General features: G+C 45.1%; 2 protein-coding genes across 3 annotated transcripts; both read right to left on the bottom strand.

The window, feature by feature from the left end:
- Window positions 1–7,617: 7,617 nt before the first annotated feature.
- On the bottom strand, window positions 7,618–18,493 carry LOC122932377 (heat shock 70 kDa protein 13-like). Its single transcript, XM_044286747.1, has 5 exons — window positions 18,369–18,493; window positions 14,070–14,410; window positions 11,176–11,389; window positions 10,322–10,489; window positions 7,618–9,155 (listed from the first exon to the last, which is right to left on the bottom strand). The coding sequence occupies exons 1-5, from the start codon at window positions 18,391–18,393 to the stop codon at window positions 8,536–8,538; spliced, it is 1,368 nt and encodes a 455-aa protein (XP_044142682.1). The 5' UTR covers window positions 18,394–18,493; the 3' UTR covers window positions 7,618–8,535.
- A 42,467-nt stretch (window positions 18,494–60,960) lies between these two features.
- On the bottom strand, window positions 60,961–115,950 carry LOC122932367 (SAM domain-containing protein SAMSN-1-like). 2 transcript variants are annotated; one of them, XM_044286736.1, is made up of 8 exons: window positions 115,816–115,950; window positions 96,128–96,199; window positions 92,020–92,178; window positions 88,713–88,851; window positions 79,314–79,465; window positions 78,527–78,727; window positions 69,284–69,434; window positions 60,961–66,221 (listed from the first exon to the last, which is right to left on the bottom strand). In XM_044286736.1, the coding sequence occupies exons 1-8, from the start codon at window positions 115,870–115,872 to the stop codon at window positions 66,022–66,024; spliced, it is 1,131 nt and encodes a 376-aa protein (XP_044142671.1). In that variant the 5' UTR covers window positions 115,873–115,950; the 3' UTR covers window positions 60,961–66,021. The 2 variants fall into 2 exon arrangements, with proteins under 2 accessions (XP_044142671.1, XP_044142672.1); XM_044286737.1 differs by lacking the exon at window positions 96,128–96,199 and having other exon boundaries at window positions 115,816–115,945.
- Window positions 115,951–144,179: the final 28,229 nt, after the last annotated feature.

Raw genomic sequence — 144,179 nt, 5'->3', positions numbered from 1 at the left:
ACCTGATGGGCGGAGGTCCAACTATTAGGAGTCAGGACCCCTCACACTATCCTTAGAATGAAGGGGCTACAGAGCTAGTGAAAGGGGTTCTGTAGCTTTTTCCATAGATCATCAGTAAGAAAAAGCTATAGAACCGCTTTCATAGCTCTGTAGCCCCTTGATAGGTCATCAGCATCCAATCGGCAAGGGTCCTGGGTGTCGCGTCCAGGCCAGTGATACTAGTAATGATGTCACTGGGCTTGCGGGAAACAGCGACAAGGCCTCGGCGCTACTGCCAGCGCTGCTGCTTTCTCAAACAGCTGATCGGTGGGCGTCGGACTCCGCCAATCAGAGGATAGATCATCAGTAAGAAAAAGCTACAGAACCCCTTTAAGTGAATTCTTTCTTTTATGAGGTGATTAGAAACCTGGACAGATGAGCGTCTGTGGATATAGTATTTTTGGACTTTGCAAAGGCATTTGATACTGTCCCTCACAGGTGTTTCATAGATGATTTAAAGGGGTTGTCCTGCTGTTTATATTGATGACTTATCGTCAGGATAGCTCATCAATATCTGATCAGCTGTTTGAAGAGGCGGCGGCAGTTCATGCGAGCACTGCGTCCTGTTCCTTACACTGTACTTCATCTCAGAAGTGCAGTGCAATACAAGTACCCGCTCCATTCCAGTGAATGGAGCGATGGCTAGAGATGGCCTTACTGTTCCCCCGGCGGTCGTTTCACGGCGAACTTTGCTCGTTCGCGATTCGCTGAACGTGCGAACATATGGCGATATTCACACGCGCCATATTTTTTTGCATAGCGCCGAACTTCGAACTTTCACCCATGACACATCCATCAGGTGGGCCAATTGAGAGGATTCAGCACATGGACATACCCCCTACCCTATAAATAAACCTGATCTGGCCGCTATTTTATTTTCAGTCTTTTGCCAGTGTAAGGAGAGGTTGCTGTGTGGAGCAGGGACAGACTGTTAGGGACACAAATCGCTATCAAATAGGGCCCCAAAAGTCCTTTTAAGGACTGGTATAGGTGTGCTATCGATAGGTGTGACATACTGAGGGGTGTGATATACTTTTTAACATAGAAAGTATATTATAGTGCATTTGTATAGTGCAGCAGTTGTGTGCGGTTCTGCTGAGATACCGCAGCTATACAGAGGGACAAACTCTATTGGAACAACTAATTATAACTGGTGTGATATACCTGTTGCCCCCCAAAAAACTGATTAAGGGGTTTGATATACCTGCTTCCAGAAAATAATCATTAAGAGGTTCTATATACCTGCTTCCACAAATACTGCTCTTCTATAGGGACTTTGTCACAGGGTAATTTTGAAAATGACAGGCAGAGAAAGAGGCAGGCCATTCCGCAGGGGTCGGGCAGGTGCACCAGGCCGGAGACTAAGGCCCCTTTCACACGGGCGAGTTTTCCGCGCGGGTGCAATGCGTGACGTGAACGCATAGCACCCTCACTGAATCCTGACCCATTCATTTCAATAGGTCTGTGTACATGAGCGTTGTAAATCGCACCATGTTCTATATTCTGCGTTTTTCACGCAGCCCATAGCCCAATAGAAGTGAATGGGGCTGCGTGAAAAATGCATTGCATCCGCAAGCAAGTGCGGGTGGGATGCGTTTTTCACTGATGGTTGCTAAGAGATGTTGTCTGTAAACCTTCAGTTTTTTATCACGCGCGTGAAAAACGCATCAAAACGCATTGCAGCCGCGCGGAAAAAACCTGAACAACTAAACGCAATCACAGACAAAACTGACTGAACTTGCTTGCAAAATAGTGCGAGTTTCACTGAACGCATCCGGACCTAATCCGTCACGCTCGTGTGAAAGGGGCCTAAGTGGGAAGTTGGAGAAGGCGCATGCGATTATGTCAAAGGATGCACCAGAGTTGGTTGAGTGACTCACTCAGCCTTCCGCACCCTCCTCATCCTCTGTATCAGCACCCTCCTCACTCTCTGCTGTGTGCACCCCAAAGACACCTCCACCATAGCCCCTCCACATGAGTCAGTGGAATTATTTTCCCATCCATTCCCAGACCTTACCGATGCGCAGCCATTCTTGGCATCGGATCAGGAAGAGGAGGTACAACGGTCGCCACCCTGCAGTCTGACAACAGTACCCAGATCAGACCAAGGAGGGTGGTCCCTGCTGTTGCTGCCTACTCAGGGATCTCTAATGTCAGTGGTGGTGAAGTTTACGATGATGACGTGTCGATGGACGTCACGTCGGTGCCCACAAGAGAGGAAGAGGAGGGGAGTTCAGAGGGAGAGACGGAGCAGCAGATAGGGAGGAGAAGCAGGCAGAACTCGCAGTGCACAGAAGGCAAAAAGCAGACTACTAATGTATCTGAAGCGAGCCATCTACCATGCACGGTCACATCTTGCGCTCCCAGGACGCCGGCACACTGCTGTGCAGTGTGGGCTTTTTTAACGTGTCAGCTGCTGATAATAGTGTTGTCATCTGCAGCCTGTGCTTTCAACGCACTTTCAAGTCGCGGTAAGCCCAACACTCACCTAGGGACAACCACCTTAAGTTACCTGGCCTCCCATCACTGAGCCCGGTGGGAGCAACACCGTCAGCACCCACAAAGCCACACTCCCAGCGCTCCACGTCCTGCCTCTTCACCTCTCTCTGTTCCCATTTGTCCTCCACTCCACCTTCCACCGTTGCATTCATCTGACAGAAGGCAGGCTTCCGTGGCCCAAATGTTCAAATGTAAAAAGTTGATGACGCCGGATAACCCTCTTGCCCAACGGCTGACCGCCAGCTTGTCTTAACTGCTAGCCCGCCAACTACTGCCATATAAACTGGTGGACTCGGAGGCTTTTAGAAAATTTGTGGCCATTGGCACACTGCAATGGAAGGTCCCCGGAAGTAAATATTTCTCCCAGAAGGGCTTCCCAGAACTATATGGCCATGTTCAGCGGCAAGTGAATGTATCTCTGGCACACATTGTCAGTGCCAAGATACATCTGACCACAGACACGTGGTCTAGCAAACACTGGCAGGTAAGGTACATAACTTTCCTCAGTCTTCTCCTCGGCTGACTCCTCCTTTTCCACTGCTATCGTCTCTTCCGCTGCACCCCCCAAGCTCCCCAGAACCTATTCGACATGCCAGGTGAGACGTTGCCATGCTGTGCTGCGGCTGTTGTGCCTTGTGTTCTCTTTTCCGTCAGTTGGGGAGCTGACGGGCTCCCTATCTCTGCTCTCTGACCTTATAAACACTCATTATAGGTCAGTTCTTATCTTACTGATAAGAATGTGGCTTAAATAAGTGTTTATGACTTCTTAGTAATTTAGAGATAAGGATTATTAGATGATTGGCACAAAGTGAAAGTACCAGTCACACAGTTAGAAAAACAGTTAACCCTTTGTGACAAAACTGTTCAATATTGTTAATAAAGGCCAATTGATGATTTTTAGCCAAAAATGAGTAAAATGCAATCATAAACAAAAATTGCCTCCAGAGGTGAAAATTGCCTTTAAGGTACCCTCGTACAAGTGGGCGCCCTGTTTCATTCCCTGGTCCTACTCTTGTTGGCACAGAGAATGAGTATGGGGGCAAGGATATTATGGACATGAAGAAAGTTAGAGGTAAAACCTTCTTCCTGGTGGACTGGAAAGGCTTTAGCCCAGAATAGAGATCATCGGAGCCTCCTGAAGACATTGATGGCTCAGTCTTCTAAAAAAAAAAGAAAGAAGAGTAGGTGTAAGGAGGGGTATTGTTATGACCATTCCATTCCTTCTGGTGGAAAGAGCCGCTGCCTTGCTTGCCTGCTCCATGGTTCTAGAAGTTCAGCATTCTGCCCCTGCTGGTGTCCTGGTCTCCCTGTTCTTCTGAGACCTGCTTTCTGAAAGCAATGCCTCTCACTGACCATAGGAGGTACACGTGATTTTTTCGGGGCTTAAAGGGCCAGCGTGCACACCTTTGTGGGAAGGTGCCTGAGCAATAAATGCTAGTTTCCTGCAAAGGTGTGTAGTTAGCTTGTTTTGTCTGCTCTGTGTACCAACTTCTGGATTGGACTGTTCGCTGCCTGACCTGACCTCTGCCTGATCTCCGTATCGACCCATAGTTGCCCGACCTTACCACAGACTGTTTATCGGATAGTATGAACACTGCCTGCCCTTGACCTGTCCCTGACTTTGTGTTTCTTGACTCCCACGGATCAGTAGTCACTTGAACAGAGACTACTCCAGGAGGTAGCGGCATCAAATTTCCCCTACTACTTTAACACCCTTAGGAGTAGCCCCAAGACAAATCTGTTCAAGTGACACAACAGATCCTTATCCACTTCGTTTTATCTTGTTGGAAAACCACATCTCCTAAGAAAGGCATTAGGACTTCTCCCACAATGTCCTGGACATACCGAAGGCTTGTCAATGTTACCTCCACGAATGTCAGATGGGAATGGCTATGGTTGCTAATGACACCCCAGACCATGACACCTGGTGTTGGTCTTGTGTGTCTCCGCACTATGCATTGATAGCATTAGGTGCTCTCCAGGCCTCCTGTAAACTCTTGACCATAATTACTACCTAGGCAGAACCTGCTTTCATTGCTGCATCAGAGTTTGCTGGAGCGCACCTGCAGACATAATCTAGAGGGCCGAGACACACAAGAGCAAAACCTGGTGTTATGTGTGGGAAGCCAATACAGGGCTGGATTAGGACTTAAAAGCAGCCCTGGCACACAAAACCCACCAGCCCATATACAAAGTTAGCCATTTTTAACATTAGTATATATCAGTCGCTTCATGCCGCCTCTTACGGCTCCATTACATTTAACTGTTCCACAACAGCCAGATGGATTTCAAATATTAAACCAAAATTCGGTTGGTCAATGATTCTCATATTTTACCATGGAGAAACCTAAAAATCCTATCGAACTCAGGAACTGTGTTTGTTTAGAACACAAGAATGATAGAAAATATATCCAAGTGAGAAAATTATACTTATTAAAATGTTTTAACTTAAGTGTCCCAAGGTACGGAAACAGCGTCGCCCGCTGAGCTACGCTGCTTGCATATCTCTCATTCACTGCTATGGGAGTTAGAAAAACAGCGGAGCACCAGATACTTGGCCAATTCTGTAACTCAGCCACCCCCAGGCTGGCGCTTACTGTAAATTATACCCAGCTTGGCTATGAAAGGCCGAGATGGGACAACTCCTTTAATTTATTAATTAAAACCTATGAAGAGTCAAAACATTCCACAGTATGTCTTCCAGCAAAGAACGACAATTAACTATAATTACTAAAATAGCCATTATATAGGGATGGCCTGATCAATATGATTCACATTGGGAAAAGATAATGGGCTGATGATCTGAGCAATTATCTGGAGGGAACATTAGTAGGAACATGCTTTCCCTATAACTTCCCTGTGTAAAGAACTGTCAATCACCAGTTCCTTAAGGTGAAAGCATCACTGATGTGGTCACCTAAATCACTGTTTCTGGCTCAAATAAATGGTGAGTAAGCAGTTATAATGATTTTCTGTGGAAAGGAGCAACGGTGGTACTGATCGCTTGTCCCCATACAGAGGAGAAAATTGCTGCATGTAAATGCAGCTATCACCTCCACTGAAGGCCATGCATGGTCACTTATCTCAGCAGCCCCCTCATCTAGTGCTATTCTTCATGATTATCAGCCCATAAGTCACCCGCCTATATCAGAGGGTCAGACATGGACACTTATTCCAGAAGCTCCCCCATAATTATTGATTTTCAGTGGGTCACACTTTTGAAGGATGGGGAGGGGGAGGAACTGAATGGCTTCCTGGAATCAGTGGAACCAAGAGTCAAATGTGACCACTGCCCATCAGTACTTGTGAAGGGCTGCTAGAATGAAAGTATGACCACCAGAAGCTCTGCACTGCCACCGCCCCTCCAAGTACTGATGGTCACATTTGACACTGCCACAGTCCTAGAACTACTCAGAGGCTGCCAGTCTGCCCCCCAGCCCTCCTAAAGCTGCAGCTAGTCTTGATTCCCGTTGCAGTCCAGCCGTGGTCAGAGCCTGGAGGTCCACCACAAAATGATGTTTGGGGACTAAACAGGAGGGGAAGCATTGTCACTATTATATGGTCTAATGGAGTGACATTATGTGTGGCCTGGGTGGTGCAGGTAATAGTAAATGATGCAGATGGCAGAGCGGTAGGGCCAACAAGGCAGATTGCAGAGGCCGCAGGGGGAGCAAGTTGGTTCCCACGATGGCCTGAGCAAATGTAGGAGCGTACAGAGTGAGCAAACATAAATTAACAGGGCCCACTTAAGGTGCAGTGATTTTCCCCTCTTGCATTTTTTTTTTTTTTTGCTCACTGCCTTCCCGGGGCCATAACTTTTCTATTTTTCAGTTCACATAGCCGTATAATGGCTTGTTTTTTTGCAACAAGTTGTACTTTCTATGCCACATTTAATATGGCATACAATGTAAAAGGAAGCTGGAAAAAAAAAATTCAAATGGGTTGGAATTCGAAAAAAATAAAACACAATTCTGCCATAGTTTTATTGGTTTTGTTCTTACGGTGTTCACCATGTGGTAAAACTGACTTGTGCTCTTCATTTTCCAGATCAGTACAATTATAGCAATACCACACTTAGTTTTTCTTGCGTTTTAATACTGAAAAAAAGGTTAAATTATTTTGTCATCTGCCTATTCTGACCCCAGAACTTTTTTTTATAGTTATATCTACAGAGATGAGTGAGGGCTCTTTTTTGCCAGACGATCTGTAGTTTTCGCTAATATCAAATCTTTTTGAGCACTTTTTATTACACTTTTTTGCAAAGTGAAGTGGCGAATCAGCCATTTGTTTTTCCGTTATGCCAATATTTTTTATATTTTAATAGTATGGGCATTTTCACACGCAGAGATGCCTGTGATATTATATATTTCTTAATTTTTGATTTTGGGGAAAGGAGGGTGATTTGATTTTTTTTTTGTATTTTTCTAAATTTTTCTTTTAGTTTCCCAACTTGCACTCATTAGATTGCAATTTGTATAGAAAAATGGAATTTGCTCTATTATTCTATACAGAAATTGCTATATTATTCAGTACTGCCATCTGCTGCCCTGAATAGTAATAGACAAGTAATGACCTGGAAGCCTAGTACAGGCGAGGACTCATTACATCAGGGGGAGGCGTTTCTGACCCAGAAGCGCGCTTCCAGGCGTTAGCCCTCTTGGTCTCCGTGGCCACATTTGACCAGGGCATCTAAGGGCTTAGACTACTTTTACACTAGTGGCAGGACGGATCCGACAGGCTGTTCACCCTGTTAGATCCGTCCTGCCGCTATTTTGCCGTGCCGCCGGACCGCCTCTCCGTCCGCATTGACTATAATGGGGACTGGAGATCCAGCGCAGCACGGTGAGAGGCCGCCGGACTAAAAGTACTGCATGTCTGACTTTTTAGTCCGCCGGCCTCTCACCGCCGTGCTGCGCCGGAGCTCTGCCCCACCCCCCAAAAAAAAAAAAATCAGTGGCCTCAGCGGTCTTCCGTACACTGGGTAAATGGGCACATGATGCTGCAGCACCGTAAACAAGCAGGGACCACGGTGCTGACATTCCCCCTGCCCCAGGGTACTCATGGGTAAAATTGGGATTACTTAGTATGCAGCGCTATTCTTGCTGTCAAAATTAGGAAAACTTCAATAGAACCCCAATGGACATCATAATAAATCTCAATGGTATCCGATCTGTCTTACTAACGATACGCCACATCATCCAGTGTGAACTGAGTCATAATGTTTATAATTTTCAATGACAGGAGAACAAATCAAATACAGAAAACGGAGAAAAGGTTTAATTCCCTTAGATTCATGTCAGACCGCGTACGTTCCCGGATCAACATACACGTAATGTTACTGCATATACTTATATACATGAAAAGTAACAAAACCTAACATAAATTTTTTTTTTTTTAAGTCTCCGGTGTATATAAGGGCCTGCTCATATCACTTTTTCCATTGGAATGAGCACCAGGAAGGCTCCTAAACAGGCCCATAGGGCTCCATAAGTGGCCTTCTGACCTGTATATGTCTGTATACTGCAAAAAAGAGGATATGGAATAGCAAATACAGATTACACTTTGAGTCCAGTAAAAAGTTACATTAAACTTTTTTTTTTTTTTTTACAACGGAACCCTATGAGTGACACATGAAAAGCTTGTAACATATTATTGGAACGGATTATGGTCTATTGGTGACAGATGCCGCAGTTCGGCACCGCAGCCTCCGTATAGGTCGAGAGCTTTTCCCAGCATATACATTAGGCACAGGGCCCAACATGCAGGTATTACTGCTACAGTACATTCAAGTAAGGCTCAATGGACAGTGGGTACGAACTGTACCAGATACCCAAGTGGAATAAATATATAGAGCAAGGTTCTCTACCCTGCACGCATCCTCTGTATATGTCTCTCAAGCATCTTTTTAAAAAAATAAATAATTTTTGAGGGCAGGACTTAAAAATGAGATAAAGTGCCAACTTTGTAGTCACCTTCAAATACATACTGAAATCAGTTTCAGTTAAAGTTTTTTTTCCTTAAATGTCTGTTGGGGATTTCTATTGCACTGACTTGAAGTGGCCAAGATCCCCCCACAATCCCCGCTTGGATGGCCACTCCTGTGACTACAGCCAAATCTGGGTCTACGGATGTATTCGGTTCTTTGTCAAAGTAGTCCCTGATGACTTGGCGTATGCGTGGTATTCGGGTGGAGCCACCGACGAGGACAATTTCGTCCACTTCACCCTTCTGAAGGTGTCCTTCCTTTAGCACCCGTTCAATAGGCACCAAGATCTTCTGGAACAGGTCCTCGTTGAGATGCTCAAAGAGCTTCCGTGAAATTTCGGCTTCGAAATGGACCTGTTTCATACTGCTGTGGTCGTCTTGTTGGTCCTCCGTTCGTACAGCTCCCTCTTTGGGGTCCCCTTCTGCTGGTTTTCGTGTGGGCAAGGTCAATGGCATTCGGACCCAGGAGGAAGGGTACAAGGTGAGGTTCAACTTGACTGCTTCCACGGCCTGCCGGAGCCTGTGGATCTCTTCTTTCAGGGGAGGCAGGGACCCGTATGTAGTATAAATACTGTCATATAAGTACTGTAAGAGTCTTTGATTGAAGTCCTGCCCGCCGAGTTTATTGTTACCTGAAAAGACAGATTATGAGTAAAATCTGTGAGCAACGGACATTATAGGGGTTTCATACAAAGACGCTCCATACCGAATGTCCAGAAAGTAATATGTTACTTTCATTTGATCTGCAGTGTCTCTACCATAAAAAAATCATTTTTTTTTAATTTATTTTTTTATGCTGCTTCTAATCTATGGCGACAGGGGTGAGCTCTGGATAGAATCAGTCTCCTTCCCCCTCTGGCAGCTGACAATATAGTCTCTTCTTACTTTCCCTACAGCAGAAGCCTTCTCACTAAACTGCCATGCTACTGCATTCCTAATGGCTGCCCTGCAGTGAACAGAGGGTCTCTGTGCAGAGACCTGGCTGGGGAGAGTGACTGAACATAGCTAGTTAAATACATAGGCAATGGACTATACATTTTGAACTCCAGGTGGCGCCATACTATGTAAGTATCTTCACTAGATGCCCCACCTAGCACCCACTGAACTGCATTTGGGCGCCATTCAAAGAGGTGTACTGGATCAGCCTGTCCCTGACTGATGATTGGCTGAGAGGGATCATCATTTATATATGAAGAACACTGGCGTGCCAAACATGTGATCCCTATAAACCAATCAGTCTGTAGGAATGTGTGGATCACACCCTGTGAATGGGAGTCTGGGGAGCCTTGTAAGTGGGTGTGGTAGTGTCATAACTCCAAAAGGCACCATATAAAGTGAATCAGTCACATAAACTGGCACCATTAGGCTAGGGCAGTGATGGCTAACCTTCGGCACTCCAGCTGTGGCGAGACTACCACTCCCAGCATGCTGCATTCATTTCTATGGAGTTCTGAGCCAAGCAAGTGTACATCTTGGGAGTCGTAGTTTTACCACAGGTGGAGTGCCGGAGGTTAGCCATTAGTGTTGAGTGAAGCAAGCTTCGGATGCTTCATCCAAAGTCGCTTCGTTCAAAACTTCGGAATAATACGTCTCCGTACAGTATTAGAATGTATGGGCTCCGATGAGCCGAAGTAAGTAATTTGTGAAGTCTTCAGACTTCATTGAATAACTTCAGTAGTTGACTTTTAAAGTTAAAAACGAACTTTGCTTCGGTTCCGAGGTACTAGTGTCTCTCTAATCGGGGACAATACCCGTTCGGGCTCTATATATCACACACAGCACCAGCCCCTGTTATTACCTGCCATGGCTCTTGTTAGGAACATCCCTCCTTGTTTATTCAGAAGGGAGACGTCCAGCGTTCCTCCTCCTAAATCCACCACCAGGACATTGAACACGTCAGCTTTGTGTAATCCGTAGGCCATCGCTGCTGCCGTGGGCTCATTGATGACCCTGAGGATATCTAGACCTGCATTATGAAGACAAAAAAACATTTAAAATAGGCTGTGGGGAAAGTCTTTGTGATTTATCCATGATGGTCATGACCACCTCTCCCAGTGGCTGACAGTGACCCTCTAAATAAGGCCTCATGCACAAGGCGGGGCTCGTATTGTGGCCTGCGAACAGTGGGTCCGCAATTTACATGCACCGGCTATGTGTGCACCATATCACGGATGCAGAGCCATTCACTTGACTGGGTCTGCAAACCGGAAGATATGGAGCGGAAGGGCTCAGAAGCATTACAAAGCTTTTCCGTGGCATTTCAGTCTGTGCCTCCACACAAAGAAATAGAACATGTTCTATTTTTTTTGTGGTGCGGACGAATCGTGGACCCATTCAAGTTGAATGGGTCTGCATCAGTCAGCGCCGGCTACACAGACGGTGCCCATGCATTGCAACGGCATGGGCAGCACACATTTGTGTGCATGAGCCCCAGGTCAGAGTACTCCAGGCTACATAGACAGGCACAGCCCCTGTGGCTTCTCCTGGTAAGTATCTTTGACAGCTTAAACTGGTTCTCCAGGACTTAAACTTTGATGGCCTATGCTTAGAAAATGCCATCGATGTGTAATCAACAAGGGTCCGAACTCCAGGACCCCCACAATCAGCATGGCTAATAGGCCGTAAATGTCTCTGGAACCTCAGGTCACATACCTGCAAGATTAGCCGCCTTAACAGTGTAATTGCGTTGCCTTTCATCAAACTCTGCAGGCACTGAAATAACGGCCTTAGAGACAGGAAGACCAAGATATTCCTCCGCCATCTTCTTTAGTTTGAGAAGGAGCTGAGAGCCGATGTACTCAGGGGTCACTGTGAACGACTCATTGGTTTTGATATAATACATAGCTTCAGCCTCCTTGTAGAGAACCTGAAACAGACAATACCGCAGACAATCAGATTACCTTACATATGAATAGAATCACAGAAAAAAAATTATAATGCACAAACACAATAGATGCAAGCATTATATATAGACTAAGCCCTCATTCTGATATAATAAAATCTGAGACTCTTAGCCAATATATTTTGATCAAAACACATCTGTGCCTACCTACCAGCGCCAAGGTGGTCTCAGTCAAGCAGGTCCTACTCTAACCCTGCTTTCACACCTGAGCGTTTCTCAAACGCGCGTTTTTATGCGCGTTTTTTGTAATAGTTGACGCGCGTTTGTGTGATTGACTGCAGTGTCCTGCGCGTCAAAACGCCCCAAAGAAGCTCAAGTACTTGATTATGCGTCGGGCGTTTTACAGCGCGATCGTACGCGCTGTAAAACACCCAGGTGAGAACCATTCCCATAGGGAAGCATTGGTTTTCATGTGTTGAGCGTTTTACAGCGCGTTTGAACGCGCTGTAAAACGCTCAGGTGTGAACTTAGGGTAAACCTACCTATGCTGTTGGGCATCTATGTGCAGGAGAGCAGACACTGCACATATAGTGTACTGCTCCTAGACACCTCTATGTGCATCCAGCAACCGATGAGAGGAGGAGCAAGCACAGCTATATGTACCACCTAATCAAGGTCGTCTGTGGGATAGGCGGGGCAAAAGTGCACAGGAATGCTACTCCCAGGATAAATTAGGAGCGCATTCACACTTAAAAGGTCCCACCTCCTCAAGCATATACTACAAACCAAACAAAAATCACATAAAAAAAAAAAAAAAAAAAAAAAAAAGATAAAAAAACAAAGATAAAAATATCCTGCACGATATGATAAATAAATATGCGGATGTCCATGGCTATAATTTAAAAAAATATAAATTATAATGCACTAACACAATAGATGCAAGCATTATATATGGACTAAGCCCTCATTCTGATATAATAAAAAAACAGCCCCTAGCCATGCAGTCTGCATTTACAAACATTTGTAAAATAAGGGTTTGCTCTCAATAGGTCACTTAAAGGGGTTTTCCGAGATGTATATACTGATGACCGATCCTCAGGATACGGAAAGAAAAAATAAACGAAACCAGCACCTCCATAATGTATAAATCCGAGAATGCAGGTGCACGCTACCTTGGCTGAAACACAATAAAAAAAAAAATGATTGTAGGTTGTTAGCCCAGGAGAGCCATGTGTTAGAGTAGGACCTTGTCGGTGGTAGATGGGCCCGACATATTTTTGATCAAAATTATTTGATATTCATCGTTTGCTTATATCTTTGTACAATTGATAAGCAGTGTGCTGTTACTTATAGTTCTATGTATTATATTATCCTAAGGACAGGTTATCCGTATCTGATCGGTTGGGGTCTGACACCCAGGACCCCCACCAGTTAGCTGTTTGAGAATAAACCAGAACACCTAGTAGCGGCCTTCTCTCAATTTTCCCTAGGCCAAGTAATATCACGTTCATCAATCACACGGCCTAGATGCAGCTCAGCCTAATTGAAGTAAATGCTTTTCTGGATGAAACATTCCCACAGACACTTCAAAATCTGGCAGGAAACCTTCCAAAAAGAGTGGAGGTTGTTTTAGATGCAAAACGGGGATTTGGAATGGAATGTCATTAATGTATTCCCATCAAAGACAATGGGGGTATATTGCTAGGATATGCCCCCATTGCCTATTAGGTGCGGATCCTAGCTCTGGGACCCACACCTACACAGAGAACAAAGCGGGGAAGGAAGAGGCCAGAGGACGCCAGGTTTTCCTGGGTCCGGCCACCACCAAGCACTCTCCCCATAGTAGTGAATGGGAGCGCACAGCACTTACGCGGCCACCGCTCCCATTCATTTCTATGAGGACGACGGAATTATCTGAGCCAGCTGGCTCGGCTATTTTTGGCCGGCCCCATAGAAATGAATAGAGGGCGGCTGCGCAGTGCGCCCTCCACAACAATCACTGATGGAAATCACTGATGTGTGAATGAAGCTTTAGGCTGAGTTCACACGGGCGAGATTTCCGTGCGGGTGCAATGCAAAAGGTGAACGCATTGCACCTGCACTGAATCCTGACCCATTCATTTCAATGGGTCTGTGTACATGAGCGTTTTTTTCATGCATCACTTCTGCAATGCTTTAAAATCGCAGCATGTTCTATATTCTGCGTTTTTCACGCAGCCCTGGCTCCATAGAAGTGAATGGGGCTGCGTTAATAACGCATTGCATCTGCAAGCAAGTGCGGATGCAATGCGTTTTTCACTGATGGTTGCTAGGAGATGTTGTTTGTAAACCTTCAGTTTTTTATCACGCGCGTGAAAAACGCATCAAAACGCATTGCACCCGCGCGGAAAAAACTGAACAACTAAATGCAATTGCAGCCAAAACTGACTGAACTTGCTTGCAAAATGGTGCGAGTTTAACTGAACGCATCCGGACCAAATCTGTCACGCTCGTGTGAACTCAGCCTTAGGTCATCCGATGCCCAATATTCAGATGTGACAGGACGACGCCTAAAAATGCAGTACAGCTTCCTGCCACATCATAAATGCCCAATCTGATTGAGGCCTCAAGCTCCATAACCGAAATCTCAAGACACACTTATGTGGAACCCCCCTTTAATTATTCCCTTGTGGTTGGTCGATGATCTCTGGAGCAGGCCTCTCACCTTAAACGGATACCTGTCACTTTCTCTCTCCAACTCCTCAGGGGTAAAGGTCTTCCCTATAAACCTTTTGGCGTCATACACCGTGTTCTGTGGATTGGCGTCGGCGAGCTCCAGGCCTTCGTACCCAGCATACACGTCGTTTTCAGTGAAGGAGACGATGCTCGGTATACTCTGATGGCCGCTCTGATCTGCAATGACTGTCACTTCTCCTGTGCCAGGCTGAAATACGCCAACTGAGCAATATGTCGTCCCGAGATCTATGCCAATCACCTTTGGGGTAGGCATAGGTAAATACTGCTGTGCCAGGTAACCCGCCAGGAGGAGAGTCAAGATAGCTGAACCTGGTTTGAAAGAAAAAGGAAGAAACGTTAACGTTTGTGTATCTGATAAGAGTTGTGTCTACGATAAAGTATGGAGGGGTACACAGTGATGAAGCACACGGCCAGGACTCTCAGAAGTCCACATGCCACCCATTCGGCTGGCATTGCTACTGCTACACCATCCAGCTTTCCTATAATCCTGCACAGTATTATTATTCATCGGCTCTCCTATACACAGCAGGGCAAATCTGACATTAACGCGCCGCAAACCCTCCGGGTGGTCCGCATCTGTCTGCAAGGCTGTATAGCGTGCGGCTCCTGATAACAGCTGTGCGCTAAATGTGCAGGTGCGGGGACCCCATTAGGAAGGCTGAGAAGTCAATCACTGGATACGCTATACTCAATGCCGCCCCTGTCCTTGCGACCGTGTCCCTGGGTAACTGCACGAGCTGCTGGGTCTTAGCAGTGAGGCTCCAGGAGGACAATATGTCCGCCCCAGTGACAAGAGAAACCAGCAATAAAAGTGTTATGTTAAAATGCGCCCCAAAGATCTTGTTTGAGTTTTGGGGGGGCACAAAGTGTAAAGTTATGCATCTTGGTAGTAATCTCTGTGCTTCATATGTCCTGGGGCAGGGATACTCAACCTATGGCCCTCCAGCTTTTGAGAAACTACAACTCCCAGCATGCCCTAATAGCTGTTGGCTGTCCAGGTATGCTGGAAGCAGTAGTTTTGCAACATCTGGAGGGCCGCAGGTTGGGCATCCCTGTCCTAGGTGATGTAGCACTGAGAGAGACCCTTATAGAGAAAGATTTGGGTGTCCTTGTAGATGGTAGATAAAATTACAGCATACTATGTCAACCAGCTGCTTCTAAGGCCACCAGGATATTGCCATGCATTAAACGAGGCATGGTGGACTCACCGGGCAGGGATATAATATTACCACTTTACAAAGCGTTGGTGCCGCCTCATCTGGAATATACAGTTCAGTTCTGGGCACCAGTCCATAGAAAGGAAGCTCTGCAGCTGGAAAAAGTACAGAGGAGAGCGACCAAACTGATAAGGGGCATGGAGGGTCTTAGTTATGAAGAGAAAGTAAAGCGGTTGTCCCAATTCAGAGCTGAATCCAGACAACCGCTTTAAAAAAATTAAATGTATTTATTCTTGAGAAGAAACGTCTAAGGCTCCATTCGGACTTCCGTAGAATGGGTCCGCATCCGTTCGGCAATTATCTGGAAAGGGTGCGGACCCATTCATTCTCTACGGGGCTGGAAGAGATGCGGAGAGCACACTATGTGCTCTCCACATCCGCATTTCCGGATCGCGGCCCAGATCTTCTGGTCCACAGCTCCACAAGAAAATAGAGCATGTCCTATTCTTGTCCGCAATTGCGGACAAGAATAGGTATTTCTATGGGGTGGCGGCCGGGTGTAGTGCGGATCTGCAATGCACTACGGACGTCTGAATGGAGCCTTAGGGGGGACATGATTAACCTATACAAATATATAAATGGGCCATACAAAAAATACGGTGAAAAACTGTTCCATGTAAAATCCGCTCAAAAGACAAGGGGGCACTGCCTCCGACTGGAGAGGAAAAAGTTCTCCGGAAGAGTCAAAGCTTCTTTACTGTAAGAACGGTGAATCTGTGGAATAGACGTCCTCAGGACGCGGTCACAGCAGGAACAGGGGACAGTTTCAGGGTTTAGATGAATTCTTAAGTAAAATACATTTTTCCTTTTTAACATTTCCCTGGGTAAAAAAAAAAAAAAAAAAAAAAAAAAAAAAAGACCCCCAAAAATGCTATAATAAAAATAGCATAATAATAATGCCCTATGCATCACAAGAAAAAAAAAAAAGACCATGCGTCATGATCGGCGGCCGTCATTACGATGCAACCTCACAGCCGTCATAAAGGAGGCTCCTCCACCTACAGCAATAATCACATTCACTTTACAAAGGTCCAGTTTAGAGCCCACCTTAAAGGGGGTCTCTCACCAACAGACAACCTCATTGGGAATGTGGCCCCCCGGACAATCACCTGTCCGGCCCCTAGACGTATTCTCTGCGACGCAGTGTTACATGAGGAACGGGCATCCTTGAAATACAAGAATGGTTTGACCCAGAACAGGAGCGGCTTGTCCTGACCAAGGCTCGTCAAGGGGGTCAAGAGCGGGGGGCCCCTGTATGATGTATAGATGCACTAATAGCCCCTCTTCACATGGTTTATCTTCAACCCCTTTAAAGAGGACCTGTCACCCCTCCTGACATGTCTGCCTTAAAATACTTGCATTCTCCATGTAATTAGCATTCTGGAGCATCTATTCGTATTAGTCCATCTAGTGCTATTCCTTCATTATTCCTACTAGAAGTTTATGAATGAATGGTTAGCAGTTTGGAATAAAGGTCCAGCTGGGTGTAACTAGTTGGGTGAGTGTCCTTGCACAATGTTACAATACCCAATCAGTACTGTGCAGACACATCCCACCCGGACCTACTCTGCAAACTCATATCAATGCATTCACAACTTCTAGTAGGAATAATAGAGGAATGGCACAACATACAGACTTAAGAATAGATGATGCTCCAGAGTTGTTATCAATTATTGGGAATGCAAGTAGCTTCTAAATCAGACCTGTCAGGGGAGGAGACCCGCAATCATAGGAGGACCCACTATGGAAATCTCCCCGGTTTCCAGTAGGTACCGGCCGCTCTCAGCTCCGCACCGTCAGCTCTGCTGTGTACTCCGCCAGCTGCAGCCCTTTTCTGTAAAGCCAGTTAGACGCATTATCTAGTTAGCCTAGCTGTCACACCTGAGAATCTGGTGCCTGCTGTCCCCCATGCTTTACATGGCAGCTCTGCTTGTTCAGATTGGCATTACAAATGGAAGCAGCCCATCCACATTCTGTTATCTGAATGCTCGGCTCCTCTTATATTTTACATGCAGATATTTTATGATGATGGCGGATCTCCGGACCCCCCCCAATACTGGGGCTCATTCGGTGCGGCGCCCACAGGAGTCACCACGTAACCTTTGATTGGCGTTATTTTTATTGGCAGTATTTCGTCCTGCACTGTGGTATTAGATTCTGTGCTGCTCTAAGATATTGCCGGCCATGTCTACTTCTGCTGGCCCCCCCTACTTATATTGCCCCATCTTCTATCAGTTTAGTCCCGCCTACAACATGGGGCCACTTTTGGGTTTTTTCCAGGGCCACTTTTAGTTCCCAATCCGCCCGTTTGTACTTCATAATTATCCTTTCAGTTCCGTAACGGGAATTCGGTATCCGCGCACTGATCTTCTGCAGATACACAGCAATCAATCTGAACAAGCAGAGATGCAGTGTAGAGCATGGGGCACCAGTGAGACTAGAGGTGGATGATTCGGACTCCCATTAGACAGTACAGCCGGGGGTTTAATGACATACTGGAGCTGGTTCAGGAGGTCAGGGAAGTTTCCATTACTGTCCGTCCGGTGACCATATGGTGGAGCGCGCTTGTCCGTCCTAACCCGAGAAATCTATTAGCTCCTAGCGCTGAACCCTGGGATTATGGAGACACTTATTATTACAATAGGCAAGGCATGTTGGGAGTTGTAGTTTTACAACATATGGGAAGTCCCAGACTTCAGATCACTGCACCCAGACAAGGATACAATAAAGTCTGGTGGGTTTCCATACTACTACCACTATCATCTACTCCCTACATTATAATCATGTGACTAAAATCCAACAAGTCAGGTACAAGACGACAGTGTTCCCAGCAGCCAATCAGATTCCAGCTCTCTTCTGTCAACGACTCTCAGGAAAATGAAACCAGCTACCTGATTGGTCACTATGGACAACAGCTCTATGTATCCCCCTTATACTCTACCAGCTGGCCCCGCCAGTGGTACCTTCCTTCTTCCTGTGTCACCGGGTACTGCTGGGACTTGTAGTTCTATTACTGCCGGCCCGCACTCTCATCATCCACGGTCACTCACCCAGTATGGTCATCTCCCCGGCCATTGTCCCGGTGTACGCAGGTAAGGGCTCTCACTTCCTACCAGACAAGCCGCTTCCTGCGCTACGGCTCAGTGATGACTGTACCTTATTACACAGCCGCCGGCAGAAGTGCATGCCGGGACCTCGTCAGGACTGTACATTATCACATCGATGACCGCATGCGCAGTTATTTAGCATTCAAGCAAACCATAGCGTAAAAGGGGCGGGGCGCCCGAAGGGGGCAGGGTTAAGAGAACAAAACCCCGCCTCACTAGGTCATAAGCGGCTGCTCGGGACTGCTGGCTCTCTCAGACGCTGGCGTCCTGTCGCCGTGGAAACGTACGTCCAATTTTCCCTTAGGAATACAAACTGAGGCACTGCTAGGGGGAAACTGAAAAGCAAACACCAAGGCCCATGGTGTTTACATCAACTGGATTCGGTAGCCATTTTGTTGTAGTCCACAACAAACAGTTTTGTCTGCTTTATTCAGTGTTTGTGACTTTATTAGTAAACAACATGGAAATATATGATTCCTGAAAATAAGATGAAGGTCACCTCCTTTATTTTCATGTTTGTGACTATATTTTGGTTTTCAAAAAAAGAGGACACTCGGGGTAGAAAAGTTGCCAGGGATGCACTTAGGGTGGCCAATGGCATCACCCAAGAAAGCCGGTGTTCCGTTAGATTTTCCTACCCTCGTCACTTCCTGCGGACGCACCGGACATAACGTGAAAGAGGTGTGCCGCGCCGCGCAGGCGCCCAACGACGGGGTAGGGAAATTTCACAGCAGAGTTGTTCAGAAGCTCAGCTAGACACCGTGACACTGCGCATGTGCCAGGAGCCTCACCAGCGGTTAGGGTAGGGAAAAATTATGGGCCAGTGCGCATACACCGAGGGTTTGGAAAAATAACGGGCGCGTTCACAGCAACTCTAAGTGTCAAATTTGCCTACCCCATCGGTTAGTCATGCTTGCGCAGTGGCCCATAATTTTTCCCTAATCTTGGCGCATGCGCAGTGGCCCGTAATTTATTGCTACCCTTGGCGGTCCTAAACTGAAAAATTGGGTTGCCAAATTTAAAATACATATAATAAAAAAGACATGGAGGAAAATACAGCACCACATACCTCTTACATACAGGAACATCTCCTGTCATGTAGACCTTCTCTTTCCTCTTCTCCTCCATTTGACCCAGACCACCATGGCAAATTCTTTCAGCCGCATCTCGTCTCTACAGAGTTTGTAACTCAGACACATTAGATTTCTCAATTTTTCCATCAACCCCCCCATCCTGGTGTCCCCACAGTGTCATCCTGCTGCCACCCCCAATACTGTACCCGTTGTGCTCCCCAATGCCCCAGGTACTATACTGCTGAAAAAATAGTTACCCCAGTAGACATAATTGGGGTCATTTATCAAAATGGTGTAAAGTAGAACTGGATTTCCAAAATAGCTGTCAAATAGGAAAGGTGGAATCTGATTGGCTGCTATGGGCAACTAAGCCAGTTCTACTTTACACCAGTTTGATAAATTACCCCAAATGTCCCTATAGTGTCCACAGCAGCTATAATGTCCCCTAGAGTGCCCCCAGTAATAATACCACCCTCTATTGTGCTTCAGGCAATAATCCCTGTATAGTGTCCCCAAAAATAAAAGAATTGCCCCTACAGTGCCTCCCCAATAGCAACACCCCCATATAGTAATTTCCACCACACTGCCTCATATAGTAATCCCCCATAGTAATTTTCCCCCACACAGTAATTTCCCCTACATAGTAATTTCCACCACACTGTCCCCACACAATAGTTTCTCCCACATAGTAATTTGTCCCCAAATAGCAATTTCCCCACACTGTCCGCACATAGAAATTACCCCACACTGTCCCCACATAGCAATTACCCCACTGCCCCCACATAGCAATTTGCCCCCACACTGCCCCCACATAGTAATTTGCCCCCACACTGCCCCCACATAGTAATTTGCCCCCACATGGTAGTCCCTCCCATAAAATTTGTCCCCACACAGTAATTTACCCCCACATAGTAGTCCCTCCCATAATAATTTGGCCCCACAGCGCCCACATTCTCCCCCCCCCCCATGTACTTCGATGTCTCTTAACCCTTTAGGGACCCATGGTGTACCGGTACGGCATGGTTCTCGAGTCCTTAAGGACCCATGGCGTACCGGTACATCATGTATAGTTCCGATCACCGGTGATCGGAACCCGGTGCCTACTCAAATCATCGAGCAGGCACCTTGGCTAAATGGGCGGGGGGGGGGGGCGATCGCCGCAAACCGCAGGTCAATTCAGACCTGCGGTTTGCGGCTTTTACCTAGTGCGGGAGGTGCAGTAGGGGGGGACCCGATGGCATGGAAGGCAGCGCTGCCTTCCTGTGAAGAGCCTGTGAGATCCAGCCCCCTGGATCTCACAGGCTGGAAGCTGTATGAGTAATACAGTCGTGGCCAAAAGATTTGAGAATTACATAAATATTGGAAATTGGAAAAGTTGCTGCTTAAGTTTTTATAATAGCAATTTGCATATACTCCAGAATGTTATGAAGAGTGATCAGATGAATTGCATAGTCCTTCTTTGCCATGAAAATTAACTTAATCCCCAAAAAAACTTTCCACTGCATTTCATTGCTGTCATTAAAGGACCTGCTGAGATCATTTCAGTAATAGTCTTGTTAACTCAGGTGAGAATGTTGACGAGCACAAGGCTGGAGATCATTATGTCAGGCTGATTGGGTTAAAATGGCAGACTTGACCTGTTAAAAGGAGGGTGATGCTTGAAATCATTGTTCTTCCATTGTTAACCATGGTGACCTGCAAAGAAACGCGTGGCTTCACAGGCAAGGATATTGTGGCTACTAAGATTGCACCTCAATCAACAATTTATAGGATCATCAAGAACTTCAAGGAAAGAGGTTCAATTCTTGTTAAGAAGGCTTCAGGGCGTTCAAGAAAGTCCAGCAAGCGCCAGGATCGTCTCCTAAAGAGGATTCAGCTGTGGGATCGGAGTGCCACCAGTGCAGAGCTTGCTCAGGAATGGGCATCTGCACGCACAGTGAGGCGAAGACTTTTGGAAGATGGCCTGGTGTCAAGAAGGGCAGCAAAGAAGCCACTTCTCTCCAAAAAAACATTCATCTGACAGGTTAGATCATGTGGAAATTGAAACTTGGAAATTTGCAATTTTTTAAAAAAAATTGGTAAATTTGGTATTTTTTTAAAAATAAAAATGATTTTTTTACTTCATTTTACCAGTGTCATGAAGTACAATATGTGACGAATAAACAATCTCAGAATGGCCTGTATAAGTCAAAGCGTTTTAAAGTTATCCGCACTTAAAGTGACACTGGTCAGATTTGCAAAAAGTCCTTAAGGGGTTAATATGTCCTACTGTTTGTCCCCCACCCCCCACATGTCCCCCAAAGTAGGCACATGAAATAAAAAATGAAAAAAAAATGTAAAGCTAAATACTCACCTATGTCCAGGGCCAGGTGCTTGCTTGCAGAGGAAGGCGGGATGAGGCAGTGCTGCGTCCCGGCACAGGCGCGCGATGACGTCATCACGCACGCCTGCGTCGGGATTTTACTACCGTATAGGCCTACTAGGCCTGAAGCCTATGGCCGTGATCGGCGACGGGATAGGGAGCTATGCGCTCCCTTGCCCCTCCTCAGTATGTGGGCGTCCCTATTGTAATCCACCACTGCCCACAATTATCAATACCTTCCCTTTTAGGCAACCTCTCCTAGGAGCCTGGACGGGGGCACAGGCTGCTACACAAAGAGAAGGGGAATGGGGCTGCTGTGGAGGAGACACACTGCGTAGTGTCAGGGAGGTTCCCCACCTCCAGCAGCCGCTTCTCTCTCCCTCATTTTAATTTTCCTGCTAGATACCGATGGGGAAGGCAAATTTCAAACTTAGAGTTGCTGTGAACGTTCCCGTAATTTTTCCATACCCTTGGCGCATGCGCACTGGCCCGTAATTTTTCCCTACCCTAACCGCTGGTGAGGCTCCCGGCGCATGCGCAGTGTCCCGGTGTCCAGCTGAGCTTCTGAACAACTCTGCTGTGTAATTTTCCTACCCCGTCATTGTGCGCCTGTGCGGCGCGGCACACCTCCTTCACGTCATGTCCGATGCGGCCATGTCACAGCAGGAAGTGACGAGAGTAGGGAAATCTAACGGAACTCCGGACCTCACTGACCACGCACACCTCCACTAAGCCACGCCCGATCGCCACCGATGGGAGGGGACCCTTCACAGTATTTATGAATCCTTTCAGCAGTCCCCCTTCAGTGATGGGGGGCTGCTGAGGGGTTAAAAACTACTGTGAAAGGACTGCAGGTGCAGACATGTCCTCTTACTCCTCTACACGACTGGGGATAATCTGCAGGTGATCCATTTAGATAATAATGCTGGTCCGCCTCTGTGCCAGGATATCCTACATACAAATAACTGCCATACACCTGTGCCCGTAAACTAAATACAATGTATGGAAAAAACAAAAAAATAGATATATAGTAGGATATAAAAAAGGACTCAACATATATCTCCATATTGAATTAATCATCCGTGTCACACACGTGCAGTGGACGATGCTATTCACAGCTTGATGAGTAATTTCATATTGTGCCAACACCTATCTAGAATAGCATCGTCCACTGCACGTGTGTGACACGGATGATTAATTCAATATAGAAATATATATGTTGAGTCCTTTTTTATATCCTACTATATATCTATTTTTATTTTATTTTTTTCCATACATTGTATTTAGTTTTTGTAGGCATGGATTGATTTATATACTATATATTCAGCTGGGTGACTCTTACTGCCAAATCCAAGATGGGGCCCGGAGAGTGCGCGTCTCTCTGCGCAGCCGCGGACATGCTGACGTGGTCAGGGCTCTGGCGTGATGCGCTCCGTGCTCAAGCGAGGGCGGCCGCCTCCCGTCGTTGCTGTGACCGCGCATGCACGTACCGTGCGGCAAGTCGCGTGACATGTACACAGCGGAGCACAATATTCGCTTTAACTCAGGTAAGAATGATAATGTCACTCAGCTCAAATCTGACTCCATCCGGCTCTATTGGTTGAATGTATGAGATCCCGCCTACTCTTATGACTATATACACCCGGCTATCTAAGTAGATTATAATCCCTTGAAAAAGCTGACAGCAAAACACGCATCGGGGGTACGGTCTGGCGGTGGTGTGCTGTATAACCTGGGTCAGTATGTACTGCATTATGGTAACCATATATTGTATCTTGGTATAGCTTAGTATAATGTTCTGATCTTGCAGTATTACCTGTTGCATAATACTAGTATTGGGCATCAATGGTACACATGTTCTTGTGATGCCCTTTAAACAACTTTATTGAAGCAGCTTATAGAGTATTTGAAAGCCTAGTAGAAGCAACATTGATATCTGTTGATATTTATATACTGTGGTCAGAAATAATACTATATGTATGCATTGTCCATACTACCTTATGGATATGTTTTGCACTTGCACTTTACATTGGTGAACTAATATCACCATATACCTCCAACCTATGAGATTTTAAATGTTCTTAATCATGTGAAGCCAGATTTTAGTATTTATGAAATGTTTAATAAAAATTGTGATTATTTGAATATATACTGAGTGGTGGAATTGTTGTTTGTTTACATTTTGATCCATATATTTTCTACTATTGGTTCGAATTATTCTGTTATTGGGTCGCATATACAGTACAGACCAAAAGTTTGGACACACCTTCTCATTCAAAGAGTTTTCTTTATTTTCATGACTATGAAAATTGTAGATTCACACTGAAGGCATCAAAACTATGAATTAACACATGTGGAATTATATCCAAACAAAAAAGTGTGAAACAACTGAAATATGTCATATTCTAGGTTCTTCAAAGTAGCCACCTTTTGCTTTGATTACTGCTTTGCACACTCTTGGCATTCTCTTGATGAGCTTCAAGAGGTAGTCTCCTGAAATGGTTCTCACTTCACAGGTGTGCCCTGTCAGGTTTAATAAGTGGGATTTCTTGCCTTATAAATGCTGTTGGGACCATCAGTTGCGTTGTGGAGAAGTCAGGTGCATACACAGCTGATAGTCCTACTGAATAGACTGTTAGAATTTGTATTATGACAAGAAAAAAGCAGCTAAGTAAAGAAAAACGAGTGGCCATCATTACTTTAAGAAATGAAGGTCAGTCAGTCCGAAAAATTGGGAAAACTTTGAAAGTGTCCCCAAGTGCAGTCACAAAAACCATCAAGCGCTACAAAGAAACTGCCTCACATGCAGACCACCCCAGGAAAGGAAGACCAAGAGTCACCTCTGCTGCGGAGGATAAGTTCATCCGAGTCACCAGCCTCAGAAATCGCAGGTTAACAGCAGCTCAGATTAGAGACCAGGTCAATGCCACACAGAGTTCTAGCAGCAGACACATCTCTAGAACAACTGTTAGGAGGAGACTGTGTGAATCAGGCCTTCATGGTAGAATATCTGCTAGGAAACCACTGCTAAGGACAGGCAACAAGCAGAAGAGACTTGTTTGGGCTAAAGAACACAAGGAATGGACATTAGACCAGTGGAAATCTGTGCTTTGGTCTGATGAGTCCAAATTTGAGATCTTTGGTTCCAACCACCGTGTCTTTGTGCGACGCAGAAAAGGTGAACGGATGGACTCTACATGCCTGGCTCCCACCGTGAAGCATGGAGGAGGAGTTGTGATGGTGTGGGGGTGCTTTGCTGGTGACACTGTTGGGGATTTATTCAAAATTGAAGGCATACTGAACCAGCATGGCTACCACAGCATCTTGCAGCGGCATGCTATTCCATCCGGTTTGCGTTTAGTTGGACCATTTATTTTTCAACAGGACAATGACCCCAAACACACCTCCAGGCTGTGTAAGGGCTATTTGACCATGAAGGAGAGTGATGGGGTGCTGCGCCAGATGACCTGGCCTCCACAGTCACCGGACCTGAACCCAATCGAGATGGTTTGGGGTGAGCTGGACCGCAAAGTGAAGGCAAAAGGGCCAACAAGTGCTAAGCATCTCTGGGAACTCCTTCAAGACTGTTGGAAGACCATTTCAGGTGACTACCTCTTGAAGCTCATCAAGAGAATGCCAAGAGTGTGCAAAGCAGTAATCAAAGCAAAAGGTGGCTACTTTGAAGAACCTAGAATATGACATATTTTCAGTTGTTTCACACCTTTTTGTTATGTATATAATTCCACATGTGTTAATTCATAGTTTTGATGCCTTCAGTGTGAATCTACAATTTTCATAGTCATGAAAATAAAGAAAACTCTTTGAATGAGAAGGTGTGTCCAAACTTTTGGTCTGTACTGTACATAGATAGGATGGTTGTCTTAACACAATGATAGCTCTCCGGTTACAGATAAGGCTACTTTCACACTAGCGTTTTTACTGGATCCGGCAGGGTTCAGCAAAAACGATTCCGTTACTGATAATACAACCATTTGCGTCCATTATGAATGGATCTGGTTGTATTATCTTCAACATAGCCAAGACGGATCCATCATGAACTCCATTGAAAGTCAATGGGGGACGGATCCGTTTTCTATTGTATCAGAGAAAACAGATCCGTCCCCATTGACTTGCATTGGGGGTCATCCTGGATCAGTCTTGCTCCGCATCCCAGGACGGAAAGCAAACTACAACATGCCGCGGTTTGCTCTCCGGTATGAGAACTTAACTAAATGGAACAGAATGCATTCTAGTGCACTCCATTCCGTTCTGTTCAGTTTTGTCCCCATTGACAATGAATGGGGACAAAACTGAAGCATTTTTATTTCCTGATATTGAGCCCCTATGACTGATCTCAATACCGGAAAACTAAAACGCTAGTGTGAAAGTAGCCTTATGTAGTACATGTCCTCTGCAGTCCTATGTAATAGCAAAGATAACAGTGTTAACTCTCTGAGTGCAGATAATGTGCACTAGGAAATAGCATCTACCCTGCAGTGCAGATAGAGAAAATTGTGTGCATTGTTGGGGTAAGCTGCCCTACAATTCAGAACAGGCATTCTGTTGAAGTCCGGGTTGCAGGCTGTGGCAGTGAGCGGGCCTACAGAGGCCCTGAGGAACAGAGGCCTTAAAGGGAACACTACCCCCACTAGTCAGCTATTAGAAGCTAGATCACATGACATCACTGTGCATCGGTCACATGGCCTGGTCGCAGCTTAGCCCTATTCAAGTCAATGGGGAGGAGTTGCAATACCAAGCACTGCCACTATACAATGTACAGCGCTGAGCCCGAAGCACTTCACAGCTTAGGGGTGCTGGGACTCAGACTCCTGCCAATGTAAGAATGATGTGAAAGTGTGGTGTGCATTTGTGTTTAGCCCCCCTGAGTCTATACTTTGTAGGACCACCTTTTACTGCAATTACAGCTGCAAGTCTTTTGGGATGTCTCTATCAGCTTTGCACATCTAGAGGCTAAAATTTTTGGCCCTGCATGTGGGAGACGCAGCACTATGAAGTGCCTTTTGCGCTGTGGCATTAGAAGAATTCAGAAATCTCTGACTTTTAGTCTAACCAGACTGTCTGTTACTCTGTAATTCCTCTAGCGCCGTTCTATGCAAACAGGAGGTTTAAAGAGCACACCAAATGCTTGATATAACTTCTTTATTAACTTCAACTTTTCTTCATATATAACACTGCCGCCTCCGCAGCAGATAGTCCATGTACATAACGTGTTGCATAAAGATTCCTAAAGTGGCGGTATGCATAAGATGGTGGTTCAACTGTTCAATCTTGTCATTCAACATAAAATGGTGGACATATTTCTCTCTTGAGTATCTGTACTCTCACTTTAAGTTATTTAAACACTTTATGATCTCTCTGAGGGGTATATCTGAGGTCTAACTAATAGTTCACTGAATTTGGTCGCAATTTGCAGTATGCAGTTTGCAGTAACTATTTGCAGATTGGTTGATTATGATGTGGTATGGTTGTATGCAATTTGGATTGCAATATGGAATTTGAATGGTTGCAAATGTTTGTATGGTATTTGTAGTTTGCAATTGGTGGAACTGGAAGTAAACACACATATAACTGGTTCAGTATACCGTTCTAATCACTATATTAACAGTAGGAACATTATATAACTGTTTTAAATACCTATTTTGGCATCTCTGCTTCCATAAAACACAGCTCTTAGTGGAGTGAATGTCTGTTCAGCAATTGTCAAGTTTAGCCACAGATTCTCAATGGGATTTAGGTCTGGACTTTGACTGGGCAATTATAACACATGAATATGCTTTGATCTAAACCATCCAATGGTAGCACTGACTGGATGTTTAACCACTTCAGCCCCGCTAGGTGAAACCCCCTTCATGACCAGGCCACTTTTTACACTTCGGCACTACACTACTTTCACCGTTTATCGCTCGGTCATGCAACTTACCACCCAAATGAATTTTACCTCCTTTTCTTCTCACTAATGGAGCTTTCATTTGGTGGTATTTTATTGCTGCTGACATTTTTACTTTTTTTGTTATTAATCAAAATGTAACGATTTTTTTTGCAAAAAAATGACATTTTTCACTTTCAGCTGTGAAATTTTGCAAAAAAAACGACATCCATATATAAATTTTTCGCTAAATTTATAGTTCTACATGTCTTTGATAAAAAAAAAATGTTTGGGCAAAAAAAAAATGGTTTGGGTAAAAGTTATAGCATTTACAAACTATGGTACAAAAATGTGAATTTCCGCTTTTTGAAACGGCTCTGATTTTCTGAGCACCTGTCATGTTTCCTGAGGTTCTACAATGCCCAAACAGTAGAAAAACCCCACAAATGACCCCATTTCGGAAAGTAGACACCCTAAGGTATTCGCTGATGGGCATAGTGAGTTCATAGAACTTTTTATTTTTTGTCACAAGTTAGCGGAAAATGATGATGATTTTTTATTTTTTTTTTTCTTACAAAGTCTCATATTCCCCTAACTTGCGACAAAAAATAAAAAATTCTAGGAACTCACTATGCCCATCACGAAATACCTTGGGGTGTCTTCTTTCCAAAATGGGGTCACTTGTGGGGTAGTTATACTGCCCTGGCAATTTAGGGGCCCAAATGTGTGAGAAGAACTTTGCAATCAAAATGTGTAAGAAATGACCGGTGAAATCCGAAAGGTGCACTTTGGAATATGCGCCCCTTTGCCCACCTTGGCAGCAAAAAAGTGTCACACATGTGGTATCGCCGTACTCAGGAGAAGTTGGGGAATGTGTTTTGGGGTGTCATTTTACATATACCCATGCTGGGTGAGAGAAATATCTTGGCAAAAGACAACTTTTCCCATTTTTTTATACAAAGTTGGCATTTGACCAAGATATTTTTCTCACCCAGCATGGGTATATGTAAAATGACACCCCAAAACACATTGCCCAACTTCTCCTGAGTACGGCGATACCAGATGTGTCACACTTTTTTGCTGCCAAGGTGGGCAAAGGGGCACATATTCCAAAGTGCACCTTTCGGATTTTGCAGGGCATTTTTTACACATTTTGATTGCAAAGTTCTTCTCACACATTTGGGCCCCTAAATTGCCAGGGCAGTATAACTACGCCACAAGTGACCCCATTTTGGAAAGAAGACACCCTAAGGTATTCCGTGAGGGGCATGGCGAGTTCCTAGAATTTTTTATTTTTTGTCACAAGTTAGCGGAAAATGATGATTTTTTTTTTTTTCTCTTTTTTCCTTACAAAGTCTCATATTCCACTAACTTGCGACAAAAAATAAAAAATTCTAGGAACTCGCCGTGCCCCTCACGGAATACCATGGGGTGTCTTCTTTCCAAAATGGGGTCACTTGTGGCGTAGTTATACTGCCCTGGCAATTTAGGGGCCCAAATGTGTGAGAAGTACTTTGCAATCAAAATCTGTAAAAAATGACCGGTGAAATCCGAAAGGTGCACTTTGGAATATGTGCCCCTTTGCCCACCTTGGCATCAAAAAAGTGTCACACATCTGGTATCGCCGTACTCAGGAGAAGTTGGGGAATGTGTTTTGGGCTGTCATTTTACATATACCCATGCTGGGTGAGAGAAATATCTTGGCAAAAGACAACTTTTCCAATTTTTTTATACAAAGTTGGCATTTGACCAAGATATTTTTCTCACCCAGCATGGGTATATGTAAAATGACACCCCAAAACACATTGCCCAACTTCTCCTGAGTACGGCGATACCAGATGTGTCACACTTTTTTGCTGCCAAGGTGGGCAAAGGGGCACATATTCCAAAGTGCACCTTTCGGATTTTGCAGGGCATTTTTTACACATTTTGATTGCAAAGTTCTTCTCACACATTTGGGCCCCTAAATTGCCAGGGCAGTATAACTACGCCACAAGTGACCCCATTTTGGAAAGAAGACACCCCAAGGTATTCCGTGAGGGGCACGGCGAGTTCCTAGAATTTTTTATTTTTTGTCGCAAGTTAGTGGAATATGAGACTTTGTAAGGAAAAAAGAAAAAAAAAAGAAAAATCATCATTTTCCGCTAAATTGTGACAAAAAATAAAAAATTCTAGGAACTCGCCGTGCCCCCCACGGAATACCTTGGGGTGTCTTCTTTCCAAAATGGGGTCACTTGTGGCGTAGTTATACTGCCCTGGCAATTTAGGGGCCCAAATGTGTAAGAAGTACCTTGAAATCAAAATGTGTAAAAAATGGCCTGCGAAATCTGAAAGGTGCCCCTTTGCCCACCTTGGCTGCAAAAAAGTGTCACACATCTGGTATCGCCGTACTCAGGAGAAGTTGGGGAATGTGTTTTGGGGTGTCATTTTACATATACCCATGCTGGGTGAGAGAAATATCTTGGCAAAAGACAACTTTTCCCATTTTTTTTATACAAAGTTGGCATTTGACCAAGATATTTCTCTCACCCAGCATGGGTATATGTAAAATGACACCCCAAAACACATTGCCCAACTTCTCCTGAGTACGGCGATACCAGATGTGTCACACTTTTTTGCAGCCTAGATGCGCAAAGGGGCCCAAATTCCTTTTAGGAGGGCATTTTTAGACATTTGGATCCCAGACTTCTTCTCACACTTTCGGGCCCCTAAAAAGCCAGGGCAGTATAAATACCCCACATGTGACCCCACTTTGGAAAGAAGACACCCCAAGGTATCCAATGAGGGGCCTGGCGAGTTCCTAGAATTTTTTTTTTTTTGCATAAGTTAGCGGATATTGATTTTTTTTTGTTTTTTTTCTCACAAAGTCTCACTTTCCGCTAACTTAGGACAAAAATTTCAATCTTTCATGGACTCAATATGCCCCTCACGGAATACCTTGGGGTGTCTTCTTTCCGAAATGGGGTCACATGTGGGGTATTTATACTGCCCTGGCTTTTTAGGGGCCCTAAAGCGTGAGAAGTCTGGAATATAAATGTCTAAAAATGTTTACGCATTTGGATTCCGTGAGGGGTATGGTGAGTTCATGTGAGATTTTATTTTTTGACACAAGTTAGTGGAATATGAGACTTGGTAAGAAAAAACAAAAACAAAAACAAACAAAAAATTTCCGCTAACTTGTGCCAAAAAAAATGGCTGAATGGAGCCTTACCAGGGGGGGAGTGATCAATGACAGGGGGGTGATCACCCATATAGACTCCCTGATCACCCCCCTGTCATTGATCACCCCCCCTGTAAGGCTCCATTCAGACATCCGCATGATTTTTTACGGATCCATGGATACATGGATCGGATCCACAGAACGCATGCGGACGTCTGAATGGAGCCTTACAGGGGGGTTATCAATGACAGGGGGTGATCAGGGTAATCAGGGTGATCACCCCCCTGTCACTGATCACCCCCCCTGTAAGGCTCCATTCAGACATCCGCATGATTTTTTACGGATCCATGGATACATGGATCGGATCCACAAAACGCATGCGGACGTCTGAATGGAGCCTTACAGGGGGGTAATCAATGACAGGGGGTGATCAGGGTAATCACCCCCTGTCACTGATCACCCCCCCTGTAAGGCTCCATTCAGACGTCCGCATGATTTTTACGGATCCATGGATACATGGATCGGATCCACAGAACGCATGCGGACGTCTGAATGGAGCCTTACAGGGGGGTTATCAATGACAGGGGGTGATCAGGGTAATCAGGGTGATCACCCCCCTGTCACTGATCACCCCCCCTGTAAGGCTCCATTCAGACGTCCGCATGATTTTTTACGGATCCATGGATACATGGATCGGATCCACAGAACGCATGCGGACGTCTGAATGGAGCCTTACAGGGGGGTTATCAATGACAGGGGGTGATCAGGGTAATCAGGGTGATCACCCCCCTGTCACTGATCACCCCCCCTGTAAGGCTCCATTCAGACGTCCGCGTGATTTTTACGGATCCATGGATACATGGATCGGATCCACAGAACGCATGCGGACGTCTGAATGGAGCCTTACAGGGGGGTTATCAATGACAGGGGGTGATCGGGGTGATCAGGGTAATCAGGGTGATCACCCCCCTGTCACTGATCACCCCCCCTGTAAGGCTCCATTCAGACGTCCGCATGATTTTTACGGATCCATGGATACATGGATCGGATCCACAGAACGCATGCGGACGTCTGAATGGAGCCTTACAGGGGGGTTATCAATGACAGGGGGTGATCAGGGTAATCAGGGTGATCACCCCCCTGTCACTGATCACCCCCCCTGTAAGGCTCCATTCAGACGTCCGCATGATTTTTACGGATACATGGATCGGATCCGTAAAAATCATGCGGACGTCTGAATGGAGCCTGACAGGGGGGTGATCAATGACAGGGGGTGATCAGGGAGTGTATATGGGTGATCACCCCCCTGTAAGGCTCCATTCAGACGTCCGCATGATTTTTACGGATCCATGGATACATGGATCGGATCCGTAAAAATCATGCGGACGTCTGAATGGAGCCTGACAGGGCGGTGATCAATGACAGGGGGTGATCAGGGAGTGTATATGGGTGATCACCCGCCTGTCATTGATCACCCCCCTGTAAGGCTCCATTCAGACGTCCGCATGATTTTTACGGATCCATGGATACATGGATCGGATCCGTAAAAATCATGCGGACGTCTGAACGGAGCCTGACAGGGGGGTGATCAATGACAGGGCGGTGATCAATGACAGGGGGGTGATCAGGGAGTTTATATGGGGTGATCAGGGGTTTATAAGGGGTTAATAAGTGACCGGGGGGGGGGGGGTGTAGTGTAGTGTAGTGTGGTGTGGTGTTTGGTGGGACTGTACTGACCTACCTGAGTCCTCTGGTGGTCGATCCTAACAAAAGGGACCACCAGAGGACCAGGTAGGAGGTATATTAGACGCTGTTATGAAAACAGCGTCTAATATACCTGTTAGGGGTTAAAAAATTCGGATCTCCAGCCTGCCAGCGAGCGATCGCCGCTGGCAGGCTGGAGATCCACTCGCTTACCTTCCGTTCCTGTGAGCGCGCGCGCCTGTGTGCGCGCGTTCACAGGAAATCTCGCGTCTCGCGAGATGACGCGCCGATGCGTCCAGGAGGAGAAAAGCAACCACCTTCCGGACGCATCGGCGCGTTAGGCGGTCCGGAGGTGGTTAAAGCCATTGTCCTGCTGGAAGGTGAACCTCCACCCCAGTCTCAAGTCTTTTGCATTCTCTACCAGGTTTTCCTCCAGGATTGTCTTGTATTTAGCTCCATCCATCTTCCCATCAACTCAACCAGCTGCCCTGTCCATGCTGAAGAAAAGCCTCCACACAGCGTTTTGCATTTAGGCCAAAAAATTTAACTTTGGTCTCATACCAGAGCACCTTCTTCCATATGTTTGTTGTGTCCACTACGCGGCTTGTGGGAAACTGCAAATGGAATTTCTTATGGATTGCTTTCAAAAATGTCTTTCTTCTAGACACTCTTCCATAAAGGCCAGATTTGTGGAGTACACGACTAATAGTTGTCCTGTGGACAGATTCTCCTGCCTGAACTCTGGATCCCTGCAGCTCCTCCAGAGTGACCATGGGTCTGGGCTGTCAGTTTAGGTGGACGGCCATGTCTTGGTAGGTTTGCAGTTGTGCCATACTCCTTCCATTTTCAGATGATGGATTGAACAATGCTCCGTGAGATGTTCAAAGCTTGGGATATATTTTTTATACCCTAAACCTGCCTTACACTTTTCCACAACTTTATTCCTGACCTGTCTGGTGTGTTCGTTGATTTTCTTGATGCTGTTTAATCACTAATGCTCTCTAACAAACCTCTGAGGCTTTCACAGAACATCTGTAGTTATACTGAGATTACATTGCACACAGGTGGACTCTATTTCCTAATAAGGTGACTTCTGAAGGCAATTGGTCACAATTTAGGGGTATCATAGTACAGGGGGCTGAATACAAAGCACGCCCCACTTTCACACTTTCCATATTTTTATTTATAAAAAATGTTCAAAACATGTATCATTTTCTTTTCACTTCACACATACTTGCTACTTTGTGTGGGTCTATCACATAAAATCACAATAAGGCCTCATGCACACGACCGTATGTATTTTGCACTCCGCAAAAAATACGCATGACGTCCGAGTGCATTCCGTATTTTGCGGAACAGAACAGCTGGCCCCTAATAGAACAGTCCTATCCTTGTCCGTAATGCAGATAATAGGCATGTTCTTTTTTTAGCTGAACGGAAATACGGAAACGGAATGCACAGTACCTTCCGTTTTTTTTGCAGACTCTTTGAAATGAATGGTTCCGTATACGGTCCGCAAAAAAAAAATGAACGGACACGGAAAGAAAATACGTTCGTGTGCATGAGCCCTAATATACGTTTAAGTTTGTGGGTGTAATGTGAAAAAATGTGGAAAAGTTTAAGGGGTATGAATAATTTTTCAAGGCACTATATATATACATATATATATATATATATATATATATATATATACATACACACACATAGTGTAAGTTATACATCTTCGTGTATATAGTAATATGGACCATGCTGATATATTTTGGGATATATTATAATAATGTATGTTTCCATAGTGTACAGTTACTCTGAGGAACTTTATTTCTAGATATTAAAGCAAATTTAGAAATTAGCAGCAATAGGATTTAGGAATTCTTGCATTACCGCTATCGGCCACTAGGAGGTGATATCTACCACCATTGCTGATCTCCATAACCAAGCTGTACATAAATCAGTCGTATTCATTGTTGGTCACCTGGGAAAAAAATTGCATTTTGCTGATGGGTTTCTGTAAAATTTGGTCCACTCCTTGTTTTCAGGTAAGTTTTGGCTGGCTGGCAGTTTTTTAAATCTAAAATGTACTATGTGATTTGGTAGTACGGTGCCTACTTCTGCCAAATTAACCCACAGCCTCTAATATGACGCTATTAAATTGCAAAATTAAAATATAACAGCTGTTGGCACAGTTTTATATGATTTAATAGAAAAAAAGAACTCTCAACAGTGGGGGAAAAAGCGGTACTGCAAGTAAGAAAATTATTCTCTTATCCGTTTTCAGGTCATGTCCCAGTAAGTGACAGCAAGCGTCTTATAAGTCAGCAAACAAAAGACACTAACTCTTATGAAAAGTAGTTCTTGCAAAGCCGTGTTTCAGTGCCATCTCGCCTAGCTGTGGAATATGATGATTATTCCCATTGGGTTTCTACGTGAAAAAGAAATCCTGCATAGTCATTAGGCCCCTGTCGCACGAGCGAGTATTCCGCGCGGGTGCAATGCGCCCACGCGGAATCCGGACCCATTCATTTCAATAGGTCTGTGTACATGTGCGTTGGTTTTCACGCATCACTTGTGTGTTGCGTGAAAATCGCAGCATGCTCTATATTCTGCGATTTTCAAGCAACGCTGGCCCCATAGAAGTGAATAGAGCTGCGTGAAAATCGCGGATGCGATGCGTTTTTCACGGATGGTTGCTAAGAGATGTTGTTTGTATACCTTCAGTTTTTTTTATCACACACGCATTAAATCGCATTGCACCCGCGTGATAAAAACGGAATAACTAAACGCAATTGCAAAACTGAATGACTTTGTTTGTGAAATCACGCATTTTTCACTGAACGCATTCGCAATGCATCTGGACCTAATCCGGACACGCTCGTGTGAAAGAGGCCTTATCGTTCTGTTTTATTGCATAAAACCTGTCATAAAATATATACCTTCTGTGTGGTAAGTACCTGTCATCTCCTAGGTCATAATGGGACTACGCTATATACAGTTACTTCAAGCCTTCTGGATGCTACAGTATATATTTATCCCTCCATATACATCTATCTACAGTACATAAGTTGAACGACCATTTCCCATACAGTGGAGGAAATAATAATTTGACCCCTCACTGATTTTGTAAGTTTGTCCAATGACAAAGAAATGAAAAGTCTCAGAACAGTATCATTTCAATGGTAGGTTTATTGTAACAGTGGCAGATAGCACATCAAAAGGAAAATCGAAAAAATAACTTTAAATAAAAGATAGCAACTGATTTGCATTTCATTGAGTGAAATAAGTATTTGAACCCCTACCAACCATTAAGAGTTCTGGCTCCCACAGAGTGGTTAGACACTTCTACTCAATTAGTCACCCTCATTAAGGACACCTGTCTTAACTAGTCACCTGTATAAAAGACACCTGTCCACAGAATCAATCAATCAAGCAGACTCCAAACTCTCCAACATGGGAAAGACCAAAGAGCTGTCCAAGGATGTCAGAGACAAAATTGTAGACCTGCACAAGGCTGGAATGGGCTACAAAACCATTAGCAAGAAGCTGGGAGAGAAGGTGACAACTGTTGGTGCGATTGTTCGAAAATGGAAGGAGCACAAAATGACCATCAATCGACCTCGCTCTGGGGCTCCACGCAAGATCTCACCTCGTGGGGTGTCAATGGTTCTGAGAAAGGTGAAAAATCATCCTAGAACTACACGGGAGGAGTTAGTTAATGACCTCAAATTAGCAGGGACCACAGTCACCAAGAAAACCATTGGAAACACATTACACCGCAATGGATTAAAATCCTGCAGGGCTCGCAAGGTCCCCCTGCTCAGGAAGGCACATGTGCAGGCCCGTCTGAAGTTTGCCAATGAACACCTGAATGATTCAGAGAGTGACTGGGAGAAGGTGCTGTGGTCTGATGAGACCAAAATAGAGCTCTTTGGCATTAACTCAACTCGCTGTGTTTGGAGGAAGAAAAATGCTGCCTATGACCCCCAAAACACCGTCCCCACCGTCAAGCATGGGGGTGGAAACATTTTGCTTTGGGGGTGTTTTTCTGCTAAGGGCACAGGACAACTTATTCGCATAAACGGGAAAATGGACGGAGCCATGTATCGTGAAATCCTGAGCGACAACCTCCTTCCCTCTGCCAGGAAACTGAAAATGGGTCGTGGATGGGTGTTCCAGCACGACAATGACCCAAAACATACAGCAAAGGCAACAAAGGAGTGGCTCAAGAAGAAGCACATTAAGGTCATGGAGTGGCCTAGTCAGTCTCCGGACCTTAATCCAATCGAAAACCTATGGAGGGAGCTCAAGCTCAGAGTTGCACAGAGACAGCCTCGAAACCTTAGGGATTTAGAGATGATCTGCAAAGAGGAGTGGACCAACATTCCTCCTAAAATGTGCGCAAACTTGGTCATCAATTACAAGAAACGTTTGACCTCTGTGCTTGCAAACAAGGGTTTTTCCACCAAGTATTAAGTCTTTTTTTGTTAGAGGGTTCAAATACTTATTTCACTCAATGAAATGCAAATCAGTTGCTATCTTTTATTTAAAGTTATTTTTTCGATTTTCCTTTTGATGTGCTATCTGCCACTGTTACAATAAACCTACCATTGAAATGATACTGTTCTGAGACTTTTCATTTCTTTGTCATTGGACAAACTTACAAAATCAGTGAGGGGTCAAATAATTATTTCCTCCACTGTATGCAACAATGGATCGAACCTAAAGGTTTATCCCTGTGTCCATCTGAGGCTGTATAAATGATGTAATGGATCTATAGTCAGTCCCTGGGATAATAGTCACACTGGCCACAGTCCTTCTGTGGTCTTGTAGCCACTGTAGCACACTGGCCTGCAGGGGGAAGTGTCGAGGTCGGTAGAGAGAGGAGATGATGGGAGTGGTGGCGTTGGCGAAGACGGTAGTCGTAGTAGTCACAGTGCCTAATCCGGCTCCAGTGCCCTCACAGGCCAGGTGTGGAGTGGTTGGAGGGGTGCAACGCATCTTCCACTTGGTGCACACAGTGGACTTTGGAGTCTCCTGCCTGGTGGTGGCTGGGGAACCCTTGACGTTAGCTGAATGGGTAGCGGGATGCAAGGCAGGAGAACAGGGACCTGGATCAGATGTAACAGCCAATGACCAGGCCGGCTTGCTAGCAGATAAGTCTCCTTACTGGAGAAGATGGGAGTCACACTGCAAATACAAGCAGTAGGCACAGTGCTCAACCATCTCACAATGTAGGCTTTCCCCAAAGGCTGTGTACAAGGATGGCCATGGTGATCGTGTCTAGATACCTGCAATCTTCTCAAATGACCAAAGATATGAAATCACTTTCAATATTTCTCTGCAGTGCCCAACTGTGGGGTGCAGTCCTAGATTGGAAGGCCAGTCCGTCTCAGTAGAGTGACGGGTGCCAGAAGCAATATGAGTAGTATAATGCTGCTGTTCTCGTCAAACTCAAAGTGACAGGTGACCACGCCCCTTTTCAGTAATAACCCCACCCACAATCCCGCCCAAACCACGCCTAAAATCCCCCCCCCATTCAAATCCCCTTTTTATTATTTTAGATCCGGTAAAGCGTCAGTAATTCAATTAAGTTTAATATGTTTAAAAATAAAATGATATTAAGCTTGTATTAAACTCTTTTTAAGCTATTATAAATATTGTATATATAGTGTTTGTCGGGCACTCGCAACAATGGTTCACAAAGAGCAGGAGATTTAAATAATTAAAATCCTATTTCATTGTTCTATAAACATATATGTTAAAGGGAACCTGTCACCCAAAAATCGCTTATTAAGCTGTTTACAGTACCTTATAGTGCTGTATAGTCGTTTCCTGATGCACTTTTTGTTAGTTTTGCAGCATGTATGCTCAGTCAGAAATCGATGTTATATTCAGCTGCTGCCCCGTGCTTCAAGTCAGGCTTGAAGTCACGGGGGCAGCGGCCTCGGCGTCTTACATGGCCCTCTCCCCGCCCCCTGCCTCTGTGACTGACAGCCGAAATCCGATTCCGGGACCGCGCTCAACGGCCGCATGCGCAGTAAAGGGCGGCAGGAGCGCGGTCCCGGCTGCCGCGCGTACTACGCGCCGTCTTACTTTCGCCGCACTGCGCATGCGCCCGACATCCTGTATCAAACGCGCCCGCGCCCGGCATCTAGTAGGATCTGTATACAGTTTAACGATTGCAAAAAGTATACATGAAATATGTTGTAAACATTCAATAAAAAATAAATAATATAAAACTTTAAAACTTCTATGACACACTATTAATAAAGCTCCTATGGCACACTGTTAGTGAGAGTTGTTGGTGTATTTCTCCTATGACCGACTATTAGTAAAAGTTGCTAGTGTATTTTGGTTTTTGGACACTAGATGGCGCTTGTATTCAACTTCCAGTTTTAGCTGCAATGTATTTATCGGCTGCAATGTATTTCTTATCAGCCAGATGGCGCTAGTCCTTGCATAATGGGTGATTGCTTTCGAAGTTCAGCTGTATACAGATCCTACTAGTGGATGATTACTTGCAGAAATTAGCTGGAAATTTTGTATGCATATCAAGTATTATTCAAAATCAGAATGTGGATTTGTCCTCTATGGAGAGGTGCACATGTAAGATTTATATGGATCTGTCCGTGGAGGTAAGTAATTTAAGTGCACAGTCTTAGTATGTTATATAGCTTTTTAACGGTCGTGGTGTCCCGCGTGTTGATATAATATTAAATACCTCTTGTTGCCCTTGATGGCTTTGTCTTGACACCAGGTTTATTACTTCTTATTCCCAGTAGGTCGGCTCGGCTTCAGGTCTCTATTGTTCAAGACCTTCCTGCATATAGGATTTCCTTATGCCTCCATGTGGGTTTAATATTAAGTAAACCCTAGGGATTCCTGGATATCCTGACTTCACGCCAATGTTTGGTACGGGCCAATATAGAGGTAGGTGAGCAGGTCGTCGTCAGACGCGTTTCGAAGTAGCTTACTTCTTCATATACAAACTAAAAAGACAGGGTGGCATTAGCAGGAGGTGCTCAAACCCACATGCAGTCGTGCATATATACAGGGGAGCAAATCCTGCACTTGTGGCCCGTTGCTAATGGCGATCCCCAGCAAAATGCATACGGTGGAGGATGCCCGCGGCGAACCACAAGTACCACAATAGACATCTCACACAAGGTAACAAGTGCGTATGTCATAATCAATATAACAAAGCAATAACAAATACAGGTGCACTCTGCAGTCTGTCAAACTGATTTTAAAATTGAGAGATTAGTCAACATGTCCTACGGTGTAGAACATGTCTAAGCCCGAGCACCGCGCCAAGGTTTCTCAAGTAGCCCGAGACCTAACACTCTCCTACCTGAGCTGTATGGGCGATACCAGGAGCCAGTGGGCAAATTACAGGAGCATGAGGCCGACTCACAAACAACTCACCAGTTACCTCCAGGGTTTAGTGAGACTGCAGAGTGCACCTGTATTTGTTATTGCTTAGCTTACTTCTTCCTCAGTGGTTCAAGAGGTATTTAACATTATATCAACACGTGGGACGCCACGACAGCTATATAACATACTAAGACTGTGCACTTAAATTACTTACCTCCATGGACAGATCCATATAAATCTCACATGTGCACCTCTCCATAGAGGACAAATCCACATTCTGATTTTGAATAATCTTGAATAATACTTGATATGCATACAACATCTCCAGCTAAGCTCTGCAAGTAATCATCCACTAGCAGGATCTAGGGCTGCAGCGATTCATCAAAGTTAAAGATAATATTCCATAACGGGATTCGTTGTCGACGAATCCCGTAATCGGATAATAGTCCGATTTGTTGCTATGCCTGCGGGTCCTTGAAATTTAAATCTCGGTGTAATGTCACTCACTCACGTGACGCGCCTGCTCTGCCTGCTTCATTCATAAAGTGGGCGGAGCAGACGCGTCACGTGAGTGACTGACATTACACCGCCGCCCGCTCTGCCTGTTACCGGAGCTTCATTGTAAGGTAATAAAGATGCGCTGATTTAAAGTTCAAGTAAAAGTTACTGCCAGAATAGTCTACTGCTGTGAGCGGTGGGGCCGGGGCTGTTATGGGGAGGGGGATCTGTGCACTGTTATGGGGAGGGGGATCTGTGCACTGCTATGTGGAGGGGGATCTGTGCACTGCTATGTGGAGGGGGATCTGTGCACTGTTATGGGGAGGGGGATCTGTGCACTGCCATGTGGAGGGGGGTCTGTGCACTGTTATGGGGAGGGGGATCTGTGCACTGTTATGTGGAGGGGGATCTGTGCACTGATATGTGGAGGGGGATCTGTGCACTGCTATGTGGAGGGGGATCTGTGCACTGTTATGGGGAGGGGGATCTGTGCACTGTTATGTGGAGGGGGATCTGTGCACTGCTATGTGGAGGGGGATCTGTGCACTGCTATGTGGAGGGGGATCTGTGCACTGCTATGTGGAGGGGGATCTGTGCACTGCTATGTGGAGGGGGATCTGTGCACTGCTATGTGGAGGGGGATCTGTGCACTGTTATGTGGAGGGGGATCTGTGCACTGCTATGTGGAGGGGGATCTGTGCACTGCTATGTGGAGGGGGATCTGTGCACTGTTATGTGGAGGGGGATCTGTGCACTGTTATGTGGAGGGGATCTGTGCACTGCTATGTGGAGGGGGATCTGTGCACTGTTATGGGGAGGGGGATCTGTGCACTGCTATGTGGAGGGGGATCTGTGCACTGTTATGGGGAGGGGGATCTGTGCACTGCTATGTGGAGGGGGGTCTGTGCACTGTTATGGGGAGGGGGATCTGTGCACTGTTATGTGGAGGGGGATCTGTGCACTGTTATGGGGAGGGGATCTGTGCACTGCCATGTGGAGGGGGGTCTGTGCACTGTTATGGGGAGGGGGATCTGTGCACTGTTATGTGGAGGGGGATCTGCTCACTGCTATGTGGAGGGGGATCTGTGCACTGTTATGTGGAGGGGGATCTGTGCACTGCTATGTGGAGGGGATCTGTGCACTGCTATGTGGAGGGGGATCTGTGCACTGCTATGTGGAGGGGGATCTGTGCACTGTTATGTGGAGGGGGGTCTGTGCACTGTTATGTGGAGTGGGATCTGTGCACTGCTATGTGGAGGGGGATCTGTGCACTGCTATGTGGAGGGGGGTCTGTGCACTGCTATGTGGAGGGGGATCTGTGCACTGCTATGTGGAGGGGGATCTGTGCACTGCTATGTGGAGGGGGATCTGTGCACTGCTATGTGGAGGGGGATCTGTGCACTGTTATGTGGAGGGGGATCTGTGCACTGCTATGTGGAGGGGGATCTGTGCACTGTTATGTGGAGGGGGATCTGTGCACTGTTATGTGGAGGGGGATCTGTGCACTGTTATGTGGAGGGGGATCTGTGCACTGTTATGTGGAGAGGGATCTGTGCACTGTTATGTGGAGGGGGGTCTGTGCACTGTTATGTGGAGGGGGGTCTGTGCACTGTTATGTGGAGGGGGATCTGTGCACTGCTATGTGGAGGGGGATCTGTGCACTGTTATGTGGAGGGGGGTCTGTGCACTGTTATGTGGAGGGGGGTCTGTGCACTGTTATGTGGAGGGGATCTGTGCACTGTTATGTGGAGAGGGATCTGTGCACTGCTATGTGGAGGGGGATCTGTGCACTGTTATGGGGAGGGGGATCTGTGCACTGCCATGTGGAGGGGGGTCTGTGCACTGTTATGGGGAGTGGGATCTGTGCACTGTTATGTGGAGGGGGATCTGTGCACTGCCATGTGGAGGGGGGTCTGTGCACTGTTATGGGGAGGGGGATCTGTGCACTGTTATGTGGAGGGGATCTGTGCACTGCTATGTGGAGGGGGATCTGTGCACTGCTATGTGGAGGGGGATCTGTGCACTGCTATGTGGAGGGGGATCTGTGCACTGTTATGTGGAGGGGGGTCTGTGCACTGCTATGTGGAGGGGGATCTGTGCACTGTTATGTGGAGGGGGATCTGTTCACTGCTATGTGGAGGGGGATCTGTGCACTGCTATGTGGAGGGGGATCTGTGCACTGCTATGTGGAGGGGGATCTGTGCACTGCTATGTGGAGGGAGATCTGTGCACTGCTATGTGGAGGGGGATCTGTGCACTGTTATGGGGAGGGGGATCTGTGCACTGCCATGCAGGGCCGTTTGAAGGAATTTGGGGGCCCCAAGCAAAATAGACATGGAGTGCCATCCACAGATCCCCCTACAGTGCCATCCACAGATCCCCCTCCCCTAAACAGTGCCATCCACACAGATCTCCCCCCTAAACAGTGCCATCCACAGATCCCCCTACAGTGCCATCCACAGATCCCCCTCCCCTAAACAGCAGTGCCATCCACAGATCTCCCCCCTAAACAGTGCCATGATCATCCAGTGGATGGCACTGTTTAGGGGGGATCTGTGGATGGCACTGTTTAGGGGGGAGTTCTGTGGATGGCACTGTTTAGGGGGGATCTGTGGATGGCACTGTTTAGGGGGGAGTTCTGTGGATGGCACTGTTTAGGGGAGGGGGGATCTGTGGGTGGCACTGTTTAGGGGGGAGATCTGTGGATGGCACTGTTTAGGGGAGGGGGGATCTGTGGATGGCACTGTTTAGGGGGGATCTGTGGATGGCACTGTTTAGGGGGGAGATCTGTGGATGGCACTGCTGTTTAGGGGAGGGGGGATCTGTGGATGGCACTGTAGGGGGATCTGTGGATGGCACTGTTTAGGGGGGAGATCTGTGTGGATGGCACTGTTTAGGGGAGGGGGATCTGTGGATGGCACTGTAGGGGGATCTGTGGATGGCACTGCCATCCACAGATCCCCCTACAGTGACATCCACAGATCCCCCTCCCCGACGCTCACAGGCAGTATTCCAGTATATAATATTTATAAACTAATCAGTAACTACTTAAACTTTAATCAAGGCTCATTGCTGAGCTCTTTACTTGGATTATTTGAATATCCGACTCTGACTAGTCTCTGACTCTTCTTACTGTGTCTTAGCTCCGGTAACACTAACAACAGCAGGCAGTGAGTGCAGGCGGCGCTCACTCACTGACGTCACGCGCCTGCGCCGCCTAGTGGGAGGAGCAGGCGCGTGACGTCAGTGACAGTGAGTGAGCGCCGCCCCCCGCAATGCATGCTGTTGTTACAGGAGTCCGGAGCTAAGAGCCTAAGACAAAGTAAGAGAGAGAGATAGCCAAATCAAAGTAAAGAGCTCAGTCAGCAATGAGCAATGATTATAAAGACAAGTTAAAGTAGTTACTGATTAGTTTAAAAATATGCTGTGTGAGCGGCGTGGGCGGCCCTGTATATTCTAACCCCCAGGCAAGCGTCCCTGTCACCATGGGAACACCTGGGGGTTATAATATACCATCGGATTTGAGGTTTTACGATCTCACTGAGCTCGTAAAACTCAGATCCGATGGTATATTCTAACCCCCAGGAACGCCTGGGGGTTAGAATGGATCTTCTGAGTTACTCTGCTTGGCTCCGGGCGGGCCAGCTCGGGGCCCCAATCAGCTCGGGGCCCCAAGCAAATGCTTGTTTTGCCTGTCTGTTAGCGACGGGCCTGCTGCCATGTGGAGGGGGGTCTGTGCACTGTTATGGGGAGGGGGATCTGTGCACTGTTATGTGGAGGGGGATCTGTGCACTGTTATGGGGAGGGGGATCTGTGCACTGCCATGTGGAGGGGGTCTGTGCACTGTTATGGGGAGGGGGATCTGTGCACTGTTATGTGGAGGGGGATCTGTTCACTGCTATGTGGAGGGGGATCTGTGCACTGTTATGGGGAGGGGGATCTGTGCACTGCCATGTGGAGGGGGGTCTGTGCACTGTTATGGGGAGGGGGGTCTGTGCACTGTTATGTGGAGGAGGATCTGTGCACTGTTATGGGGAGGGGGATCTGTGCACTGCCATGTGGAGGGGGGTCTGTGCACTGTTATGGGGAGGGGGATCTGTGCACTGCTATGTGGAGGGGGGTCTGTGCACTGTTATGTGGAGGGGGATCTGTGCACTGTTATGTGGAGGGGGATCTGTTCACTGCTATGTGGAGGGGGATCTGTGCACTGTTATGTGGAGGGGGATCTGTGCACTGCTATGTGGAGGGGGGTCTGTGCACTGTTATGTGGAGTGGGATCTGTGCACTGCTATGTGGAGGGGGATCTGTGCACTGTTATGTGGAGGGGGATCTGTGCACTGCTATGTGGAGGGGGATCTGTGCACTGTTATGTGGAGGGGGATCTGTGCACTGTTATGTGGAGGGGGATCTGTGCACTGCTATGTGGAGGGGGATCTGTGCACTGTTATGTGGAGGGGGATCTGTGCACTGTTATGGGGAGGGGGATCTGTGCACTGCCATGTGGAGGGGGGTCTGTGCACTGTTATGGGGAGGGGGATCTGTGCACTGTTATGTGGAGGGGGATCTGTGCACTGTTATGGGGAGGGGGATCTGTGCACTGCCATGTGGAGGGGGGTCTGCGCACTGTTATGTGGAGGGGGATCTGTGCACTGCTATGTGGAGGGGGATCTGTGCACTGTTATGGGGAGGGGGATCTGTGCACTGCCATGTGGAGGGGGATCTGTGCACTGCCATGTGGAGGGGGATCTGTGCACTGCTATGTGGAGGGGGATCTGTGCACTGTTATGGGGAGGGGGATCTGTGCACTGCCATGTGGAGGGGGGTCTGTGCACTGTTATGGGGAGGGGGATCTGTGCACTGTTATGTGGAGGGGGATCTGTGCACTGTTATGGGGAGGGGGATCTGTGCACTGTTATGTGGAGGGGGATCTGTGCACTGTTATGTGGAGGGGGATCTGTGCACTGTTATGTGGAGGGGGATCTGTGCACTGCCATGTGGAGGGGGATCTGTGCACTGCCATGTGGAGGGGGATCTGTGCACTGTTATGAGGAGGGGGATCTGTGCACTGTTATGTGGAGGAGGATCTGTGCACTGTTATGTGGAGGGGGATCTGTTCACTGCTATGGGGAGGGGGATCTGTGCACTGTTATGTGGAGGGGGATCTGTGCACTGCCATGTGGAGGGGGATCTGTGCACTGTTATGAGGAGGGGGATCTGTGCACTGTTATGTGGAGGAGGATCTGTGCACTGTTATGTGGAGGGGGATCTGTTCCCTGCTATGTGGAGGGGGATCTGTGCACTGCTATGTGGAGGGGATTTTTGGATGGCGCAGTTATGGAGGGGGATCTGTGGATGCACTGTTATGGAGGATCTGTGGATGGCACTGTTATGGAGGGGATCTGTGCACTATTATGTGGAGGGGGATCTGTGCACTATTATGTGGAGGGGGGTCTGTGCACTGTTATGAGGAGGGGGATCTGTGCACTGTTATGAGGAGGGGGATCTGTGCACTGTTATGTGGAGGGGGATCTGTGCACTGCTATGTGGAGGGGGTCTGTGCACTGTTATAGGGAGGAGGATCTGTGGATGACACTGTTATGGGGTGGATCTGTGGATGACACATATAGCATAAGATGCTATATAGTGTCATCCATAGATCCCCCATAGCAGTGTCATCCACAGATCCCCCTCCACATAACAGTGCACAGATCCCCCTCCCCATAACAGTGCACAGACCCACCTCCACATAGCAGTGCACAGATCCCCCTCCCCATAACACTACCACCCACAGATCCCCCTCCCCATAACAGTGCACAGATCCCCCTCCCCATAGCAGTGCACAGATCCCCCTCCACATAATAGTGCCATCCACAGACCCCCCTCCATAACAGTGCCATCCACAGATCCTCCATAACAGTGCATCCACAGATCCCCCCCATAACTGCGCCATCCACAGATCCCCCCCATAACTGCGCCATCCACAGATCCCCCATAACAGTGCCATCCACAGATCCCCCCCATAACAGCGCCATCCACAGATCCCCCATAATAGTGTCATCCACAGATCCCCCATAACAGTGCCATCCACAATTTGTTTTAATATGGCTTTTTAACATAATTTTTCAAGTAAAATCATATAAACCCCTTTTGTCATGTTGGTGTTTTTTCCCGATTAATCGATGAAATTATCGACAACTAATCGATTATTCAAATAATTGTTAGCTGCAGCCCTAGCAGGATCTGTATACAGCTGAACTTCGCAAGCAATTACCCATTACTGCAAGGACTAGCGCCATCTGGCGGATAAGAAATACATTGCAGCCGATAAATACATTGCAGCTCAAACTGGAAGTTGAATACAAGCGCCATCTAGTGTCCAAAAACCAAAATACACTAGCAACTTTTACTAGTAGTCGGTCATAGGAGAAATACACCAACAACTCTCACTAACAGTGGGCCATAGGAGCTTTATTAATAGTGTGTCATAGGAATTATATCAACAGTGTGTCATAGAAGTTTTAAAGTTTTATATTATTTATTTTTTATTGAATGTTTACAACATATTTCATGTATACTTTTTGCAATCGTTCAACTTAACATATATGTTTATAGAACAATAAAATAGGATTTTAATTATTTAAATCTCCTGCTTTCTGAGTGAACCATTGTTGCGAGTGCCCAACAAACACTATATATACAATTTATTCCTTTTTTCTTCTGGCAGGGTCAGAGTCAGTCTTGTCAAACGCACCCACGCTACTCTCACTAGCGGGTGAGCCTCTTAAACAAATATTTAAATTGCTATTATAAATATTGGCAATAGTTATTTGATCCGTCTATCTAACTATCTATAGACCTTCGATGATGTCACCGAAGGTCCTGCAAGGTATACGATGCAGTCCAACACGTCAGTAATTAAATTAAGTTTAATATGTTAAAAATACAATGCTATTAAGCTTGTATTAACCTCTTACTAAGCTATTATAAATATTGGCAGTGGCTAATTGATCTTCCTAAAAGCTAAAAGACCTTTGATGATGCACCGAAACGCCCCATTTTCCGCCCATAACCCCAGCCCACTCTGCCCACAACCAGGGCAGCAGTCCCTTTGTTAGTGGGCCTGCGATCTTTGAAATTTGCTTTTAATTATATACGGTTGTGTTTAATAAATCGAAGGCTGTCGTGATTCACGCAAAATATTTGATCAACGCATCTAGCATCAGATATGCATCATTTATACATATTAACAATAGCTAGTTGCGACACCCAACTTTCCCGGGGCCGATTCTGTCTACTCATTTGCCCTATTTCATAGCCTATGAACAGAGGTTCGCAGACATGTCAGGGCATGTTCTAATATATTTATATAACTATCTGTTATCTATCTATCTATCTTTCAATCCTCTATCTATCTACAAAGATAAATGGAGCAGCAGCACAGTTAGACGGACATAGATAGGGTGCAATTCCTCAGGGAAGATAGGCGAATCTTCCACTCCTCAATAGTTTCAAAAAACGAGGCAACACACCGACATCAAGTGACCCAATTTATTCCCAGGCAACGTTTCATCCCACTCAATGAGACCTTTGTCTCATTCAAATCTATCTATACAATTTATCTATTTATCTATCTATTTATCTTTCTATAGACATCTAAATGTCTATCTTTCCACTATCTTTCTATATATATGTCTATCTTTCCACTATCTTTCTATATATCTAACAATTTATATCTATCTATCTTTCTATATATCTACCTATCTATATGTTTCTATCTAATTGTCTATCTGTCTATCTATCTAAGGCCTCTTTCACATGGGCGTCATATTTTGGGCCCGGATAAGAGGCGTGTGCGTTGCGGGAAAATGCGCGATTTTTCTGTGCGAGTGCAAAACATTGTCATGCGTTTTGCACTCGCATGAGAAAAATCGCGCATGTTTGGTACCCAAACCCGAACTTCTTCACAGAAGTTCGGGCTTGGGATTGATGTTCTGAAGATTGTATTATTTTCCCTTATAACATGGTTATAAGGGAAAATAATAGCATTCTGAATACAGAATGCATAGTATAATAGTGCTGGAAGGGTTAAAAAAAATAAAAAAGTTAACTCACCTTCTCCTCTTGATCGCGTAGTTCCCGGTCTCTTCACTTCTTGAATGATGAGCTGTGGGCTGAATGACCTGTGGTGATGTCAGATCACATGCTCCAATCACATGGTCCATCATCGTGGTGATGGAGCATGTGATCTGACATCACCACAGGTCCTTTAGCCCTCAGCTAAAGAAGAGACCGACCGGGAACTACGCGATCAAGAGGAGAAGGTGAGTTAACTTTTTTATTTTTTTAACCCTTCCAGCACTATTATACTAAGCATTCTGTATTCAGAATGCTATTATTTTCCCTTATAACCATGTTATAAGGGAAAATAATACAGTGAATAGACGGTCACCTAGAACCCATGCGTGAAAATCGCACCGCATCCGCACTTGCTTGCGGATGCTTGCGATTTTCACGCAACCCCTTTCATTTCTATGGGGCCTGCGTTACGTGAAAAACGCAGAATATAGAACATGCTGCGATTTTCACGCAACGCATAAGTGATGTGTGAAAATCACCGCTCATGTGAACAGCCCCATAGAAATGAATGGGTCAACTCACGCATCGCACCCGTGCGGAATACTCGCCCGTGTGAAAGGGGCCTAACAATTTATCTATCTATTATCTATCTATGAAGCTATCTATTTATCTATTATCTAGCAGATTTCTTTGAAGTACCCAGCTTTCCCAAAGCTATTAAATATCATCAAGCTAATAAAAGCCTAGGAAGCTATTATTAAAAGCGTATGAATCACATGAACCTCTTAGAATCTTTAAAAGATCTATCTATCTGTCAATCTATCTTCTAGTAAGCCAGCTGGCGACCATTTTGTACAAACACCTGTTTAAATTTAGACGTCCACAATGTATAGTCAGCCTAATGCACGAGCAGCACCAATTTTTACAGCATCTTTTCTTATTCCAATTTTCCGTACTTCTCTGAATAAGGTTCAACGCCTCCATAAGAACCGATAGCTTCTGTCGTGTAGTACTGTTTTACTCAATATTTCGGATATGTAAAACAATAAAAACATTATCAGGCACTACATACAATGACATTTTTACATACATTCAAAGTAAAAGTTACAACGTTAACCAAGACGTCTGTAACAAAGTTATGTAAAACATTATCAGACATTACACACAAATACATTTTTATATACAGGCAAATTAAAATTTACAACGTTAACCAAACTTTCTGTAACAAAGGAGTAAATAAGAAGATTGAGCAGCTCTCACCTGTGGTGAGCGCGGTACCAGCCTGGGCACGGCCGTAACAGCAAATCAACAAAAGGAGAAAATCCGGCTCTTGAACAACAGGAGACACCTTATTTAGCGGTAAAACTTCCAATCCTCATAAGCAAGGGTATAGTCAGCGCGTTTCGGACCTTCGTGTATCAGTCCGTAATCATGACATGATCAAGGACTGATACACAAAGGTCCGAAATGCGCTGACTATACCTTTGCCTATGAGGATTGGAAGTTTTACCGCTAAATAAAGTGTCTCCTGTTGTTCAAGAGCCGGATTTTCTCCTTTTGTTGATTTGCTGTAACAAAGATATGTAAAACGAATAAAAATATAGGCCGTTTTTTCTTTTGACAATGAATACACTATCTTGGTTACCTTAAATTGCATAAACCGCTAGGACATACCGGTTGCTAAAATGACTGAAAACACTAAGTTGTGTTAAAGAGGTATCGTTATCTCTCATGAAGGGCCTTTTTTGATGAATACTTGTATTCCTCATGAAATAACAAGGCTGTTTCCTTATTTTCTTAGAACTCTATATTGTTTCTCTGTTATTTCTTCCTAGAAATTAAGATAGAAATGAATAACTGACACATGGATATTTATGTCAGCTGTCTGTCCCTACAATTACATATTTATAAATAACTAGACATTATGCCCGTTACAATAACTGGCGCTAGAATTGGCCGGTGTGCAGAGCAATCATCACACCGCGTTCCATGGACGCCGCTGGCGGCGTGTGGGGGGCGGCATTAAGCGGACGGTGGTCGGTGCGGACGGTGTGTGGGGCTGCGTTGATCGCCCAAAGCACAGTGTGATGATTGCTCTGCGCACCGGCCAATTCTAGCGCCAGGTATTGTAACGGGCATAATGTCTAGTTATTTATAAATATGTAATTGTAGGGACAAACAGCTGACATAAATGTTATAGATAAATAACTAGATATAAAGATAGGTTGTTAGAAAGATATTAGAAGCTTGATAAATAGATAGATGGTTAGATAAATAGATATGTGATGGATAGATACATAGATAGATAAATTGATAGATACATGGATAAATTGTATAGATAGATAAATAGATAAATTGTTATATAGATAGATAGATAGATAGATAAATAGATAGATGGTTAGATAAATAGATAGATAGATAAATTGTTATATAGATAGATAGATAGATAGATAGATGGTTAGATAAATAGATGGTTAGATAAATAGATGGTTAGATAAATAGATGGTTAGATAAATAGATGGTTAGATAAATAGATATGTCATAGATAGATAGATTAATAGCTGTTAGAAGGTAGATAGATAAATAGATAAATTGATACATTGTTAGATAGATGGATAGATAAAAAAATAGTGGAAAGATAGACAGTTAGATAGAAATGTACAGTATATAGATAGGTCACTATATAGATAGATTGATAGAAAGGTAGAAAGATAGATGTGTGATAGATTGATTGATATATAATAGATAAAATATTTATCTATTGAACATTAGATTCGGCCTAGATAGATAATTAATTAGAACAGGACCTTTGGTGAGATCCGCTCTGACATCAGTTTTGGGAGCGGGGGCTGGGAGGGTTTGTTGGAGGTGTGGACGGGGTTATGGGCGGTGATAGTGGCTCATCAAAGGTCCTAGATAAAATAGATAGATAGATAACAGATAGTTATATAAATATATTAGAACATGCCCTGACATGTCTGTGAACCTCTGTTCATAGGCTATGAAATAGGGCAAATTAGTAGACAGAATCGGCCCCGGGAAAGTTGGGTGTCGCAATTAGCTATTGTTAATATGTATAAATGATGCATATCTGATGCTAGATGCGTTGATCAAATATTTTGCTTGAATCACGACAGCCTTCGATTTATTAAACACAACCGTATATAATTAAAAGCAAATTTCAAAGATCGCAGGCCCACTAACAAAGGGACTGCTGCCCTGGTTGTGGGCAGAGTGGGCTGGGGTTATGGGCGGAAAATGGGGCGTTTCGGTGACATCATCAAAGGTCTTTTAGCTTTTAGGAAGATAGAAGGATCAATTAGCCACTGCCAATATTTATAATAGCTTAATAAAAGTTTAATACAAGCTTAATAGCATTTTATTTTTACACATATTAAACTTAATTGAATTACTGACGCTTTACCAGATCTAAAAGAATAAAAAGGGGATTTGAATGGGCGGTATTTTAGGCGTGGCTTGGGCGTGATTGTGGGCGGGGTTATTGGCGGAGTGGGTGGGGTTATGGGTGGAACAGGGGCATGGCCAACTGTCACTTTGAGTTTGATGAGAACAGCAGCGTTATACTACTAATATGACCTAAACTACATGCAGTCTACAGGCGGGTGTGTTCGTTACCGTTACGGTTTCTGTCTAAGCACTGTCCCTTTATGATCCTCTACCTTCTGCACTGAACGTTTCTTTCCCTCAGAGGTTGGTTCTTAGTAAAGTTGCTTTTTTCGCAGCTTTTCACTTACAGGGATGGCGTGTCCCTGGGGAAGTATACTTTCGTCCAGCTTTAGCTTATCTGGCTTTCACATCAACAGCAGCGTGCACGTCTTTACTCTAGGCTGACTTGCCAGAAACTTCTCTCCAGCCAGGGGAAAGTGGGGCCAGCCCACCGCCCGGAAACTATTACTAAGGTCGGTTAACTATTTTCTACTCATACATTGCCTTTTGGAATACAGAGTGGACAGATCATAGTTAGCTTAGTTTAACAGCTTTAGTAATGAGCCATAATGCTGTAATGACCCTTTAGCAGTGAACCATAGCATTAACCCTTTAGCAGTGAACCAACGAGTCACTGCATGACTAAGCAGCTGAATACTATACTACCATGATAAGGCTCTGTCTTCAAATTTGATTGTTAATGGTGGCACAATCTGTAAATCTGGGGTTGCAGTGTGTAGTCCCACTGTCTTGTATATTGGTGCATTACTTTCCTATATCACTGCATTCTTAATGGGTTATCTTAGGCTAGGGCTGGACGGTGACTTGTGGTTATCTGACATACAGTAAGAGCTAAAATTGCACCGGATAAAATGTGATTGCACTGAAATCCTGCAGGTTTTCTGTGTTACAATAACCTGTGGATTGCAACACGACCACCTTCAGTATGATTAGTTGCAATGTAGTAGCATAAGGGCTCATTCACACGACCGTATCAATGGGTCTGCATCTGTTATGCAATTTTGTGGAACGGGTGAGGACTGATTTATTTCAATGGGGCTGCAAAAGATGCGTCCGCATCCGTTGCTCTGTTCCGTGGCCCTGCAAAAAGGATAGAACATGTCCTATTCTTGTCCATTTTTCAGATAAGAATAGGCATTTCTATAATGGGCCACCCATTCCGTTCCAAATTGCGGAACGCACATGGGCGGTTTAGTGTGAATGACCCCTAATACTACATTTCTCTTGGAGCCACAGCCTCTATAGGAGCTGCATTTTTATTGACATTTTTGGAAAGCAATGACCAGAAAGACCTACGAAATTGTGAAACAGAATATGATAAAACCAGTGGCGTAACTAGAACTGTCTGGGCTCCACAGCAATTTCTTCGGAACTCTCTCCTCCCATGCAACCCCCACTCCTGTGACTAGTCAAGATCACTCTCTCGGACCAGGCCCGGCAGCCGCTCCGTCTGTTTCCTACACATATATACTGTGTGTCTTGTCTCTGTATATAATGTCATTGTATGATACTGTTGCGAGGGCCCTGACGATAAAATCTTTCACTCCTCTTTCTGGATGCGCCCCTTCTGAGTTCGGACCCCATAATAGCTGCTTCCCCTGCTTCAATCATAGCTACAACCCTGGTAAAAAACGGTGTTGAAGAGATGCACACACCAGTATAGAACAGTTAAGCCAGTTCTCTCTGCTCTGCACTGATGAGGGGCAATCACCCGCTAATGGGGTGCTGGTGTATTTATTATCCAATTCATGCCTCAAGGCCTGTTTAAAAGGTCGAGCATTGACTTTTAGGGTACCTTACATCTGGTGGCATCTTAGAGGCTCAGCTTTCAATTTTTTTTTAATTTTTTTTATCAAATCTCTTTTTATTAAGAATTTCTGTCTTGACAAGCGAGCAAAGTGTTACAAAGATGCAATGATTACAGCATGTCAAACAATAAAATACCATGTATCTGTGGAAAGAGTCGAGACATATTATTGGGAGGGGAGGCAGGGGGGGGGGGATTAAACACACTCAATGAAACAAGAAAAAAAAGAGGGGGGGGGGGGGGGAGAAACAGGGATAAACAATCATGGACATTTTCCAATTGCAGCTGATACATAGCCAAAAAAGAAGTGGTATATCTACATTAAGTCCTGGAAAAAGGCACAGATCTCAGGAAAGGTAAAATTCCACGACGAAGGCAAATGCGGAAGCAAAGTGTAGTGTCCCACTAGGTAAATGTGGGCACTACACAAGGGTCAATATGGCCACGTTATTCCCCATCTCCAGTGAAATATGGCCATTGCATTTTATATGATGTTTTATGTGATTTTCCTGTGTATTTCCTGTATCAGGCCTGTTAGGGATAGTTCCTCCTCCTAGACAGTAGAGGGAGCTAGGGAACCACTAGGATATATAGTTAGGCCCAGACAGGAAAGAGCAAGGCAGTGTAGTCCAGGAGGCTAGTGAGTGCAGTCTAGCCTGCCTGAGGTCCCTGAGCAATAGAAGCTCACTAGCTTAGCTCCACCATAATGGGTGGTAGTGGGGAGACTGTGTCTATTCGGGTCGCTTCTGCCTCTGCCTTTTGCAGTACGCAGCCCTGCAGGGTGAGGCGAATGGTGAGGTCACAGGGGTAGTTACTAACCGAGGGTGGTTATAGTACTCACAGTCTTTTATATACCCTGGGCAGACGTACAGCAGTGATGGAGAGGCTGGCACAGAGGTCCTGTTGCAGGTTTAATGTGCCGGTGGCAAGATCCCTTTAAGTTTGTGACGCCAGTGCCGGTAACGGTGGCACACCGATTAATGATAGTAATAATGGAGGAACACACGTTGCAGTGAACCAAAACTTCTGTTTTACTAAACAGTTAACTATTTACAGTCTTTGGTCAAAGTTACATATGTAAGAGGTAGTAACATGCAGGCTTTACATCAATTGGCAGGCAAAATGTTCTTGCAAGATACTCAGAGGGTTAAAACACTTACAGATCAGGCTGCACTTTTCCTCAGAATCCTGTCTGTCTTTATCCCAGGGCCCGTACGCCCTATTGCTGGCTTTATCCTTGGTTAGGGGAAACTTCCTCAGGTATAGATATCCTTGCTTTAAATATATCCTTCTGCCCTTCAGCTCTCTGTTTGCTGGAATCAACTTGGCTCTGTTCTGCACTGTTGTAGGAACTTCAGGTTTCTCAGGAGGTAACCTCTTCTCCTGGTGGCAAGCTTCTGAAGTTGTCTAAAATCTTTCCAAGGATTCCACAGCCTAACAAACTTAGCATGTGTTCTGTTAGCCCATCCAGCTAAGTCCTCCATCATACATATCTGGTCCACTTTAACAAACCACTGATCTAAGGTGGGAGGGTTAGTGCTCAACCACTGAAGTGGAATCAGTAGTCTGGCTCCTTGGATAAGCATAGTGGGCAGATCTGCAGATAAAGGATGCCAACATTCAGAAGAGGGCCACAAGAGCACCGATCGAGGTGATAGTTTGATAGAGGTTTTACAGATCTCATTGACCTTCTGTTCTACCTGGTTCCAAAATGTGTAAAGCCGGGGACACGACCACAAAATATGGATTAACATACCACTGTGTTGTTTGCATCTCCAACACGTGTCAGATTCAAGTAACCCTTTTTTGAAGAGTTTCCTAGGGTCATTGTACCACCTCGTCATGGCTTTATAAGAATGCTCTTGAATCTTTATACACCTTGAAAACCCATGGGACCTTTGGTGGATCTGTCTAATGTCGCTCGGGGAGAAAGATACCCCTAGATCTCGCTCCCATTCCTTAATATAAGCCGGGGGGACTTCCCCAGGGGCGGAGCTGAGGGATTTATACAGGAGTGCCGTAATATGTCGTGGGATTTTTTCTCCCATAGCTAATTTCTCGAACCACGAAGGGGGTGAAGTGGTGGTGTATGTGCTGGCTAAAAGTTTGCAGCTGCGTGTTAATTTAATCCTAGCTAGAAAGTTTCCTTCCCCAGTAGCTTGGGTACATAAAAGGGTTAACCTACCCTGTTCTCTATAATGTTCTATTATTGTTGAATTTGGTATGTGGCTTAAGTGTTCCCAAAATTGTGGGAAGGTTTTTTTTGGTGTTTGCGTTAGGTATGGGATGAGATCAGCAGTCAGAAGTTTAGGCGGGACAGAGAATAGGGGCGTCTTGTGTGGTCAAGAAGACTCCTTTGGTGAGACCCCTGGTGCGTGCGACTGATGGCCTAAGCCCCATAGCCCTGCTATTCGGTTATCTGTTAATAATGCTAGTTCTATGTCTGCTCCTAAGGGTCTGTATCTAGGAACGCAGAGTTGCAACCACCCTTTGAGTTGGATGGCTCTGTAGTAGGTGTATATGTCCTGAAGCCCAAATCCACCATGCCCACGACTCAGCATTAATCTGTTGTATGCTAGTCTCGTTTTTTGCCCTTCCTTAGGAAGGTGGAAAATATATGCCTGATATGCTTGAAGAAAGTCTATGGAAGGTGAATCAGGACCATCTGTAGCAGGTATGTTATCTTAGGGACAATGTAGGTCTGCAGTAGGTTCTTTCTTTCCAACCAGGACACCCATGGGATGATAAAGGATTGTAGCTGTGCTTTAATTTTCTTTATTAGTGGGAGGTAATTAGAACTTTAAAGCTTTTCTGGGTTACTTGTTAACGCAATAGCCAAGTATGGGAGTGAGTTTTGATTCCATTTGAAGGGAAATTAAGTTTCCAGCCACCTAGCCAATCTCTTAGTTAAGGAGAGACCCATGGCCTCAGATTTGGTGTGATTAACCTTAAATTTGGACAATTCACCAAAAACCTCAAAGGTACTTAGGATTTGTGGAAATTCTTGCTTCGGGTTCGTGAATAGCAAAAGGAGGTCATCCGCAAAAGTAGCACACTTGTGTTCCGTGCTATCAACCTTCAGGGGGGTTGTCTCTGAACACTTGAAGTAGCGTTTCCATAACCAGTATGAATAGAGAGGGGGAAAGTGGACAACCCTGTCGAGTCCCATTGGATAAGAGGCTCAGCTTTCTTATCCTTTATTATTTTAGATGGCTGTTCTTCCTATCTCCACCAGCAGATGGCAGTCAGCACAAGCGACATGTTATTTCTTGTGCAGTTGTCACTTCCACTTCCGTGATGCTAAAGATATGGTTTGCAGGATACAGAAGATACATATCAAGAAATGTATACCGTACTTCTGCTTTAGAAATCTATTTTGGTATCTTGATTTTATTTATGGAGTAATTATGTTTCCGCATTTTTATCTCGCATCAGATGTAACACATATCTGCTATACATCGAAGTCATTCTGCAATAAATCTACATATGATAGCTGTGCGCTGCGGCAATAGCTTTAGAAAACTTGTCAGTGAATAGGAACATTCTGCATGTCCAGGAACTGGAAACCTTAAAGGGTGGCCCAGGAGATAAAATAACAAAAAACTCACTATTCTTACTAAATTCCCTACTGCTGCCGTCAATTACTGGCCTCAGCGAAAAGGCGGTAAGTATGGCATGTGACCCCTGTGAGCAGTGAATAAAAGGGCACTCCCAACCCACACATTAATAAAGGTGTGATACATGCCGGTCTGCACCTATGTAAAGAATGGGAATTTCCTGGCTTCATCATCCAGGTGGAGAATGAATGGAGAGGCGGCCGTACATATACTGGACTGCCCAGCTACCTCCAGAACTTGCATAACAGTGAATAGAGAGAGCCGTGAACATGTGCCGCCACCTCTCCAGTGGCGTACCTAACACGGAGACAGAGGTGGGGGAGCAATGAACTTCTCCTATTCCCGGCATTTTCCAGCAGCCACCAGTAGGGGAAGCTCAGTGCAAAGACATTATTTAGAGCTCCCATTGATATTAATGGTAACTAGATAAATTCCTATGAACTGAGCTCCCCCTAGTGGTGGCTGCAGGCAGACAGTTTTATAATATCCTGTGTGAAGAGAAGCAGGAGATTTTTCACTGTATTTATGCCGGTTGTCTGGTGGGAAAAATGCAGCGTTACAATTTTTTCCATTAAAAATGTTTTCAACTTAATAAAAAAAAAATTAAATTTGTCTGAAATCAGGGGAGTTGCACTTTGTGTTCCACATTGCCTGGGAATGTTTAATACATGCATACTGGGAGACTGGTTTTGCTCCAGTAAGTGCTACAGCCATATCACAGCATACCAAGCACAGCGCCGTACATTGTATAGTGGTCATGCTTGGTATTGCAGCCCAGGTTCATTCACTTAAATAGGACTGAGCTGCATGTAGGCCTTGTGACCAATGGACTGGCCTAGAAAGACGCCATTGTGCTCACCAGAGCTTTACTGCCCCTTCAAGCAACTGATAAGAACCCGAGGATAGGCTATCAGTATTGTAGTCTCAGAAAACCCCTTTATGGTTTGATCTTCAGATTGAGAGTAGTGCAATATATTATAGCATTGACCCTGTGTTTTATCCTTTGATGTTTGATACATGAGTTTGTCTTTTATATCCATATGAATGGCTGTTTGTATGGCCTTTAATGTTTTATAATAATCCTGCAAAATCACAACAGTTATCAGAAATGTCCTTTATTATCTAAATCCTTTCTACATCATTAATACAAAATCCATATCTTATATGAAAGCACAAAATGTATGAAACTTTAAAAAGAGATAAAGTAAAAAAAGAAAAAAAAAAGTTCATAGAACTAATCACACTTTGTATCTAAGAGGATTCCTACTACTTCACAGAAAGGTTATAACTGGAGGTGATCAATACATGAAGTTAGCGGGTATCATACATGTATAAGGCCTACGTATTGTCCAAGCCTCTCTACAGGGCTCGTCTCATCAAAGAAAATGCCTTCAATCAGGGGCGTACACAGAAATCATGGGGCCCCATAGCAAAATGTAGAAAGGGCCCTCCACCTAAATGAATGACGATGAATGGGGTGCATTGTTTTCTGCCACTTTTCTGAGGCTCACTTTACACATAGACCAATATCACTGAAAAACCAATAATGTCCAAACTCTTGCAAGAACAAATAGGGTTATCACTGAAGGCAAGAATCTAAAACGTAACTTTTATTACATACAATAAAATCATATAACTTGGATCCATAAAAGGTCCTATACACCCCAATAAGCCATCACCAAAAACAACATGGGCTCAAGCAGTGGGATGAGTCCTCAGGGAGACTGTGTGAAAAAATAGGCCAAGGACATAATAAGGAAAGTGCAGTCCTAGGCACGAGGACGGGGAGCATCTACCACTAAGGTGCGTCCCCGGGCTGGGCAGTTTGGAGGGTGAGATCAGGGACAGTCTTATATATTTTTTCACACAGTCCTCCTGAGTACTCATCCCTCTGCTTGAGCCCATGTTGTTTTTGGTGATAGCTTATTGCGGTGTATAGGACCTTTTATGGATCCAAGTTATATGATTTTATTGTACAAACCGGATTCCAAAAAAGTTGGGACACTAAACAAATTGTGAATAAAAGCTGAATGCAATGATGTGGAGATGGCAAATGTCAATATTTTATGTGTAATAGAACATAGATGACAGATCAAACGTTTAATCCGAGTAAATGTATAATTTTAAAGAAAAAATACGTTGATTCAAATTTTTAACATGATTGGGTATAAAAAGAGCTTCTCAGAGTGGCAGTGTCTCTCAGAAGCCAAGATGGGTAGAGGATCACCAATTCCCACAATGTTGCGCAGAAAGATACTGGAGCAATATCAGAAAGGTGTTACCCAGCAAAAACTGCAAAGACTTTGCATCTATCATCATCAACTGTGCATAACATCATCCGAAGATTCAGAGAATCTGGAACAATCTCTGTGCGTAAGGGTCAAGGCCGTAAAACCATACTGGATGCCCGTGATCTCCGGGCCCTTAAACGACACTGCACCACAAACAGGAATGCTACTGTAAAGGAAATCACAGAATGGGCTCAGGAATACTTCCAGAAACCATTGTCAGTGAACACAATCCACCGTGCCATCCGCCGTTGCCAGCTGAAACTCTACAGTGCAAAGAAGAAGCCATTTCTAAGCAAGATCCACAAGCTCAGGCGTTTTCACTGGGCCAGGGATCATTTAAAATGGAGTGTGGCAAAATGGAAGACTGTTCTGTGGTCAGACAAGTCACGATTCGAAGTTCTTTTTGGAAAACTGGGACGCCATGTCATCCGGACCAAAGAGGACAAGGACAACCCAAGTTGTTATCAACGCTCAGTTCAGAAGCCTGCATCTCTGATGGTATGGGGTTGCATGAGTGCGTGTGGCATGGGCAGCTTGCATGTCTGGAAAGGCACCATCAATGCAGAAAAATATATTCAGGTTCTAGAACAACATATGCTCCCATCCAGACGTCATCTCTTTCAGGGAAGACCCTGCATTTTTCAACAAGATAATGCCAGACCACATTCTGCATCAATCACAACATCATGGCTGCGTAAGAGAAGGATCCGGGTACTGAAATGGCCAGTCTGCAGTCCAGATCTTTCACCTATAGAGAACATTTGGCGCATCATAAAGAGGAAGGTGCAACAAAGAAGGCCCAAGACGATTGAACAGTTTGAGGCCTGTATTAGACAAGAATGGGAGAGCATTCCTATTTCTAAACTTGAGAAACTGGTCTCCTCGGTCCCCATACGTCTGTTGAGTGTTGTAAGAAGAAGGGGAGATGCCACACAGTGGTGAAAATGGCCTTGTCCCAACTTTTTGGGGATTTGTTGACACCATGAAATTCTGATTCAACATATTTTTCCCTTAAAATAGTACATTTTCTCAGTTTAAACTTTTGTTCCGTGATTTATGTTCTATTCTGAATAAAATATTAGAAGTTGGCACCTCCACATCATTACATTCAGTTTTTATTCACGATTTGTGTAGTGTCCTAACTTTTTTGGAATCCGGTTTGTATGTAATAAAAGTTACGTTTTAGATTCTTGACTTCAGTGATATTCCTCACTTTACACATAGTCCTTTGTGGTGTTTTTTTTTTTTTTTATCACACCTAGAGCATATTGCATTTCGAGATAAAAATATGACACTGACCTTTATTATGCGGCAGTACAATTACACCGGCATGAAATAGATTTTCATTGAAAATGCTTTTTATGTCTTGCATTCAGAGACCCAAAACATTTAATTTTTTCATTGATGAAGCTGTGTCAAGTCTTTTTTTTTTACTTTTTTACTATCAAGAATAAAAATGTGATCACATTATTGTATGGTTCATTATGTACACGGTGATAACAATGATACATAAAAAAAAATAAAAAATTATGGAAATAAATGTGTTTACAAATAAAAAAAAATTGTTTTAACCTTTTTTTTTTCCTAAACAGGATATTTAACTTTTTTAGATCTTTTTTTTTTTTTTTTCTGTGTTCCACTAGGGGATTTGCGACCCTTTGATCACTCATATAATACACTATAACTATATAGATGTCATTGGCATTAGCATCTAAGGGGTTAAACTGCTAGGATCAGGGTTAAGTCTCATCCTGGCTGTGAGATCAAAGTTCCAGCTGAATAATATGGCTGATGCCCACACGGTTACAGCTCCTGAGCCTGCGCCATCACCGTACTACATCTCTGACACCTAACTACTTGAAATTATGTAAAATGATGGCATAAGGGGTTAAGCTAACCTCTGGCTGCAGCTGTTTTTGAAAAACAAATTGGAAAAAAATGCTGAAAATAGACTTTTTTGTTTGAAATAAATATTTGGTAGAATATTGTTATAGTGACCGAGATTGTTAGCACAAAGCATGAATGGCTCATTGTGTACATTATTATTAATATATTATTACATTATATTTTGCTGTGTATTTATATAATAAAACTGCCATCCCACTGTAAATTATAATCTATGACTCCCCGCAGCCAGCACTAGGGAGAGCTCAGTACATATGAATTTATACAGTTACAATAGAACTCAACAGAAGCTGTATAAATCTTTATGCAGTGAGCTCCCCTAGTGTTGGCTCAGTAAATTCATTTCAGTATGCCTAGAAGCAGAGGCCTCTTTCCACCCCAGGATTGCGTGGTCTGCCTCTATTTAATGTACACCATTGCTTATAATATATGAGCTATGGGTAAAACCCAAGATCCTGGCAAAGTCATCTGTTTGGGAAATGCAAATGGTCTTACTTCGAGCCCCAAGTCCGACAAGAAAGCATAGTTTACAATTTTCACAGACAGTCCATGCAAATTTGTGCTATCCCAGGCAGGAAATGGGTGGGGCTTTTATAAGCCCCACCTACAAACGGTCATTTTTGGGTTTGGGCGTTCCCGGAGCAGAGCTTTACATGTTCAAATTTACAATCAGCAATGTTGGTAAGTATGGGAGAGAGAGTTGTACTCCCCCTCTACGACTTTTATGTGCCAGTGTCTGCACAGTGCTTGTCCTCTGAAGTTGGCGAAAACTGCACCCCACTGCACACTATAGGCTATTACTAACCACAAGGTTTCCAACTGAAACCAACAGAATTGTGAATTCAGCTCTGGAATATTAAATAAACTGTAAGTGACCTAATGCTACATGGGTTCTTGATTGTGGAAGGATAGTAAAAAAATATAAACTTAAAATTTTTTGTTTTTGAAACTATGGCCATTGATTAGGGGCCTACAACTCTTGGTCAACTCTTGTTTGTGGGTATAGAGGGTTGAGAGCTGTTTGATGACATTTAGGGTATTTATAGTATAGCAATCACCTATCTCTTTGTGTTCAGTTTTTCATCCCATCAGGCTATGAACATCTTTGCACTTTTTTTTTTTATTATTTCTTTCCTACCAATTTGCTACCGTGGACTCTGTATGACTCTCTCACTTGGTACCATGGTCAGTTAAGCATGTGTGTGTTCTCTATAGGGAGACAGAAATAGGCACCTCTGAATAATTGATCAGCTATATCAAAATCTAACATCCCTGTTGCTTCTTTCTCCCAACATCTTGCATCATGGCAGAGTTGAGAAACCACCGTACATATAAGATGCTTGGCTGGTCCCTCCAAAATTGGCAGGTTTGGCTAATGAGCCTCTATTGTGTAAGGCCACCTTTAGAAATAGCGGCAGGGAGGGGGAGAAGGTTGTGCATGGCAGATCAGAGTGTAGACAGGTGCGCTCACTCTACAATTTTTGGAAGTCCCATAGAAGGGGATTGAGATAGCTGCTCAATCGTGGACTTTCTACCTCTCCCGTCATTTTGGTGCGAAACAGTTCTTGAGATAGGTGCCGGTCTCAGTGGTGGAACTTGCACCTATTGGACATTTATGGCACATCCTGTGGAAATGTTCATACGGGAATGACCCTTTAAGCAGACCAGGCATTCAGAATGTATTAGAGGAACAGACAAGTCCACACCAGAAAAGTCTGAAAATCAATGAAGAAATGAAGAGTGCAGACTGAAACAGAATCAACTTTCCTTGTCAACGGTGTTCATATCCTTTCACCCTTTACCTTCATCACAGTCGTGTGAATATCCAGTCCACCCTTATAAACCATATTACTTGCTGTAATTACATATTCATTTCTGCTATATTGTGAATGAATTAATATGAGCTATCTACAGCCCCCAAAAGAAATGTACACTTCAAACATATAAATTATAGTAAAGGCACAAATATTTACAGCAGGTTCCAGCTATCCCTTATGCTTAGGGACCAGGGCCAGCACAAAGGGTAAACAGAGTAGACAATGGCCTAGGGTGCCACTGAGGTAGGGGTGCAATTTGTGAATAAAACTAAACAGTTTTCCAGGGTTTATAAATATGCAACAGTATCTATACATGTCTAATTGCTTACCAGATGATGCCACCATTGCTCATAAGCACTTTTTATTTTCTTAGCTTTGCCCAGCTCTGTGCTGCACCTTTGTTTTGATTCCGCTAGGGCTTGATGTGTGTGAAATTAGCAATGTGGATTACAGTTTCCATGATTCCTTTTCACTCTTGCAGACATTGGGGGGAATATATCACGTCTACACTACAGAATTCTGGCTTTTAAAAGTCGCAAAATAGAGCTTTGTGACTTTATGGTGTTAATGATGAAAAAAATGTTGCAACTTTTTGCATTTTTACACCAGTCTAGTTTTGAAAAGTTATCACTGTGACGTCTTTAAAAAGTAGCCAAAAAAGTCTCAAGCTTACTCTAGTAGATGGATGCCATAAAAAACTGGAGTAATATTTCTAGAAAAAAAAGGGTTTAATAATGCGCCAAATTTAACAAACAATGTGCGACCTTTTATAGATTTTACGCAAAGTACGGCTAAGCAGACTCAAGCAAAACTCACCTCAAATAGTACTCTTCTGATAAATTGCTCCATTGACTCTATGGTAGCCCAGCGCTCCATGCCTGGTCCTACACACGGGCACGGGCACCGGGCTCCCTCATTTCCTCCTGCTGCCGTGCTGACAAGCGCAGGCAGCAAGTAGCTTAGCTGTTGTATCTGTGCTCCATGCCAGAGTTTACAGGCCTGTCTCTCCTCCCTTGTGAGGCAGCACATACACGCCCTCTATCTCCCCAGCCTGTGGCTGGGTTGCAGGAAGTAAAGGCGCTTCCTGCCCCAGGAAGGCGCATGAGCAGACTTGGTCACTAGCTTGTCTAGTTCCTAGTGTGAAGGTGTTTTTGTAAGTTTCTGCTTTTCTGTGTACCGGACTTTGCTTTTTGGTTTAACGGATTTTGCTTGTTTGCCTCTGACCTTGGACTTCATTTACAGACTTTGCTTGATCGCTGCCTGCCCTGACCACGTACTTTCCTCAGTGCTTGCACCGGTATCTCTGAACACCCTGGTCAGCTGCCACTGGCCCGGGGATTGCTCTGGAGTAGCACCTGGCAACTATCCTAATGGCCCAAACCTATCCTCACCATCAGAGGCTCTAGTGAAGGCCAGGTAGTTACTTAGTCACGCCCCTCCAGGGTATAGCCAGTCAGTGGCGCAGTGTGTCCACACACGGTTTCCTAACGCTTTACTTACAGCTGCGAGCATGCCCCTCTATTGCCAGATGTAAGGTAGTGCTATAATTACTCACTGTCTCTGCATTATCTGCTGCCCAGCATGTAAAACATGATCCCTTCAGAGGCAGAGAAGAGCCAGGGAGCAGTGGGAATAAGAGGCATATAATGTGTGACCTTCATTACCACATGGAGGGGGAGAGTAAAGAAAACCACATGCACAGGACATCACGCAAGCTGGAGATAAACTGGAGCATAGTCTTGCCTTTTGAAGGCATCCCATTATTGGAACTATGAATGCTAGTGATTGTTAGGGGGACGATACTGGGCAATTAAATGAATGATCGTATAGCCAAGAGTTATGCCGAACTTCAGGGAACAAGGGTGTTGGTGCACGTTCTAAAACTCGTACCATGGGCACTTATATAGCTTGTCTCAGCACTGCTAGGGATGCCACCAGGTACTGAATGGTGCTGTTTTGATAACAAATGGAGAAAGATGTCCCTTGTTGTCTAATAACCAAACTATGTCATTATTACAGTGCAAAACAAAGTAGCACAGCTGCAGCAGAGGCGAGTTTGTCAGATGAAAGGGTCATTTGGCACAACCCGTGTTGATATATACAGTATCATCATTAGTTGTCTGTGGGCGGCACATAACAGCAACAATTAAACTCTGCTACATCTATATATTGACATTCAGAACTACAGTATTTAGTGCTTCTTGGTTCTCCAAGACAATGATGCTAGACTCATAGAAGAAGAAGAGCTCCTTGGTAAATTGTTGGTGCTGCAGGAATGCTACCAAGTGAGTTCCTTGAAGTATTGGACTTTGTCATGGTGGTAGTCATGCAGTGCATGGTCACGGTCATAGGAGCTTGATATGTGGAAACCGCTGCTCCCAACAAGATGCCGCCTGTCCTCCACAGCTCCGATCTGTCTGCTGGTTTATACATTGTGAATAAATACTCAGGAACTTCACGCCTAAGCGGTCTGTGAAGCTGACAAGCCGGCCATGTGGAAATTGTGAAAACAGGCTTGTGCCTTAGTGGTGCGGGCTCTGACACATGTCCGCGCGGCGGATTGTTAGGGGGATTCGGTAATGGTGATTTTCTGAACAGATTCACACAGTTTTTCTGACTCAACATCATCTTTGGTGTTTTCTGAATTCTCCAGTGTAATGTAACATCCTGAATCTCTGGGACAGTCACTTAGTTCACATTTGTTTGCAGCAGTGTCAGGGCTGAGCGTCGGCGGCACAGAGTCATTGCCGGATTCCTGTTCACCTGTCAAACCGCAACAGAAACATTAGTCTCTTTACTGACATATTCTGAAAAACAGCAGAAATAAGCTGCACGACTGATATAGAATCTACTGCATCTATCCATTTATCGAGAAAAAAGCAAAAAGTCAGCATTTATCATACATCTAGTGTCTGTCTATCTATCTATCTTAGCTCTCTCTCTCTATATCTCTATCAAAAATGGAAAGCAAAAAGCAGCACACTGGTGTAGGTTGGGTGCAATTCCTCCAGGGATCGGTAACCATGTTCCTGCATATATAAAAAAGGGATAAAGAGGTGCTATCTATCTATCTGGACTGGGAATTTAAAGGGGTTCTGCAGTTTTTTTAAACTGATGATCTATCCTCTGGATAGATCATCAGCATCTGATCGGCGGGGTCCGACACCCGGGACCCACGCCGATCAGCTGTTTGAGAAGGCAGCGGCGCTGGCAGTAGCGCCGCAGCCTTCTCGCTGTTTACCGCAGGCCCAGTGACGTCACAACTAGTATCAGTGGCCTGGGCGGGGCTAAGCTCTGTTCACTTGAATGGAGCTTAGCCCCGCCCAGGCCAGTGATACTAGTCGTGACGTCACTGGGTCTGCGTTAAACAGTGAGAAGGCTGCGGCGCTGCTGCCTTTTCAAACAGCTGATCGGCGGGGGTCCCGGGTGTCATACCGCGCCAATCAGAGGCTGATGATCTATCCTGTCCGACCCTGTACCTATCTATATCTATCTCTCTATCTCTCTCCCTCTCTATCTTATACACAGGGGAAAAATATATAATAAATGCTGTCTTATGTGTATGACTACAGCCGTATCATTTGAAGCACTGGTCTGTGAAGTATCTGGTGTGGGACTGGCAGCTCTCAGGTCTAGTTCTGCCTTGGCCCTGTGTTGGGAAATGATGGCATGCGGCATGTTATCATCATCTTCCTTCAAATATCTAATATATAAAGCTGAGTGTATGTGTTTATGTCCGCTAATGGAATCCGCACCGTCGCATTTACAATCACAGAATTTGGCACACAGGTATAGCCAATAGAAGCATGGTCACATGACCATTATCAGCCAATAGAAGCTCTCCACATACACAAAGTTTTACACCAGGTTTCCATAACAACCCAGCCATTTTTCTTCACTGCTGTAGGTCAGCTTTAAAGGGGCAGGGAGCTGTGGATCACACCATTCAGGCCACCCTCAAAAGACGGACTTAAAAATTCCGCCCCCAGTTCTACTAAGTCACGCCCCCGATGTGGTTAGGCCACGCCCCTTCCCACTCCGCAGTCAATGGGGATTGAAAAAATGAAGGTAAAAATCAACTTCTTTCAGCTGCAGGGGTGGGAGAGAGGGTGACTTTCTCCCTGCAGCTCACATCCAGGTCCTGTGCCGGATGGAGGACAGGGAGTCTGAAAGCCGGACTGTCCGGTCTAAAACTGGACCTCTGGCCACCCTTGGGGCAGACTGCTGTGGAGGTCACAGTTAAGGGGATGGTCCGCTATGGAGGTCAGTGTTAAGGGGAAGATTGCTGTAGAGGCCACTGTTAAGAGGATGGTCCACTATGGAGGTCAGTGTTAAGGGGGCGAAATGCTCTGGAGGTCACTGGTAAAGGGGTGGGCTGCTGTGGAGGTCACTGTTAAAGGGGCGGGCACTGTGTAGGTCTCTGTTAAGGGGGCAGTGAACAGTCGAGGTCACAGTTAAGGGGCAGTCCTCTATGGAGGTCAGTCTTAAGGGGCGGGGTGCTGTAGAGGTCACTGTTAAGGGGGCGGGGTATTGTGGAGGTCACATTTTAGGGGGAACTGAGCATTGTGGAGGTCAGGTAATTTATATAATGTGTTTGGACAAACTATTTCAATATGGCAATATGCATCCCACAGTATGATTGGAAAGAAGGCAAAATCAGGTTCTGGGTGTAAAGTAGTCGGAGCACAGATACAGGTGTGTATCTTGTATGTCTTATATGTCTAGGACAGGTCTGGTCAAAGCGACCCTGTAGAATTATTAATTTGGTCTCCATGATGTTTCTATATGATCTTCCATCTATAATGCTTCTTAACATCTTCAGCCTATATAATGATGGTTCCCTTTTTTACATTGCAGAATAAATAGAAGAGTTATCACATACCAGCATTATACTAAAAAACTCTTAAACCTGACATTTTTCACCACCTATAATCCTGTGAATCTTCCTAATGCTCCTAGCCTGTCCTTATATTAACTTTCGTGGGATTACCTGAAACTCCTATGAAGCGCTGACCTATAAAGTCTAATCCTCTATGTGTTTTCAAAGTCAAAAGCTGCTGAGAAGGAGCACCTGAAGATAATGGCATATGGGCAAGCTTTTAAGATCTGAAGGCACAAATATTTTGGGACTTCTTTTATCCTTTTATCGGTCTTTACAAAATACTGAACAACTTTAAGTGGATATGCATAAACATATCGCTACTATTTGAGCTGAGCTACTCCACATTGCCATGCCACTCACTACACTAGTAGACTAAAGAAGGCTGTAGAAATCAGTAACCTTCAACACTCCAGCTGCTATAAAACTACAACTCCCAGCATGCACACTTACTTGGCTGTTCTTGTAACTCTCATAGAAGTGAAAGGAGAATTCTGGGAGTTGTAGTTTCAGAACAGCTGGAGTGCCATCAGTTGCTAATCATTGCTATAGATCATTGATACTAAGGTCTTTGGGGGCAACCAGAGCTTGAAGATGATAATAGACATACAAATCTTGCTTATAGTTTCAATCTCAGGATCCACCAAGGAAATTGGGGTTAGAAGCCCCACTGGTCACAAAAATGGGGGTCATGTGTCTACTATTTGAATCTCCAGCCGTCCCATAGTTTGAACGTAGTGGCAATGAGCGTGCTCGACCACCACCCTATTCAAATGGTGAGCCACGTTCTTGTAATAAGTGGGAGTCCTCACCGATGAGACACTTATTACATATACTCTTGTGTTTGACATTCTAGCACAACCCCTTTAAGTCCATCCTGAACACTAATGATTATCTGGTAGAAGAAATGGTTGTGGTTGAGGTAACGCAACATGGAATAACTCACAGTCACAATCTTGTAAATTCTCAATGGCAATCAGTAGCCTCATTCGTGCTTCAGGGTTTGTGATGTTGAGCTCACAGAGATGACTCTCTTTTATGTCCTTTAGGTCTTCAAGACTTTCGTATCCATTCAACAGAAGGCTTGACATATATTCCTGTGAGATATAAAAATCTGTGTTTTTGACAACCTCATGATTTGAAGGGTGACGCATTTGCCAAGGGATTGGTCTAAAAGTGGTATAGCACTAGGAGAGGTTAAAGGGGTATTTTGATTCTATGTGCATGAAACTTAAAGAGGACGTTTCATGGGTCCAGACTTTATAAACTAAGTATCGGGGTATGTAGGGAATACAGCGGGAATCTAATAAAGCTTACTATTTTTTCTGGGCGCCACTCCGTTCGCCCGCTGTGGCCACCGTTGAATTATCCCGCCTGGTATGCTAATTTTCGCATCGGAACAATGAGGAGGAGACTGAGTCTCCGTGGGCGTCTCCTTCTCCCTGGCTGTAGCGCTGTCCAGTCACAGCCAGAAAAAAACCCTCACCTTCTCCCTGGCTGTGACGCGCTCCGCTGCGATTGGACAGCTCATAGCCAGGGAGAAGGAGACGCCCATTGAGAAACAGGACAGTCTCCTCCTCCCTGTTCCTATGCGAAAATTAGCATACAGGGTGGTAGAATTTAACGTGGGCCACAGCGGGCGAACGGAGCGGCGCCCAGAAAAAATAATAAGCGGTATTAGATCCCCGCTGTATGCCCTACATACCCTGATACTTAGTTTATAAAGTCTGGACCCATGAATGGTCCTCTTTAAGGGGGTTGTTGAACCACCTAAATTTAAAGTGTATCTGTCGTTTTGGTTTAAAGAGTGTTAAATCTAAGGCTACTTTCACACTAGCGTTCGGAGCGGGTCGTCTGATGTTTCATCAGACGGATCCGCTCCTATAATGCAGACGTTTGCATCCGTTCAGAACGGATCCGTCTGCATTATAACTTAGAAAAATTTCTAAAGTGTGAATGTAGCCTGAGCGGATCCGTTCAGACTTTACATTGAAAGTCAATGGGGGACGGATCCGCTTGAAGATTGAGCCATATGGTGTCATCTTCAAGCGGATCCGTCCCCATTGACTTCCATTATAAGTCTGGACGGATCCGCTCGCCTCCGCACGGCCAGGCGGACACCCGAACGCTGCTTGCAGCGTTCAGGTGTCCGCTCACTGAGCGGAGCGGAGGCTGAGCGCTGGCAGGCGGATGCATTCTCAGTGGATCCGCCTCCACTCAGAATGCATTAGGGCCAGACGGCTGCGTTCAGGGCCGCTTGTGAGCCCCTTCAAACGGAGCTCACAAGCGGACACCTGAACGCAGGTGTGAAAGTAGCCTAAGCTGTAAGTGTACATTATGCACTAAGGAGAGACTGTCTTCAGTCTTCAGCATTTTACTAAGCACTAGTGTTGAGCACGAATATTCTAATCGCAAATTTGTATTGTGAATATTGCCACTTCGAGAATTTGCGAATATCTAGAATATAGTGCTAGATCTTCGCAAATATCGCAATATCGCAAATATTATAGATTTTTTTTCATCAGTACCCATGATCCCTCACTGCTTCTTGCTTGTGGGCGAATGAGAAGGCTGCAATATATTTGACTTTAGGAGTAGCGTTGATCACAAATTTTCATATCGTGAAATTTTCGATTGCCGATTTTCGCAATCAAGAAAATGATGACAAGATCACGAAATTCTTGAATTTGTGAATATATGACGAATATTCGCCCAAATATTCACGAAATATTGCAAGTTTGAATATTGCCCCTGCCGCTCATCACTGCTAAGCACTAAAGATGACTGTGTAACAAGCCAGATAGGCGGGGCGACGGGCAGTGATAGTTAGGACACATATACATAGTCAGGGACTGGGTACTGGCAAGAGCCGGCTGGAAACCTCTGCATGTTACACACAGGTGTCTTCAGCATTCAGTAAAACACTAAAGACTGAACCTGTTACAGCTTTGCTAGGAAGACTCTTTACGCCCTGTTTTCAAGTAGAAAGAAACATCTTTCCTTAATAAAGTACATTACAAAAATGTTTAATATCCATGTCCCTGTACAATATCAAAAATAAACCAAAACGACTGTAACACTTTAAAAGAAAGAAAACGATTACAATGCTATAAAATAATGACAGATGCAATACTCAAATTACCAATATCCTGCCGCTCCCGTTCTAATGCTTCTCAGGTCTTACTCCTCCAGTGATGACATGCTCACATGACTTGTGACCACCGAAGCCACACTTGTGACTGGAAGTAGCGGTGACCTCAGTGGTGTTTACATGTCACCAGTATAGCCAATGGATGCAGCAGTCACATGTGTTCATCGCTGGAGCAGGAAGAACAGAGAATGGCGATGGACCCGGTAAGTGTCTGAACCGGTGCAGCAGGGCACTGATAATGTGTGTATTACTTGTTTGGACAACCCCTATAATCACTTCCTAAATGGAAAGTTCTACAATTGTGTTTTAGTTCTTCATTGCTTTCACTGTCAGTGAATGAGAACCTTCTTCTGTACATTCAGTAATCCTGTCCATGGTTAGTCCTGTTCCCACGTACTCAGGGAGCATTGTCTACAATTATAAATCTTAAACATTGTGGGGAATTGAAACACAAAGAGGGTCATTTATGAAAAAATATATGCCACTGTCACAACCAGACAGCTGAGAAGCTCTGACAGAAGCCTTTCAGAACCTCCTCCTTGAGTTTTCTTTGTTGTGATGTTCAGTTCCTCATCTCGTTAGCCTCTCTCAGCTGTCATGTAGTTGGACTGATTGCTTCCCTTTAAATTCCTCCCCATAATGCATTACTGGGCGGCTTATACTTCTTCCTGGAGTGTGTGTGCATGCTGATCCTATTTCCCAGTCTGCTACTAAGTTAAGTGCTGTACATTTATCTGTTATTTTCTGTTTGCTGGATCCCAGGTGACCCTGACTCCCTCCGTGTCTGGTGTAGGGAGCCGGTGGTCGTGTCCCCTCACTATTGTAGGGTGTTCAGGTGTTATATAGTCGAGGTACGTGGATATGCAACCATCCACCTCTGGGATTTTTGCATAGGCTGAGCAGCCAGGGAAAGTGCCAGGTTTTGTGCAGGGGTCTCCCTTTTGGTTCCTTAGCTTTGGATCCAGTGAGTCATATATGCATGTTGCATTGTCTTGTTTCCTGTACACCGTCCGTGACATTATAAGCCGCCAAAACCGTCTCAAGCATGGATCCGGTTTCACTTTTGGCTGAACGCTTCCAGGGTCTTTCATTGGAGGTAGCTGATCTCCGTAAGACTTTTTCTCAGCTTCAAGTGACCGGTTCAGCTTGCGTTCATGGAGTTTGTTCTGAGCCTAAGATCTCGCTCCCGGATACGTTCTCCGGGGGTAGTGAGAATTTTGTGCGTTTTAGAGAGGCTTGCAAACTCCATTTTCGCCTTCTTCCCCATTCCTCTGGTGATGAGGAACGGAGGGTGGGGATCATTATATCGCTGCTCAGGGGTAACGCTCAGTCTTGGGCCTTTTCGCTGCCGGAGGGGGCACGGCCTCTCCGTTCAGTGGATGAATTCTTTTTAGCCCTGGGTCAGATATATGATGATCCGGATCGTATTGCTCTGGCTGAGTCTAGACTACGTCTATTATGCCAGGGTAAACAATCCGCAGAGATATACTGCTCAGAATTTCGGAGATGGGCAGCTGATACTGGTTGGAATGATGCTGCACTCCGAAGTCAATTTTGCCATGGTCTTTCAGAGGGATTGAAAGATGCATTTGCCTTTCATGAGAGGCCTATTTCCTTGGACTCTGCTATGTCTCAGGCCGTTCGTATTGACAGGCGTCTTAGAGAGAGAGGAGAGATATCTCCTTCCTGTCATACTCAGTCCCAGGACAGTGCAGCGGTCTCATTCTGTGCGCAGGGGTCTCGGTCGCTGTCAGCCCCTTCTGAGCAGGAGCCCATGCAGCTGGGGTTGATTGCTTCTGACAATAGAAGATTCAGCTCGCATGGGAGGGTTTGTTTTTGTTGTGGAGGTATAAATCATTTGGCAAATGTTTGTCCCTCTAGGAGATTCAGGCAGTTTTCTGGGAGTAATAAAGAAACAAACAGGAAAAAATCTTTTAAAAATGTTCCGTCTGTTACTATTGGCAGGGTTGAGGCGGAAATTGAAGGTTTTCCGTTTGCTTGTAGTTCCCGTTTTGTCCTGCCTGCTAGGGTGGCGCTAGAGAGCAAGAGCATTTTTTGTGAGATTTTTGTGGATAGTGGAGCAGCTGTCAATCTCATTGATAATCAATTTGCAATAACTCATGGTTTCCAGGTGCGCACTTTGGGAAAGGATATTCCTGTTTTTGCTATTGATTCCGCTCCACTTTCTCAGAAATCATTAAAGGGCATAGTTCACAATATCCGTTTAATTGTGAGTGATGCTCATGTTGAGGATGTGTCATGTTTCGTCCTTAGCGGTTTGCCTACTCCTCTAGTGTTGGGGCTACCCTGGCTCACTAAACATAACCCCACCATTGATTGGCAAGCGAGGCAAATAAATGGTTGGAGTGACTTTTGCAGAGAGAATTGCCTCACGACATCTGTTTCTGAGGTTGCTACTAAGACTGTACCATCTTTTCTCTCTGAATTTTCGGATGTCTTCTCTGAGAGTGGAGTTCAGGATTTGCCCCCGCACAGGGAGTACGATTGCCCTATTAATCTCATCCCAGGCGCCAAGCTGCCTAAATCTCGTTTATACAATCTTTCCCAACCTGAGAGGATCGCTATGCGTGCTTATATCTCTGAGAGTCTGAGAAAAGGACACATACGACCCTCGAAGTCACCTGTTGCCGCTGGTTTTTTCTTTGTTAAGAAAAAAGATGGTTCTTTAAGACCTTGTCTGGATTTCAGGGAGCTGAACAGTATCACTATTCGTGACCCTTATCCGCTTCCTCTGATCCCGGACCTGTTTAACCAGGTTGTTGGGGCTAAAGTCTTTTCCAAATTAGATCTAAGAGGGGCATACAACCTGGTCAGGGTCAGAGAAGGAGATGAATGGAAGACGGCCTTCAATACCCCTGAGGGCCATTTTGAGAATTTGGTTATGCCTTTTGGTTTGATGAATGCCCCAGCCGTTTTTCAGCATTTCGTGAACAGCATTTTTTATCATTTGATGGGAAAATTTGTATTAGTGTATTTGGATGACATTTAGATTTTTTCTCCTGATTTCAAAACTCATAAGGAACATTTACGTCAGGTCTTGCTCATCCTGCGGGAGAATAAATTATATGCGAAACTGGAAAAATGTGTGTTTGCGGTTCCAGAAATTCAATTTCTGGGGTTTCTTCTCTCCGCTTCTGGTTTTCGCATGGACCCCGAGAAGGTCCGCGCTGTGCTTGAGTGGGAGCTTCCTGAGAATCAGAAGGCGCTGATGCGTTTTTTGGGCTTTGCCAATTATTACAGGAAGTTTATTTTGAATTATTCCTCTATTGTTAAACCACTCACTGATATGACCAGAAAGGGGGTAGATTTTTCTTCTTGGTCAGTAGAGGCGCGTAAGGCTTTTTCTAATATCAAGGAGAGTTTTGCTTCCGCTCCCATCTTGGTGCAACCTGATATTTCTTTACCCTTCATAGTTGAGGTTGATGCTTCTGAGGTGGGTGTGGGGGCGGTCTTGTCTCAGGGTTCCTCTCCTGCCAAATGGCGACCGTGTGCCTTTTTCTCGAAAAAACTCTCCTCCGCAGAGAGAAATTACGATGTGGGAGATAGGGAATTGTTAGCCATCAAGTTGGCTTTTGAGGAATGGCGCCATTGGCTAGAGGGAGCCAGACACCCTATTACCGTATTTACTGACCATAAAAATCTGGCCTACTTGGAGTCAGCCAAGCGTCTGAACCCGAGACAGGCCAGATGGTCTTTGTTCTTTTCTAGGTTTAATTTTGTTGTCACGTTCCGCCCTGGAGTTAAGAATGTGAAGGCAGATGCCCTGTCACGTTGTTTTCCGGGAGGCGGGAATTTTGAAGACCCGGGTCCCATTTTGGCTGAAGGTGTGGTGGTCTCTGCTCTTTTTTCTGAATTGGAGGCAGAGGTGCAGGCAGCCCAGTCAGAGGCTCCTGATCTTTGTCCTCCTGGGAGGTTGTTTGTGCCTCTCGCTTTAAGACACAAGATTTTTAAGGAACACCACGATACGGTCCTTGCTGGGCACCCGGGGGCAAGAGCCACACTGGATCTCATCGCTCGGAGATTCTGGTGGCCTGCGCTTCGTAAGTCGGTTGAGGGTTTTGTGGCAGCCTGCGAGACTTGCGCTCGTGCCAAAGTCCCTCATTCACGGCCATCAGGTCCTCTCCTTCCCTTACCCATTCCTTCCCGTCCTTGGACACATCTGTCCATGGACTTCATAACGGACCTGCCTCGTTCCTCGGGGAAGACTGTGATTCTGGTGGTGGTGGACCGTTTTAGCAAAATGGTGCATTTCATCCCTTTTCCTGGTTTGCCCAATGCTAAGACGCTGGCGCAGGCATTTATTGATCACATTGTCAAATTGCACGGTATTCCTTCAGACATAGTCTCTGATAGGGGCACGCAGTTTGTTTCCAGATTCTGGAAGGCTTTCTGTTCTCGCTTGGGGGTTCGGTTGTCATTCTCTTCTGCTTTCCACCCGCAGTCGAATGGCCAGACAGAGCGCGTCAATCAGAATCTGGAGACATATCTGCGCTGTTTTGTGGCGGAGAATCAAGAGGATTGGTGTTCTTTTTTGTCCCTTGCTGAGTTTGCTTTAAATAACCGTCGTCAGGAGTCCTCTGATAAGTCACCATTTTTTGGTGCATATGGGTTTCATCCGCAGTTTGGGACTTTCTCGGGAGAGGGGTCTTCTGGTTTACCTGATGAGGACAGATTCTCCTCGTCTTTGTCATCTATTTGGCAAAAGATTCAGGATAATCTAAAGAGCATGAGTGAGAGATATAAGCGTGTGGCAGATAAGAGACGTGTGCTTGGTCCGGACCTGAATGTTGGTGATCTGGTGTGGTTGTCTACCAAGAATATCAAATTGAAGGTTCCCTCCTGGAAGTTGGGTCCTAGGTTTATTGGGCCTTACAAAATCCTGTCTGTCATCAATCCTGTTGCCTACCGTCTTGATCTTCCTCAGACTTGGAAGATCCATAATGTTTTTCATAAGTCCTTATTGAAACCTTATGTTCAACCCATTGTACCCTCGCCTTTGCCTCCTCCTCCGATTATGGTTGATGGGAATCTTGAATTTCAGGTCTCTAGGATTGTGGATTCTCGTCTTGTCCGCGGTTCTCTTCAGTACCTTGTTCATTGGGAGGGTTATGGTCCTGAGGAGAGGATGTGGGTCCCAGTGACGGACATTAAGGCCTCTCGTCTCATCAGGGCTTTCCATAGGTCCCATCCTGAGAAGGTGGGCTCTGAGTGTCCGGAGTCCACTCGTAGAGGGAGGGGTACTGTCACAACCAGACAGCTGAGAAGCTCTGACAGAAGCCTTTCAGAACCTCCTCCTTGAGTTTTCTTTGTTGTGATGTTCAGTTCCTCATCTCGTTAGCCTCTCTCAGCTGTCATGTAGTTGGACTGATTGCTTCCCTTTAAATTCCTCCCCATAATGCATTACTGGGCGGCTTATACTTCTTCCTGGAGTGTGTGTGCATGCTGATCCTATTTCCCAGTCTGCTACTAAGTTAAGTGCTGTACATTTATCTGTTATTTTCTGTTTGCTGGATCCCAGGTGACCCTGACTCCCTCCGTGTCTGGTGTAGGGAGCCGGTGGTCGTGTCCCCTCACTATTGTAGGGTGTTCAGGTGTTATATAGTCGAGGTACGTGGATATGCAACCATCCACCTCTGGGATTTTTGCATAGGCTGAGCAGCCAGGGAAAGTGCCAGGTTTTGTGCAGGGGTCTCCCTTTTGGTTCCTTAGCTTTGGATCCAGTGAGTCATATATGCATGTTGCATTGTCTTGTTTCCTGTACACCGTCTGTGACAGCCACTTTTTGTCGTATTTAAGGTGCAGATTTTGTCGCAAAGGTGTTTTGTTGCAAAATCTGCACCTTTTTCCCCATGTATGCCACTTACGCCTCTTTTCTTGAGTTCTGAGAAAAGGGGGCGGGAAAGAGAGTTCTGAGAAAAGGGGCGGGGAAGAAGGCGGGCCGGCATCTCATTCATCATTTTCTATGCCTGTTTTTGGTGTAGAAAATTACTTCAATATATGCCAGCGAGGAAGCTGGCGTAGATTTAATCTTGTTGAACGGACTCCTGATCATGCGTCTAGGTTATGTAGAGACCGGCGTATCAAGTTACAGCAGACAGGGACTAAGACTGGCATCCCCCAAAGACCAGCTTCCCCTAAAGGCTCTTTTTGCACTCATTTTCAAAAAATTGGGTGACTTTTTACATTTTTACACCACTCACTCAAAGATATGAAATGTGGGTGAGAAAGTGGATGTTGTTAGCTATGTGAATGAGTTTCACTACAGATTTATTATTGAGACTTTTTTAAAAAGTCACAAAAAAGTAGCATTCTTACTCCAGTAGAAGGGTGAAGTAGGAAAACCGGAGGAGCTTTTCTAGACAAAAGTGTTAGCTTTAAGGATAAGACAAATTTGTGACAACATGTGACATTTGATAAAAGTGACATAAAGTATGCTAATGCAGGCTCGAGCAAAACAGACTTCAAATATTCCCCTCATGATAAATCCACAACAAAAAATATTAGACAGTTCAATAACTTTAATTTATATACTAATGAGATATTATTAAAAGGGTTGGTCGATGAACAACATATACCACCCATGAACAGGAAAGGTCCCCAAGACCCCTGTCTACTGCTGAATGGAGAGGTAGCGTGCATACATGACCACCACTCCATTCTCTGTCTATGGGACTGGCAAGTACACAGCTCAGCCATCTCTGACAGTACATAAAAGTGAATAGAGCTTGATACAGTACATTTACAAAGGGACTTGGGGACCCCTGTTGGTTTGATTGGTGGACTCCCAGTGATCATACATTTATCACCTATCCTGTGGAGGTGATAAATGTTGTGCATAATCCAACCCCTTTACCCTAAATTGGAAACCCCTTTTAAACTCTACTGCCCCCAGAACATGTTCATCTCTAATGTGCAAGTGATGATATTACCTTTGAGGTGATCCTAATATAACAGTTTGTATTAGGTAATGATATAACCAGCAGGCGGTGTGCCTCTATAGTGTGCCTCACTTCTTACCTGCAGGTTGAATCTTTCCAGAAGTTCTAGCAATGTTTTAGGTCTTGGTCGCTTACTTCTCCTCCTTACTATTCTCCTGGGAGCTTCCTCCTCACATATGATGTCTACATATATAAATTTAAAATTTCCAACTTTGTTATTTAACAAGCCAGTCCAAATACCCATGGGTGTCTTGTAGATGATATCTATGATGTCACCTTTCTGGAAAGAACATGGAAAAGCAATGGTAAAGAGCATCAGTTCACCGTAAACTACTGATTAACAGGAAAACATACATATTCTAATTATGATGACAACATTAGTGATGATGATTAGAAGGTCTACAGATCCAGCCAAAAGAACAGTTTACTGATGGGTTCAGTGTGAGGGAGAGGACCAGCTAGTCTGCAAATGCACTGAAACTGAAAGCTGTAGAAGAAAAACTGCTAAAATATTTAAAGACCAACCGGAAAAACTAATATTTTTAGCTCAAAATGAGTAGAATGCAATCATAAAAAGTTGACCCCAAAGTTGTCCAGAGCCTTGAAGCATACAACTGTGCCTTAGTCATACTGAAGGGCCAACGATGAAATGTGTAAGCCTTTCGCTCTGCTAGTCTGGGCTCTGCAGATGAGAAGAAAAAAACTCCAATTATGTTCTGGGGAAATTGGGAGTTGTTTTTCTCAACGGCAACAGAATCAAAGGTTGAAGAAAGAACCCAGACCATATAATCTGACAACTACATTGTCTCAAAGTGATCCATTTAGCAGTTTATTCCAGTTTTATTCCATTCCATCTAGCACTTTACCTTGATTTTCAGTGACTCTGTGTCGTACGGGCTAGGAATAAAGTCAGTGTGGACTCTTGCTCGACCGCAGAATGGACCAGTATAAGGAATGTCGTCATCAAGTCTAAAGCTATCCCTGTTACTGGTTCCATCAGAACAGCTGGTGACACCACCTAGAAGGAAGGTTTGCAGTAATTTATATGTTTTGTTGCAAAGTAAAATATTTTTATTCCAGAATTGTGTTTCCACATTTGATATAAAGCTGGATTTACATGAGCACTGGAAGCTGCTTTAGTTTACTTAAAATTTCTTTTCATGAGGGAATACTTCCCCAATGTTGACTTAAATGTATCCATTTTCTGGTTCCCTTGTCTTCTCTTTCTGTCTTTGCTATCCATTTTGACTTTAGTAAGCAGAAAAAACGAGAAGAGATCTCTCTGACACTAGCATGCTTCGAGCTCATGCATGGAGGCCCTATAGAGGCACATAGGAAGCTGTAGATACGCCCAATAAACTGTAGATACTTCATGTGTCACTGTATGGCACTCATCACAGAGAGGTATTATGGAACTTTAAAGGGTTATTCCAGGATTGGGTACCCTTTCAAGTAAGCTCCCTAGCATCTTTGAGCTAAGGAAAGGATAATACTCACAATCCTGTCCTGCACCCTGGCTCTATTTGGTGATTTTCCTGTCCCTATCCTCCTTACTTACAGCTGGGGTATGGATGGGGTGATGTGTGCACCTACAGTCAAAGACTGGCCTCAGAGATGACATGCCACTTGGGCAGGGGTGTGCTAAGTTAAAACATTCGGGGCCTGGGCCCCTGATGTTTTGTCCCAGACCCCGAATGTACTGTCTGCCTGCTAGATACAAGTGTATTGCCATCCTCAGGACGGCAACACAATTGAATCTAATGCCGTGCAAGAGCTGAAGGACCTGTGATGACATCACAGGTCATGTGGTCAGTGCTAAATGCAGTATCTGAAAAGGACCTGAGATGATGTCACCGTCATGTGACCAGTGCAGGAGAGGACGGCTCAGCAGTGAAGAGAAGACCTGGGAAGAAGCTGTGGTGATGTCTGCTACATGAGGAGAGGTAAGTGAAGGGGGAGGCAGAGCAATGGTGGGAGTTGTGGTTATTTAACTGGGACTGTATGTTAGGGCTGAAGGGAGGAAAGTTATTTAGATGGGACAGTGGGGTGGATTGATGTTATTTACATGGGACTGAATGTTAAGGGTAATGTGATTTACATGGGACTGCATGTTGGAGGTGGCTGGGGAGGGGGTGATTTTATTTACATGGGACTGTATGTTGAAAGTGACTAGGGGAGGATGTGATCTTATTTACAGGGGACTGAATATTGCGGGGGTGATGCTATTTACATGGGACTGTATGTTAAAGGCGGCTGAGGAGGGGGTAATGTTATTTACGTGGGACTGTATATTGAGGGGGCAGGAGAGATGGTGTGATGTTATTTACATGGGACTGTATTGTAGAGGGGACTGTAGATAGAAAGGGATGTTATTTACATGGGACTGTATATTTCAGGGGGCTGGAGAGATGGTGTGATGGTATTTACATCGCACTCTATGGCGGAGAAGGGAAATTACATGGGACTGTATGGTGGAGGGGCTGAGGAATTATAATTTTTGAGGACAGTAAACGGAGAAATATAACCACAGGGGGCACTGCAGGCGGCATTATAAATTCTGGGAGGGCTTCAGGGCAAGCATTATAACAGTAGAGGGCGATATAAATACTGGTGCACTTTAGGGAGAGCATTAGAACAGTAGGGGGTGATATAAATACTGGGGACACTGTGAGGGCCTTTTAAATCCAGGAGACAATAGGCATTCTTATTACTACTGGGGGCTCTATAGGAGGGACTTATAGATCTGCATTATTTCTACTAAGAGCACTATTATTACTACTGAGGGGTCAGTAGAGAGCTTTATTACCACTGGGGGGACAATAGGGGGGCCTTATTTCTACTAGGGGCTCTGTAAGGGCAGTATTAATACTGGAGGGCTCTTCAACTAATGGGGCACTCTTGGGGAGCATTATCACTGTAGGGGGTAGTAATACTAATGAGGGCATTCTAGAAGGGAATTACTATTGGTGGGACTATAAAAAGCACTATTACTATGGGGGGCACTGATTTTTCTTCAGGATAGTATTTGGGGGTACAGAAAAATGAGGAAGCTAAGATGTCTGTGTGTCAAACTCTACAGAGACGAGGCGCGTCTGAGAGAAGTTTCCAGACGGAATGGAAAAGATGATGACAGAGAAGATCTACATCAGAGGAGACGTCACCTGGGAGGAACTGGATGTGAGGTACGTGCTGCTGTATAGCTGTATAGCTATAGCGGGCTTAGGGGTCGGTTGGTCAACTTAGAGAATTGGGCCATATGCATTGGGGCATGGGCCCCGGATCTTTTGAGACCTTAGCAACGCCCCTGCACTTGGGGACACGTCACTGCTGAGGCCAGGCTTTGGCTGCAGTGGGCCACATGACCCTGTCCATACCACAATTCAAATAAAAAAATCAGAGGGCCAGAAGATCTCCGAAGTGAGCCAGTGAGTAGGGCTAGACCAGCAGGGAAAAGATGACTATAATTATTTTCTTAGGTCAAACATGCTTACTTTAACCGCTACAGGACCGCCGTACGCAGGATTGCGTCCTGGCGGCGGCCCTGCTCTTCTGGGTGGACGCATATACGCGTCCTCCCGCGATAGCCGAGATTTCCTGTGAACGCGCGCACACAGGAACGGAAGGTAAGCGAGTGGATCTCCAGCCTGCCAGCGGCGATCGTTCGCTGGCAGGCTGGAGATGTGATTTTTTTAACCCCTAACAGGTATATTAGACGCTGTTTTGATAACAGCGTCTAATATACCTGCTACCTGGTCCTCAGTAAAGTAGCACCAAACACCACTACACTACACTACACCCCCCCTGTCACTTATTAACCCTTTATGAACCACTGATCACCCCTGATCACCCCATACAGACTCCCTGATCACCCCCCTGTCATTGATCACCCCCCTGTAAGGCTCCATTCAGACGTCCGTATGATTTTTACGGATCCACGGATACATGGATCGGATCCGCAAAACACATACGGACGTCTGAATGGAGCCTTACAGGGGGGTGATCAATGACAGGGGGGTGATCACCTCATATACACTCCCTGATCACCCCCTGTCATTGATCACCCTCCTGTAAGGCTCCATTCAGACGTCCGTATGTGTTTTGCGGATCCGATCCATGTATCCATGGATCCGTAAAAATCATACGGACGTCTGAATGGAGCCTTACAGGGGGGTGATCAATGACAGGGGGTGATCAGGGAGTGTATATGAGGTGATCACCCCCCTGTCATTGATCACCCCCCTGTAAGGCTCCATTCAGACGTCCGTATGTGTTTTGCGGATCTTATCCATGTATCCGTGGATCCGTAAAAATCATACGGACGTCTGAATGGAGCCTTACAGGGGGGTGATCAATGACAGGGGGGTCATCAGGAAGTCTATATGGGTGATCACCCCCTTGTCATTGATCACCCACCTGTAAGGCTCCATTCAGACGTCCGTATGTGTTTTGCGGATCCGATCCATGTATCCGTGGATCTGTAAAAATCATACGGACGTCTGAATGGAGCCTTACAGGGGGGTTATCAATGACAGGGGGGTGATCAAGGAGTCTATATGGGTGGTCACCCCCCTGTCATTGATCACCCCCCTGTCATTGATCACCCCCTGTAAGGCTCCATTCAGACTTTTTTTTGGCCCAAGTTAGCGGAAATATATATTTTTTTGTTTGTTTGTTTTTTCTTACAAAGTCTCATATTCCACTAACTTGTGTAAAAAAAAAAAATCTCACATGAACTCACCATACCCCTCACGGAATCCAAATGCGTAAAATTTTTTAGACATTTATATTCCAGACTTCTTCTCACGCTTTAGGGCCCCTAAAATGCCAGGGCAGTATAAATACCCCACATGTGACCCCATTTCGGAAAGAAGACACCCCAAGGTATTCCGTGAGGGGCATATTGAGTCCATGAAAGATTGAAATTTTTGTCCCAAGTTAGCGGAAAGTGAGACTTTGTGAGAAAAAACTAAAACAAAATCAATTTCCGCTAACTTATGCAAAAAAAAAAATTTCTAGGAACTCGCCATGCCCCTCATTGAATACCTTGGGGTGTCTTCTTTCCAAAGTGGGGTCACATGTGGGGTATTTATACTGCCCAGGCTTTTTAGGGGCCCTAAAGCGTAAGAAGAAGTCTGGGATCCAAATGTCTAAAAATGCCCTCCTAAAAGGAATTTGGGCCGCTTTGCGCATCTAGTCTGCAAAAAAGTGTCACACATGTGGTATCGCTGTACTCAGGAGAAGTTGGGGAATGTGTTTTGGAGTGTCATTTTACATATACCCATGCTGGGTGAGATAAATATCTTGGTCAAATGCCAACTTTGTATAAAAAAATGTGAAAAGTTGTCTTTTGCCGAGATATTTCTCTCACCCAGCATGGGTATATGTAAAATGACACCCCAAAACACATTCCCCAACTTCTCCTGAGTACGGCGATACCAGATGTGTCACACTTTTTTGCAGCCTAGGTGGGCAAAGGGGCACACATTCCAAAGTGCACCTTTCGGATTTCACCGGTCATTTTTTACAGATTTTGATTGCAAACTTCTTCTCACACATCTGGGCCCCTAGAATGCCAGGGCAGTATAACTACCCCACAAGTGACCCCATTTTGGAAAGAAGACACCCCAAGGTATTTTGTGATGGGCATAGTGAGTTCATGGAAGTTTTTATTTTTTGTCACAAGTTAGTGGAATATGAGACTTTGTAAGAAAAAAAATATATAAAATCATCATTTTCCGCTAACTTGTGACAAAAAATAAAAAATTCTAGGAACTCGCCATGCCCCTCACGGAATACTTTGGGGTGTCTTCTTTCCAAAATGGGGTCACTTGTGGCGTAGTTATACTGCCCTGGAATTCTAGGGGCCCAAATGTGTGGTAAGTAGTTTGCAATCAAAATGTGTAAGAAATGGCCTGCGAAATCCGAAAGGTGCTCTCTGGAATGTGTGCCCCTTTGCCCACCTAGGCTGCAAAAAAGTGTCACACATCTGGTATCGCCGTACTCAGGAGAAGTTGGGAAATGTGTTTTGGGGTGTCATTTTACATATACCCATGCTGGGTGAGAGAAATATCTTGGCAAAAGACAACTTTTCCCATTTCTTTATACAAAGTTGGCATTTGACCAATATATTTATCTCACCCAGCATGGGTATATGTAAAATGACACCCCAAAACACATTCCCTAACTTCTCCTGAGTACGGCGATACCAGATGTGTGACACTTTTTTGCAGCCTAGGTGGGCAAAGGGGCACACATTCCAAAGTGCACCTTTCGGATTTCACCGGTCATTTTTTACAGATTTTGATTGCAAACTTCTTCTCACACATCTGGGCCCCTAGAATGCCAGGGCAGTATAACTACCCCACAAGTGACCCCATTTTGGAAAGAAGACACCCCGAGGTATTTTGTGATGGGCATAGTGAGTTCATGGAAGTTTTTATTTTTTGTCACAAGTTAGTGGAATATGAGACTTTGTAAGAAAAAAAATTAAAAAAAATCATCATTTTCTGCTAACTTGTGACAAAAAATAAAAAGTTCTATGAACTCACTATGCCCATCAGCGAATACCTTAGGGTGTCTACTTTCTGAAATGGGGTCATTTTTGGGGTGTTTGTACTGTCTGGGCATTGTAGAACCTCAGGAAACATGACAGGTGCTCAGAAAGTCAGAGCTGCTTCAAAAAGCGGAAATTCACATTTTTGTACCATAGTTTGTAAATGCTATAACTTTTATCCAAACTATTTTTTTTTAACCCAAACATTTTTTTTTATCAGACATGTAGAACAATAAATAATTTAGCGAAAAATTTATATATGGATGTCGTTTTTTTTGCTAAATTTTACAACTAAAAGTGAAAAATGTCTTTTGTTTTGCAAAAATATCGTTAAATTTTGATTAATAACAAAAAAAGTAAAAATGTCAGCAGCAATGAAATACCACCCAATGAAAGCTCTATTAATGAGAAGAAAAGGAGGCAAAATTCATTTGGGTGGTAAGTTGCATGACCGAGCAATAATCGGTGAAAGTAGTGTAGTGCAGAAGTGTAAAAAGTGGCCTGGTCATTAAGGGGGTTTCAGCTAGCGGGGTTGAAGTGGTTAAAGGAGACCCAATCCTGGAAAAACCCTTTAAGGGTATATTCCCATGGGGCTGATACACTGCCAATTTCCTACCATGTAATTGCAGGTGAAAGTCTAAAGTGTTTAAGCAGCAGCAAAGCTGATGAGATTTCATGGAATTTCATCCACACAATGCAGAAAAAGAAAATCAGAGCGGAAATTGGCCTGTGGTACAGATGTAAAATCCACTGCATTTAAACTGTGGATTTCCAATGTCAATTTACCCTTTTTGCTGTGCATCAGATGAAGCAAATCTGCTGCAAAATCCATGAGAAATCTGCTCATGCAGATTGTACCGTGGGTTCATAGTTGACTTGCTCTGTCGAAGTCAACTATATGTATTAAGCCTAACAGTTCTAAACTCTGTATACCGCTATATAAAGCTCAGAGACTGTATGTACCATATCAGGCATGTCCATAGCATCCTGTTATTACTATTTTAGAATGATGTCTGCATACCTACCAACCCCTCTTTTTGGGATAATCAACACCATACTTGACCCAAACCCCCCTATGCCCTTTCTCTCCTGAAATGTTTCTTTTTTTTTAAAGTGATCAATAGCGTTCCATCATGGCTGTAAACGCCAGGGTAGCTGGAGGTGAGGGGCATCGGAAGGACTGTAGAGGCAATGGATACTGGAAATATGCTCCTATCCCCACTGATCATGAGAAGAGGGGACTGTTACTCACACGCCCCCCACCCCCAAATGAAGCGGCAGGTTGAACAATGTGCACTACTGCTCCATTCTTCTCTATGACTGCTGGATAATGTACAGAGCTCGGGTATTTCAAGCAGTGTCTGAACGGGTTATAGCTCAATATGGGCCTCACTATATTATCTCATACTTTATCGCTCATGTTTTTATCTTAAGCTGACATTTCTGGTAATGTGGTAAGTGAAGAATAAATGAAAGAGTTGAGCACTGGCATAACAACCTTCCATGTTCCTCTTGAACTGTATGAGTTAATGAGAAGTTATAGACAATTTTAATAAGGGTAAGGCCACATGGTTAGGTTTTCTGCATGCAGTTTTGGAAGCCAAAATCAGGAATGAATAAAAAAAAAAAAGAGTAGAAGTCGTATATGTCCTTTATACTTTCTTTCCTTTTTTGATCCACCCCTGATTTTGACTTCCAAAACTGCATGCAGAAACCTGACCATGTGACCATACCCTTAGATATATTCACATACAGTGCCCAGTACTAGTTGTAAGTACAGACCCAAGAAATACACTTCCAAATTAAAAGGGTTTCGGCAGTGGCGTACATAGAGAAGTAAGGCCCCCATACAGGACTGAAGGGTTTCCGCCTAAACTCTTTTCAATGACCCTGCTTCATTTGCTAAAAGGTGTTCCTTTTTGCCTCATTCACACATCAGTGTTCGGTCAGTGATTTCCATCAGTGATTCTGAGCCAAAACCAGGTGTGGAGTCTCCACAGACATAAGGTATAAGGGAAAGATCTGCACCTGTTCTGTGTTTACAGCTGCACCTGGTTTTGGCTCAAAGCCACTGATGGAAATCTGTCACACCGGTGACATGTTTTAGAAGGTCTGAAAGATTATCTGCACATTAGTGATCTGACAGCCTCTTTTAGTTTTGGTTTCACTTTGTCTGTGTGTTCCTTGTATGTCCACTCCTCCTGTTCAGGTGTGGATCATGTGACCTTTACATCCCCCTATTAAGTCTGACTTTACCCATCACTCCTGGCTCTGGATAGCTTCATTTGGTTTTTGGAGGAGCTGGAGTGTGGTTCTAGTTGAAGTCCTGTTCATCCATCATCCATCAGCCTCAGAAGTTAAGTATTCCGCTTGTTGTATTTTGTATTCCCCCCCCCACCCTTGTTGTTTACTAGGCCTTCACCAGAGAAGGAGCGGGTAGTCTCTGCCCTGTCATTATCATTAGGGCATCCGAGGTCCTTGCCGATGTCTACCCTTCCCCATTGTTGTTATGTGTGGTGATGCACTTATGGGTTGATGTTTGTCTTGTTGTTTGTTCCATGTGTGGTTTGTCTATGGTGTGGTTGATCCCGCATGGTTGCTAGACATGTCCTGTTTGTTGTACCTCCGGAAGGGGGTCCCTGGGGTTCCCCGGAGGGGGAACTACAAGATAGCAAGCTGTGGCTTCCGGTAAGTGATCTGGTCGTTCTGTTGTCTGTGGTCATCTGGCCACAGGATACTTACCTGACATTCAGTTGTTGCTTGCTGTCTCCTCCTTGTTACTAGGCCTGTGGGAGACTCCAATTTATCTGTGTCGTGGATGAATCAGCCGTCTCATATTCCTGACTTCCATATTGCAGGGACTGATAGGGTCAGTAGGGCCAAGGTTCGAGAGTATGAGCCCCCCTACCATCAAGGGCGGCTCATACAGTCAGGGATAGGATGAGGATGGCGATAGGAGGTGTCCTTCTCCCTTATCCTCGCAGCCCGGCATAGTGGCTTTCATTAATTTCAGACTTTGGATGGTGGGGAGTTTCCCCCACCTCCCACCGTGACAAAATCACTGACTGAACACAGATGTGTCAATGAGGCACTAGAGGGTAGAGTCCTTACCAAGTTTTCACCTCCAGTAGAAGACGAGATAATCCCAACTAAGACTGGGCCCCCTCTTGCTCTGGGCCCCATAGCAGTCGCACGGTCTGCCACTATGGTAGTTACGCCCCTGGGTTTCGGAGATTTTTGAACTGAACGTTGGGGGTCTAACACCTGGGACCCCGCCGATCAACTTTTTGAGAAAGCACAGGAGCTTGCAGTAGCGCCATAGCCTTATCTGTGCTCACAACAATGTAAATTTGATAGCGGCTGCGCTTGGTATCGCAGCTCAGCCCCATTTTTTTTTTTAGGGCTGAGCTGCACCTAGACCATGTGAACATTACATGGCCTCGGCAAAGCTACAAGAAGACCAGAACACTACTGTGAGTGCCGGTGCCTTCTCAAACAGCCGATTGGAGGGGGTTGGATGGGGATTGGATGCTGATTACCTATCCAAAGGGTAGGTCATCAGTTCAAAATTCTCTGAAAATCCCTTAAATCAAAACCTAGTTTATTCCTTTATGTTCCATCCATTCCATCCATTTGGCCATAGTCTAGTTTCACTAGGATTGGCATAAAAAATATTTGTAACCTTATTGACAGTGATTTTATGGCCACTTACTGGATGAACTCTGGCCACTGTTGAGGCTGTAAAGACTTTCCACAGATTCGCTGGCTTTGAGAGGAGCGACTTTTTCTGTAGCCATTCCTCCTGTGGGGTCACTGTATCGGTAAGAGAAAGTGCCCTCAACATCTTCACTCTAAATGAGAAAATAAAGTGATTGGTAATAAAGTCACGTATTATTTTTAGAGCGATCACTAAGCGTGATGAAATCTACAAACCTAACCAGGTGCTGAGGGTTTGGATTGGTATGAAAACATATGGTAGAGAACACAGTAAGGAGGCATGGACATTGCTTGCTTCCATTGAAGAAGTCAAAAAAGAAGAGTGATAATCTTAGTTTAAAGGGGTTTTCCAGGAGGTCTTCAATTTGTGATTGGTGGTGTGACCCCCTAAGACCCCTCAACTAATCACCTGAACTTGAGGACTTTTGCAAGCGAAGTCGGCCATAAAGTGTTATTTTAGATTGTGCATCTATACATGTGGCTGTGGCTGGTATCTGCAAAATCATACTGATCACACATAAATTACATATCATAAGAATAGGACATCAATGTATGCTCTTGGAAAACGCCTTTGCGGATAGAAGATTAAAGGGGTTGTCAACTTGTCTCAGTTCAGCAAATGGCATTTATCATGTAGAGAAAGTTACTACAAGGCACTTTCTAATGTATTGTGATTGTCCGTATTGCCTACTTTGCTGGCCGGATTCATTTTTCCATCACAGTATACACTGCTTGTAATCACGGGTTACAACTAGGCTTGAACGAATCGATCTTCCGATCATAGATCTGAAGTCGTTTCGTTCAGAAATTCTGTATCTGCTTATTTAAAGACATTTTAAAATAGGAATCCGAACTCGGGTTTGGTACTGGCTGGTACCTCGGTTTTGAGATGTTTTTAAGTGCAGACAGAAATACCGAAGTTATTTATTTTGCCCCCAAGGAGCCAATACATTTTAATGCTCTACGGAAACAGCATTTCAAATGAAGTTTTTGAACGTGTCGATTTCGGATCTATGATCCGAAACTCAATTCACTCAAGCCTAGTTACAACCACCTCATGAAATGGCTGGGACAGGAGCTGCTGCGCATGTGTGCCTATGTGCACTCCCACAGTCCTGGCCACCAGAGAGGCTGACACCTTTCCCTATAGCAGGGACCAGCAACCATCGGCACTCCAGCTGTTCTGAAACTACAGTTCCCAGCATGCTCCATTTATTTCTCTGAGTGTTCTTAGAAGAACAGAGCAAGTATGCATGCTGGGAGTTGTAGTTACACAACAGCTGGAGTGCCGGAGGCTGCCTACCCCTGCCCTATAGTGTGCAAGCACGACCACTGCTGCTGGATTGCAGGGTGGTCGTAACCACTGGAAGCGAGCACTGTATAATGTGTAAAATGAATCAAGCCAGCCAAGGAGGCAATATGGACAATCACAATACATTAGTAAGTGCCTTGTATTAACTTTGTCTACATGACAAATGCCATTTACTGAAATAAGATAACCCCTTTAACGGTTATTTATTTATGCCCCTGTGTCAACACTACATCCAGAAACGCTGGTGTAGAGCACTGATACAGCACTTACTGTATGTACAGAGCTATTTATTCCAACTCTCATACAGTTCTTTCAGATTAGTTCTCATCAGTGTAAAATATGGAAATCATGTGGAGTAGGACATATATGGGGTTTTCTTCTACGTCTTCCTTTGTAACCAATATTTCATGGTTTTTAATGCATCTAAAATAATAAATGTCTTCAACATCTATGAAGCTCCATGCATATCTAGACTGTAGCATCGAACTACAAACTTTGTGCAATCTAATCCTACAGTCATACTCCCATATGCTCCTTACTGCAGTCTAACCTGCTGAATGTTACTTAGTTGGGGACAGATTAATGGAACTATGACTGCAGGATCAGACTACACAGGGTTTGTTTGTAGTCTGTTACCATGGAGACACATAGGTATGTATAGGAGCGTTAGATGCAGAACATTTTTTTATGAATATTATTTGCAAAGTTGCTTCATTTTTCATATTATATGCATTGGAACAATTATAAAAAATGTGGTTCTGAAGCTTCACATAGAAGGGGGGTAGGAGGAACCAAAAAGCCTTTCATTTTTAATAGAAGCACTTTAAGGGGTATTCCAATGAGTAACATAAGTGATCCAGCCACACAGTAGTCTCCATAAAGTCTAAATGATGTAAACTGATGTATAAAAGCATTCTTCATTTTCCATCACTCTCTATAGCAGGGATGGCCAACCTGCGGCTCTCCAGCTGTTGTAAAACTACAATTCTCACCATGCCCTGCTGTAGGTTGATAGCTGTAGGCTGTCCGGGCATGCTGGGAGTTGTCGTTTTGCAACAGCTGGAGGGCCGCAGGTTGGCCATCCCTGCTCTATAGCCTTTATTAAAGAACTCCTCTTTTGCATCAAGTAATGAGTTGTGCAGGATGCCCATCTCTCATGCCTTGAAAGCAATAACAGATTATAATATGGGCGTTTTGGACAGCCTCCTGGGGGCAAAGGCTCCCAGGGGTCCATGTCAGCCCAAAATGCCCACCTTCTTAAAAGACTACATAGTAAATTTTCTTCATAAGAAGACGGTGTTCCTAACAGGAGGGAGAGAAGGAGGGGGAAGGAAACGAGGAAGGCTGTGCTGACGTCTTGCACGTGTTAATGCAGCACAAAACATTGGTTCTGCTGTCTATAGATATGGTGGACAATGGGCTGGGGGTCCAAGTTGTGTGAACAGCCCAGGGCCCATGGTACACTTAATCTACCCCTGGCTGAGAGTCCAATTAGTGGAAACCTGTCCAGGTAGACATTAAAGACGTATCCAATGGACATACTGTACTGTATTTTATATACCATGTAACTTGTCAGAATATGGTAAACCCCTATATATACAGGGGTAAACCATCTCTAAATAGAGCAGTACGGCCAACAATATAGAAATAGCCTACAAATTATATTTGGATTGGCCCAAAATTTGGAATAATGACTCTGTACTGCAAGAAAGAGCTCAAATGTCAAGTCATTCATTATTGTAGTGATACTATTCAGAGTATATTTAGCTCTGGGCTGTGGTTGTTACTTTTTCTGCTGTCATGGATCATAACTGAACTGAAATGGGAAGATATACACTGAAATGAAGAAATGGAGCCTTGTTCACAGATGACCCTAAATTTGTATATATATATGGGTCTATGAAGCACATGGTGTTTGCAACATCACAGATTAGATCTTTCAGTGAGAGTTTGATAAAAGGTCATAATACTGTAGTAATATTTTTCATACCTCAGAGAGTGTTTTGATATACTTCTTCCCCATCTTTTTCCGCATGGTCAGTGATATGGCTTTCATTTTCTTCGTTATGCCACCAGCATTGTTTGATGACTTATCGCCCTCTGAGACTCCTCCTTCACCAGTTTCAAACGCACTTCCCATATCCCCCGCCTGTTTATATGAAGAATACACATGGTTTGTAACCAGTATACATCTTGCCTGTTTATCTAAACCAATGTAAAATCTCTCTGATATGTATGCACAATTAAAGTGATGCTTCACCTTGATATCACGTTGACTATGTAGTGAGCAGATGTATAATGTCATCACCTTTGTAATACAGTATATCTACGTTGCCTTGGTTTTTATGTTTCAGTTGGCAGGAAAAGTCAATTTCTATATTTATACCTGGAAACTGTCAACATGATGCTATTGGCAGATCTGTGATATCTGTTAATAATATGTAAACATATTTACCAATGTGTCTGCACCTAGAGTGTGTCTAAAATATGGTGAAAATTGGAGCAATTTTGTGTCTAAAATATGGTGAAAATTGGGTCAATTTTTGTCTAAAATATGGTGAAAATTGGGGCCATTTTGTGTCTAAAATGTGGTAAAAATTAGGGCAATTTTGTGTCTAAAATGTGGTGAAATTTGGGACAATTGTGTCTAAAATGTGGTGAAAATTGGGGCAATTTTGGCACAATTTCGCTCTACACATTTTTCTGATTTGCTCAAAAAGTTGTGGAGCTTCATAAGAAAGGGGTTTGCCTAAGATGCACCATTTTGTTCCAAAATTGCACCACAATTTGGACATTCAAATTCTGTCTCAGGCCTCATGCACTTGACTGTATCTCGAGTCTGCCCCCATTCCCCATCCATTGCACGCGGAGCCATTTATTTATATTCAAAAAATGCAGACAGCGTATTTCTCAGCCCTAGTTACAGGAGAAATCAACAATAACTATAAAAATGCCCCTCAAGGTTCTTAAACAACCTTATGGGGTACATAAAGTGTAAAATAAAAAGGTAAAAACAAAATCTATTTCACTAGTACTCTACTTGGTCACCTACCTTACAGCCCATGCAGTACCCGGCTACCCCCCTACCTGTTTAGGGGTTGTCCCTCTCTAGGTGACATACTACACCTCTGGTGGGCGTGCCCACAAGTGAAAAGGCTTTGGATGTGAGTTCACAGCCTCATTTACTCTGTGAAGATTACAATATTAAGAAAGACTCTTTGGAAGCATTACTTAAAAAAACAGATCCCAAGAATTGCCTCTACTTACAGCGATTGATAAGCTTTTTATTCCTTCCTTGGAAAAAACCCAGTGGCGTACTAATAGGGGGGGAAGGGGGGCAGTCCGCCTCGGGTGCTGGCTCTCAGGGGGGTGCCAGAAGCAATGAGCGCTTCCAATACAGATGGATGCGCTCATTGCTGGGAGTTGCGGTCCTGTCAATTACCGCTCTGCTCCCCGCGCTCCTCCCCTCCTTCAGGCCAGCGGCGCACAGAATGGTAAAGCAGGCACAGATCGCGCTGCGTGGACGGAGTCTGTAGCCCGGAAATCTGCATAAGCTCCGCCCCCACATAGCGCTGCAGAGCGATCTGTGCCTGCAGGGAAGAGAGGACTGTGAGCTTCAGGAGCGGGACAAGGTGAGTAGTTACTGTGTTTTTTTTTTATACAGAGGGGGCACAGAGGGTTTTATTACTATGGAGGGGGCACAGAGGACTGTATTACTATGGAGGGGGCACAGAGGGCATTACTACTATGAAGGGGGCACAGAGGGCACTACTAATGTGAAGGGGGCACAATGAGCATTTCTACTATGGAGGGGGCACAGAGCCAGAGGGCATTACTACGATGAAGGGGGTACAGAGGGCATTATTACTATGAAGGGGCCACAGTGGGCATTATTACTGTGAAGGGGGCACAATGGGTATTCCTTCTATGGAGGGGGCACAGAGGGCATTACTAGCACAGTGGGCATTACTACTATTAAGTGCGCACAATGGGCATTATTACTGTGAAGGGGTCACAATGGGAATTATTACTATGAATGCGGCACAGTGGGCATTATTACTATAAAGGGGGCAAAATGGGGATTATTACTATGAAGGGGACACAATCAGGATAATTACTATGAAGGGGGCACAATGGGGATTATTACTGTGAAGGGGCAGAATGAGGATTATTACTATGAATGTGGCACAGTGGGCATTATTACTATAAAGGGGGCACAATGGGGATTATTACTTTGAAGGGGACACAATGGGGATTATTACTGTGAAGGGGGCAGAATAGGGATTATTACTATGAAGGGGGCACAATGGGTATTATTACTGTGAAGGGGGCAGAATGGGGATTATTACTATAAAGGGGGCACAATGGGGATTATTACTGTGAAAGGGGCACAGAGAGGGCATAACTACTGTGAGGGGGCACAATGTGGGCATAACTACTGTGAGAGGGCACAATGTGGGCATTACTGTGAGGGGGCACACATCTGTACAAAACTACTGTGAAGGTTGTACAATCAGGGCAATACTACTGTGAGGGGGTACAATTTTTTTTAAAGTAATGGGGGTGGTGCTAAAGAAATGACCCGCCCCGGGTGCCACACCCTAAGCACACCACTGAAAAACTTCAACATTTTTTGGAGGTTAAGCGCAGACAGGACTTCTGTATGATTAAAGAGAAACTAGCTTCCATTACTACAGATTGTCATGACTGGTTCTTGGAGATTTGAATTCCTTGGTTGGATTATTCCCTCATGAATCACTCCCACAGATCCCAGCTCTCTATAGAAGAGCCCGCCTGTCATGACTCATGTGGATACCAGTCTGAGCTTTACTGCTTGCTGTACTTTGTATTATTCCCTATGTTTACTCCTGCAATTTCTTTAGTTGACGGCCACATATTAGTGTATCCATGCCTATATCAATCTTATTTGCTGTGTCTGCCGGCCTGTGAGAGACCCTCCCAGCCCCCATTCCTCCGTGGTTTATCATTTGTCTGTCTCCCTTGTTTGTTCCGTCTGTTATTTAAGTTTTCCTAACACTTTCCCTGTTGGAAGGCCCCATTTACAAGACGGTGTAGCGAATACTACCACTATATATTGCTGATGCTTCTGTGTAAAATCCTCTTCTATATGCGCTTGGCGTTCCAGGCTTCTCTCATTTTTTTTTTTCTTTTTGCATTCACCCTCTTTATTCTCTACAACGTTGGCTTTTACAATTTTATCAACGTTACAAAATGTTGAAAAACCTTTAATAAAAAAGTGTTTAAAGACAAACTAAAAAATGAAAAAAGAATAATAATAAAAAGGCCACCACGCGCTGCGCCGCAGCTTCGAGCCCTGACCCTAGTCACTATAACCCATACATCCCCTAAACGGTCCAAAATGACCGTTATGGAAAGAGGACATAACAAAAAATATGCATGTTGTGCTATTAACAAAAAAAAAAAAAGGGAAAAACAGACCATTAGATCCCTTTTTACATCTTCCTGGTTATAAACAAAAATTAAACAAAAAAATGCTAAAATAATGTGTCACAGTAAAAAGAGGCGCAAAAAATGATTTACATAGCTGGGGAAAAAAGTCATGGCTCCCAAAGACACATGTATTAAAAAAAAAATACATAAAATACACCTAGTCAGGAAGGGGGGTAAATGGCCCAGTCTTTAACTGGTTAATCAAAACTACTTATTGTCACAGTAAAACAATGGCTGCAAAAGTCTTCAGACCCTTTCCTGTTTGCTGGCAATGATGATCAAAGGTGGGGCGTCACCTTAATGTGTTCACCATCTACTTTTCTACCTGTTTACCTCATTAAAAAGCATTTAGCTTAGAGTTTTGTATGTGACTCTGCTGCATCTGTACATGTTTTTGCAGTCATTACTGTGTTCGGCAGACAAAAATTCTCAGGAGGAGCCTCAAGGTCAGAGGAGTGAAACAGAAGCCGAGCACAGAAGCTCCCCACTGATCTCCCCAACATCACAGCCGCACTTTCATCCTCCTTCGCTTTCATACCCTGCATAAACCCTGCTAACTAGACAGGGCCATTAAAGAGAGGAGATAATGTCGCACAGACAGATGCAGTGAGGGGCGGTATACAGACCTCGTTCAAATCTTCTGGTTTGGAAATGGAGGGTTTCTTAAACCGTTCAAAGGTCCCAAAGCTGCTGGTGCGCTGCAAGCAGAGAAGACGGGAATTATACAAACGCTAGTAATGCACAGGGAGAAGATCAAGATGTCCACGGCCTTCATCACCCTGAACTAGATTCTCTAATCAATGACCCACCATGTCAGGATCATGCACAAGGCAGAGCGGTTTACATACAGCCGGGGTCAGCAACTTCCAACACTCCGGCTGTTGTAAAGCTGCAACTCCCAGCAGGCACCCTGCTGAATGGAGCATGAGAGCCGTAGTGCTGGAGGGTGCTGATTCCCCGACACTGATCCTGTATGGCGGCACATGGATTCCTTCTGAATTCAATAGGGACATCAATGTAACATTTTTGGTGGTTTTGTAGATAATGACATTACTATTATAGCCTTTACTGGAACGTAACATGATTGCTTATGAAATCGGAGATATACAGCGGAACATTATGGCCCGTACACACACTCCTGCCATCAGGGTGGATATTACTGTCTGTGGCCTAGTCTAAAAAACTACCTACTATCCAATAGACGGTTTACAGGGCCAGCCTTTACAGTCGTGGCCAAAAGTTTTGAGAATTACATAAATATTGGAAATTGGAAAAGTTGCTGCTTAAGTTTTTATAATAGCAATTTGCATATACTCCAGAATGTTATGAAGATTGATCAGATGAATTGCATAGTCCTTCTTTGCCATGAAAATTAACTTAATCCCCAAAAAACCTTTCCACTGCATTTCATTGCTGTCATTAAAGGACCTGCTGAGATCATTTCAGTAATCGTCTTGTTAACTCAGGTGAGAATGTTGACGAGCACAAGGCTGGAGATCATTATGTCAGGCTGATTGGGTTAAAATGGCAGACTTGACCTGTTAAAAGGAGGGTGATGCTTGAAATCATTGTTCCATTGTTAACCATAGTGACCTGCAAAGAAACGCGTGCAGCCATCATTGCGTTGCATAAAAATGGCTTCACAGGCAAGGATATTGTGGCTACTAAGATTGCACCTCAATCTACAATTTATAGGATCATCAAGAACTTCAAGGAAAGAGGTTCAATTCTTGTTAAGAAGGCTTCAGGGCGTCCAAGAAAGTCCAGCAAGCGCCAGGATCGTCTCCTAAAGAGGATTCAGCTGCGGGATCGGAGTGCCACCAGTGCAGAGCTTGCTCAGGAATGGCAGCAGGCAGGTGTGAGTGCATCTGCACGCACAGTGCGGCGAAGACTTTTGGAAGATGGCCTGGTGTCAAGAAGGGCAGCAAAGAAGCCACTTCTCTCCAAAAAAACCCCCATCAGGGACAGATTAATCTTCTGCAGAAAATATGGTGAATAGACTGCTGAGAAACTGGGGCAAAGTCATATTCTCCGATGAAGCCTCTTTCCGATTGTTTGGGGCCTCAGGAAAAAGGCTTGTCCGGAGAAGAAAAGGTGAGCGCTACCATCAGTCCTGTGTCATGCCAACAGTAAAGGATCCTGAGACCATTCATGTGTGGGGTTGCTTCTCATCCAAGGAAGTGGGCTCACTCACAATTTTGCCCAAAAACACAGCCATGAATAAAGAATGGTACCAAAACACCCTCCAACAGCAACTTCTTCCAACAATCCAACAACAGTTTGGTGAAGAACAATGCATTTTCCAGCACGATGGAGCACCGTGCCATAAGGCAGAAGTGATAACTAAGTGGCTCAGGACCAAAACGTTGACATTTTGGGTCCATGGCCTGGAAACTCCCCAGATCTTAATCCCATTGAGAACTGTCAATCCTCAAGAGGCGGGTGGACAAACAAAAACCTACTAATTCTGACAAACTCCAAGAAGTGATTATGAAAGAATGGGTTGCTATCAGTCAGGAATTGGCCCAGAAGTTGATTGAGAGCATGCCCAGTCGAATTGCAGAGGTCCTGAAAAAGAAGGGCCAACACTGCAAATACTGACTCTTTGCATAAATGTCATGTAATTGTCAATAAAAGCCTTTGAAACGTATGAAGTGCGTGTAATTATATTTCACTACATCACAGAAACAACTGAAACAAAGATCTAAAAGCAGTTTAGCAGCAAACTTTGTGAAAACGAATATTTGTGTAATTCTCAAAACTTTTGTCCACAACTGTACATGATTTTACCATGTATTATTTCATATGTTCTATATTTAAAGGTGTTGTTCACCCCCACGGGCTTTTGGGCAAACCCCCAGCATGGCCGTACCTAGGGAGGGAACCATACTGATCCCCACCCCTTCGCTCCCCCGGTGCAGATCTCCGGTCTCCCGTGTCAACATTACTATGTCACTTGACCCAGTGACTTGACCCAGGATAGACATGTCATCACTGAGGCCAGTCATTAGGTGCAGCGGACATATTACCCACATCAAACCAGATGACCCGAGGAAACTAGAGATTTTCAGTGATGGCCTGAGGATAGGTCATCAATAGTAGTAGCCTGGACAACTCCTTAAATTATTTCATATCTCAACCTTGAGGAGTAGATGCTCTATTATCCTCATTTAAGACAGATTACTTTTTTAAGTCGTGAAGTCAGAAAGGGACGCTTCTAGTTAGAATATACTACGAACTGTGTACATGACTGCCCCCTGCTGCCTGGCAGCACCCGATCTCTTACAGGGGGCTGTGATCCGTACAAATAACCCCTCAGGTGCCACACCTGAGGGGTTAATTGTGCATATCATAGCCCCCTATAAGAGATCAGGGGCTGCCAGGCAGCAGGGGGAAGACCCCCCTCCCGCCCCAGTTTTAATTTCATTGGTTGCCAGTGCGACCCCCCCTCCCTCCCTCTACTGTTTTAGTTTCATTGGTGGCCAGTGTGCGCCCCCCCCCCGGCCCCCCTCCCTCTATTGTATTAATTTCATTGGTGGCCAGTGTGCTGCCCCCTCCCTCCCTCTATTGTATTAGTTTCATTGGTGGCCAGTGTGCGGCATCCACCCGGCCCCCCCCCACCCCCGATCATTGGTGGCAGCGGAGAGTTCCGATCGGAGTCCCAGTTTAATCGCTGGGACTCCGATCGGTAACCATGGCAACCAGGACGCTCCTGCAGTCCTGGTTGCCATGGTTACTTAGCAATATTAGAAGCATCACACTTACCTGCTGCGCTGTCTGTGACTGGCCGGGAGTTCCTCCTACTAGTAAGTGACAGATCATTAAGCAATGCTCCCGGCCGGTCACAGACAGCGCAGCAGGTAAGTATGATGCTTCTAATATTGCTAAGTAACCATGGCAACCAGGACTGCAGGAGCGTCCTGGTTGCCATGGTTACCGATCGGAGCCCCAGTGATTAAACTGGGACTCCGATCAGAACTCTGCGCTGCCACCAATGATCGGGGTAGGGGGGAGAGGGGAGGCTAATGAAACTAATATGAAACTAAAACAATAGAGGGAGGGAGGGGGGCCAGGGGGGGGCTGCACACTGGCCACCAATGAAATTAAAACTGGGGAGGGAGGGGAGTCTGACCCCTGCTGCCTGGCAGCCCTGATCTCTTACAGGGGACTATGATACGCACAATTAACCCCCCTCAGGTGCGGCACCTGAGGGGTTAATTGTGCTGATCACAGCTCCCTGTAAGAGATCGGGTGCTGCCAGGCAGCAGGGGGCAGTCATGTACACAGTTCTTAGTATATTCTAACTTGAAGCGTCCCCATCACCATGGGAATGCCTCTGTGTTAGAATATACTGTCGGATCTGAGTTTCACGATCTAACTCATATCCGACAGTATATTCTAACATAGAGGCGTCCCATGGTGATGGGGACGCTTCAAGTTAAAATATATCATCGGATTGGAGAAAACCCCGATCCGATGGTATAATAGGGACTCCTGACTTTACCTTGAAAGTCAATGGGGGACGGATCCGTTTGCAATTGCACCATATTGTGTCAACGTCAAACGAATCCGTCCCCATTGACTTGCATTGTAAGTCAGGACGGATCCGTTTGGGTCCGCACGGCCAGGCGGACACCAAAACGATTTTTTATTCATGTCCGTGGATCCTCCAAAAATCAAGGCCCACGGAAGAAAAAATGGACACGGATCACGGACCTACGGACCCCGTTTTTGCGGACCTTAAAAAAAATGGTCGTGTGCATGAGGCCTTAGGCCCCTTTCACATGGGCGAGTATTCCACGCGGGTGCAATGCGTGACGTGAACGCATTGCACCCGCACTGAATCTGGACCCATTCATTTCTATGGGGCTGTGCACACGAGCGGTGATTTTCACGCATCACTTATGCGTTGCATGAAAATCGCAGCATGTTTTATATTGTTCGTTGCGGTGCGATAATCCACGTAACGCAGGCCCCATAAAAGTGAATGGGCTGCGTGAAAATCGCAAGCATCCGCAAGCAAGTGCGGATGCGGTGCGATTTTCACGCACGGTTGCTAGGAGACGATCGGGATGGAGACCCGATCATTATTATTTTCCCTTATAACATGGTTATAAGGGAAAATAATAGCATTCTGAATACAGAATGCATAGTAAAAAAGCGCTGGAGGGGTTAAAAAAAAAATAATAATTTTATTCACCTTAATCCACTTGCTCGCGTAGCCGGCATCTCTCCTGTGCAGTCAAAGGACCTGTGGTGACGTCACTCCGGTCGTCACATGATCCATCACCATGGTAAAAGATCATGTGACGGACCATGTGATGACCGGAGTGACGTCACCACAGGTCCTTTGACTGCAATCAGCAAAGAAAGAGACAGTAGAGATGCCGGCTACGCGAGCAAGTGGATTAAGGTGAGTTAAATTATTATTATTATTTTTTTAACCCCTCTAGCCCTATTGTACTATGCATTCTGTATTCAAAATGCTATTATTTTCCCTTATAACCATGTTATAAGGGAAAATAATACAATCTACAGAACACCGATCCCAAGCCCGAACTTCTGTGAAGAAGTTCGGGTTTGGGTACCAAACATGCGCGATTTTTCTCATGCGCGTGCAAAACGCATTACAATGTTTTGCACTCGTGTGGAAAAATCGCGCATGTTCCCGCAACGCACCCGCAATTTTTCCCGCAACGCCCGTGTGAAACCAGCCTTAGGCCCCTTTCACACGGGCGAGAATTCCGTGCGGGTGCAATGCATTGCACCCGCATTGAATCCGGACCCATTAACTTCAATGGGGCTGTGCACATGAGCGGTGATTTTCACGCATCACTTGTGCGTTGTGTGAAAATCGCAGCATGCTATATATTGTATATTTTTCAATCAACGCAGGCCCCATAGAAGGAAATGGGGCTGCGTGAAAATCGCAAGCATCCGCAAGCAAGTACGGATGCAGAGCGATTTTCACACATGGTTGCTAGGGTTGATATGGACCCGATCATTATTATTTTTCCTTATAACATGGTTTTAAGGGAAAATAATAGAATTCTTAATACAGAACAAGTGGATGAGGTGAGTTGAATTATTATTATTTTTTTTTTAACCCCTCCAGCCCTAATTTACATAGCATCCTGTATTAAGAATGCTATTATTTTCCCTTAAAACCATGTTATAAGGGAAAATAACAAAATCTACACAACACCGAACCCAAACCTGAACTTCTGTGAAGTCCAGGTTCTGGTCTGGGTACCAAACATGCAGATTTTTCTCACATGCGTGCAAAACGCATTCAAACGCTTTGCACTTGCGCAGAAAAATTGCGCATTTTCCCGCAATGCACCTGCATCTTTTCCCGCAACGCGCGTGTGAACCCAGCCTTAAAGTTAACGTGTAGGAAAATGGTGCCAGTGTGTAGGTTAGGAGAACAGAAATTATTTAATGTCAACTTTTCTTTACCCATTCTTTACCCAACGGTGATGGCAATTCAATTTTAGATATTTCCCAGAAAAAGAAACATAAAAAACTGTGGAGGGGGTTGCCCAATCAAATTGACATTATATATGAAGGAGGCCGGGGTGACTCACTCATCTGTGCACTTCCTTTTGAGATCTTTTTGCTTTTCAGAGCTATGTGACATCAACTATAAAGTCTATGGAGTCTGGGGAGAGCAGTATGCGGACTATGTAAACCCTTTTTGAATTGAAAAAAACAACAACTTAAACATAAAATTGGCTGCAGGTAATAAAAAACTGACAGTGCACAATGACCACAATAGTCCTTCAAAAATAAACATTTAGGACACAACAATAGCAAATTATTTCAAAACACAATGCCCAAATAACTCGAGCAACCACTACCACAGTGCCCAAATAATATCACCATTGCCCAAATAGCCTGAGGGGGCAGCGGAGTTCCCCATATGTTGGAGGTCCTAGGGCATTTTATTATTTTACCTTTTCTTTAATTCAGTTCTGTCAAATATATAGAGGGGAAGTTTTACTCCGTTTGTGCCATAAAGATGGCAGCAAAAGGTTTCATTTTTTTTTTTTATTCAGCAACTTTTTGGGCATTGTTATGCAGCTCTCACCGCTGTTGAAAAGTGGGTGGAAAGTGGGCATAGTCCGTTATATTAATTAGGCACACCTGTAAAGGTGCAATCTCACTTCAGTAGAGGGGTGGCACACAAAAACATCTCTTGACAAAAGTGTTAGGCTTAAAGTTGTGCATAATAACTTCAGAAATTGATTTATACTGTAAAAAAACAGTTCCCGAACCTGGGTTCGGTTCCAAAGTAGCACTATCAAATGAGTGGGCCCAGGCGGTAATTCCAAGCACAGCCACTATACAATGTATGGCCCTGTGTCTGGTAAGCTGCGAGGAGGCTGTGGTGCTCACTGACGTGTCATTGTCTCCTCAAACAGGTGATCGGTGGGGGTGCCGGGTGTCCGACCCTGCTGATCTGATATTGATAATGTATCCCAAGGATAGGTCATCAATAGTAAACACCCCTTTAAAACAAAAAAATAAAACCCAATTCACAGAGAAACCTAATGGACTAGACTACATAAGGCAATACGACACACTGTTATGTCAGATGATCTCATCACCAGATCTGTTAATGTTCATGGAACAAATCCATCAGTAGACGATGCAATCGATGGATAGAAGTCATCAGTGAATCATATGATTTGGTCCCTGGTAATTGTGTGTGACCAGTCCCTGTAAAAGTTCTTAGCAGAATATCCACCCTGAGAATGCACTCCCTACAGTGTTGGCTGGCCCTATTGCACCCTAGTGTCACCATGCCCTCAATACCATGGGTAGTCCCAAACATGGTTCTGCTGAAGGCTACACCAGCATCATCAGAGAAACTATTGTAATCAAGGGTTCAAGACATAGCGTAAGGAAATAAAGTGTAGAAGGTCAGTGTTAGGAATAAGCCATGTCAGCTACAAGTCATTGGATTAGAAGGGTCACTTTCCTTTTCTCCAATGTTTACTCAAATTGCTCAATCAAGGACTTGAACGGTGCAGTTTTTAGGGTGTTATTAGTTAAGAGTATTGATATGATAGGTGGTCTGTGGCGATAACACTGGTAAGACTCATATACCCACAAACAGGACATTGATAGGCGTTGCAGTTATGTGTGTGTGAAACCGCACTGTAAGTGAAGATTGAAGTGCAGATTTTTGTCACACAAGGTGCTATTGCCATGCAGAACGCAATGTGTGCCTATGATGCCCACATGAGGGAACGTTCTAGATCCTGTAGCTTATAAATAGAGATGCCCAGGAGGATCTGATGGTTAGTCAGTCAGAGCATGGAGAGTGCGGAGAGAACTGAGAACCACCCTGTAGCAAGAGTGGTGAGTGCAATCAAGACTGCTCCACCTTTCCAAGGGCCCCAGAGTAAGCCCTTGGGCTACCTCTATGGTACACCATTGCCCAAAGACTGTGAAATAATGCCTTGCAAGCATATGAACCCTAGAAATATATAGGTCTTTGTATTCACTACTTCTAGGGGGTCATTTATCAAACGCAAAGATCCTTTGCTTCGCAATCTGCGACTTGTCCCGACTCACGCTAGGTCTAAATAGTGGGCATGGCGTGGGCTCGGAAGCTGTCTTACTTTTAGAAGTGGCGGGGGATTCTTCGAAGTTATGTAGAGGAAGGCGCCTCCAGGTATAAAGACCAGCGCCTAAAACTCCGGTCTTAATAATTGTGCCCCCCTAGTCTTTATTTTAACATCTATAGTTATGAAAAACTAGACAGCAACAAGTACACTTTAGCACCCTTACCCCACAAAGACAATATGTTCCCAAGCGTGCCCAGCATACTATGGGCTCGTGTGGTTGTCACCTATTAAACTGTGTAGTCAGTCCTGCGTTGTGTATCATGCATTGCGCATTTCATTCAATGACAGAGTTGCCCTTTAAATAATTTTTTAAGTAGTCGAAACCTATGGAGGGTATTCGTTTTGTTTTCAGAGAGGTCAGATTCCCCAGCCCTAGCCAGACCTGAAGGGGCATCAAGTCTGAGTGCCAGTGAGGTTTAGAGATGACACACTGATGCAGAGAGGGGCTAAGCTTCGCTCATTATCTGTACCACTGTCAGACCGCCTTCAAATCTCTATTCCTAAAAAAGACAGAAGTGGCTTTTGATGTGTCAGCAAGCTATCATACTTGGCAAACATCTCAAGACACTGGGTGAAAAAAAAAAAAAAAGAAGTAAAAAAAACAGAAAGCTGCCTGTTGTGGGATTAGGATCTCAGCACACCCTTATTTTGCAGCCCGCTCTGTTCTAACAGCAGAGCTCTCCATATCAGAGGTCTAGAACAAAGTAAAAAAGGCCACCACCAGATTAGTGTATTTGATGTATCACTTTGATTCATCTAGTAATGATCAGAGCAGAACACAGCCCTTGGCGCTGTTTTGTTTCTGCAAGCCTCCCTCCAGCTACGTCCTGCCATTAATTCACTGGCATGTGCCAACTCAGCATATCAAGGTCATTCCTGTCTTTCAAGGGGAACCTTTGGAGACATAATAAAACTGACAGAAAGTTCTTTTTTTCCCCGCATGCTTTATGTTTTCTGAGTTCAACAGTAGCAGTTAATATCTGGAAGCTTATAGACTTTGTGATCCTGACGCTTCAAGAGTGTTTTTTTTTACACTTTTTAGATGATATATTTTTTGAAGATAAAACAGTGGCAGATTTATGCAGTGTTACTAGGAAATATGTAATCTGCAATAAGTTGCAAGTTGATGTCTTTTTCCACAATGCCACTTTGCTTCCCTTGCAGATTGATGTTACTAAGTTGTTTACTTGTATATTTTTGCTTTTTTTAGTCATTGCCCAATACCAGTTATCAAGCAATCTGCATACTGTATATTAAAACTGATATAGTGTTTTATAGAATAAAATATGATATAAAAGCCCCGTCGACGTTCTGCCTTAGCGGTATGCAGCATCGTAATGAGGTTCCTTGGCCCCACTAGAGGAAACTATGCCATCATTCATCTATACAGCACATGTGCAAGTCATCTCTGGTTTTCGGCTGGACTTTATAGGATCTGGTATTCTGTTGGGTTAAACAAACTCTGGCTAAAATCCACACCACTACCAGACTACACTGGGCTTGTTTCTTCCCCTGAGGAAGCTGTGTAGAGAAACGTATGTTGGGGTGGAGGCATACTGGTCTGTATTTATGATCATGTTGGGCTATGCTGTGTGTTTGTAACATGCGATTCCACTACTGGTCTTTACATAATATTGCTGCACTTGCCGTTTACTATCTTGGGATATATACAGTTTATATTAGCTATTTGGTGTTACACTTTGCACTTTATATTTATTCTGTGTATCCATAAGATTACATGACCTGTTTGAGCATGCTATTAAGATGAATTAAGCCCTGGTGAGATATGTGTAACTTTTTATCATAGGACCGCTGAATCCTCCTTTTTCTATATATGTGCATGTCGCTGTTGTGATTGATTTTTATACGCTCATAATTTGGATGTAAACTAATATAGTTGTTATTATTTATATTGGTTTTGTGATTTATTAGTGGGGGGTCCCTTATTCTGATTTGGTGTGTAGGCTTGTTTGTAGTCTGTTACCGTGGAGACAAATAACCCTGCATGGGAGCTGCAAATGCAAAATTAGTGAAAATTTGCAAAACGCTGAAAATTTGGGTTCTCAAACATAACGCATCTATTTGGCGCCATCCACTGTACATGTACGCCTGTAACATCTGCAGCGGGTGTCAGGTGCATGTTACAGCTACTACAGCTGGGATCAGAAGTAACTCCAATCCCATCCCTAGATGTCCATGGTTAATAGTAACTGCAGCAACTAGACAAATTTAGAGATTGGCCTGTGTCTCCCCATCGGAACACCCATGACACGGGATGTCAACAAGTTTTCATGGCAGCTTCATGCTCCTGTTATAAATTTGGTAGTTTCGTAATCTTACTGTATATAAAGAATACACTTAACACACATATCACACTATGAATGTTGTAAAAACTAGAGTGTGAAAAAAAAAAGATTGTGTTGTTGCTGTCTTTTTCTGTGCCCTTCCAAAAAAATTTATAAAATACATACCCGGTATATATATATATATATATACAGGTCCTTCTCAAAAAATTAGCATATTGTGATAAAGTTCATTATTTTCTGTAATGTACTGATAAACATTAGACTTTCATATATTTTAGATTCATTACACACCAACTGAAGTAGTTCAAGCCTTTTATTGTTTTAATATTGATGATTTTGGCATACAGCTCATGAAAACACAAAATTCCTATCTCAAAAAATTAGCATATCATGAAAAGGTTCTCTAAACGAGCTATTAACCTAATCATCTGAATCAACTAATTAACTCTAAACACCTGCAAAAGATTCCTGAGGCTTTTAAAAACTCCCAGCATGGTTCATTACTCAAAACCGCAATCATGGGTAAGACTGCCGACCTGACTGCTGTCCAGAAGGCCATCATTGACACCCTCAAGCAAGAGGGTAAGACACAGAAAGAAATTTCTGAACGAATAGGCTGTTCCCAGAGTGCTGTATCAAGGCACCTCAGTGGGAAGTCTGTGGGAAGGAAAAAGTGTGGCAGAAAACGCTGCACAACGAGAAGAGGTGACCGGACCCTGAGGAAGATTGTGGAGAAGGACCGATTCCAGACCTTGGGGGACCTGCGGAAGCAGTGGACTGAGTCTGGAGTATAAACATCCAGAGCCACCGTGTACAGGCGTGTGCAGGAAATGGGCTACAGGTGCCGCATTCCCCAGGTCAAGCCACTTTTGAACCAGAAACAGCGGCAGAAGCGCCTGACCTGGGCTACAGAGAAGCAGCACTGGACTGTTGCATGTCATTCGGAAATCAAGGTGCCAGAGTCTGGAGGAAGACTGGGGAGAGGGAAATGCCAAAATGCCTGAAGTCCAGTGTCAAGTACCCACAGTCAGTGATGGTCTGGGGTGCCATGTCAGCTGCTGGTGTTGGTCCACTGTGTTTTATCAAGGGCAGGATCAATGCAGCTAGCTATCAGGAGATTTTGGAGCACTTCATGCTTCCATCTGCTGAAAAGCTTTATGGAGATGAAGATTTCATTTTTCAGCACGACCTGGCACCTGCTCACAGTGCCAAAACCACTGGTAAATGGTTTACTGACCATAGTATTACTGTGCTCAATTGGCCTGCCAACTCTCCTGACCTGAACCCCATAGAGAATCTGTGGGATATTGGGAAGAGAAAGTTGAGAGACGCAAGACCCAACACTCTGGATGAGCTTAAGGCCGCTATCGAAGCATCCTGGGCCTCCATAACACCTCAGCAGTGCCACAGGCTGATTGCCTCCATGCCACGCCGCATTGAAGCAGTCATTTCTGCAAAAGGATTCCCGACCAAGTATTGAGTGCATAACTGAACATAATTATTTGAAGGTTGACTTTTTTTGTATTAAAAACACTTTTCTTTTATTGGTCGGATGAAATATGCTAATTTTTTGAGATAGGAATTTTGGGTTTTCATGAGCTGTATGCCAAAATCATCAATATTAAAACAATAAAAGGCTTGAACTACTTCAGTTGGTGTGTAATGAATCTAAAATATATGAAAGTCTAATGTTTATCAGTACATTACAGAAAATAATGAACTTTATCACAATATGCTAATTTTTTTAGAAGGACCTGTATAGCTATGCCAAAATATGTCTACGCTAAAGGTAAATGTACTGATCTGTCTTGGAATGCAGTAATGCAAAAATCCCTGTGTCCTCAATGGACAAAATAGCTGCACCTATGTTTGTTCCATGTGTAGTAAAATAATATAATATGACTATCCAATAAATAGTAGTGGCATCACTAGACTAGCACACTACATACTATTGCCAATAAACTCATTTCCACATTGAGAAATATTCTGATTTAGCATTGCCACATAGAATTGCCAAATAACACATTACACACTCTTGTCTGTACTAGTTGTGGTCCCTATGTAGTAGTGGCCTAAGAAATGCTGTGCTCGGAGATATATATATATATACAGTGAGGAACAGAAGTATTTTAACACCCTGCGATTTTGCAAGTTCTCCTGCTTAGAAATCATGGAGGGGTCTGAAATTCACATTGTAGGTGCATTCCCACTCTGAGAGACAGAATAAAAAAAAAATATTCAGGAAATCACAATGTATGATTTTTAAAGAATTTATTTGTCTTGCACTGCTGAACATAAGTATTTGAACACCTGAGAAACAGCAAGAATTTTGTCTCTCAATGACCTGTTACTGTGCCTTTAAAAAGTCCACCTCTACTCCACTCATTAATCTAACTTAGTAGCACCTGTCTGAGCTCTTTAAAGACCCCTTGTCCACCCCACAGTCAGTCAGACGCCAACTACTACCATGGGCAAGACTAAAGAGCTGTCAAGACACCAAAGACAAAATTGTGGACCTCCACAAGGCTGGAAAGGGCTACAGGGCAATTGCCAAGCAACTTGGTGAAAATAGATCAACTGTTGGAGCAATTGTTAGAAAATGGAAGTGTCACAGCTGAGGATGGGGAAAACCCTCAGCCGTGCGGTATCAGAAGGCGGATGGTCAATGCCAGGCCAGGACAGAAATCAGGGAGCAGGTCACCTCCTACACATCCCTAATTCTGACCCTGTCTCCTATCCGTATGAGCCAACCCTGAAGGTAGGAGGGCTCATACTCCGGAACCTGATATTCCTGCTAGCCCTCAGGGTGGCCCTGGACAAGGAGCAGGGTAAGACGACCTGTTCATCCTAGACACGGAGGAACTGGAGTCTCACTGGCCAAGCTACAAAGAAAGGGGAACATGAACAGACATATGGCAATGACAGGTAAGTGAGACTAGTACCACACTTAACTGCCACAGACACACAACCTGGAACCCACGTGCAAGTGCTGCTGTCCACAAACAACACAAAGGACACCGCACACACAGACATCACACGGGAACCCAGGAAACCATATTCTGCAATAAATAAAGACCAAACAAACATCTTCTAAACACCATACATAAACCTATGACCACAAGGGTGGCCCCCACTGGCAGATGGAATACACAGGAGGCTACTCCAGCTAACCATGGCTGAAGTACCCCTCAGACAAGTGATATTCACTGAGGCTTTATAGGCCCAAGTAGCCACACCCACACAGACACACCCAGTGTTGACACACAGAAAGGATTTAACCCTTGTGATGAATACCACCCCTCGTGCCCGCTGACGTCAACCACGTCAAGCTCACGAGACCTGGTATGATCACAGGGTTTACCAAAACGTGAAGTTACGCCCTCCAGAGGAGCACGTAAGGTCAGGCTGGTATAGTTTACACACACACGTCCTGTCCACGCGGGCACAGAGAGGCAACAAGCTGAGAGAGCCTTTTCACTGCCGCAGTAAAAACAGCACGCCCTCAGCTCAGGTAACTGCCACCAGTTTCTCGTTTGATATAAGCCCGGTCCGCTAACGGGATTATATAGGGTCAGAAACCAACCCGCGGTAGCTTATAACTAGGCCAAAACACGGACGTGGGGATTCGTGATCGAGATACAAGATAGCACAAGATTAAATTATAGATTTAATCGCTGTAAGAGCACACTAGATATGACACAATATACACAGACAATCTGAGGTTACAGATTACAGGGTATATGGTTACAACGGGGTTAAGCAGTGTGAAAGTCAGTTACCGAGTATGATGAAAGTTCCTTGTGATGTCCTGAGCTGGAGTCCACATAATGAGGGCTGTGATCTCCTGCTATTTCCTGGGTCCCTCTAAACACATGTGTAGGATGTGACCCCTCTTCAGAGAAAGACATGCCTACTTGCTGGCACCAGACTTTTAACCTGTAGCCTGCCCATCCCCTCTCTGCCTCAGGGAGAGGTCAAATCCTCCTTTTCTGGGCTGACAGCAAATGACCCACAAAACCCTTTAGGGTTCATAGCTCCAGACCAGAGGGTCACAGGGAGATGGTTCTGGGACTAATGGACCTGCCTGGGTTCCGGCTACAAGTAGAGCCCAAACCTGGTACCGGTATGTGGTTTCTATGGGGAGATATGGGTATCTCCCTACCCCGACTGGGTACGAGTAAACAAAGACCATGGGACCGTACCTCGTGGCCACCGGGACACAAATATGTATCCGGTTTGCGCCTGCGATGGCCAGGCGCTTCATAATTCCTTATGAGAGGTAGGTGCCAATATGTCTGGGAAGTCTCATTGATCCGGGGCAAGAGCAGATACCCACAGCAGGGTTTTTTCCTGCAGATTCAGGTGGCTCCCAACTGCTGCACAGAGGTGTGAACTTCTCCTTGAAACCTGGACCCCCTGGGGGGTGTCTTCCTGGCCAACTGACACTTAGTTGGCTGAGGGGTTGAGTGGAAACTTATTTTGCATGTACACTGAATCATGCCAAGAGGTGCATCAAATTACAATCAGGGCTGGGGGCTTTGAAGCAGGGAAATCCTGTGGATTTCCCTACCTCTGCTGTCTGTCAGCAAATGGGGGGTGTGAGGACATGGCTGACAGTAAATATTAATCCATATTCCTCACAACCCTTCCAACACCAGGCAAGGGAAGACGGCCACTTAAAGGGGGAGTACACACATAAACAAACACACTTCACCTGTTGCCGCGGGCAATGGCATGCGTGGCAATCATGTCCTGGGGATCAGCCATAGGGCTGAGACACTGCCACCACATGCACACAACACCACACGTTGCCACGGGCAACCAAGTGAAGGAAAGTGTCACAAAACATACCACTGGCCGTGACAGGAAGAGGCTAAAGACGACTGTCAGTCTCCCTCGGACTGGGGCTCCATGCAAGATCTCACCTTGTGGGGTATCACTGATGATAAGAAAGGTGAGGAATCAGCCCAGAACTACAAGGGAGGAGATGGTCAATGACATGAAGAGAGCTGGGACCACAGTTTCAAAGGTCACTATTGGTAGAACACTACGCACTATTGGTAGAACACTACGCCGTCATGGTTTCAAATCATGCATTGCATGAAAGGTTCCCCTGCTCAAGTCATCACATGTCCAGGCCCATCTGAAGTTTGCCAATGACCATCTGGATGATTCAGAGGAGGCATGGGAGAAAGTCATGTGGTCAGATGAGACCAAAGTAGAACTTTTTGGTCTAAACTTCACTCGTCGTGTTTGGAGGAAAAAGAAGGATGAGTGGCATCACAAGAACACCATCCCTACAAGCATGGGGGTGGTAACATCTTGCTTTGGGGGTGCTTTTCTGCGAAATGGACAGGACGACTGCACTGTATTAAAGGGATTCTGTCATCAGATTTTACCCCTATAACCTAAGCATATGCTCATGTCCGGACTAATAAGAAGAATCCTAAGCTGGGCTTATTAAACCTCACTGTGGCTCTATTTTCCCTAGAAAACAGGTTTTTATAACCTGTCAATCACTTACTTAAGGTGCCCAAGGGGAGGTCCGTTAATACAGGGTGCCCGGCCGCACCCCTTGATGTCCGGTGCCCAGCGCCGCCTTCCCTGTTTTCAGCGCCGCCTTCTACAGCTCAGCTCCGCCTCCACAATCCTCCCCGTCCCTCTATTGTGAGATTTTCAGTAACAACCTCCTTCCCTCAGTCAGAGAATTGAAGATGGGTTGTGGCTGGGTCTTCCAACATGACAACGACCCCACAGCCAGGATAACCAAGGAGTTGCTCCGTAAGAAGCATATCAAGGTTCTGGAATGGCCTAGCCTGTCTCAAGACCTAAATCCAATAAAACAACTTTGGAGGGAGCTGAAACTCTGTGTTGCTCAGCGACAGCCCTGAAACCTGACAGATCTAGAGGAGATCTGTGTGGAGGAGTGGGCCAAAATCCCTGTTGCAGTGTGTGCAAACCTGGTCAAGAACGTCAGGAAACATTTGACCTCTGTAATTGCAAACAAAGATTTCTGTACCAAATATTAACACTTATTTTCTCAGGAGTTCAAATACTTATGTGAAAGACAAATAAATTCTTAAAAAATCATACAATGTGATTTCCTGGTTTTTTTATTCTGTCTCTCAGAGTGGGAATGCACCTACAATGTGAACTTCAGACCCCTCCATGATTTCTAAGTGGGAGAACTTGCAAAATTGCAGGGTGTTCAAATACTTCTGTTCCTCACTGTATACAGTTGCGAGAAAAAGTATGTGAACCCTTTGGAATGATACGGATTTCTGCACAAATTGGTCATAAAATGTGATCTGATCTTCATCTAAGTCACAACAATAGACAATCACAGTCTGCTTAAACTAATAACACACAAAGAATTAAATGTTACCATGTTTTTATTGAACACACCATGTAAACATTCACAGTGCAGGTGGAAAAAGTATGTGAACCCCTAGACTAATGACATCTCCAAGAGCTAATTGGAGTGAGGTGTCAGCCAACTGGAGTCCAATCAATGAGACAAGATTGGAGGTGTTGGTTACAGCTGCCCTGCCCTATAAAAAACACACACCAGTTCTGGGTTTGCTTTTCACAAGAAGCATTGCCTGATGTGAATGATGCCTCGCACAAAAGAGCTCTCAGAAGACCTACGATTAAGAATTGTTGACTTGCATAAAGCTGGAAAGGGTTATAAAAGTATCTCCAAAAGTCTTGCTGTTGATCAGTCCACGGTAAGACAAATTGTCTATAAATGGAGAAAGTTCAGCACTGCTGCTACTCTCCCTAGGAGTGGCCGTCCTGTAAAGATGATTGCAAGAGCACAGCGCAGACTGCTCAATGAGGTGAAGAAGAATCCTAGAGTGTCAGCTAAAGACTTACACACGTCTCTGGCATATGCTAACATCCCTGTTAGCTAATCTACGATACGTAAAACACTAAACAAGAATGGATTTCATGGGAGGATACCACAGAGGAAGCCACTGCTGTCCAAAAAAAACATTGCTGCACGTTTACAGTTTGCACAAGAGAACCTGGATGTTCCACAGCAGTACTGGCACAATATTCTGTGGACAGATGAAACCAAAGTTGAATTGTTTGGAAGAAACACACAACATTATGTGTGGAGAAAAAGAGGCACAGCACACCAACATCAAAACCTCATCCCAACTGTGAAGTATGGTGGTGGGGGCATCATGGTTTGGGGCTGCTTTGCTGTGTCAGGGCCTGGACGGATTGCTATCATCGAAGGAAAAATGAATTCCCAAGTTTATCCAGACATTTTGCAGGAGAACTTAAGGCCATCTGTCCGCCAGCTGAAGCTCAACAGAAGATGGGTGTTGCAACAGGACAACGACCCAAAGCATAGAAGTAAATCAACAGAATGGCTTAAACAGAAAAAAATACGCCTTCTGGAGTGGCCCAGTCAGAGTCCTGACCTCAACCCGATTGAGATGCGAATGAGGCATGACCTCAAGAAAGCGATTCACACCAGACATCCCAAGAATATTGCTGAACTGAAACAGTTCTTAAAAGAGGAACGGTCAAGAATTACTCCTGACCGTTGTGCACGTCTGATCTGCAACTACAGGAAACGTTTATAATACCTACACAAATATGTATTATTACCACTGTGAATTTCTTACAGGAAACGTTTGGTTGAAGTTATTGCTGCCAAAGGAGATTCAACCAGTTATTAAATCCAAGGGTTCACATACTTTATCCACCTGCACTGTGAATGTTTACATGGTGTGTTCAATAAAAACATGGTAACATTTAATTCTTTGTGTTATTAGTTTAAGCAGACTGTGATTGTCTATTGTTGTGACTTAGCTGAAGATCAGATCACATTTTATGACCAATTTGTGCAGAAATCCATATCATTGCAAAGGGTTCACCTACTTTTTCTTGCAACTGTGTGTATATATATATATATATATATATATATAAATATAATCATGGCTCCCTATGTCAGTATCTGAACTATAAACCTTTTCTCACGTTATGATCACTAGGGGGCTTCAGGTGCTGAAACTCCCATTAATTGCCAAAATAATGGGGCAGAAGCTGAGCGCTTCCTTTTTAGTTTAGCTTATTTTCAGGTGTTAGCCAAAACTGTTAACAAAGAGCATCTCTCTTCAGTAGACCCAGTCCACCCATATATTACATGCTAGCTATTCATTTGAATAGCCAACATGTAGTACTTCATTCCTCCTGTAGCTGCCGCTGCAGAGTCGGTGTAAGGCCAGGTGCACCTTTTTCTGGTGAATTGGTGGGAGTATCGGATGTCAGCTTGTGGCTTTCAGCTGATCACTGTCTATCTTGATGCGACATTGTGTCAATATAGCGCATAGCAACTTATTTTTCAGAAGTCATTTAGTCACTATGGGCAGCATTTACCTAAAATCCCACATCTGTCACATGACTATTTTCTAAAAAGATATGTGCTATATGCATGAGTTACTATTCAGATACAGTATGTACAGATGCAGCAGTGCTGAGTTTTCACAATAATATTGGTTTGTCATGGAGGACAACACGTGATGTGACATCATAGGTGATCTATGGCTTTACCATACTTAGCGTCTCACATAGGTGGATTGCATAAGTGCGCACGTTTTACAAATAATGCACTTAAACTGAGATGCTCCTAGAATGGGTTTTAATGGAAAACTGCGCCACAAGAGTGCAACACATTGTGCACATAGGACTTAGGGTTCACAAACACATTTTTCTTTTCAATGGGGCTTAAAAAAAGGGAAATGACTCAGTTTGCATTCCGTGTCTGTATGTCTGCATGTATGTTCCACAAAAAAACATAGTACATGTTCTATTCTTGTCCGTTTTGCAGACAAGGAGAGGCATTGTTACAGTGGATCCGCAAAAAAAAACACCATCATCCGTTTATTTTATTTTTTGCGGATCCGTGTTTTGTGGACCACAAAATACATACGGTCGTGTGCATGAGCCCTAATTCCGAGCAAAGTGGTCAAACTCGGCAAAACCGCTTCATATGAACATAATATAAAAATCAACACAACACAATAGGGCAGATTTATAAAAACCGGTGCAAGAGACACTTGAAGCAGTTCCTCACAGCGACCGATCAGATTCCAGCCCCGATGGAGAATGAAACCTGACTCAGGACTGATTGCTATGGGCAGCTGCTAAAATTTTAATTTTTTGCGCATTTTGACAAATCTTCCCAAATTCTGTTAACATACGTCACCTGTGCTTTTTACATAGGACTGCAAGTTAACCGTATGATAACAGAGTTATGGCTAAGTACCAAGCATCAAACACAAACTAAAGTGATGTTACAAATTCAGCACTGCTGCATCTCTGATTTACTAAAAAAATATGTCCACTTGGTCTTACCTTCGGCTTTTGGGTTTTCTCTTTGTCTGAGACATTTGAGGGCTTTCTCCTTAGCATTGTGTGTGAAACAGGTACGAGCTACGGAGAGAATGCGTATCTAGCTGGCCGTTACCTCAAGTTCCTCAAGTCAGAGGATGTGACACCACAGCGACCACGCCGTACAAGCAGATGTTTTGCAATGTGCACTCTTCCTGTCAGCCTGATAATCCCTTCATGAAAACCGTTACATTTCAGTGTAATTAACAAGATTCTTAGTTATTTCTTACCACAATATACAATTTTATGTCTGGGGTTACCCTAAGTTCACACCTGAGCGTTTTACAGCGCGTTCAAATGCGCTGTAAAACGCTCAACACGTGAAAACCAATGCTTCCCTATGGCCCTGGTTCACACTTGAGCGTTTTACAGCGCGTTTGAACGCGCTGTAAAACTCCCGACGCATAAACAAGTTCTTGAGCTTTTTTTTGGGGCGTTTGTCCCGCGTTTTGGCCGTAGACTCATTGGACAACACTGCAGTCAATCACACAAACGCGCGTCAAACGCGCGTTTACTATTGCAAAAACCGTGCATAAAAACGCGCGTAAAACGCGCGTCTCAGAAACGCTCAGGTGTGAACCCAGGGTTAGTGTGACATAATGCCCGGGGCGGGCGGTTAAATACTAACCCAGGGAGCACCTATACGGCAGTAAATGCTATATGTTCACCTTTGAACAATATTTTACATAAAAAGATGAGTAACTTTGTAACTATTCCTTGTACTGATGCTGAGTTACAGCCTATATTTTACTCCAGAGCTGCACTAACAGTCCTACAAACTTCAGAGCTGAAATCTCCAGGATTCCATAATGGCTCAGTGTCTATACATGGGTTGCAAAGTGATTTACTATCTGGTAAGTGCCATCTTATACCATGTGTACCTTTAGGGCTCATGCACATATTTTCTTTCCGTGTCCGTTCTGTTTTTTTTGCGGACCGTATGCGGAACCATTCATTTCAATTGGTCCGCAAAAAAAAACATTCCGTATTTCCGTTCCGAAAAAAAAATAGAACATGTCCTATTATTGTCCGCATTACGGACAAGGATAGTACTGTTCTATTAGGGGCCAGCTGTTCGTAATGCACACGAACGTCTTCCGTATTTTTTGCGGAACCCTTTTTTTGCGAACCGAAAAATATATACGGTCGTGTGCATGAGCCCTTATATCCATGTCCTATTATTGTCCGCATTACGGACAAGGATAGTACTGTTCTATTAGGGGCCAGCTGTTCGGAATGCACACGAACGTCATCCGTATTTTTTGCGGAACCCTTTTTTTGCGCACCGAAAAATATATACGGTCGTGTGCATGAGCCCTTATATAATGATCTGATGGAGGAAAAGCTAAGAGTTCTGCTGGGTAACAAGTGCCGAACGAAGACATAGCAAGTCCATAAGAACTCAGGTCCGCACATGAGCAGATAACTGCCCAGACGATTGCTTGTGCAGCCACTTGTCTACATTATTGTTGGCAGCACAACCTCTGTTTATACAGAGCAATGTGCTACAGACATAAGATAACTTCCATACCAACATACAATATCCAATCAACTGACAAACGAGTGTTTACTAATTTGTCGGCTGATTGTCGGGCCTTCTACATAGGCCAATCATTAGCAATAGGGATGAGCGAATCGACTTCGGAAGTCGATTCGCATAAAACTTTGTTCCAATACTGTACGGAGCAGGAGCTCCATACAATATTAGAGTGTATTGGCGCTGATGAGCCGAAGTTATTGTTTCGCGAAGACGCGCGAGACTTCAGGTAATAAGTTCATAAATTAATTTGTACTGTAAAAAAAAAACATTTCCGAATTAATTTATGAAGTTATTACCCGAAGTCTCACTATTTTCTATTAGCTTTCGTTTTTGCTCCCTCTTAAGCAAATATAACCTTTCTGTACTATTCCTTGTTTAACTGTAACTGAATTGTACTGCTCTCTACCTGTACTTCATGTACTGTACTGCTCTCTACCTGTACTTCATGTACTGTACTGCTCTCTACCTGTATTTCATGTACTGTACTGCTCTCTACCTGTACTTCATGTACTGTGCTGCTCTCTACCTGTATTTCATGTACTGTACTGCTCTCTACCTGTACTTCATGTACTGTACTGCTCTCTACCTGTATTTCATGTACTGTACTGCTCTCTACCTGTACTTCATGTACTGTACTGCTCTCTACCTGTATTTCATGTACTGTACTGCTCTCTACCTGTACTTCATGTACTGTACTGCTCTCTACCTGTATTTCATGTACTGTACTGCTCTCTACCTGTACTTCATGTACTGTACTGCTCTCTACCTGTACTTCATGTACTGTACTGCTCTCTACCAGTATTTCATGCACTGTGCCGCTCTCTACCTGTATTTCATGTACTGTACTGCTCTCTACCTGTACTTCATGTACTGTACTGCTCTCTACCTGTATTTCATGTACTGCTCTCTACCTGTATTTCATGTACTGTAGTGCTCTCTACCTGTATTTAATGTACTGTACTGCTCTCTACCTGTATTTCATGCACTGTGCCGCTCTCTACCTGTATTTAATGTACTGTACTGCTCTCTACCTGTACTTCATGTACTGTACTGATCTCTACCTGTATTTCATGTACTGTACTGCTCTCTACCTGTATTTCATGCACTGTGCCGCTCTCTACCTGTATTTAATGTACTGTACTGCTCTCTACCTGTACTTCATGTACTGTACTGATCTCTACCTGTATTTAATGTTCTGTACTGCTCTCTACCTGTATTTCATGTACTGTACTGCTCTCTACCTGTATTTCATGTACTGTGCCGCTCTCTACCTGTATTTCATGCACTGTGCCGCTCTCTACCTGTATTTTATGTACTGTGCCGCTCTCTACCTGTATTTCATGTACTGTACTGCTCTCTACCTGTATTTCATGTACTGTACTGCTCTCTACCTGTACTTCATGTACTGTACTGCTCTCTACCTGTATTTCATGTACTGTAGTGCTCTCTACCTGTATTTCATGTACTGTGCTGCTCTCTACCTGTACTTCATGTACTGTGCTGCTCTCTACCTGTATTTCATGTACTGTGCTGCTCTCGACCTGTATTTCATGTACTGTACTGCTCTCTACCTGTATTTCATGTACTGTGCTGCTCTCTACCTGTATTTCATGTACTGTGCTGCTCTCTACCTGTATTTCATGTACTGTGCTGCTCTCTACCTGTACTTCATGTACTGTACTGCTATCTACCTGTATTTCATGTACTGTACTGCTCTCTACCTGTATTTCATGTACTGTGCTGCTCTCTACCTGTATTTCATGTACTGTGCTGCTATCTACCTGTATTTCATGTACTGTGCTGCTCTCTACCTGTATTTCATGTACTGTACTGCTCTCTACCTGTATTTCATGTACTGTGCTGCTCTCTACCTGTACTTCATGTACTGTAGTGCTCTCTACCTGTATTTCATGTACTGTAGTGCTCTCTACCTGTATTTCATGTACTGTACTGCTCTCTACCTGTACTTCATGTACTGTATTGCTCTCTACCTGTACTTCATGTACTGTACTGCTCTCTACCTGTACTTCATGTACTGTATTGCTCTCTACCTGTACTTCATGTACTGTATTGCTCTCTACCTGTACTTCATGTACTGTACTGCTCTCTACCTGTATTTCATGTACTGTACTGCTCTCTACCTGTACTTCATGTACTGTACTGCTCTCTACTTGTGTTATTTTGCTCCCTCTTAAGCAAATATAACCTTTCTGTACTATTCCTTGTTTAACTGTAACTGAATTGTACTGCTCTCTACCTGTATTTCATGTACTGCTCTCTACCTGTATTTCATGTACTGTACTGCTCTCTACCTGTATTTCATGCACTGTGCCGCTCTCTACCTGTATTTCATGTACTGTACTGCTCTCTACCTGTATTTCATGTACTGTACTGCTCTCTACCTGTATTTCATATACTGTGCCGCTCTCTACCTGTATTTCATGCACTGTGCCGCTCTCTACCTGTATTTCATGCACTGTACTGCTCTCTACCTGTATTTCATGCACTGTGCCGCTCTCTACCTGTATTTCATGTACTGTACTGCTCTCTACCTGTATTTCATGTACTGTACTGCTCTCTCCCTGTATTTCATGCACTGTGCCGCTCTCTACCTATACTTCATGCACTGTATTGCTCTCTGCCTGTACTTTATGTACTGTACTACCGTATACTGCAAACTACCTGTATTTCATGTACTGTACTGCTCTCTACCTGTACTACATGTACTGTGCTGCTCTCTACCTGTACTTCATGTACTGTACTGCTCTCTACCTGTACTGTATTGCTCTCTACTTGTGTTACATGCATTGTACTGCTCTCTACCTGTATTACATGTACTGTGCTACTCTCTACCTTTACTATGCATATTATACTGCTCCCTACCTGTATAACATGTATTATATTGCTCTCTTCCTGTACCTGTATTGTATTGTTCTCTCCATGTACTTCATGTATTGTACTGCTCTGTCTGTACTTCATGAATGATACTGATCTCTACCTGTGCTACATGTACTATACTGCTCTCTACCTGTACTATATGTAATGTAATACTCTCTACTTGTACTACTGTACTTGTATTATGAAAAAGAAAAAAGGAATCCAGCTTCCAAAAAAGTGACAGCCTTTATTCAATGTGCTAAATAAAATCAAATTCAGACACCATGTCTACGCGTTTCGGATCATACAACCATGATCCTTAGTCATGAGTAAGGATCATGGTTGTATGATCTGAAACACGTAGACATGGTGTCTGAATTGGATTTTATTTAGCACATTGAATAAAGGCTGTCACTTTTTTGGAAGCTGGATTTCTTTTTTCTTTTTCATTGTGTTTATTGTGCTTTGTACCTTGCACAGTCTGTGCTTTCTTTGAGATTCAGTGCAGGTGAGCTATTATGTTCATTTACTGTACTTGCATTGTATTGTTCTTTACCTGATGACATGTACTCTGCTGCCCTGTATGTGCACTATAAGTATAGTACTGCCCCTCCCTGTACTGCCTGTATATACTGTGCTTCTGTCTCACTGTACTACATGTACTATACTGCTCTGTACCTGTACTGTATGTAATGTACTGCTCTGTACCTGTATTGTATGTAATGTACTGCTCTCCACCTGTACTGCATATATTATACTGCTCTGTACCTGTATTGTATGTAATGTACTGCTCTCCACCTGTACTGCATATATTATACTGCTCTGTACCTGTATTGTATGTAATGTACTGCTCTCCACCTGTACTGCATATATTATACTGCTCTGTACCTGTACTACATGTACTGTACTGCTCTCCACCTGTACTGCATATATTATACTGCTCTGTACCTGTACTGCATGTACTGTACTGCTCTCCACCTGTACTGCATATATTATACTGCTCTGTACCTGTACTACATGTACTGTACTGCTCTCCACCTGCACTACGTGTAATGTTCTGCTCTGTACCTGTTTTGCATGTAAGTACTGCTCTCTACGTGTACTGCATATATTATACTGCTCTGTACCTGTACCTAGTGGCGTATCTATCACAAGGCAAATGGGGCAGCAAAATGCCTTGTTTGCCCCTTGTCCCATCCGTCTTATACCATACTCAGAAGATCCGATGGTATATTCTAACCCCCAGGCATTCCCATGGTGACGGGGACACTTGCCTGAGGGTTAGAATATACAGGGCCACGCCGCTCACAGGAGTACATTTATAAACTGTAATCAGTAACTTTAACTTTAATCATCGCTGATCTCTTTACTTGGATATGTAGTGTACGGGAGAGTAATACCCCGTCACTACTGAAGGGTCACTTGGGTACTGTCGTTCCCCCTGTATTTATGGGGAAGTTGGTATAGAATATCTTATAATGTCATGCTATGTATTTTCCTGTTACTGTGAAACGTGCATTTTGCAGGCCGGCTAGGGTGTAGTTCCAGCTCTGAGTCACTAGAGGGAGCTAGGGAACCCTAGGTTATATAAGGCCCAGTCAGGAAGTAGTAGCAGTGGAGACAGACAGTGGGAAGCAGAGGTCAGAAATGATCCTGTGTCTGAGAGAAAGCAAGGCTATGGGCCTGTGAGAGCATAGCAGGCCTGAAGCCTGCCGGCTAGGAGAGGGTAGTAAAGGCCCTGTAACCGGGTTCCGGATCCAAGGAAAAGGTTCCCCTCCTGAGTCACCATCCGTTCAGCTGAAGCAGCATAAGTGAGCCACAAGCCAAGACACAGAATACCACAGAGGCCGATCAGATAAAGCGAGAGGTACTCAAGATAACAGAGGAGGTACTAGATAAGGACAGCTTCAAGGGTACGCCAGATAAAGGGCATTAGACCTTGGAGAGAAATTCACATATAGCGGGACCAGTCAGGAATAGTGTGCAAGCCGCCTGTACTGCATCTCCTGTAATTAACACTCTGTATAATTCATCGCTAAGACCGGCCTTTCTGTAATGTCAAGAACCAGCTGTATTCACTGATATTCAGTAAAAGTTCCAGTTTTGTTGGCTATCCTATGCTTGCTTCATTCTTCCACCATACTTTACACGGCGTGTCACCGTCTAATTGACACTGGCGTCACGAACTGTTAAATACCTGCCTGTTCCAGTATTTGCCCCAATTGAAGACGACAGTGGATCCCAGGTTAGTGGTCAATCTGCACTACAAAGCCCAGCATACACTACTGACCCCCTGGGACACTGCATCGCTCTTTTTGGCGTCACGAACAGGATACGCATACTTCGACAGTGCAGAGAAGTGTGAACTGTGTGCTTTAAATACTCCACCACCGTATTACAAAGACTGCAACCTTTATTCCTAATTTGTGGATTACAATTGCGCCTGGGAGGAATCAAAGACGCTATACTGTGTTGCGCTACCCCCAGAGAGGAAATCGCATTTGTGGACTGTGTTTTACTGGACTTTTCATCATCCTGCTTGCTGTCAGTGAATTGCAGCATCAGGACATCTAAAATGGCCACCGGCGCCATGAGGCTTTTTGCTGCGCCATCAGGATGTGCAGAGGCGCGAAAACTTGGCGCCGAAACCCTCCGAGAAGAAGGAGGAGATTGTCCTGGAGCGCCACCCACCTTGAGAAGGGAGGATGCGGCTGACGTCCCCGAAGAGTTACGCCTGGGAGGCGGGCCTCAGATGGAGGTAGACCGGCCCAGTGTGTGGGAGGAGCCAGTGTCGTCTCTGCACCCAGAGAAAGAGGAACCATACCCCCCTCCCGATGCGGTGAGACGGGAGGAAGAGAAGGAGCGGCAAGACAGCTGCCGGCGGGCAGAGGAATGTGTTGAGGCCCGGCGCCAAACCGCAGCTGCCATTGTTACCCCAGCGGCCGGACCCCCTGGACCTCCGGTAGATCCGACCACCTGCACTAAAGCGGAACTAGAGGCCCTGCGCAAGCGGGTGTACTGGGTGGCGGACCTTGGCTGCGCAGGAGGCGAGCGGTGGTTTCCATTCCCGAGGACGGAGGCCGAGATGGAGGCCGTGAAAGATAAACCTCCCCCTCTAAAAATTGTCAGGGGAGACGGGTTTCAAATGTGGCCGTCCTTGCCGGAACAACTACTGCAGGTGCCATATGTCGACTCGTCGTCGGAAGAGGAACATGATACCCGGCTGTGAGTACTTTTGCCCTCTTGTTCCTTTCCTTAATGGCCGTTTGTCCCTCCAGTTGGCAGAGCTGGTGAAGCTCGCTGCCAGTTACCCACGGCCGGTGGCATCCTAGTTGAAGAATGTGCCACTGTGAGTCAATGCTACCAGCTGCCTTTGTTTTGTTTGGGACATCCGGTTTGCTGCTGAATTCCCGGTTGTGCCTTGAAGTTTTTGCAAAAATTTTATCCCTTTTCACCCCCATTTCAGGTTGAAAAGACATTTTTATGTCAGCAATATTTTAAAGGGTAAGCAGGACTTGCCAGGATAACATGGCCCTGGTATTGTCAGAGTCCTGTATTGTCATTTTATATATGTGCTGCTGACAGTATTTAATAACCGGTTTTTCTATTCAAGTATATGTGCCCAGAGATGGACTTCCTATGTGCAAGCCTCTGAGAGGTTAATTTATTATGGACTTATTTATTGTCATGGACTATCCTGGTTCTTTCAACATCCGCTGTGCCAGGTCAGCGCCCCCGTTCCACTCACTATCCTGTGAAAAAGAGAACGACGCCCCTTGTCACCGCACTTCGCCATTTCCAATTGGGTCTGATAAGAGTGTAAATGACATATCTGTATGCATGCATGTGTCTTCCTCTATTTCAGGTCATGATTCCAGTTGGGTGGGCCCTGATGGAGTACGAGGTCGTACTCAGCTTAAAGCAGCGGGGTATGTAGTGTACGGGAGAGTAATACCCCGTCACTACTGAAGGGTCACTTGGGTACTGTCGTTCCCCCTGTATTTATGGGGAAGTTGGTATAGAATATCTTATAATGTCATGCTATGTATTTTCCTGTTACTGTGAAACGTGCATTTTGCAGGCCGGCTAGGGTGTAGTTCCAGCTCTGAGTCACTAGAGGGAGCTAGGGAACCCTAGGTTATATAAGGCCCAGTCAGGAAGTAGTAGCAGTGGAGACAGACTGTGGGAAGCAGAGGTCAGAAATGATCCTGTGTCTGAGAGAAAGCAAGGCTATGGGCCTGTGAGAGCATAGCAGGCCTGAAGCCTGCCGGCTAGGAGAGGGTAGTAAAGGCCCTGTAACCGGGTTCCGGATCCAAGGAAAAGGTTCCCCTCCTGAGTCACCATCCGTTCAGCTGAAGCAGCATAAGTGAGCCACAAGCCAAGACACAGATTACCACAGAGGCCGATCAGATAAAGCGAGAGGTACTCAAGACAACAGAGGAGGTACTAGATAAGGACAGCTTCAAGGGTACGCCAGATAAAGGGCATTAGACCTTGGAGAGAAATTCACATATAGCGGGACCAGTCAGGAATAGTGTGCAAGCCGCCTGTACTGCATCTCCTGTAATTAACACTCTGTATAATTCATCGCTAAGACCGGCCTTTCTGTAATGTCAAGAACCAGCTGTATTCACTGATATTCAGTAAAAGTTCCAGTTTTGTTGGCTATCCTATGCTTGCTTCATTCTTCTACAATACCATACACGGCGTGTCACCGTTTAATTGACACTGGCGTCACGAACTGTTAAATACCTGCCTGTTCCAGTATTTGCCCCAATTGAAGACGACAGTGGATCCCAGGTTAGTGGTCAATCTGCACTACAAAGCCCAGCATACACTACTGACCCCCTGGGACACTGCAGATACCTTACTCCAGGCATGTCCAAACTGCGGCCCTCCAGCCTGGATAGCTTACAGCTATTAGAGCATGCTGGGAGTTGTAGTTTTGCAACAGCTGGAGGGCCGCAGTTTGGACATGGCTGCCTTACTCTGTCTTAGCTCCGGAAACAGCAGGCAGTGCAGGCGGCGCTCACTCACTGACGTCACAACCCAACATTTCCAGTGGCATCACTGAGGCACTTTGTGACATACAACATGGTGTGGTTCAGCCCCCTCTTCACACCAGTCATTACTTTACTGAAAGTAATTGACCCAGTCCTTTTTGAGATATACTAAGCAAAAAAATGTCTTGGTAAAAAAGGTGCTTTCCTCAGGATAGGTCATCAATATTCCATCAGTGGGGGTCCGACTACCAGCACCCCCTGCTGATCAGCTGCTTGAAGAGGCTTCAGCCAGTGGCATACCTTTAATGAAGGCTGACCATGCAACAGGGCCCAGGGGTAGGGAAGCCTGGCCTGAACCTCTTTTGTCAACAAGAAAACACTGCATCTTCATGCCACCACTAGGGGGAGCTCAGTGCAAAGAGATTATTTCCACTTTCATTCCAGTAACTGTATGAATTCCAACACACTAAGCTCCCCCTAGTGGTGGCTGCAGGCAGCAGCCAGCTTTTGAATGGAAAGGGATCAGGAGATTTATCATTATAATTATGCCACTTGTCTAGTGTAAATGCATTGAGAAATATGGAGGAACATCTACCAAAAAGTGTTTTTGTCACTATTGTGGCATTAAAAAGTCACAAATTATGGTGCACGTAATATTTGTGTCATAATTTGCGACTTTTTGATGTTCTCGAGAGTTTTCTAAAGTGGCAAGAAAAAGGGTGGAGCTTGGCAGAGGGGCAGAGGCTATCGCTGCCCACCAGATTTACTATAACTTGCGGCAGAAACTGGCATAAGTTATAGCTTAAGGCCTCTTTCACACGGACGAGTATTCCGCGCGGATGCGATGCGTCAGTTGAACGCATTGCACCCGCACTGAATCCGGACCCATTCATTTCTATGGGGCTGTGCACATGAGCGGGGATTTTCACGCATCACTTGTGCGTTGTGTGAAAATCGCAGCATGCTCTATATTGTGCGCTTTCCACGCAACGCAGGCCCCATAGAAGTTAATGGGGCTGCGTGAAAATCGCAAGCATCCACAAGCAAGTGCGGATGCGGTGCAATTTTCACGCACGGTTGCTAGGAGACGATCAGTATGGAGACCCGATCATTATTATTTTCCCTTATAACATGGTTATAAGGGAGAATAATAGCATTCTGAATACAGAATGCATAGTACAATAGCGCTGGAGGGGTTAAAAATAAAAAAATAAAAATTTAACTCACCTTAATCCACTCGATCGCGCAGCCCGGCATCTCTTCTGTCTGTCATCTGTGCTGTGTGCAGGAAAAGGACCTGTGGTGACATCACTCCGGTCATCACATGATCCATCACCATGGTAAAAGGTGGAAGGCGACTATTTTTTATTAAAATTTCTTCTGCTTACAAAAAAATAACATTGTCAGAATTCTGGGGTGTTGCGCTTTGCGTTGTCTGGGAATAATGGCTGCATATGTACTGGGAAACTGGGTGGGGCAAGGAGGCTCATACTAAGTGTTGCTATGGGACCCTATGACATTGTGGCATCTTCCTAGGCCAGGGACTAGTGTTGAGCGAACCCAAACTGTAATGTTCAGGTCTGTACCGAACTTTACGATTCCTGGTACCCGGACCCGAACTTTGCCAGAAAAGTTCAGGTTCGAGTTCGGTGTTCGGGCATTTAATAAAGCTTGTTGAAAGGCTGCAGGGCAGCCAATCAACAAGCTTTTAAGCTGTGTGCCCTTAGAAGCCATCATAGCCATGCCTACTAATGGCAAAGCTGTGATTGACTGGTGCATCATGTGACCCAGCCTCTATATAAGCTGGATCACGTGTAGCACCGCCCATCAGCTCTCAATAGTGAAGGGGAAGAAAGCAGGCAGCTGAAGAGAGGGGCGATTTTTTGTGGGTGCAATACACCATCTTTGCACCCCTGACACAAAAAGCTAATCATAAATCTGGCTGTTAATTCTGTGGGTGACCTACAGCGATTTTTTTTGTGTGTGGGTGCAATGCAATATTGTACTCTGTACCCCTGACACACAAATATAATAGTTAATCCATCTGTTAGTTAGGTGCACGTCATATACCCATTTCTTTGCGTGAAGTACACCTGCACTGCATACGTGACAGATAAATTGATACAGTTAATCCGTCTGTTAGTTAGGTGCACGTCATATACCCATTGTGGCAATGTGAACATTGAGGTGTGCAGTAAAGTCACGGGAAAGCAGGATAAAAGGGGTGTTGTGTGTACTGGGAGCGTGTCACCAAGGGGCCCGGCCTTGGTGGAGTAAAAGCCTTAGTTCAGGTGTCCACTAAAGTAGTTGGGGGACACCATATAGATAGTCTAGCTGGTTCACCTATTTCAGGGCGTGCTTTTACTGGGAACAGGCAATGTTTTGGGTGGGTGCCTGTTCCCCATGCTCCAGTCCGGGACTTAGGGCATGCTCATGTCCAGGGATCTTATTTAATCCTGCTACTGGATCTTAGGTGTGGCTCACTCTGGAGTGTTTGGTGAAGCAGAGTCCTGGTAAGTGATAGCCTGAACTTTGGGGGACGCGGTGACGCCTGTGAAACAAGGACCACGAGGCCACAATCCCCCAAAAGGTATTGAAGTGTCACAGCCTGGAGGTTGCTGGACTGAATGGCTGAGGAAAGCCGCATTTGTGTTCCATGTGTGAACAGGGCTCTCTAGGTGAGTCAGGGATATGCTTATGTGTTTAGTTAGAGCCTAGCCGGGCAAGGGTTTGTTATTTTGTGTGGATGTCACATGTGATAAGTTGAACCTGTTTTGCTGAAACGTCCAGAATACAACACGAGTTGGACATTCTACCCTTGTCTGGTGAAGTAATCTGTGATGGCGACCCCCTAAAAGTAAACGATCCCTTAGACCATTTATTGCGTGAAGTATACCTGCACTGCATACATGACAGGGGAATTGATATAGTTCATCTGTCTGTTAGTTCAGTGGGTGACCTGAAAGAATGAGGGGAGCATCAAATAAGGGATGTGGCCCTTGTTGTGGTGCTGCTGGTGGAGCTCCTGTTGCATGGAGAGGACGTGGTCAATCTGTGCCAGCTACTCGCCCAAATGAAACACCTTCCTCAGGTGCACTTAGCCGACAGAATGTTCAGCCTTATTTTGTAGGTCCGAATACCGGTGTATGAATGGTGAGGCCAGAACAAGTAGAGGCAGTAGTACATTGGGTGGCTGACAGTTAGTGTTGATCAAGCACCAAAGTGCTTGCGTGTTCGGGTGCTCGATTAGAACACCTCGGGATGCTTGAGTGCTGTACTGAGCACCCGAGCACAATGGAAGTCAATGGGAGAACCCGAGCTTTAAACCAGGCACCCCCTGCTCTGAAGAGGAGAGGGTTTCTGGTTCACATGAAAAGGTCAGAAATTGATGGAAACACCACTGAAATGGTTCGGGAACAGCATGGGGAGGATGTCTGGATGTATCTTGGACTCCCAGGCCGCTGCTGGGAATGATGTAGTACGCCAATTTTACAGACTGACAATAATATATACAAAACCGAAGATAAAATCGATTTTAGAGGAAAAATCATCTAAAACATTAGGGGCGAGGACCTGCTGCTGATCTGACCATGGAAAAATTATGGACGAGGGCCTGCTGCTGAGCTGACCATCTAAAACATTAGGGGTGAGGGTCTGCTGCCGAGCTGACTCTCTAAAACATTAGGGGCGAGTGCCTGCTGCTGAGCTTACCATCGAAGAAATTATGGTTGAAGGCCTGCTACTGAGCTGACCCTCTAAAACATTAGAAGCAAGGGCAGTCTAATAAGCATTTTGATATGATGGAGGAGGAGGAGGACGACAAGAAAAGGAAGCTTGAACCATATACCTTTTTTTGTGGAGGAAGGGCCGCATGGGAACACCGTGTATTCAATACACCATATAAGCCTCTGGTGGAGTAGAGAAGTCAGGGGCAATCTAGGCCTTGTTCATTTTGATAAGAGTCAACCTGTCAGCATTTTCAGTTGACAGGCAGATGGACTTATCAGTTATTATGCCACCAGCAGCACTAAATACCCGCTCTGACAATACGCTGGCGGCAGGGCAGGCCAGCACCTCCAAAGCGTAGAGCACCAGTTCGTGCCACTTGTCCAGCTTGGACACCCAATAGTTGTAAGGTACAGAGGGATCATTGAGGACGCAAACACGGTCTGCTACGTACTCCTTCACGATCTTCCAAAACGTTCCCTCCTTTTGACAGTAGGCCGCGCATCAGGGTAAGGGGGCTGGCGGTGTGTCATGAAACTGTCCCAGGCCTTGGAGAGTGTTTCCCTGCCTCTGTTGGAACTGCTGTGTGTCCCCCTCGTCTCCCCTCCTCGGTTGCCGAAGGAACTACGTACTCTGCCGCCAGTGCTGTCAGCTGGCAATTTTAAGGAGCAATTTTTCCACAAGGACCTTCTGGTATTGCACCATTTTGCTCGTCCTCTCCACCACAGGAATGAGAGATGAGAAGTTCTCTTTGAAGCGGAGGTGGAGAAGGGTGAACAACCATTAATCGGTGTTGGCCAAAATGCATACAACAAGAGGGTCACGGAAAAAGCATCATAACATAAAGTCAGCCATGTGTGCCAGACTTCGCTGTCCTTATCAGGAGGATGACTCTCAATCTCCTCATCCTCTTCCTCCTCTTCTGCCCATCCACGATGAACAGATGGAATAAACCTGCTATGGATACTACCCTCTGTAGCGAAGGCAACAGTCTCCTGCTCCTCTTCCTCCTTCTCATCATCCAATTTGCGCTAAGACGAACTCAGGCTGGTCTGCCTATCACCCTGTGTAATGTTTTCCCTTATTTCCACCTTTTCCACATGCAAAGCGTCCGCCTTCATTGTGAGTAGCGAGCGTTTCACTAGACACAGTAGTGGGATGGTTATGCTGATAATAGCTCCAAAGCCGCCACCAAGTTACAGCCATTATCAGACACAACCATGCCTGGTTCTAGGTTGAGTGGCGGGAGCCACAGCTCAGTCTGGTCCCTTATACCCTGCCACAGCTTTGCGGCGGTGTGCTGTTTGTCACCTAAGCAAATAAGTTTCAGCACGGCCTGTTGCCGCTTTCCCACTGCAGTGCTACACTGCTTCCAGCTACTGACTGATGGCTGACTGGTGCAGCAAGATGACAATTCAGAGGTGGAAGTGGAGGGGTAGGTGGAGGAGAAGAAGGGGGGTTGCAGCCACTAATGTAAGTGGTGGCGGAAATCCTGATGGAAGTAGGGCCCGCAATCCCTGGCTTTGGTAGCACTTGTGCCATCCCAGGGTACGACTCGCTCCCGGCCTCACCCAGTGTGCCGTCAGGGAAATGTAGCATCCCTGGCCACAAGCACTTGTCCATGTGTCAGTTGTTAAGTGGATGCTCCCAATAACTATATTGGTCAGTGCACGGGTGATGTTACAGGACACATGCTGGTGTAAGGAATGGACGGCACACTGGGCAAAATAGTGGCGGCTGGGGACTGAGTAACAAGGGACGGCCGCCGCCATCAGGCTGCGGAAAGCCTCAGTTTCCACAAGCCTAAATGACAACATTTCCAGGGCCAGCAATGTGGAAAGGTGCGCATTTAGTGCTATGGCCTGTGGGTGGGTGGCTGGGTATTTGCACTTTTGTTCAACAGCCTGGGGTATGGACATCTGTACGCTGCGCTGGGACACAGAAGTGGATATGTGCTTGCGAAAGTCCAGGTGCAAGGTGGGAGGCATCCGGGCCTGCGTCTTGGACAGGGGATTGGCCAGAATGTAACACAGGGGAAGAGGAGGCAGTGGTGGGACCCGCAGACAGTGATTGTGGACCCAGGTGTTCGGCCCACCTATTAGGCGGCTTTGATGCCATGTGGCGGATCATGCTGGTAGTTGTGAGGTTGCTAGTGTTCATGCCCCTGCTCATTTTGGCACGGCACAGGCTGAAAATGACAATTTTTTTATCCTTCTGCACTTTCATAAAAAAAGCGCCAGACTGCAGAGCACCTACCACTTGGCAAGGGAGATTTCTGCAAGGGGGTGGTCCGGGGAAGAGTTGCAGGCCTATTTGGGGTGGCCCGCCTTCTCCATTTTGCCACCCCACTGCCTCTTCCAGCCTGTTGCTGTGGATCCCTCCCCTTCTGTACTGCTGTCCTCGCTCGGCTTGCCACCTACCCAGGTTGGGTCAGTGATGGCATCGTCCACCACCTCCTCTTTCACTTCCTCACTCTGCTCATCCTCCTGACTTGTTGACCCAACAACAACCTCACTTATTAAAAACTGTGTCTCATCCTCATCATCAACCTTTTGAGACACTAATTGCCGTTGACTTATTGGCAACTGTGTCTCATCATCATCATCATCCACCTCGTGAAACACTAATTGCCATTCCCCACCTCCATCTTCTTTTGACTGTGGATGCTCAAGTGTTTGGGAATCAGGGCACAATATCTCCTCATGTCCCTTTTTAAAGCGGGCTTGGCGAGAGGCCCAAATTAAGGAATGGCGATGAAAAGAGCTCCTCGGAATATCCGAGTGTGGGATCACTTGTTTGCAAAGACTCTCCATGGTGGGAGGAAGGAGGATAAGGGTGAGGTTGACTAGACTCTTGGCTACTGAGACTGGACTTTGTGAAAGACAGGGTGGTGCGTAACCGACTGGAAGCATTATCTGCTGCAATCCAACCGACCACCTGGTCGCACTGGTTTGACTTCGAGAGCCCTGCAAACTGGGACAAGTGGGACATGAAGCTAGGTATCATGGATGAGTGTGTTTCTTGTGCTCTGCCAGCAAGCACAGTTTCACCGCGTCCAGGGGCACGGCCTCTGTGTGCTTTATCAGCAGCACGGCCACTTCCCTGTCCCTTACTGTTCGCCATAATCATATTAAATGGTATATAGGCTTGCAAGTATGTCAAACATACAGTAGCGCAGTTTTTTTAAGTGTATGCGCAAATAAATAATAGTCAATGTCACAGATATTTGGGATGCAGAAACGTTATACAGGAGATGTAGCGCAGGTAATGTCACTGTCCGCAGTGTCTACGGAAAAAGTACACTGGATGTCACAGATATTTTTAGGATGCGCAAACGTTATAAAGGAGATGTAGCTCAGATAATGACGCTGTCTGCAGCGGCCAACCAATTGCAAACTTTTTAGCGCTGGTTGCTCTAAAAATATATATATATCTATAAAAGTCCCTTTCCCATAAAAAGAGACATATAAAAAATAGAAAAAATTAATAAAATAAAAAACAGACATATTAGGTATCACCGCGTGCAGCGTGCATAACAACCTGCTCTATAAAAATATCACATGAGCCACCCCGTCTGGTCAACACCGTAAATTTTTTAAAATAAAAACTGTGCTAAAAAAAGCTATTTTTTGTCACCTTTCATCACAAAAAATGTAATACCAAGCTATCAAAAAGTCATACACACACCAAAATCATACCAATCAAATCATCATCTCATCCCGCAAAAAATGAGACCCTACCTAAGACAATCGCCCAAAAAATAAAAAACTATGACTCTCAGAATATGGAGACACTAAAACATGTATTATTTTTTTTATTTTTATTATGTTATTGTGTAAAACTCAAATAAACAAAAAAAGTAGACATATTAGGTGCGCTGCGTCTGTAACAAACTGCTCTATAAAAATACCACATGACCTAACCCTAACCCTCAGTTGAACAATGTAAAAAAATAAAAATAAAAACGGTGTCAAAAAAGCCATTTTTTGTCACCTTACATCACAAAAAGTGTAATACAAAGCGATCAAAAAGTCATATGCACCCTAAAATAGTACCAATCAAACCGTCATCTCATACCGAAAAAAAATTAGCCCCTACAAAAGACAGTCGCCCAAAAAGAAAAAAAAAAAATTTGGTTTCAGAATATGGAGACACAAAAATTTTTTTTTTGCAAAAATGCTTTATTATGTAAAACAAACAAAACAAAAAAAGTTGTCATATTTGATTTTGTCGCGTCCGTAACAACCTGCTCTATAAAAATACCACATGACCTAACCTGTCAATTGAACACTGTAAATAACAAAAAATTTAAACTGTACGAAAACAGCTATTTTTTGTTACCTTGCCTCACAAAAAGTGTAATATAGAGCAACTAAAAATCATATATACCCTAAAATAGTACCAACAAAACTGCCACCTTATCCCGTAGTTTACAAAATGGGGTCACTTTTTTGGAGTTTCTTCTCTAGGGGTACATCAGGGGGGCTTCAATTGTGACATGGCAACTTAAAATTATCCCAGTGAAATCTGCCTTCCAAAAACCAGATGGCGTTACTTTCCTTCTGTGCCCTGCCGTGTGCTCGTACAGCAGTTTACGAACAGATATGGGGTGTTTCTGTAAACTACAGAATCAGGGTAATAAATATTGAGTTTTGTTTTGCTGTTAACCCTCGCTTGGTTACTGGAAAAAATGGAAAATCTGCCAAAAAATGTAATCTCCATTTTACTTTAATTCTTGTATAACACCTAAAGGCTTAACAAAGTTTGTAAAATCAGTTTTGAATACCTTCAGGGGTGTAGTTTCTAAAATGGGGCCATTTATGGGTGGTTTCTATTATGTAAGCCCCACAAAGTGACTTCAGGCCTGAAACTGGTCCTCAAAAAGTGGGTTTTGGAAATTTTGTGAAACATTTCAAGATTTGCTTTTAAACTTGTAAGCCTTCTAACGTCCCAAAAAAAAGAAAATGTCATTTACAAAATGATCCAAACATAAAGTAGATATATGGGACATGTAAAGTAATAACTATTTTAGGAGGTATCACTTTCTGTTTTAAAAGCAGAGAAATAGAAATTTTGAAAATTGCAAATTTTTCTAAAATTTTTGTAAATTTTTTTATCAATAAAAATAAAATATTTTGACTCAGATTTACCACTGTCATGAAGTACAATACGTGACGAGAATATGTATTATTCAACAGTGAGAGCTAGAACTGATAGGTGCCTGCGCTTCAGATTACCAGGGATCAAATCATACTATTCAAAAGGCAATCCTAAAACAAAACATTTATTAATAATGCAAATAAAATAAGTTGTGTCCACAGATAAAGTGCAAAACAAGATCGACAATTGGGATCAAGGGTGTGTAAACCCCCGAATACAACAATTAGTATCGCAAAAGACAGAAAATAAGTGCACGGCGGCACTGATAACCAGCACGTCCTACCAGTACCAAGGAACGGTCATCAGATCCTTCTTCGATTACTTGAGCCGTATCATACCCATCTGAAGGTGATGTCCAACCAGCAGGAAGATGGCAGTTATAATACGCTACGTAGGGTCCCTATTGATGCCTTGTGGCTAGCTAACCGCTTCACCCTGATACTAGGAGACATGTAGCAGCCTGACCACAGGGCACTCGTCCTGATAAGGGCGAGCCCGTCCAGAACCTGTCTCTCAGCAATACGTGACGAGAAAACAATCTCAGATTGGCTTGGATAAGTAAAAACTTTTTAAAGTTTTCACCACATAAAGTGACACTTCAGATTTGCAAAAAATGGCTTGGTCCTTAAGGTGAAAAATGGCAAGGTCCTTAAGGGGTTAAAAATACTTTTGGGTCTCTAACACCAACCCTGCATAACAAAAAAATAAAATTCAATTCCCTACTAGAGTTGAGCGGACACCTGGATGTTCGGGTTCGAGAAGTTCGGCCGAACTTCCCGAAAATGTTTGGGTTCGGGATCCGAACCCGATCCGAACTTCGTCCCGAACCCGAACCTCATTGAAGTCAATGGGGACCCGAACTTTTCGGCACTAAAAAGGCTGTAAAACAGCCCAGGAAAGGGCTAGAGGGCTGCAAAAGGCAGCAACATGTAGGTAAATCCCCTGCAAACAAATGTGGATAGGGAAATGAATTAAAATAAAAATTTAATAAATAAAAATTAACCAAAATCAATTGGAGAGAGGTCCCATAGCAGAGAATCTGGCTTCACGTCACCCACCACTGGAACAGTCCATTCTCAGATATTTAGGCCCCGGCACCCAGGCAGAGGAGAGAGGTCCCGTAACAGAGAATCTGGCTTCATGTCAGCAGAGAATCAGTCTTCATGTCATAGCAGAGAATCAGGCTTCACGTCAGCCACCAATGCAACAGTCCATTGTCAGATATTTAGGCCCAGCACCCAGGCAGAGGAGAGAGGTCCCGTAACAGACAATCTGGCTTCATGTCAGCAGAGAATCAGTCTTCATATCATAGCAGAGAATCAGGCTTCACGTCAGCCACCAATGCAACAGTCCATTGTCAGATATTTAGGCCCAGCACCCAGGCAGAGGAGAGAGGTCCCGTAACAGACAATCTGGCTTCATGTCAGCAGAGAATCAGTCTTCATGTCATAGCAGAGAATCAGGCTTCACGTCACCCACCACTGTAACAGTCCATTTTCATAAATTTAGGCCCAGCACCCAGGCAGAGGAGAGAGGTCCCGTAACAGACAATCTGGCTTCATGTCAGCAGAGAATCAGTCTTCATGTCATAGCAGAGAATCAGGCTTCACGTCACCCACCACTGCAACAGTCCATTTTCATAAATTTAGGCCCAGCACCCAGGGAGAGGAGAGAGGTCCCGTAACAGACATTCTGGCTTCATGTCAGCAGAGAATCAGTCTTCATATCATAGCAGAGAATCAGGCTTCACGTCAGCCACCAATGCAACAGTCCATTGTCAGATATTTAGGCCCAGCACCCAGGCAGAGGAGAGAGGTCCCGTAACAGACAATCTGGCTTCATGTCAGCAGAGAATCAGTCTTCATGTCATAGCAGAGAATCAGGCTTCATGTCACCCACCACTGCAACAGTCCATTTTCATAAATTTAGGCCCAGCACCCAGGCAGAGGAGAGAGGTCCCGTAACAGACAATCTGGCTTCATGTCAGCAGAGAATCAGTCTTCATGTCATAGCAGAGAATCAGGCTTCACGTCACCCACCACTGCAACAGTCCATTTTCATAAATTTAGGCCCAGCACCCAGGCAGAGGAGAGAGGTCCCGTAACAGACAATCTGGCTTCATGTCAGCAGAGAATCAGTCTTCATATCATAGCAGAGAATCAGGCTTCACGTCACCCACCACTGCAACAGTCCATTTTCATAAATTTAGGCCCAGCACCCAGGCAGGGGAGAGAGGTCCCGTAACAGACAATCTGGCTTCATGTCAGCAGAGAATCAGTTTTCATGTCATAGCAGAGAATCGGGCTTCACGTCACCCACCACTGCAACAGTCCATTTTCATAAATTTAGGCCCAGCACCCAGGCAGAGGAGAGAGGTCCCGTAACAGACAATCTGGCTTCATGTCAGCAGAGAATCAGTCTTCATATCATAGCAGAGAATCAGGCTTCACGTCAGCCACCAATGCAACAGTCCATTGTCAGATATTTAGGCCCAGCACCCAGGCAGAGGAGAGAGGTCCCGTAACAGACAATCTGGCTTCATGTCAGCAGAGAATCAGTCTTCATATCATAGCAGAGAATCAGGCTTCACGTCACCCACCACTGCAACAGTCCATTTTCATAAATTTAGGCCCAGCACCCAGGCAGGGGAGAGAGGTCCCGTAACAGACAGACAATCTGGCTTCATGTCAGCAGAGAATCAGTCTTCATATCATAGCAGAGAATCAGGCTTCACGTCAGCCACCACTGCAACAGTCCATTGTTAGATATTTAGGCCCAGCACCCAGGCAGAGGAGAGAGGTCCCGTAACAGAGGATCTGGCTTCATGTTAGCAGAGAATTAGTCTGCATGTCATAGCAGAGAATCAGGCTTCACGTCACCCAACATTGGAACAGTCCATTGGCATATATTTAGGCCCCGGCACCCAGACAGAGGAGAGGTTCATTCAACTTTGGGTAGCCTCGCAATATAATGGTAAAATGAAAATAAAAATAGGATTGAATGAGGAAGTGCCCTGGAGTACAATAATATATGGTTAAGGGGAGGTAGTTAATGTCTAATCTGGACAAGGGACGGACTGGTCCTGTGGGATCCATGCCTGGTTCATTTTTATGAACGTCAGCTTGTCCACATTGGCTGTAGACAGGCGGCTGCGTTTGTCTGTAATGACGCCCCCTGCCGTGCTGAATACACGTTCAGACAAAACGCTGGCCGCCGGGCAGGCCAGCACCTCCAAGGCATAAAAGGCTAGCTCTGGCCACGTGGACAATTTAGAGACCCAGAAGTTGAATGGGGCCGAACCATCAGTCAGTACGTGGAGGGGTGTGCACACGTACTGTTCCACCATGTTAGTGAAATGTTGCCTCCTGCTAACACGTTGCGTATCAGGTGGTGGTGCAGTTAGCTGTGGCGTGTTGACAAAACTTTTCCACATCCCTGCCATGCTAACCCTGCCCTCAGAGGAGCTGGCCGTGACACAGCTGCCTTGGCGACCTCTTGCTCCTCCTCTGCCTTGGCCTTGGGCTTCCACTTGTTCCCCTGTGACATTTGGGAATGCTCTAAGTAGCGCGTCTACCAACGTGCGCTTGTACTCGCGCATCTTCCTATCACGCTCCAGTGCAGGAAGTAAGGTGGGCACATTGTCTTTGTAGCGTGGATCCAGCAGGGTGGCAACCCAGTAGTCCGCACACGTTAAAATGTGGGCAACTCTGCTGTCGTTGCGCAGGCACTGCAGCATGTAGTCGCTCATGTGTGCCAGGCTGCCCAGGGGTAAGGACAAGCTGTCCTCTGTGGGAGGTGTATCGTCATCGTCCTGCCTTTCCCCCCAGCCACGCACCAGTGATGGGCCCGAGCTGTGTTGGGTGCCACCCCGCTGTGACCATGCTTCATCCTCATCCTCCTCCACCTCCTCCTCATCCTCGTCCTCCTCGTCCTCCAGTAGTGGGCCCTGGCTGGCCACATTTGTACCTGGCCTCTGCTGTTGCAAAAAACCTCCCTCTGAGTCACTTCGAAGAGACTGGCCTGAAAGTGCTAAAAATGACCCCTCTTCCTCCTCCTCCTCCTCCTGGGCCACCTCCTCTTGCATCATCGCCCTAAGTGTTTTCTCAAGGAGACATAGAAGTGGTATTGTAACGCTGATAACAGCGTCATCGCCACTGGCCATGTTGGTGGAGTACTCGAAACAGCGCAACAGGGCACACAGGTCTCGCATGGAGGCCCAGTCATTGGTGGTGAAGTGGTGCTGTTCCGTAGTGCGACTGACCCGTGCGTGCTGCAGCTGAAACTCCACTATGGTCTGCTGCTGCTCGCACAGTCTGTCCAGCATGTGCAAGGTGGAGTTCCACCTGGTGGGCACGTCGCATATGAGGCGGTGAGCGGGAAGGCCGAAGTTACGCTGTAGCGCAGACAGGCGAGCAGCGGCAGGATGTGAGCGCCGGAAGCGCGAACAGACGGCCCGCACTTTATGCAGCAGCTCTGACATGTCGGGGTAGTTGTGAATGAACTTCTGCACCACCAAATTCAGCACATGCGCCAAGCAAGGGATGTGCGTCAAACCGGCTAGTCCCAGAGCTGCAACGAGATTTCGCCCATTGTCACACAACACCAGGCCGGGCTTGAGGCTCACCGGCAGCAACCACTCGTCGGTCTGTTGTTCTATACCCCGCCACAACTCCTGTGCGGTGTGGGGCCTGTCCCCCAAACATATGAGTTTCAGAATGGCCTGCTGACGTTTACCCCGGGCTGTGCTGAAGTTGGTGGTGAAGGTGTGTGGCTGACTGGATGAGCAGGTGGAAGAAGAGGAGGAGGAAGCCGAGAAGGAGGAGGTGGCAACAGGAGGCAAAGAATCTTGCCCTGCGATCCTTGGCGGCGGAAGGACGTGCGCCAAACAGCTCTCCGCCTGGGGCCCAGCTGCCACTACATTTACCCAGTGTGCAGTTAGGGAGATATAGCGTCCCTGGCCGTGCTTACTGGTCCACGTATCTGTGGTTAGGTGGACCTTGCCACAGATGGCGTTGCGCAGTGCACACTTGATTTTATCGGATACTTGGTTGTGCAGGGAAGGCACGGCTCTCTTGGAGAAGTAGTGCCGGCTGGGAACAACATACTGTGGGACAGCAAGCGACATGAGCTGTTTGAAGCTGTCTGTGTCCACCAGCCTAAATGACAGCATTTCATAGGCCAGTAGTTTAGAAATGCTGGCATTCAGGGCCAGGTGGCTAGGTGGGAATTTACGCTTTCTCTCAAATGTTTGTGAGATGGAGAGCTGAACGCTGCCGTGTGACATGGTTGAGATGCTTGGTGACGGAGGTGGTGGTGGTGTTGGTGGTACATCCCCTGTTTGCTGGGCGGCAGGTGCCAACGTTCCTCCAGAGGCGGAGGAAGAGGCCGAGGCGGCAGCAGCAGAAGAGGCCGAGGCGGCAGCAGCAGAAGAGGCCGAGGCGGCAGCAGCAGAAGAGGTAGCAGGGGGAGCCTGAGTGACTTCCTTGGTTTTAAGGTGTTTACTCCACTGCAGTTCATGCTTTGCATGCAGGTGCCTGGTCATGCAGGTTGTGCTAAGGTTCAGAACGTTAATGCCTCGCTTCAGGCTCTGATGGCACAGCGTGCAAACCACTCGGGTCTTGTCGTCAGCACATTGTTTGAAGAAGTGCCATGCCAGGGAACTCCTTGAAGCTGCCTTTGGGGTGCTCGGTCCAAGATGGCGGCGGTCAGTAGCAGGCGGAGTCTCTTGGCGGCGGGTGTTCTGCTTTTGCCCACTGCTCCCTCTTTTGCTACGCTGTTGGCTCGGTCTCACCACTGCCTCTTCCTCCGAACTGTGAAAGTCAGTGGCACGACCTTCATTCCATGTGGGGTCTAGGATCTCATCGTCCCCTGCATCGTCTTCCACCCAGTCTTGATCCCTGACCTCCTGTTCAGTCTGCACACTGCAGAAAGACGCAGCAGTTGGCACCTGTGTTTCGTCATCATCAGAGACATGCTGAGGTGGTATTCCCATGTCCTCATCATCAGGAAACATAAGTGGTTGTGCGTCAGTGCATTCTATGTCTTTCACCGCTGGGGAAGGGCTAGGTGGATGCCCTTGGGAAACCCTGCCAGCGGAGTCTTCAAACAGCATAAGAGACTGCTGCATAACTTGAGGCTGAGACAGTTTCCCTGGTATGCATGGGGGTGATGTGACAGACTGATGGGGTTGGTTTTCAGGCGCCATCTGTGCGCTTTCTGCAGAAGACTGGGTGGGAGATAATGTGAACGTGCTGGATCCACTGTCGGCCACCCAATTGACTAATGTCTGTACCTGCTCAGGCCTTACCATCCTTAGAACGGCATTGGGCCCCACCATATATTGCTGTAAATTCTGGCGGCTACTGGGACCTGAGGTAGTTGGTACACTAGGACGTGTGGATGTGGCAGAACGGCCACGTCCTCTCCCAGCACCAGAGGGTCCACTAACACCACCACGACCATGTCCACGTCCGCGTCCCTTACTAGATGTTTTCCTCATTGTTATCGTTCACCACAACAACAAAAATATTATTTGGCCCAATGTATTGTATTCAAATTCAGCTGAATATAAATTTGAGGCCTAGTATTTAGGCGCTGGGTGACAGGTATAGATTTACTGACAGAATTAGACTTGGAAATGCACAGTAGCGTGTGTGTGAAGTTATTCTGAATGACCCTATGTGCACCTTGAATATTATATACCCTTTTAGGGATAGATTTCAAATAGCTCTGATACAGCAGAAACCACTAAATTAGGAAATTGCTAAATTGGGAATTGTATTTCAACCCAGAACAAAAAATGTGCTTTGACGGACACTAAATAACTTGCCCAGCCAGAACAGTACAGCAGTAACGACAGATTTAGCGGGATATAAATTTGAGGCCTAGTATTTAGGCGCTGGGTGACAGGTATAGATTTACTGACAGAATTAGACTGGGATATGGCCAAAAAATAACCACACTATTGCTGGTTAAATGCACTTGGTGTGACAGCTTGACCAACCACACTACTGAGGGTTAAATGCACTTGGTGACAGGCGCAGCTTGCCCCTGATGTAGTATATGGCCAAAAAATGAACAGACTATTGCTGGTTAAATGCACTTGGTGTGACAGCTTGACCAACCACACTACTGAGGGTTAAATGCACTTGGTGACGGGCGCAGCTTGCCCCTGATGTAGTATATGGCCAAAAAATAAACAGACTATTGCTGGTTAAATGCACTTGGTGTGACAGCTTTACCCTGATGTAGGCTTTAGCCAAAAAACAACCACACTACTGAGGGTTAAATGCACTTGGTGACAGGCGCAGCTTGCCCCTGATGTAGTATATGGCCAAAAAATAAACAGACTATTGCTGGTTAAATGCACTTGGTGTGACAGCTTCACCCTGATGTAGGCTTTAGCCAAAAAACAACCACACCATTGAGGGTTAAATGCACTTGGTCGCAGCTTGTGCTGGCGCACCACAAGACACAAAATGGCCACCGATCACCCCAGAAAAAAGTGACTGACAAACGGTCTGGGCAGCCTAAAAACAGTGAGCAATTGAGTATCAGCAGCTCAATGACCCACAGCTGCAGATCGATCAATAATCAAGTCCTTTGGAGGAGTTAATCTGCCTAATCTCGCCCTACTGTCGCAGCCGCAACCTCTCCCTACGCTAATCAGAGCAGAGTGACGGGCGGCGCTATGTGACTCCAGCTTAAATAGAGGCTGGGTCACATGGTGCTCTGGCCAATCACAGCCATGCCAATAGTAGGCATGGCTGTGATGGCCTCTTGGGGCAAGTAGTATGACGCTTGTTGATTGGCTGCTTTGCAGCCTTTCAAAAAGCGCCAAGAAAGCGTCACAAAAGCGCCAAGAAAGCGACGAACACCGAACCCGGACTTTTACGAAAATGTCCGGGTTCGGATCCGTGTCACGGACACCCCAAAATTAGGTACGAACCCGAACTATACAGTTCGAGTTCGCTCATCCCTATTCCCTACACTATCTGTCCCTTCTACAGCACAGCTCTCCCTGACTAAGACTGAGCCGAACCACGTGTCATCGGGTGCTTTATAGCACCCGATGACGCGTTCCGGCAAGCCAATCATTGTAATGCCAGTAACCAACATGACTACGGCATTACAGTGAGTGACAGTACTTACCTGCACATTTATGGGGGGGGGGGAGACTCGAGCATCGCACTCAAGCACGCGCAATATTTGGCCGAACACCGTGATGTGCCGAGCATCGCAATGCTCGAGCCGAACTGGTGTTTGGCCGAGCATGCTCGCTCAACACTACTGACAGTGCCTCTAGTTTCTTCACATTGTCTCCCACCTGGTCCCCTGCTGAAAGCGCAGAATTGGCACCTGCAGCCCATGGGCATCTGTCTTTCACCTCACCCCTTTGCAAATCAGCCAAGCAGTCTGAGACCCAAGTCATGCAGCAGTCTCTTATGCTTTTTGATGACTTCCGAGGGCCGTCCACATAGCCCTGCTCCAGAAGTGGAAGAGATTGAGTGCACTGATGCCGAACCACTTATGTTTCAGGATGTGGACATGGGAGGACCACCGCAGCACATCTCTGATGATGACAAAACACATGTGCCAACTGCTGTGACTTTCTGCAGTGTGCAGAACGGCAAGGAGGGCAGGGGTGAAGAGTGGGTGGAAGATGATGTTGAGGATGATGAGGTCCTAGACCCCACATGGAATCAAGGTCATGCGAATGACATGTGCAGTTCAGAGAAAGAGGTGGTGGTCATAGCACCAGCCGCACAGCAAAAGAAGGAGCAGTGTGCAAAAGCAGAGTGACCGTCCCCTAGCCAGTAAACCTGCTACTGCCCACCGCACCCAGGGACCGAGCACACCAAGGCCAGCTTCAAGGAGTTCCCTGGCGTGGCAGTTCTTCAGACAATGTGCTGACGACAAGACGCGAGTGGTTTGCACACTGTGCAATCAGAGCCTGAAGCGAGACATAAACGTTCTAAACCTGAGCACAACCTGCATAACCAGGCATCTAAAGGCAAATAACAAGCTGCAGTGGAGTAAACACCTCAAAAACCACAAAAGATCTCAGGCTCCTCCTGGTCCCTCTTCTGCTGCAGTCTCGGCCTCTTCCTCCCCCTCTGGAGTGACAGTGGCACCTGCCATCCCGCAAACAGAGGATTTGGCAGCAATGCCACCACGTCCGTCACCGTCACCAAGCATCTCCACAATCTCCCAAGGAAGCGTTCAGCTGTCAATCTCCCAAACACTGGAGAGAAAGAGGAAGTACCCCCCTACCCACCCGCGATCCCTGGCCCTGAATGCCAGCATTTTAAAACTCCTGGCCTTTGAAATGGTGGAGACAGAGACTTTTAAAAAAAACTTATGACTGTGGCTGTCCCACACAGTAAGTAGTTCCCAGCCGCCTCTACTTTTCCAGACGAGCCATCCCCGCCCTGCACAACCAAGTGGCGAACAAAATTAGGTGTGCAATGCGCAACGCCATCTGTGACAAGGTCCACATAACCACCAATACATGGACCAGTAAGCACAGGCAGGGACGTTGTATCTCCCTAACTGCACACTGGGTAAATGCAGTGGCGGCTGGGCCTGAGGCGGATAGCAGTTTGGTGCATGTTCTTCCGCCACCGAGGATTGCAGGACATTTCTCTTTGCCTCCTGCCTCCTCCTACTCCGCTCCTTCCTCTACCGCCTCCTCATCTGGTCAGCGTAACACCTTCACCACTAACTTCAGCACAGCCAGGGGGAAACGACCTGACCGCATAAAAAGAAAAAACTACGGTAGGTATTTTCTTAAATAATCTACCCATTTATTTTTATATGGACGCATAAGCTTGATGAGATGCTGTATGCTACTTATTCATATGTAGTGCAATCAATTTACAGTGCCTCTTGTGGAATGGGTGGGGGACAGTGGGTCCACCAGGGGCGTCGCTAGGTTAAACCATTCGGGGCCTGGGCCCTGGATGTTTTGTCCCATGCCCCGAATGTCCTGCCTGCCTGCTAGATACAACTGTATTGCCGTA

The sequence above is a fragment of the Bufo gargarizans genome, chromosome 3, assembly GCF_014858855.1.
Source record: "Bufo gargarizans isolate SCDJY-AF-19 chromosome 3, ASM1485885v1, whole genome shotgun sequence".
In the NCBI taxonomy this organism is placed as follows: domain Eukaryota; kingdom Metazoa; phylum Chordata; class Amphibia; order Anura; family Bufonidae; genus Bufo; species Bufo gargarizans.
The sequence above is the reverse complement of the archived record's forward strand: the minus strand, read 5'-3'. Positions and strand labels throughout refer to the sequence as shown.

Coding starts and splice junctions, on each gene's coding strand:
- LOC122932377 (XM_044286747.1), bottom strand. CDS start 18,393: ATGGCCGGGGAGATGACCATACTGG. Junction 10,490..11,175: donor TAAGGCGGCTAATCTTGCAG/GTATGTGACCTG, acceptor TTCATAATGCAG/GTCTAGATATCCTCAGGGTC. Junction 9,156..10,321: donor CCTAACAAGAGCCATGGCAG/GTAATAACAGGG, acceptor CTGTCTTTTCAG/GTAACAATAAACTCGGCGGG.
- LOC122932367 (XM_044286736.1), bottom strand. CDS start 115,872: ATGCTAAGGAGAAAGCCCTCAAATGTCTCAGACAAAGAGAAAACCCAA. Junction 96,200..115,815: donor AGAAAACCCAAAAGCCGAAG/GTAAGACCAAGT, acceptor CTCTGCTTGCAG/CGCACCAGCAGCTTTGGGAC. Junction 66,222..69,283: donor GAATTTACAAGATTGTGACT/GTGAGTTATTCC, acceptor GCGGTTTGACAG/GTGAACAGGAATCCGGCAAT.